Below are 144,179 nucleotides of genomic sequence, written 5' to 3'. Positions count from 1 at the left end.
GCTCCTGTACGTTTTTCAATATTCTTAAGATTCAGTCCTTGTTTGCCCAATAACGTACTTCGATGTTCTTTTGGAAACGGTGTAGTAGTAGTTTTAATCTGAAATTTTAATGTTTTAGTTAAAATTGCTAAAAAAATATTTTTTCATTTATTTATCTGTAATAAAACTATAAAATAACAAATGATTCATTGAACATTTTAAATTATTATGCACATTTATATATTATAACATTAAAAAATAATAATAATAATAATAATAATAAATTATTCATAATTTGTACACAACAATATAATATATATATATATATATATAATAAATATTATTTTTATCAGTTTATCTTATTAATTCTAACTTAATTAAAACTTATTTACTTGAGTTTGTTCGAATGTGATAATTTTTTGTTTTGCTCGTTCAACATTAACTCTATTGCCGCTGATTTGTAAAGTCAGATCCATGGTTTTTGAAACACAAATCTCTATTCCTACATTACACTCTTTCCCAATTTTCATATATGCTTCCTTACATTTTTCATGCTCCAATTGACTTTTCCTGTCCCAATGTCTGTCTTGGGCAGGTATAGTAATTATCTACAAATTTTACAAAATAAAAATTAAGATATTTTTTTATTTATATTTTAGATATAAATCAACAAAAACTTTCTAAACTATTACTATTCATACTGAAAAATGTTATTTAAAATCATAATAATGATGTTCTTTAATATGAAAATTATCGTTCTATAATTTTTATGTTATTTTTTATTTAACTTTTGACACAAAGTTATTATAGCTCAACAATTAAATCATGTAAGATAACTAAGTATGCATTTTAACATTAATATACAATAATCATTATCATAAAATAATATTAGTAAAATATAATAATTTGAGATAATTATAAAATAAGAGTTAATTTTGATTGACCAATTAAAATTTAAAAGTAACGGATAGCATATCAACTGGTTAAAGACGTGATCATTTAAATGAATAAAGTAGAAAAGAATTTGGGCTTAGGAGTAAGGTGATTGCGTAGGAGAGCTGTAATTATAAAAGAAAGGTAAATATAAGATTTATTAATGCCAGAAGGTCTGAGATAAATTGGAAAGCGGTATATCGTCCATAGGACTATTTGGTAATAGGATATTATTAGAACCAGTGACGGAGGCGCAAGAAGCTTTGGAAAAAAGTTTGATAAGAGGAGACGTGAGTACAATATTTTTATTTTGATGATTACAAGTAGGTTGTTTTGCGACGTTTAAGAAGTAATTTATGTTTAGAACAACCTTTATAGTTGGAAGTATGATCACCCGCGCAAAAGCCGCACTTGGTTAAACTGCCTTTCTCTTTGATGTAACTGTTTCAAGAGTGATTTCCCCTGCGTTTAACACAGCGTGAAGGATGAAGGATCACCATCATTTCCGGTATGGTGATGTTAATAGTTAGCGTAGAGTGACCGTAGCTATGTCAATTTAGACACTGAGGTGAATCACTATAAGTCTTATTGGGTAATTCGACTTAAATTTTAGTGTGCAACATTGATGGTTCATTAAAAATTGTATTTGGATTAATTGCAACAATGAACAGCGGAAGCGTATGGCCATTTTGAATAACATTCGTAATTCTTTTGCGGGAATCTAATTCCAATAGGGCATCTGATATATATATATATATATATAGTGTCCTGATGTTTTTATATTGATGGTAAACAATAGATTCTTTGGTTATATTATGTACGTCATAGGAGGTGTCGAGTTTGATTTCTTTGTCCACTTCGCTCGAAAAGACAGCGAAACGATTACGCGAAACTAATGGTTTAGTGTTTTTCCCCGTATGGATTGGAGAATTATGCTATGATAGCAGCGACCGTTTGGGTTTGGTAGTAAGCGAAGAGGGTATGTTGTCCATCTTGAAAGTGAAGTCGCATAAATACGATATATAATACCGTGAATACTCGTATAATACCGTAAACTGAACTAACTAACTTAACTTAAATAAACTAATAAAGTAACTTAACTAAAATTGCGGTAACGGAACGGGCAAATTATAATCGCACTGACATGCGACCGTATTACAAGTCCATATCAGACTGATCGATCTAATATTTATTAATTACTATTAAAATGGCATGATAAATTACTTCGTTCATCGTTGAAGATTTAAAATTACTCCGTTTTTTAAATTGTGCAGTCCCTATTGTCTCCGAAGTCTTCAAAACTGGCAAAGCTGGAAATGAAAGATTGTAGTTGTTGCCATTACTCATAGCATCTCCTGCACTCGGTTGGCCAGACACCATTGATACATTCTTTATCATTGTAATTTATGTTCTAGACAGATACTTTCCTCAAAAAAATCTGAAAACTAAAATCAGAATGCGAATGAATAAATAAATTTAATTCGTTCGAATTCGATATCAATGTTCAATCAGAATTTGCTTTAGAAAGTGATGTGATACGTCGTATAAATCAACTAAATGTTCATCTATAACTATAAACAACTAACAAACTAAATCACCAATAGTAACAAATATGCAAAATATAATTTTGTATCGATTAATAACGACTAATAATGCAATTTTTTTAAGTCTGTATTATCAAACGATAATCGATCGAAAAAATAAAAAGTTCATATAAAAATCAAAAATGTATTTAAATATTAAAAAGTGCATTTTCGCATATAGACCTCTTAATACACGTGAATTCACGTTTCACGTGTCACGGGTAAAATCCAAAATAAAAACGTAGTTATAACCTTAACTTAATACTGTACTAATAATATTTATTAAAACTTCAAGTGCATAACATAAAATTACTAATTTTCATCATTATAAAAATGGATATATACAGTGTGTAATCGGTTGTTGGAAACACTCTATAACTTAACAAATATTAAAGATATTTGAATTCTGTTTGTGGTGCTTAACAAAGTTTGTTATAACTTATTAAAGTAATTAAACAATTTTTATGCCATTTCATTTCGCGCATGCGCATAACAACTTTTTTTTTTTTAATGGCAACCCCACTATTTTTTGGTTAGTTATTTTTACTCTTATTTTTTCATGAATTTTAGTGGAAAAACCAACTTCCTATGTTAAAAAATAGCTGAGTTATGGATATTTCTAATATATATAAAATTAATTAACATTGTTTTTTTTTTAATCGCCTGAGATATACTTAAAAAAATAGTTGCTTTAGGGAAAGAGGATGCTTTCCAAAAGTAGGTACTAAAAATATCACTAGAAGATATCATGCGGTGCTAAAAGGATTAATTATTTAAGCCATAAAATTGATGAATAATTCAAAAATGTCAAAAAATAATATCAATCACTGAAATATCCATAACTCAGCTATTTTTTAACATAGGAAGTTGGTTTTATCACTAAAATTCATGAAAAAATAAGAGTAAAAATAACTAACCAAAAAATAGTGGGGTTGCCATTTAAAAAAAAAAAAGTTGTTATGCGCATGCGCGAAATGAAATGGCATAAAATTGTTTAATTACTTTAATAAGTTATAACAAACTTTTTTAAGCACCATTAATAAACAGAATTCAAATATCTTTAATATTTGTTAAGTTATAGAGTGTTTCCAACAACCGATTACACACTGTATATATATATATTTTGATAAACACGTATTTCACGTGTACACGTGAATTCCGTGACACGTGCTTTAAGACCTCCATTTACATATAATGTAGGTACTTGTATATTTTTAGTCATGTATGTATTTAAATATTGTTTAGTTTCAAAAGTGATCTGATGGCGAGTAGAAGTGCTGTTTTTTTTAAATTTTTAACGGGACTGTTAAATGGATCACACAAAATAGGAGTACTTATATTGTTTGCGATATGCTTCGTAAAGAAATCTTAAAAAAGAAGCAAGAGGCTTTAAAAAAAAAAAAGATTATGGGTTCGACAATGGGTTAGTAGAAAAAATAATGTTGGCGCATCAGTTTGTTTTGAATTAAGAAATCACATTGATCACGTGGTTCACTATTCGTGTTCGGGAATAAATTGGCCTAAAATTACCTAATTGCATTCAACTTCTGTCCGATGTGTTGGACTGCATGCAAGAGCTTGCATTACGTACTATAAACGTTCAAGTTTGTTCAATTTTGTTCTTGCACGAGTAAAAATAAGCAAAAAAAGTAAAAATAACCTAACGATCTCCCGTTACAGATAATTTTGATTTATACATTAAAATTTGATTTAATAACATTTACATTCACCAATTTACTATTTTTGGTAGGTGTAATCATATTCTGTAGATATTTGATTACATAATTTAATAATGAAATATAATCGAAAATAATGAAAACCTGAAGTTGGATAGATTCAATTCGACAATATATGATTATGTATTATACTGTTGAAAAAATAAATCATAATCAATTTAATAATAACCATTTGATCAACAATAAAAGGAAAACGAGTTTGAATAAATACAAACAAAACGAGTGTAGGAATCGTTGAGTGGCGATAAAAACGAAATCGTCATGTTATTTTATGATTTATTATATTGTCAAGTCATATTTTATATTATATTTGTACTGTGCGTGTGTACCTTTTAATAAAAGGCATACAATTCAATAGTATAAAAAAATAAAAGGAGGAAACATGTAAATAATAATTTGATGATTCAATACAATATATTATGAAAGTTAGTAAAATATGTTATGAATGTAATCAAGATAGATATAATGGAAGACTTAAGGAGAAAAATTGTGTCACATGAGATTTGTAAGAAATTTAACTAATCGAAAATATTTTGAGATTAGAGAAGGAAGAGCAGTCGAGAATCAACGATAGAATTGATGTTGCACTAAACTTTCTCAAAACAAAGAGTGCATATAGGAGATAAATTAAGGGTTGAAGATATAATTGGTAAGATAGAAGATAATGGTCGAAAAATAAACAAAAGACGGTTATAATATGCTAAAGATATAGTAGAAATAGCAATAAATTATGGCCAGAAGGTGATAAAATGTTTAATCGATATAATTATTATGTCATCTTGGAATTAAGGTTGAAGATAAAAAATTCATTGAAAATTATAAATAATATATATTTAATAATATATTTTAAAATATATTTCAGTCATGACAAATATTTTATTTATTCTGGAAAAATTAATATTTGTAAATCATGTGACAGCATTAATAATATTTTTAAAAAATAATTTAAAATTCCTGGTTCATACTATTTTACAGTTAGACTAAACTTATGCAATATGTTAATATTAATGTTGTTAGCAAAAAGAAAAAAATATTCTGCTTTAGGCTCGAATGAACAAAAGTCACTATAAACAGCATTTTAAGTATAAAATTCGTAAACATAAATCAAAAATGCGCATTTTAATGATCATACGTTGGTTATCATAGCATCTTAGTGTTAAAAATTAGATATTAATTTTAAACAACAATATTAAGGAACGGATAAATGGTTTTTATTTTGAAAAACCTTCTGGTAAATAGAGGATATATAAATTTTAATATTGAATTCAAACAATAAACTTAATAAAAATATAATGGCTATGAAAGTATATATGTATATAATATAGTTCATATTATTAATATGTAAAAATACATTATAAAAAAAAAAAAAAAGAAGGAATTTGCATTTAAATATTTTAAGTTGTATTCATGAGTGAAATAATGAAAAGTAATCTGTAAAACAAACAATGGAAAAAGTATTTGAAATTATTTAAACTTCAAATTCGTCTTTCTAATATCACCATATTGCTTTAAAATGATAAAATAGTTAGAGATTTCATTGTGAGACATTTTGAGAAAAAACAATTATTTTTCCATTGGATATCGTCCATTAATGAGAGTAATGTAAAAATACAATTTTTGCTTTTTTATAACTAGAGCTGTGATTTAGATGCACTTTGCATTTTTTTCTGAAACTTTTTGTACGATGCTCGTTTTGTTACAAATATGTTTTAGGTATTTTTAAATTTTATTTTGCATTTTTTTGTATTTTTTGACAATATTTGATTTTAAGGTAATTTTTCTTATTTTTTAGGGCATTTTAAGGGTTTTTAAGTAATTTTTGACGTTTTTGAATTTAAAATTAAAAGTTATAGATTATAGATTTTTTCTATCGGCGGATTAGCGTTATTATATAAGGTATCCAATGAAAAAGTTGCTGCTGAAAAACGTTTATACCATACAATAACATTTATTAAGAAACAAACATATAAATGGAGTGCAGCAAAGAGAATAAATTGAAGAAGAAAAAAAAATATGTTACAAAGTTTTATTGCCGATGTATCAGGTCACACAAATAGATCAGAATACTTTTTAGATTTAACTTGTGTCTGTCTTTAATGTAATATTCCGTTAAATAAGCTCGATAATTTTAAGTTACGTTAATTTTTGGAAAATATTTTAAATGGACAAGAAGGTGCATAAAATGAATTTCTGGATAATCTTACAGCGAGTGTTTTTATTTACTTTAAATCCTCACCTATAACTTCAGTAGATTTGAAAAGGAGTTTTTCTATCTACAAAAATCTATTGGTGGAGGGGATTGCTATTTGAAAATATGAACATTCTCGTGATTCAGTGTAACATAAAGAATAATTTATTTATTTATTAATATATAAAGTAAAATAAAATATTTATGTACATGTAATGTAATTTTTTTAAATTTTAAGTTATTTTAAATAAATTTTAAAACATTTTTTGCGGTTTTTAACGACATTAAAATCCCAGCCCTATTTATAACACTCTAAATAATGGACGCTACCTAATAGAAGATATGTTATTATAATTCACATTTTACTTTTATTTGGTATAATATTGTAATAAATTAGTATACAATTTTGATAATGATTGTTTTTAACTTCGAGTAATTTGAAAATGCAGTAATTTTTTTTTATTTGTATCTATTTTCAGATCTATGATATTCAAGTACTGATAGTACCGAGTACTGATGGTATTCGAGTTGTAAGATCTACTAATAATTGTTTTTAGTTGTTAAGAGATTGAATAGGCCAATTGTTAAGAAAAATTTTGTTACAAATATATGTATGTATCAGGTTTTTGTACCTTTAAAGAATGCTCGCCATTTTAGTCAGTTTGCTCTCGGGTGATAGATGATGTTTTTTAATTAAATTTATCCAAGAATATTAACCCTTTGAATTTGCGCACATACAATGAATACATTTGTTTTGTTTTTTTTGGATTAAATTTAATTAATGTTGTAAGTTGTTACATGGAGACAAGCAACCACTATTTCTATCAATTTTTTTTTAAATTTATTATTATAAAAGCCACATATAATCAACCCATGACAGAATACAGAAATTTCAAAATTGACTCTGGCGTGTACCCTTTGTGTGTACGTCAATGCAAACGATCATGGTGAGATGTTTAACATTTCTTAAACTCCTACAGTGATTGAATTTACTCGTGTTTTTGTGAATAATATATTTTAAACACACACACGATAGAAAAATGTGATAAATGTATATTACGTGTGGATATTGATAAATTACATATTGTTTATATTTACGTGCCATCCCGTCAGGTGTTTAAGTTTTTTTTTTTTTTTTTATAAATAATTAACAATATAAAAATATGCATGCAATATTATAGAACCGATTTTTATTAATATTAATCAGTTGGTTTTATTCGCGTCCACGTTAAATATTTTCAATGTCAATATGCCGTATAAATGAATTAGACAGACAATGAATTTATGACACGTATCTAAAATGTGTTTGCGTTTTAATTACAAGCGATAAATCGTATAACCGGTAAATAAATAATTTATTTTTATTTTTATATTCGTTTTACGTTGGTTTCACGCAATAATTACTTCTTGTTGATTCGAAGATAGGCGAACAACATCAGGCATAACTATCGCGGGTATGCAGCAAGATCTTATAAGGAATAATAGTGCAATTTAACGATCTAAATATCCAATGAAAAGGATTATTGTCGCCGTGCGAAGTAATGTTTCCGAGCGCTTAAAAGGCATCGAGTTCCGACAGCAGATAAGTAAACGCAAGTGTGTACTGGCATATACCTACAGGTACTCGGTATGGTACTCAAATAGGGCGTCAGTAAAAATAAAAAATAAATAAATAAATAAACCTCTATACCACTCAAATCTCAAAGACCATATATATATATATATATATATATATATATATTATACATCATATATTTAAGTCGAAGTCATAAAGTTTGAGCCAATATGAATTTATCTTAAGGGTGGTTCAGCATAGCTTTACGACGAAACTGTATTTCGTTATTAAACTGTATTAATAAGACTTTTTAAATTTAATATTTTTTGAAAAACTTATAAAATTGAACGTAATGGTTAAGAGAGTTTTTCTAACATTCGTCAACCATTTTTATTAAGGAGTACTATATATATATATATATATAGTAAAGAGTATAATAATGTGTGTAATGTATAACAAAAAAAAAAAAAAAATTGAGTGATTCTCCAGACGTTTTAGCGGGAAAGAGACATTAGAAATCTTGCGTACATCCATTGTTCACGTTCGAACTTCCGACCGAGTCTTGCTGGTCAATTACTGTGCTTGTAATGGATCAAATGTTTGATAAAAAAAACTAAGTATAGCAAAAATGAAGGTGCCAGTAGAGCTACATAATATACAGTTTTCTTTAATTTTTTTCATCCCCTTTACGTTCGTTAGACATGGCAGATACAAGTGAGCTTACAACGTTCGAATTTCCACGCACTTTAAATAACTACACGTGATATATTGCTTAACATGTAATTGTTTTAGACGTAAAAAATAAATGAACATTATGCATATAATAATATGTGTAACGCGTCTTCAACGATTTATTATAATTTAAAAAATAAAACTGTTCGTTAAAGTTATATAAGAAAATTCTACGCCAATTCCTTTTATACGCGGTCCTTATATGGGAAAATATTGCTAAGACCCATATTAATAATATCCAAGTATTCCAATCAATAGGTCTGAGGACAATATCTAGTGCTTCTTGGTTTATTCGTAATGATGCTCTTCATAAAGACTTCCAATCATCGGAAATTATTGAGTATATTAAACAAATAGCAAATAATTATTTTAACCGTTTAAAATCAGTTCAAAGTGCTATATTTTACCGTCTAAGAGACTCAACTACAGTATGTTGATTCAAGTGTGGACGTCGTCTACACGACCTGCTTAATTAGGGACTATAGATTTATATATCAGTTTATATTTATATTATTATCTCTTTACAATAATTTATTCGATATTTGAACCGATTTGGCTAAAAACGGAGTAAAATAAAGAATTATTAAAACTAGATGTCTGAAAACATGCAAAACACAACTAAGTACATTTATACCTGGTAAAATATACTTCGAGAGCGTAAAATGTAACAATAGTCAAAACTAATAGATTGCGTTTTGGAAAAAAAGTGTTTGCACATAATTATATCGGATCGCAGCAGTTGAACGAACGGCAACGCAACCGGTAGTTCGGTTGAACGACTCGTTCGGGTCACAGAAAAACTGTTCTTCAACGCCGTCGAACACAGGCCACCCGCCTCGTTGTCGGTTTAAGCGCGTCGCCTGTCGTGGCGATTCTCCTCTTACTCTTGACGTACTAAGACGTCGACTTGTTACGGAACGCTTCATTCGTGTAACGACTTTAAGAAAAAATAAATTCGTTCAATTTGTTTTCACTCGCGATGGACGAGAGTACAGACGTATGTGATGCAGCTAAACTTTTAATTTTTATTCGAAAGATTGATGAAAATAATCACGGTTCGGGATCACTGGTCGTGCCGGTGTCATCACTGACTACCCCATCCCAAAGGTTTCGTGAACACGTTTTGAACGAATCATAAATCTCAGCGCAAACTAAACGATTTCGTTCAACACGAGGCGACGCGCGGTAGAGTCCGCGTACCGTTTCCTTACGAGCTCGAACCGTATGCAGTGACAAATAATCGCATTTTCGCTCGGCGTGGCTCGGAGGCGTACTCCGGGTTACGATCTCGTTTTTTTCAACCGATTCCATTTCACGTTTTGTTTCCTTTGTGTGCATGCACGTACGTGTATGTTCGTAAACTTACACCGCGGTCACGCGTGGGATTTTCTTCACATTTCATTGCGGCGTCTTTTTGTTTGAACTTTAAAATCCGATCGCGATCGATTCCAACGTTTGATTCGTATTTTGTGTGTACATTCGCACGCCATAAAATAAAAACGTATTAAACACAATAGGAAAAACAGCAATAGCCGTGACCCCGAAAACCTGACGGTGTTGTTATCGCGATTATTTATTGTACCGTTTCGGACGTTCGATGAGTACAATGAAACCGCACAATAATAACACAATTAATTCCGCGTTCATTTTAGTTGATGTTCAATTTTTCATTGTGTTCGAAAAGGCGATTCAACAACTCAGTGGTAGCGGCGGTGGTAGACGGAGTCCAGAAATGATTTGGCATTCAGTCCAGTTTTAGTGGAAAAGTTGCTGAAAAAGGAATACATCGGAATCAATAGTGTTAGCTCCTTTGACGAACTTAAGTTATAAAACTAATGCTTAGTGTTTTATAATTCGAGACTCTGATAGGCGCCACCCGTACAAGGGTATATGGATGATTCGACACCCATCACATATCAAGTTGATATTATCAACCAACTGTAAAAAATAAAAATAAATAAATAACAAAACAACTTGCTATCCCTGTTATAATTTTTTGGATCGTCATAGACTATGACTATTACAACAAGTACACACTATGGCGTATGCGAAGTAAATCCGAATTCCGTCGAATGCTTTATATAATAATATCATTGCATGTATATTTTAATTTGTAACAAATGTTATTTTAAATTCATTTTTAGTCAAGTTTTGGAATGATTGTGGTTCGACAGATACTGTTTGGTTTTCTAAGTATTAAATTTATTTCGTTTAACATATCTATCCTAAGTCATAAAATTAAATAGACCTGAACCGTGTACTGTGAAATCTTAAAACGAATTATCTATAGATAATATATAGTTTATTCCCCTTTTTAATTTTCCGAATTTTAAATGATGTGAATTGTCTCACTAGTGGAAATATGAGTTATATTTTTTCAAACATTTATAATTTTTTAAAAATATGTGCAAATTCGGTCTTTTAAAATGCATGGCTATGAGTGAATTATCCGTTATTGGTTATCCGTTATCTCATAATACCCTAGACTCTAGGGTATTGGCCCGATAAATTATTATTATTATTCGTGTTGTGCTCTGCATTATTTGCTGACTACACATATGTCATCACGTTTTTATTAAAGGTTGGTAATTTATTTAGAGTTGACGATATAATTATAAAAATAATATGTAAATAAAACTGTTATACTACGCGCAAGTAGTAAGAATTATTATTATTCAAAAACTAAAACTTCATGAAGATTTGATTATATTCGTAAACTAGTTTTTTATTGTTATCTGTATTTGTTCCGTCTCGTGTCAAAAACTTAAAACCAATCGATTACAATGTCCAAACAAGCTAAAAAGTACTTTTATTTAGTACTCAATCGTACGACGGGTCGGATGACATGTGATTATTTCGCAGATGACCTGTTTCTATTGAAGGTCGTAAAAAGTTTCTTTTTCTTTTATTGACTTTCGATTTTTTAAACCCACGTGCTTGCATTCAACGGGCATCCGCGCTAAACGGAACAATAACAATCTACCTAGACATTTGATAAGTTTTATTACATTGATGATTATTATGTTGTCGGCTTTTTCAATAGGTCACAAATGAATTCTAGACGTATTGGTAATATACACATCTTGAAAAAAATTCTAAACCAAATCGATCGAACAGTTTATTAATGTTTTTAATAACTGAAGAGTCGACGCAAATATTTTTTCCGTACGATGGCACAATAGATCCTTAGTTCGTGAAAAAAAATCACGATTGATAAGGGTTCAGTATCGCAATATAAGTGCCTCTGGCCGAGTGAGTGGAACGAATAAAAATTTCATGTTTTGGTTTTAAGTTTATTGAATGGGAATGAGGAGTTAATTTAAAATCGAAAACGGTTTCGTATATCATTATTCACAGAACTATTTAAATCGCATAATGTTTAACTTGGGTAACTATTGTTGACCGATCAACGAAACAGAATTGTTATTACATTCTTGACGAATGCGATCTGTACGTTTGCGGTATTAATATCGAAAGGGAGAGTGTAATGCGGCCCTATCAATCCGGCTCTATTAAAACTATTTCAAGTGGTAACGACTAAGCACGCGGTGATCGCAGATATATTGTACGCATACAATAATAATGCCGTATTGATTTTGATACGATGTGCAATACACAACACACCGTAATGGCACGTCGATCAATCTGATGTCCGGTAGCAGGTTTTCTTGGTCACGTCAAAAATAAGTTATGTCGTTCGTGTCGACTATTTAATTTCCTCTAGTTGAATGTATCTCGTGAATATCAACAGTTTCGAAAATTGTGGGCGTCCATCACACATACACGTATTGCGTGGTGGCCATGTGTCTTAAAATGTATTGTTTCGCAACACGCGTTTTTGTTCTAAGGATATTACGTTCCGCTTGAATACAACACGGAAATTTACTTTTTCTACTTAGATGATTATCGATCGACGTTGTACGACATCTTATACGGTAGGTTATTTCATCATGCAATTCTTTTTAAAAAAAAACCTTCCGGAATGAAAGATGTGTACACCTTATTTTAAATTTCGAAAAATCGTCGAAACTAATTATTGTAAAACTATTGTCGCATCTACTTTCTGTAAAATAAAATGACTTGCTTTTTATACTATAACTTCCTGAATAATATTAGGTTTTTAAAAATACTAGTTCAAATAGTTTAACAAAACGTAACACTGAGCACGATAACAAATATTAAAAATAAATATAATAAAATTAAATTCATCGAGATAACGGGTTCTAATGTCATGGCGAGCAATTAATGCCGTAATTTTAAACAATATAAAAGTATGTTTGGATTCTTATTAGATCTTATTTAAATAGATGTCTTTAGGTTTTTCATATAATATTGGTCATTTGGTGTGTTATACTGCTATTTTTAAATAATAAAAGAGAATTTTGAAAATTCGTAGCCCTACATTAAGAGAGTAGATCATCACATAAACAAAAATCTTTATCTGAAATGAACTATTCTCATTAATAATGATCACTTTAAAATATTATAATACCTATATTAACAGATATAAACTTACACAGAATATTTCGAAAATTAAGAAGGAGCGAGGGCAACTTATAAAAAAATCTTTGACCTATAATACATAATACTAACTATACTCGTATATATTTAATAATACTACAGTAAAAACAATTTATTTTTCTTCTGCTTTTGAATATACTTAAGAAATTGGAAGTCGATCTACTCATATTTTCGATTTTTATAATATTGAATATAAATTTTGAAAAATAATTGCCCGTGTGAACATCCTACTCATTTCTAGTAACTCTCTTATGAGGGTTTAAAATTTAGTAAACGTAGACTCCTACTACCAAGATGTCATTTAATTGATTCTACGTTATTATAGGATCTATTAAATGATAATATTGTATATCTTGCAATTTTAGCTCAAATTAATATTCTTAATCCCTTCTAATATATACTTATTTATTTTTTGCATTACAATAATCAAATATAGCCATCTAGGTAGGTAGGTACATTGTAATTTTTCATTTAAATATCGGATTTTATCAAAATATATCTATGATCAATATTTTCCAAATAGGTATTATTATGTATTTTTGATATTATTAAATTGTTATAAAAACAAAATTTAAGAAAACATGTGTGATTTGTGACATTGTTGATGATCAATACATTATTAATATGTTCCTACACAATAGCTTAATTGATAAATGAAATTAAATTTTAGAATCTGAACGGAGTGATTTATAATTGATTATTTTTTTTTCTTAGTTTTGTATTTAAGGACAGTATTTGGAGCAGTAATAGTGCTTCGATATTTGATTATAAAAATTTGAAATTTTTTACTATAAAATATTTGTTGAGCTTTTGTGATGAAGAAGTAAGAAAGTATTTTTGTCGAAAAGTCAATTTCAGTTTTTGGGAGGGATGGAGAAATTCTAAATGCGTGAAAAACGTTTTTAGGTAGGAAGGGATTTTTTAAAAAAATTGCAAGTAGTCGTACAAATTCAAACAAATGACGTACTAAATAGTAATGAAAAAATTTTTGACAAAATTAATATGGTGGGAGGTGGGCTCGAAAAATATACGTGTGTAGCACACACACCTCAGTAATAAATTCTTACTATTATTACTAATAATAGTTAATTAAATCAAGTGTATTATCTTTTCGTCTAATTTTTTTATTTTATAAAAATAATGCGGATTTCGTTCAAAGCTTTGAGAGTTGAATTTTATTTGTCAAAAAGTAAAATTTTAATGTTACTACTAGTTTCCAAAAACTACGTTCTTGTTTAGAAGTTTAGAAATTGATTAACATTTGTGAAAAATACGTGGTTCCGATTATGTTGGAACATTTATTATTTATGCGTTTACACGTGTAACTCAACTCCGAGGACTTATCCATCTATTCCGTTCCATAGCACTTTCAAGAAACTTTCTACAAAGTGTTCGACCAGAAGTTGACGGATGTGCTCATCGATGCATGTGTACACTGTATAATTTTCCTCTAGTATTAGGACAAGAATATCGTAGAGAAAGACCTACGATGAGTTGACGAGCTTACAACGGAACTCGAGTTTAGAGCAGCGTTTCCCAAATAGTGGGCTGCGACCCACTACCGGGCCACGAAAATATAATACCGAGTCGCAGAACTCAATAAAATTCTCATATTAAATTTGTTATTTATTGACAATTCGAACTTTTTAGTAAAAATAAATAAACGAATAACTAATATTTACGACATAAATAATTTAATTATTGAGATTATCAACTAGACTTCATGCAAAGCCCGTATAGCATTCGCCGTATCTATAAATACGGTATAATAGTAACAAGTACATGCGACAAGCGTCGTTGGTTGTGGACATTCAAATGTGTTTTATTTTGCCTTTTTTGCGCAACGATAAATGTAAACTATTTTGGTGAAGGTAAAAAATTTTTGGTAAAAAATAATAATTATCGGGCCAGCCTAAACAAGAGTTTGGGAAACGTTGGTTTAGAGTATTCTGTTAGTGTAGTTATTGATTTCTCAGGTCTCAATAATTGGCTGAAATATTTTATTGCTACGTGAATGTGGATTTTTTTTTTTTTTACTCACATGCAAACATGAACGATAATGCGAATGCCGAATAACCAGAAACAACTCGACGAAGAGTCGTCATAACCCGAATAACTGTTTAGACGCCCAGAAGATAAATATGAATAAATAACAAATTTGCATGGGGTGTAATTTTATTTGCGTTTTGTTTTATATTTTTCTACAGAGGGCGAATTTAACAAAACCCTGTTTACCATTATCTCGCCGTAGGCCTGAGTAGAATAAAGATATAATGTTTGGTTTTATAATTCCAGGCCAAAAGGGGAAATAAAAAATAAGAGAGTTCAATATTGAGATAGTTTTTTTTTTTTTTGAACAACTTCGAAATATGTTTAACCCCATTTCGGAGTGATTTAATCTTTGGGTACACTATGGAAAACATTTTTACTGATAATCATATGATTGCACATTAGTACGATTATGCTTCTAGTGATGTCTATATTAACTCATAGATCTTAGCCATTTAAAGCGGGATTACGACCCATAGTGGACAGATTTTAATTGTTCAAAATTATCAATACACGGTTATAAAAAGCGTAAACCCCTTCTTTAAGGGAAACCAATATCGATAATTTAATAATAATTAATTTTGTTTGATTGAACAATATAATTGGTGAGCACAAAAAGAAAAAAAATTCCCGTGGTTGTGATAAAATTATTTACACAATTATTCTAATATTGTGTTCAGGGCCGACGAAAGCTATGGACGACCCGGGCGATTGCCTGGGGTGTCAGCACGAAAGGAGCGCCAAACTGAAAATTGTTTTCATCTAATTTACCTTTTAATACACATTAACGATCTACAGGAAGTAAGAATATAACAGTTGTGCTTTCAACTTCATATAGGTACTACATCCATACAGCGCTGGTCTTGATGTAAAAATAATGCATGGAAATATACCACCACATTTTTCTGTGTAAATAAGTAGATGGTCGTAATGTGTATTTTCATAAAATATTTACTTGTTATTCGAATTGATTCGCAAAAAAAAAAAACAATAGTCAATGAATCACCGACAGCATCGAAGACGTGCCATTTTATTATTATTTTCATTATATTTATTTTAATCGTTCGAAAAATTCATTTTATAATAAGAATAAAATAATTTAAGGGGTATATGAAAAATGTTTACATAATATATGAGGGAAATAGTTGCTATTTGACGTACACTAACATGGGGGAGGGGAGTGTCAAAAATACGACTATATAAATAAGTTGATATATAATTTGAAAGCTCCCAAAACTCATGTTATTGATATAATATAATAATTATGCAAATTACAGTTAAATACAAATAACATAATATGTTTTTAGTAAATACTTTCTTAAGGGTATTTTATTGAGAGATTTCACTATTTTTAAGTTTAAAATAATACAATTATGATAGTATATACAGTTATGTAATATAACGTTTATTGTATTTGATTAAAAAAAATATTCCCGTCGTTTGTTTGAGGGGTTGTTTTTAAGCGTAAGTATTTACTATTTATATATATATATAAAAAAAATACTAATTTGACTAGAAAAAATATACAGTTATTTTCGTGAAGACATTTTATGTCAGATATTTGTATAAAACATAAAAATACATTTTATTTAAAGTAACATGAATTTAATAAAATCATTATTACTTGATTACCCGTTTTTTTCTGTTTGAATAGCAATAATTATTGAGCCTCATTTAAATTTTCAACGAGAAAAATTATTTAAATATGTATATATATATATATATATATATATATATATATATATATATATATGTATATACGTTAAAAAAATGTTTTAAATATTAAATTTGGTATTCTGAAAATCAATTATTCCATAACTTCGTATGACAAAGATTCACTTTGTTATTATTCTTAACTACTGTGTAATATTTACACAGTAATATACATGATGTTATTACTATAATTATCTATACATTATTATATTTTATTCATGTTATTTTTGCATTTAATCTATAGCTTAGGAATATTCGGTTATTTTGTTTATTTATTTTTTATATAACTTGTAATGAATCCAATTTCGTGTTTTTGGTATCATTAACTTTTATTGTAACATATTTATATATTGATTTTTGTTGATGATTACAATGTTTTCTTTTATATCAATAAATTTACTTTACTGTATTTACAATTAAAATTTACATACAGGGCTTTAACATAAAGTGGTGGGTCTTTTTAACATAAAACTTACAGTTGTTGTGACTTGTTGTACTGTATTGAATGAATCTTGTCACTTTGATCTTTCGGCGATGGCTGATGACTTCTTCTTAATGCTTCTTCGTATGGAAAAACGGGAGAACAGAGAGGGTGTGACTACTAGTTGCCCAAGATATATAAATGTGGTTTAATCATTATTTAATATATCTGGGAATACGGAGTCCTTGGTTATATTGTACCTTACCGTGTATGGTGGTGTTGTTAATACCGTCCGGCTTAGGTGCAATTAGGGCGCAAGTGGTTGTAGTTTTACTACAGAATATCTTACCGTGTATGACGGTGTTTTTAATACCATCCGGTTTAGATATCTGGAGCATACAACGTGAGGGAGAGTGTAAGTGTGATGGACCGGTTTTAATGAGACACTATATCGCATTAGTTACACGTTTTATCTCATTACAAACTACGCTTCTTGGGGAAGAGTTAATTATCAAATTATATATCAAATTGCAACGTTTTAACCATGTTTTAAATAAACACTGAATTTTTATTTTTTATTTTCGAATTTAATGTTTAGCTTGAACAATTGGGTCGTTAATTTGTTTCGACATTCGTAAAGAAGTAATAAGCGTTTCATCAGAACATTCGGTGTATTATTGAAGTACCAATTATTAATTTTGTTTACACAAACATTATTATAATTTTCATTAGTCATGAAACTATTTTGCATTCGTAATTACAAATTTCTTACAGGTGTAACAATATTTGATCATCACAAGACGCTATGATGGTTAATCAGTAGCATTTGAAGACGGTTCAGATTTATGCAGATACTGATCGTGGTTAGATGTCACTTAATTATTGCTATAGCTTCTTCCACTCGTATTTTTTCGTGGTAGCGAGGTAATAAATCCGTCGAGTGTTGGATCTGTAGATTTATCAACTCGAAAGATGGTTATAATATTATAATGGTTATTGTCCCGTTGGAACGAAAGTGATGCTGAAAGTTTCACGCCTTATACATACATGTTTCGGCAAAAGCAGATATGCATATACAATACATGTGTTCTATACGTACCATACATACTCTTTCAGTGGTATCCTCATTAAAGTCAGTCACCCTACAAAATTATTCCAAGAGCGCGGTTGCCTACGGCACCGTTGAGACATCTTGCCATATAAGCAAATTACTTCGGCTGTGGATACTGCGTGCTAAGTTTCATCATTTTTCTTTAAAGTACTTACCAAAAAAATGAATAAAATGAAACGTATATTGATATGACTTAAAATGTTCCTCAGGCCCGGCTCAAGGGGTAGTCGACATAGGTCCATTCCTAGGGTGGCATTTTCCTGGACAATTTTTATGTATAAAAAAAAATATTTGATAAAATATTTACACGTAAGGAGTGGCAAATACTAAATTTCGACTATGTTTGTTTAAACACTTGAGCCGGGCCTGATGTTCCTCATAAAATTATACTCGTTTAGGACAACAGCGTTTGATGAGTACACGAATAAATGTATTAACAAATCATTTTTCATTGACATTGATATGGTGGACGTTCATTTTATGGTAAGTGCTATATATTTTGAAATATATCAAAAAAGTAATAAAATTACCATCTCGTTTATTTATTTAATTTAATTTATTAATAGTTTCGGAAATAGGAAAATGTTTTGAACATTTCGATATTGTTAATAATTAATAACGAATAAGTAATAAAAGCTTAAGGGGCACCGAATTTCCCTGCCACTCCACTCCGAATATGGGTCTTTTAAATACTTATCAATGTAATTTCACTATTTTTTCTCCGTTGAAAAGTTATCATATATATATATATATATATATATATGTATATGTATATACAGTCAACTCGTGATATAACGAATTTCAAGGGACCAAGCAAAAAGTTCGTTATATCGAAAGTTCATTACATCGAAATTTATTATATCAAAAGCATAAATCAACAAAATTTGTTTAAACGATATTTAAAAGAAAATTTAGATTTTATTAGATTTTTATAATTACATACCTACAAAAAATATTAGATTATTATTAAATATTTTATTAGATACATCCATACATTTTTTGTTTATTGCATACATACTTATTTATTTTTTTAAAAAATAGGTTATTTTTTTTTGTGTGTATCTATTTGCTCTTACGCGATTAATATTGATGTCCAAATTTAGAATATTACAAAATACACTGTCGTCAATATCATGTTTTTGTAAAAAACTTAAGACGGCGCGAAGACCTAATTTTGCTTCATTCGAGCTTACGGGGGCTCTTCGTCATCAGCTTTATTCAAAATCACATCGTCATTGAGAACTCCACAGATGACCAAACCTTTGTCGGTAGCAACAAATTTTTATTTATATTTAATAAAATTTACATTTAAGAGACGTGTATCATATAAACGATACATGAACATTATCCTATCGCATAAGAATGGCCGAATCAAACTCGTAAAATGTGCAGTTTCAATCTCCAAAATTGTAAAAATTCGTTACATTGCATGAACTTTAGTCAAAAAATCTTTGTAATATCGAGAGGACCAAAATACATTTAATTTTTCGTTATATCATGAGGTTTTCAAGGGTCCGACAGTTTTATACGTTATATCGAGATTTTTGTTACATAGAACATCGTTATACCACGAGTTGACTGTATATATAATTTATTTTTGTTGACAGTGAAAAATCAATTCATTCGACAAGTACACTTCGATTGTTGTCTATATGTATAGTAGTCTGAGGGATTAATAATTGTTTTGTTTCGCTCTTGTAATTGTGATGAGGTTTAAAGGAAAGTTGAAAATATTCCGTATGTAAACTAAACTTTTCCGAGCTTAGTAAGTTTTGACCACACTTTGTAAGTATTTTCCTCGAACCCATCGCTTTCTAAAACTATATTATAAAGTTTTTTCTTCCGATCAGCGCATTTTTAAGACCACTCTGCTAGTTGACTAATCTCACTCGTATAAAACAATATAAGTCTTGCATATTTTATTTTTATTTATTTTATTATATATAATCTTTTTTTTATAAAAATGCAAAACTTCAATTTTCATGTTTAAGTATGAAATTATACGGAATTATTTGAAATTTTAAAGTAATTAGAAGTTTTTTCTCCCATTTTTGGTTTCTTCATTCACGAAAATGTATTACAATATTAAATATTCCATAAACAATATTTACTTTTATATGTCTGTGAACTTGAAACATTAAATTATATGATAGAATTTTTTTTTTTTTTTTAAATCAAATACAAATGATTTAGATTTTTTTTCTTAGGAATAAAAATCTTGTATAATAGGTTTTAGCGGGAGTGATGTTTTTTATGTATTTGTTAAAATTCGGAATGAAAAATAAATATATTTCGTAAATCTATTATAAGATAGAAAATAAATAAATATTTTATGAAAATTATATTAGTAGCTAAAGTAGCTGATAATCAGCGAGGTTATTTGCAAAATTGTAATGTAAAGTACAATACCAACCAATCTTTTCATTATTTTTTTTTTTTTTTTTAGAGCAACGTTTTTAACAAAAACCTCCTGAAAAATACGTTTTAGTCTTTTTAGATTATACATACAAATTATATTTATATAATATTGATATATTAATATATAAATATTGAAATTTGAGTAGATTTATAAACGCACAGTAATACAGAGCTATATTTAGTCCAACAATTAAATGTAATCTAATATAGTATATCCGTAGCAATAGACGTGCATTAGATATTTGAGCATCGAACAATTGTTGATGATTGTAATAATAACTATAATGATGGAAAATTGTGGTATCTGAATATTATCGTAGTATACTCGTAATAGTGTTTCCATATGCTTCGTTGCGCCTAGCATACATTTCGGCGGTGATTTAATGCTATAGTTGTGTATATCGAACTGTACGACTAATGGTTTTCGGTCGATAAGCTAACGCTTGATCCCCGATATTAGAAATAGTTTCGGTTTGCACATTAGTCATCGTGGCAAGGAGTCTAACTCGTATTCATGACATATTTTACGCATCAGAGAAACGTTTAGTAATTTACATAATACAACGTATAACACATCAACGTGAATAGTTTTATGACACCGGGGTGGTGAGTCCGTTTGTTTGAAATTAGTGAAACTTGAACTGAACAATGGTGATACCTCAAGTCATATATACTGTTTAATTAGTTTTTCGTATTTTAATAAAAGTTTGTTCGTATATAAATTATATTACAAAATAACCTTTAATGAAGGAAGTGAAACGAATTAAATCAAGCTAGTATTACGAGCTATTAATGATTGTAATTATCAGACTAACAGAATAAGTTCCTAGTTAAAAAAAAAAAAAAAATCAGGAGTAACAACATTAATTATTAATATTATATTTTTTAAAATCATTTAAAGTAAGTGTTAATTAAATGTGATTATTATTAATTAACAGCCAATCAAAAAGGAAACATTGTACCACTATAAATACAGAAAACAAACGTTTGCGATGGCCCAAACGTCATTTGCATAGGCTTGATCAAGCGGATAAAGTTTAGGGGGTTCAATTCCCTCAAACCCCCATAGTTTTCTGTTATAACTATTTATTGGTATTACTTAAAACTATATTTCCTCCATTCTTATATCAAATGAGGATATGACATTTACCAAGACATTTCCTAAACACTTTTTTTTTTTAGTTTTGTCACTATCATGATTAACAATATAGATATACTTAGGTATACAGATTTGATTTTAATTATAACCTCGAATGATAACACGCCTAAACACTAATTTATACCCAAAGTTTATATTTTATCTATAAACCTTGTTTTACATCGGCTACCGCGTCATCGCAATATAGTTTATTAGATAAGATATCTCTGATCTCATATTAAGTGAAAAGTACATCATAATGTATTGCTGTAGAATTACATATTAGTAATTATAATATTCTGTAATTGTAAATCAGAGTATGTAAATATTAATAATTATCATTATATATTTGTATTCCAATTTAACTATTATTTTCAACTAAAATTTAAAACATTTCTCTTTCATAAATAGTTATTATCATATCGTTTTACTTTGCGTAAACTTTCGGAAAAAGTTGACCTCGACTTCAAATAAGCATTTCATCAAGCTGAAGCTATTGTTTCTATTATTTAAAAACTACTTGAAAACATAACCGATAAAGAATCTAAGGTAAAAATAACATATCTCACCTGATTAACTAAGAAACCTTCAAATTTAATCTTTTAAAACAATTTTAATTTAAGAGCTAAATTTAACAAATATTATACTCGTATATGTATATTTTATAAAATATATCACATTTTGATATTGATTTTTACATGAATAATGAATAACGTTTTAATCCTTCCACTTTAACCTTCTTTAACCGTTCAAAATTCCTGAGCATGTCTCAGATCATTCGCAATTATTTTGATTATATTATTATTTGAATTTTTAAACAGATAAATAATAGATAGTAAATATAATAATAAATAAATAATAATAAAAATAAGAAAACAGTCTTACAATTATTGCACGTTTTCAAAATGTAGACGCGTATTAGGAGACTTCGGTACCATAAACCGAAATTAAGTCAATTTTTGTTATTCATTCCCTCGACTATTCAACACTATATCTATAGAAAAATGTTCCACCCATACAGTATAACCAACTGAACCCCGTCCCTTTTGTACCTCCTAAATATGTCTCAAAACAGTGTCAACAAAACGTTTCACGGTTTACGATAGCCGTTATTTCATGTTATAAGCACGTAATAAAACATGCTTCAAGAGTTCATTTATTAATGAGTCTAGGCGGCAATTGTAGATTATAATATAATATAATATATTATTATATTTGTTTATTACTCAAAAGCACATAAAAAAATAAATAAAATAAAACAAGTATATATTTTTTTATAGAGAGTATTGAAATGTTCATCGTACGATAAAACTAAATACACAATAATATTAATAATATAAATCAAGCATAAAAAAGAAAATATCATAATAATAATAGTTTGAACACATAAAATCGATTATCGCGAACGAGGGTGTCATTTGAAACACACGGGTCCTACTTCAAAACCAAACGCTTGGTGTGGCAACCCATAGTCGACTGGGTAGAAGTCTGTGAGGGGTAGACTGTTCAACTTGTTGGTTCGAATTTCGAATACGGTTTCACTTTTCGATTTTCTTGTCTGGAAGTAAAAAAAAAATTAAGTACATGGAATTATTAAATTGAGTTTTTTCTCACACAATCATAAGTATTCAAAGTTCACATAACAAGATCAAGAAGGACGACAGATCCATCACTTGAATTATTACCTCAAATTACAAATACAAGTTTTTGACAATTTTTAAAAAAAAGGAAAACGACGGATAATAATAGATGGTATGATTTATTTTTGTTGTTTAACAATTATTTACTTTAGATTTTTGTTCAGTATTAAATACTCGTATATAATCTGATAAAATTTTTATATATTAGGTATACATATATAATATATATATAATAAATATAATATAATAATATATAATAAATATATATATATTATATATATTTTGACAGCCTTGGCATCATCATATTTAAATATCGAAACATTTATATATATTAGTCATATTTTTCGGGGTGCCAAAAATCTACGTATAAGTACATTGTACAATTAATAAAGATTAAACATATTTTATATATTTTTTCATAGAACCGTAGTTTATTAATTAACTATAATTAAATAACGTATATCTATATAGCTAAAGAATAGCAGAAAAATTTAAAACTTTAATTTATACTCAACGTGCGAAATTCCACAAATTACGAAATTCCTATCTGTTAAACAAATTGACTTAGCAAAATTATGCTAGAGCATAATATTCAATCAATTATAACAGTATGATAATTTTAAAGAAAATAAAACGTTTTATTGACATTTAACAGTTCAAATATCAATCTGCAATCATCACCAGTGATAATGTAAATAATGAAAAATTATAGATGAATAACTAATGAAAAGTAATTTCGTGCTTATTAAATGCAAATTTAATCATAAACCATTTCGAGCCTTCGATGATTTTGATTTTAATATAATATTTAAATTACTTAAAATACGTATTTATTGTATTTTCTGTGTATTTTCAATATTTGTGTAATTCGTTTATTTATAAATATAATTTCCCAAAAGGCAATGTAGGTATACAAGTTACAACAATATTCGTATTCGGTTTAACGAGCTTATACACCTCAAAATTAAATCATAAACTATTGAAGAATCGTTTATCCTAGATTTTTCCTTTGAATTAGTTAACCATTGCTGAAATTATATTTAAATATTATATTTTCTATTTGTTTGTGATTGAATAATTATGAATCCCAATGAAACTATTACTTTTCAAATAGTATCAACCACACGAATTAAGCTTAGAACTATTCAATTTGAAATGTATTTAAATTCTGGTTGAAAACTTGATCTATGTTCCAAAAATTGTGTATAACAGTATAACAGTAATTATTAAGAAAATATAATCATTTATTTATGAAAGTTGCTATAAAATGCCATTACAAATTAACATGTAACTGGTACTTAGAAATAAGACATTAAGAATTTTGATACAACAATGAAACAATAGTAAAAATATTACAATTTTTATTTCTTGATAACATTTGATGCCGTAATACTATAATACACGGACAATTTACAACAGAGTTATTGGATGAAAACTATTGAAAATATAATAAAAAAGTCATAACCTCAATAGATATGGTGATGGTATATTAATTTACGGGAATGATAAATCAATTCTCAGTTATTTACATAAAGCAATGAAAATAATCGGTATACAATCATATTGTGGTCAGAATTCTCAGAAAATAAATTTAAAATATTATATAATAAATAATATTACTAATAATAATAATAATAATAATAATAATAATATTAATACAACTTGATCGAATAAACTATTTTAATTTATACGCGCGTTCAATACGGTACATATGAAAAGACTCACACTTCGTTTTATAAAGTTATATTGTTGAAGTCCGAAGTCGTTTTAGACATTACAGGACACACAAATATGGACCTAAATTTTAATAAATATTTTTTAAAAAAAATTCAGTTTATAAAGCGATTAACATTGCAGGAACACGTATAAATAACGATGTATAATATATATATATATATACAAAAACCATACACGTGAGTTATTAATATTTGTATTTGATTGAAAATCCCAAACTGTTACATCCCGTAAAGGGACACTTAAACATCTGTATTTTACTAGGTGTCCGGTGTTAAACTTACAGTTTTACGTGCAAGTTTGAACGTGTAACAAAATTAATTAAGTTGAGTGTCAAATAGCAATCATTATTTTAATAACAATAAGATTAACTATGGAACGTTACAGAACTTATTATCGACGGTTCTTGGATATTATAAATAAAATGGTAGATTTTTTAATGGAGTTAAAACGATAAGAAAAACACGTTTTAATCAAAAGACAAATAATGCTTGGTTTGCATACGTGATCCGGCGGATAGGAAATTAACAAAAATGTTAGCGACCGACTAACAAGTGGATTAAGTGCGTACTAAAGAGCGGACGGGTAATGATACGAATAATAATGAAGAAAAAATGTGATTTGAAGTGCCGGAAGGATTATTGAAATTCTGGAAAATATTTTTATTTCGCTTGGTCCTTAGTCGAGTGTGTGGATATTGCGAAAAAAAAATGGTTTTATCTAGACCACGTACTATAAAGATCGAGAATACGAGACTATGGTACAGATTTACCTATATGGCCATGAAGTTAGCCCCCCCCACTTTGATCGATTCACTTCAGATCACCGCCAATATTTAGCAAATTAATTGCAAATAATTGCAAATTCATTTTTAAAATTTGCAAATCAAAATTGTAATTTTGGCGAATTATTTTGCGAATTTTGTCAGCCCCCTCCCCCTACTTTGTCCGATCGACTTCAAAATATCATCATACAATAATTGTAATTATTAAAAATTGAGTTTTCATAGTTGGAAACCTATTTTATGTTTTTATGAATTTATGCAGATATACATTTTCGTTCTCATTACTTGTATACATTTCGTATTTTTCATAGCTAGAGTCTGGAATTAAAATATTCGGTTCAAATCAAACTTATATCATTGACCAAATTATATATTGCATATTATTTGAAAATGATTTATTAATTTTAAAGATTAGATTGTCATTTACAAATTGTCTGTAATCGAAAATAATATTTCTATTATTTTTTATATCTAATTTCTATTAAAAAAATAAAATAGTAACGTGGGTCAGATCTTTAGTTAGATCTGCTTTATTATCTAATATATTTATAAATACTGATTAATTACCTTAATATTATTATTTATCAAATATAAAATTAAATAAAAGCCTATCCTGCTGCACATTTTAAATTTGTTTATGCATATAATATTGTTGCATATTTTGTAATTTTATTACGCATTATATTTGCACCATAGGATTTAAATACTTTTTAGTTGTATATAATTCTGGTCCATAATAATATAATCATGGCTCATTGGCTCATGGTTCATCAATGTATTGTGCAATGTGCCGACGTCGCCTTGTCGATCAGCAGATAGGTGTTGGCCATTTCCTAAACCATCATGCTTTATCGGATCGTCTTCAACAATAGATGCTATTTTTATCACTACAACATTCGAAAATTATTTCGATTCAATTGTTATGCAATTATTTAACGTCGATAACTGGAGTTTACAGTTAATTTATATTAATTCGTTATTTTGTTTAAAATAATAATTGTGAACTATACTTAATTCTACACAACAATATATAGCATTAATAATTTTGTATATATTTTTACATAATTTTACATCGGGCTATTTTTAATTATTGTACATTTTTATTTTATATCATTCAAAATATTTTCATTTATTTTTTTATCTCCAGAAGAACATGACTTGGTCTATTTGACTATTTGATTGTTAAATGTTTAAATTTGTTAAATTTGTTTAAATATCATTATATCACTGCAGATTAATTTTAAAAATGGAAACCGTAAAACTAAGTGGAATACTGCAATTTGGTATTGATAATAATTAATAAATCTTTTAGTTTATTGTTATCGTCATTATTCGTCCGTTATCACTTTTTAATATAGTGAGTGTCCCAAAAAGGGTAAATATATCCAATAAAAAATTAACAACTGCTTCGACAGTTTTGTAAGTAATTTAACATAATTCCAGTTAAATGCATTAATTGTATATTTATTTATCATTATTATTAAATAGTTTTATTACTCTTATAGATACATTATTTCAATTAATTATTTCTAAAAAACCTTTTTGATCATTATAATTTAATTTTTATGAAAATAATTAATATGAATTTTAACAATATATAATACAAATACAATTTTACCTACACTATAATTTTGATTTGCAAATTCTAAAAATTCATTTGCAATTAATTTGCTAAATATTGACGTCGGTTTGGAATACATCGGACAAAGTGGGGCTGACAAAATTTGCAAAAAAATTCACCAAAATTACAATTTTGATTTGCAAATTTTAAAAGTGAATTTGCAATTATTTGCAATTAATTTGCTAAATATTGGCAGTAGTTTGAAGTGAATCGGTCAAAGTGGGGGGGCTGACAAAATTTGCAAAATAATTCGCCAAAATTACAATTTTGATTTGCAAATTTTAAAAGTGAATTTGCAATTATTTGCAATTAATTTGCTAAATATTGACGTTGGTTTGGAACGGATCGGACAAATTGGGGGGGCTGAATGAAGTTAGCCCCCCCAAAACCTATTTTTTAATTTGTGACTTTGCACTTGATTTGCAAATTCTAAAAATGAATTTGCAATTATTTGCAATTAATTTGCTAAATATTGGCGGTGGTCTGAAGTGAATCGGTCAAAGTGGGGGGGGCTAACTTCATGACCATTTTACCTATCGTATGTATTTCGATGGAAATGTAATTCGTTGGATATTTATTTTTTAATTTTCCGAGTACAGTTTCATATTAGAGGTTACGTTAAACACTTTTTTTCTTTTGAATTTTTCTGTCGAGCATATGCCTGATAGTTTTATTGGCTGATCAGTAAATTGGCATGAATCAGTTAATCATTTTAATGGAAATAACATTCGTCAATAGGTCTTGGTGAACGTGCATTTAATGTATCCATATAAATGCCTTGAAGTAAGATAAAAGAATATCTAATTTATGTTGGTGTACGATTATCCGAAAAAACTACTGAACAAGCTTATTATATCATCTCCGTTAAACAGTGTTATACATTAATTATGATAACGAAACCCTTTATTTGATTGCAACACTTTGAAACTTCCATGACAAATAATTCCTACCAAAAATTACTGTTTTTAATCGCATCGAAATGAGAACTTGAGGAGTTATTTGTCGCAGCGTACTTAAGGAACGGAAATAAGGATTCCACTACTTACTATTTTTGTCTAATGCAACCTCGTTCTAATAAGATATAACAAAGTAAAAAAAAGTCGGGAAACAAAATCAATATCTAAACCAGTGTTATAATTATTGTCGCGTTTTAATTATGAACACGGTCCAACGACGCAACCAGCGACTGAACACAATTATCAAAATACAGTTACGTACCTTACATCCGTCGACCAGAACGTCCACTTTCGGCGATCCCGGCTCTGACGAGAACTGAACCGAATCCTCGCCCATAAACTTGACCGCCATGTCGTACGAATTAGACTTGGAGTTGAACCAGGCCGCGCTATTTATGCATGTGTACGTGAAGTTTTGATATCCGTTTTGGCTGAGCAGTCGCAAGAAGTTCATCTGCACCGGACCTACCGCTTCGTACGTGATCTAGAGATATGTCAAAGCACGAGTTGTATAAATATTGTCATTTGTATTATGTATAATATGTGGAAGCGAAATTATCACGAGCAAAATATGTCGGTACGTAATATACGAATGGAAAATTAAACCAGTAGTAACCTACATCATCATTTAAAGTTTTTGACGAAAGGGGAATATTGATGCGATGCTTTGCTCGTCTGAACTCTACAACTTTTAAATAAAGATAGGGCAGTAAAGTATAACATTTTTTCTATAAAAAAACAAATAAATAAATAAAAAATTATAATCATTATAATTAAATCGTAATCTATCGATACACTTATTGTTTACAATAGATAACTCGGAAAAAAATTAATTTCAGGGATAACTCGAATTTAATTTATTGTGGTAGTAATTAAATATAGTTTCAGTGAAAATTGAATTTTTCAATTTAATTATTAGAATTTATTTTAAAATTCTCAGGTAAAGTACTAAATCAAATGTTTGACAAATAACTACAGATGTAACACTTATATGATGGATAATCGTAATGGCTGACTGCCAGTTCTGGTTTGTAATGATAATAATGTGTAATACTTTATGTATTAAATATGATTTTAAAAACGCCAGTAAGTCCACTTCAACATTAATAACGTATTATCAAGCTTTAATAGAAAAAAATGTTATCTGCTATTTTATGACTTCAAACGAAATTATAATAATACATTTTTCAAAAAATATCATGTATCTTACGTAAGTGTATTTGATATAAACTGAAATTAATTTCCAAACAGTACTGCACAGAAATAGTAAATTTTAATGAATTCAAATGAATGCAATATGAATATGTATTTAAAAGAAATATTTTATTATTAAACCGTAATATTATTTTCTGAGTGGCCGATATGTGTTATGAAGAATACAATATTCCAACCTTATAAAACGATTAGTTTGTTAAAGTATTGTTAATGAACTCTGGCATTGATGTACGGAATAGAGATTGGAAATTTTATATTAAATTAGTATCGACTATCTACCGATAACTTATGAAATTTATAATATTCAACAATATAGCCTACTACCACCATAGTCTTAAAACTTTTTAGTTGAGTTAATAAGTTTTCAGAATTTTTAAGATTGTAAATGTAATTTTCCATTTTTATTAAATATTCAAAAATAGTCGATTGTTATATTTTTCATATAATCTATCTTTGTAATTAAAAAACTTTTGATAAAACAAATATTTAAAAATGAGATTAGTCGGACGTTTTAAAATATACGTATGATAAAAATAATCAGTGATACAGTATAAATCACTTGAAACAAGAGAGATTTCACTTAGCCTATTATGAAATAGAAAAACCGATATTTCTAAAAATATTAAAATGAGCTTGATAGAAAAAAAAAAGTTGTTAAATACATATCCATGTTTATTAAAAAAAATTACACGTAAAAATCAAACTATTTATTTTTTATCAAGTCCATAGCAACAGAAATAAAAGGTTCTTCAAGTTATTTTAGTATAAAAATGATTACGAGTGATCATGGTGGTTTTTTGCTTAACATAATTTTTAGACAAATAACTTCTAAAAGACAATAGCCTTTCAAACGTTCTTCCCTTGGGTAAGAAACCCATATTTGTTGGTTGATTTTATGATTTATAATGGTAGCATTTTAAAAAAAATTTATAATAAATGTTTGGAAATTAAGTAAATATACTTATTCGTTCTTATGGGTATTATTTTAGACGATATTTTGAGTTTGGAATACGTGGTGCATAAATCTTAATTTTACTGATTTTCAGAATTTCTTTTTTTAAGTTACCCACGAGACATGTACTATAATTAAACATTCATCGTTGTTTGAAATGGGGTGGAAAAACACGATTAAATAAATTTAAATTAGAAATTCAAACAAAATTGTAAAAAAAAAAAAAAATAAATGGAGTGTCATTTTTCGAAACTAATAAACAGCTTGACAAATGATGTACAGTAAAATTATGATCGTAGTAATAAATTTTAGTATTAAAGCTGAAGACTTAAAATTAAACGAAAAATGATAATAACGTGGTTTTACGTTAATCTTCTTTTACTGAACCTTATAAGCCATTACAAACATTTTGACAGAGTACAACTCATTTCAAAATGGTTAAGTGCAACCTGTGTTTTACTTGAGAAAATAAAATTAATCTATATGTCGTATTTATAACTTAGTTTTCAAGGATTTATATAATAACGTATTCAAAAATACGCTAAAAATTGATTTAAAAATACATTAAATTTGTTCTTTTCAAAAATTATGAAATCCCAAAAAAATCTTTATCATTTTATTATAAATAAAAGTTTTAAGGAATAAAAATAAATAAATAAAAATTAACAAAACTGATACCATACAATTTTTGAAATAATGCTTTAAGAACTGATATTTAAATATTTCTTAAATTCATTGGTGCTTGATCTTATTTAAATATTGAAAAGTTATGTCCGAGAGAACAAAAAAAAAAAACTATTAATACTCATGATGTCTAGTTTTTAGCTCTAAGATATGAATAAGAGTTCGAATTTTATGGACATAATTTTATGATAAATTTTTTATATAATAAGAATATAAAAATAACTATTTATTATTTAGCAACAGTGTATTATTTTTTCTGAGATATTTTTTATGATTCGATTTATTTATTATTTTTCTTTAATTTAGAAAATTATACAATTTATACACCTACGGTACAATTAGCATTAGTTATTATAGAAATACAAACAATATTATACATAATAATAAGTATTTATAAAGAATTCCTATCTATATAAATAATACTATATTATTTTGGATGAATGCTTGCATTGAAATTTATTCAGTGACAGTACTTTTATGGTCTTAATATAATGTTTATTATATACTATTATTATTATTTTTTTTTTTTGTGAAAGGAATAAAAACAATTTATTTTATAATCATGTACTTATATACTATATAATCAGGCACGTAGCAAGGGGGAGGGATTAGGTGGGCTTAGTTTTTGCTCATTAAGTATATTCATTGCCAAAAATATTCGATTGAACAATTTATTATGATTTTAATTATTATATATTTTATGTTATACTATGATATACAGTAGAAACTCGATTAATCGTCACTTGTTATTCGTTATCGCTATCATTAATGAGGCAATCACGATGAACTCGTTGCTGCGACTATCGAGCGTATTCAAATTTTTTCTATTATCCAATAAATACGAAAAACGCGGCGTGAATGGACAAATTGAATTATTTTTAATGTTATTTTATTTAATAATTAAAAAAAAAAAAAATTATAATACCTATCTATTATATTAAAAAATCAAAAGATTATATTCGGTATTTTGTATATTTGGTACCTATTACATAATGATATTCATCAATACTCAATAATCTAATTCTATGTATAGAAAAGCTATTGGCTATTTCTGGTATTCAACAATATTTATGATTTTTATTATTTAAAACCATATTACTGGGTAAAAATATATATAGGTATATTAAAATTAAATAAATTATAATATCTCAATTTAAGTTAATAAGTTATTTGAAAATTTTCATATAACTTTTAATTTAACTCAGTTTAAAATTATTATTAACTTGCCCAGGCTTGGAAAACGATATAAGGGCCTAAATTTTTTGACCCCCTAATAAAAATGTTCTAGTTACATGCCTGTATATTACACCACCAGCTTATTTACCTACTAAAAAATCTTTGGGCCATATTTGCTTAAATCTCCTTATAGAATTACCTCGAAAGAAGTTTGAGGATAACTTTTGAATTAAAGAGTTAAAGTCGATATGGTATTGTTTGTGAAATTGTTTTTTAGTGTTGTTTTGCAGATTCACTTTCGAAAGGTGTAAATAGGATAGCCTGAGAAATGTTATTGGAGATATGTAGCGTTACTGATGAGTATTTTTGATGAAACCATTTGTAATTTACTTATTCGATGAATTTTTGGTAGTACCTAATAGCTAAACACTCTGTCTTTTCTTAAAATATTTACAGTGAATATTATATTAATAAGTTAAATGTCTATTAAAGTAGAGTTTATACAAATTTTAAATATTATTATTGAATTATACTTTACTCAAAGTACTATGCATATATTATAATAATTATTTTAAATTCAATATTAACTTAAACTATTACGAAAAAAAAAAAATTAAAATAAAGTGGTGTATTGCAAAAATGCATTTTTAAAATCACGATAAAATGATTATTTTGTTTTTATTATAATGCTTGTTTCGTAAATTAAAAAAAAAAAATGTCTCACAAATGACATACTAAGTTATCATTTGGTTGGATTTTCAGTTGAAAATAGGGTTCAGTGTGATACAAGTGTAAATAAAATAATTGATTTTTGATTTCATATAAACGGTCTAAAAATAAAAATGTGCAGTCATATGTTATCTTTAAAGAATTAGTAATACTATTTAAAACTTCCAAAAGCCAGTAGAAATGAAAATAGAAATACGTAAAAATATGATAAGAATTTTGTCACTATGGTGGGATTATACTTGTATTCAAGTAGTCTAATTTTCTTTTTATTATTATTATTTATAAGTTTTTCTGTGTTACAAAAACCACAAATATACAAGGTCATAGTTGTTAAAATTAGTGTGTCAGATATAGCATGCAATAGCTGTATATCGATGGATTAATAAATTATAAGATTAAAACAGATTACAATAATTACAAAACTTTTTTATTCGATTATTACAATAAATAAATTATGAATAAACTGAAAAAACAAATTAATTAAAAACATTAGAGGTTGGAACAACCGCGTCGGAGTTTACGACGGTTATATTACCGTAAAATGAAAAATGAAATCAAAACCGTTAAATTAGTATTAGGTATCGTTTGCTAAACGTAGTTTTTGACTGTCGATGTATGGAAAAAGATGTGCAGTACTGCGTTTCGCATTTACCCGAGACCATTTAAAATCACATACGAAGGACATTGGGCTATAGATCTTGTGTTATGTTTTTTCCTTCTTTTATGGTACACATAAGTCGGAACACATATTATCAGGACAAGGATAACTGCATAGTATTGTGTAGGGTAGCGGTCAAATAATTTGTTTTTATATACTATTATATACATAATAAGGGTCTATGCCAAAATAACGAAATAAATAACCACGAATGTAAAAATTGCGAATTGATAATAGCGAAATCGCAGTTTTTTTTTCTAATTTCTAATTTGAATATTATACGTTTTAATATAGTACTTAGATAAGTTTCAAAATTTATAAAACTATAACTTATTTTATTAATAATAAGTATTTTTAATGATATAATAAATATTCTTTAGGAGGAATCCACCCTACTACATGGATATTTATTGATGAAATAAAGAAAATTCAAAATTTATAATAATTAAAACGAGAACAGTATAATGCTGGAGAATAACCACAGAAAAAAAAAAGTACAAGGACTGTGCTAAAAAACTGCATTCGTTAGTTACAAATTTTAATACTAATGAACATTGTAAAAGTTATAGCTTATCATTTTTTCACTAAATGCCTAATCGTATATTTTCGCTCTTTTTTAAAATTCGCTGTTTTTATTTTCGCCGTTATTAATTCGTGATTTTTACAGTTATTGTTTCGCAGTTTCGGCCGAATACCACATTATAAACGCCTCCAGCTCTCGGTGAAAATTGAAGATTCAATACTCCGTCACACAGCGGAATATTGTTACGATGAAATCAAATCAAGAGTTGTCAAAAACAATCATAATAATAATATCCATACGGTTTGGTTACGTGCAAAAGACGTAATTATAAACGTACCGGTTCAGTACGACGAAAATATGGATATGAACGATTTTTCCTTCGTCCAATCACGCGTCGTGTACCTACCGTGGTGACCGTTAATACCGAAGATGGTAGCTGCTGATTGCCGGTTGAAACTCGAAATATGGCTAAACCTTCTAGAACTTTTCCCGAGGGATTTCCGTCCCGTAAAGTCATCACCGGAGAGCAGAGCATAAAACGATTATTTTTATGGTGCGCACGTCTTCCCACAGGGCGGCGGAGAAGAAAAGTTTTGCCGCGAAATCACACGGTGCTGACAACCACGACGGTTAAAATGTAATTTGATCAACGATAATATCGCGAGAGCGTCGGCCGGCGGTTAATGGTACGGGTGCCGGGGATTACCGGAAGTTTATCTCTGTTTTTCCGCCCGCGATGATATTATAATATTATGTAGTGATTGCTACCGCGGTATGTGTTTACAACGTGGTAAGTGGAAAATGGACGTCTTAACATTGGATTATTCTTTTGCGGTATTTACGTTCAATTTTTTTTTTCTTTTCTCTTAGATTTTGATCGAATCACATATGTAATGTCGAGTGAACGCATTACGAGTCTCAAACGTGTTAAATGATTGAAATGGTTTTACGGTTTTCAAGTCTACCATAAGATGCACGGTATCGTAATCGGAATCGTCTTTTACGGACAACGTATTTAAACATTCTGAATTCGTTAAAAGTTTTAAAAAAACCGCAATGATAATCGGAAAAATACAGCAAGCCTAAGAGCGCCAAACGTGTGGAAATTGTAGTTGGAGTAAAATTTGACAGGTATATTTTATTTGCTAGTTATAAGATTTTCAAAGATGTTTCAATTTTTTTTTTATACAATACTACTTAACGTTTTTGTTTCGTAAACCTGAACAATGTAAATAAACGAGATTATTGATGTTTATTCCAACCGATTTTTAAAAATAATTTCAAAAGCTTCTTCCAAAAAATTGTTTTTATAAACGTTTGTTTTTATAATTCGACGAAATGAGTTATTGTTATGACAATGAGGGCGTTGTTATTTTTAAATGTATTTAATATAAAAAAAATATTTAAGAAATGTTAAGGTCGGTTTTTTTTATTGTTTAAAAATAAAAAAATATAATAACTGTTTAGGACAAAACTATTATCAGTCATAACAACTGTAATTTATTACAAATTGATTTTACAATATTTTATTAAATTACAACAGCCCGAGTTATTGTGTAACGAATTCGGAGGAGAACGTGAGAGCGAAGTAATTGGCGTACAGACAAAAAGTCTCATGTATAACGGTCGTGCGACTAGAACAATTGCGTTAATCGCATATATCTTAGTTTTAGTTTTTGCATTTCGTTTGTATGCGTATCGTGATCGACAAAGTGACTTAAAGGATTCCTTATGAAACGACATAACGCCATTTACAACATAATAATTAATATCAAAATTACGAGTTAATATTGCATAGTCGTTACGTATTTCCGAATAACATAAAAAAAAAAAAAATGATAATCGTAAGACACTGCTCGGTCAAGATACAGCAGTTCGATTTATGAACACCTTTCTTTGTCATCAGAATATTGTCAAGGCGTACCTTTCGGTTCTACGTGATACTGTAGCTACGCGTATCCGGTCAACCCTTGGCCTGCCGGACTATTTCAGGCGTAGGATGAAACTAATATAAAACACGATTCCGTTGCACGGCGCGTGGCGGCAAATCGCAATAATTGCCGGTGTCATGCCATTACGAGACCTTATTTTCATATCACCCCATCACTCGCGTTGCCAGCCCTTGAGAAAATGCCGACGTATAATAGGATGCGCGCACATCGCTTGGGTGTTAATATATCGCGTTACCGCGCGCGCAACAATTTTATGACCTACCCTGAAACCGCCCCGTAGATTTGAGTACCAGTCCGTCTTGTCGGCTTCTTTTCGCCATGGTATGTTAGGCATTTGACTGGAGTGTATGTCGGGAAACACGCAAGTCTCTCCGCCGCTACTCATGTTACAATACACGTACACGGCGTCGTATGGCATGCCCAAGTTCGGATCGATCCAGTACCACCCTTAAACGACAATACAATGATAACAATAATAATAATAATTATAATAATATTAATCATAATAACAATAGTAATATGAATTATATGATGAATAACAATATGGAAAATATTTTGTACCGTTGTACAATTATGTACCGTAGTCGAACCGTTTAACAGTTTAATAGGAAATCGTATTACATTATGTGTACGGCGGCCGATACGCAGTTGTAAACCTTTACCATGATATTACCTCACGTTGAAGCATCGTCGGAATTATTGATGATTATTTTCAATAATATTAAAACGGCATTTCTGACGATTATTACTCGTCGAATCATTAAACACTGTATATGTGTTATAACTTTTTGAACAAGTTATTCATATTATCGCGGTTACCATCGACGGTACCGTATTAATTATGTTAACAATGTTTTTTTCTCGTCAAACGATCTGCCAGGTATCAGGTATTTAACGAAATTATTTCAATGCATTGTTCAGTTTTTAAAATTCCTGGTTTTTAGATTCCGAGTGAAACGAAGAATATTTACGATTTAGACTAAAAGTGGAAACTTTGCTCCTTACTAAATAAGAAGTAAAATATGTTTATCAGTATCTAATTGATATATTTGGGGTGAAAGGGGTCAGGTTAGGTTGTATTTGAATTTCCTTACAATTTTCCGAATAAATGAGAAAATCAGAAAAAAATTGTAAAAAACTTCAATCGACGTCGAGATTTAAATTTGAACCTTTTAGTAATTTTTGTCGTCAGGATAAGATGTAGCCAATTCATTAAAAAATTATCTTTTAGTATTTCCAAATTTTTATTTTTGTATCTATGTTTTATGTTTTCTTTACAGCCATTACAAAAATGTTTTCTTGAAAGTCTCAAATAAGTCTTATCATCGTTTGATATTAAATTTTTTACTGTACACTATTTTGACCAAGATGATGGCTAAGATTATCACTATTACGTTGTCTTATGGGTACGTTAGGGGTGTAATTTTATAAAATTTCTAACAAATTTTTTTTAAAAATTGCAAAGCACTGATAAAATGTCAAAAAATTAAAAAAATTAGCTAAATATACTATTTTGATCCATCCGAATTCTTTCACTTAGAATCATTTTTTAAAATCAATATACCATTGATTTCAAATATATAAAATCAATTCTGTAATAAATATTATTCACCACTCTTTGAATTACACCCAGTCGTAAAATTTTATACGATCTAGGAATTTCGATTTATATATTTTTTTTTTATTACGCTAACATAATAACTGCGAAAGACCCACTTTTTCGGAAATTTATTTCTGAGTTTATTTAAAAATGAAATATCAAGTTCAAGGTTAGGTTGAGATTTAAAATACCAACATGTACAAGCGTACATATTTAGCTTCATTTTTAGCTATGTAAAAAATATCTCAAGAGAACTGACATTTATTAAATCTCAAAATTGATTTAAAATAACATTTTTGGTTAATGTTTGTTTTACTATATCGCAAATATCATTCACTTAAACTAATTTATGTGTGGTTGTATCCCAAGAACCAATACATTTTGATTATTATTATCTTCCTTTTATATGAGATTACTTTTCCAATGTGTAAGAGTAAGTTAATAACTACAAAATGTAGGAATGCACTTCGAAGTTCAAAGAGCTCATTTTATTTTATCGTTAAACTTTAAAGAGATAATATAATAATTTAATTTGCATTATTTAAATGTAAGAATACATAAATTGTCAACATAGTTTTTAGTGAAAGATTTTGGTTAAATAATAAATCTAATAGTCCATAAAATTGATTCCGATAGTTTCAAAACAATATGATAAACATTATACAATGGAATATGAACGGGTTCTACTCAACATTTGCAGAACTCCAATTACTTATTAAAGATTACATGTCCACCATAATATGCCTACAAGAGACAAATCTCACAGACAAGAACAATCCTTTATTATCTCAATACAACATATATAAAAAAAACCGAAATACGTGCGACCGAGCCAGCGGCGGCGTAGCAATTTTCGTCAGTCAAGAATACCCCAGTGAACAAATACATATAACCACTGAAATAGAAGCTGTTGCGGTATCTAAAACATTACCCCATGATAAAATAACAATCTGCAACCTCTACCTCCCCAATAAAAAAAATTTCACACTCACTGACATAGAAAATATCACCCATCAACTCCAACAGTCGTTCATAATAGTCGGGGACTTCAACAGCCACAGCCCAATCTGGGGATCACATAAAACCGATACAAGAGGAAAAATAATTGAAGAGCTCCTAACTCAAGACAATCTAGTAACATTAAACACCGGCCAGCCCACCAGAATAAATCCCTCTGACGGGAAATTTTCTGCTATCGACCTTTCTATATATAATACCTCCCTCGCACATAAATTTGAATGGAAAGTACTACCTGATATCTTCAGCAGCGACCACATTCCCATCCAAATAACATTCACTTACTCGTCAAACAAAGAAGACTTATGCTATCCGCCAAGATGGAAAGTTAAAGAAGCTAATTGGAACCTCTTAAATTCATTAATCGAAAACAGTATATCCACACTTGAACCCCCTACTAAAGAAAACATCGATGATGATGTAAACCAATTCTCAAAACTCATCACTGACACTGTAAAAATGTCCATAGGACTAGCCAACAACAAACCAAAATGACCTCAGGTTCCATGGTGGAACAATGAAATAGGAACATCTATTATAAATAAAAACAAATCCCTTAAAAATTACCAAAACACACACAACCCAAATGATTTCGTAGAATTAAAACGAAATAGAGCGTGCACTAGATTTTTAGTTAAACTCAGTAAAGCCATATCCTGGAAAACCTTCACATCTAGCTTAGATAACCAGACTGATTACTCAGTAGTGTGGAGTAAAATTAAATTCTTCAAAGTAACCAACCGATATAGCAATATTCAACTTTTATACAACTCTAAACTCATACCAACACCAAAGGAAGTGGTAAATTCTATTGGAGAATATTTTCAAAAAAATTCAAGCAATTCCAACTACGATGACGAATTCCTAATAAATCGCCATTGATACTACTCTCCACCAAACACAATCGACCCTAATGATACCACACAAATCCTAATCAACTCCCAAATAACCATGGATGAATTGGAAATGGTATTGAGAACCAACAAAAGTAAAAGCCTTGGACCAGATGGCATCCCTTATATTTTTATTCAAAATCTACCCTTCAACAGTATCAAACACCTACGTGACATCTTTAACACTATATGGGTTAATAACGTATTTCCAAAATACTGGAGACATGGTTTTGTGATCCCAATCCTCAAGCCCAATAAGAATAATTATCTCACCGAAAGCTATCGCCCCATCACTTTACTTAGCACACTATGTAAGCTACTTGAAAAAATCATTAATCGTCGACTCATCTGGTTCCTTGAAAAAATTAAATACATATCTCCCGAACAAAATGGCTTCAGACAAAATAGAAGCACCCTAAACAATCTCTTAAGTATCAAAAGAGAAATTGAAATAGCTAATAGCAACAAAGTTTAGGCATGATCAGCTTCGATATTGCCAAGGCCTACGACACCACTTGGAGACCAAGAATATTATACATACTTAACAAAATAGTATGTAAAGAGAATCTACTTAACATCATCCAAAACCTATTACTTGAACGTTCATTCCAAGTTAAATCATCAAACTGCCTATCTGATACATATATACAAGAAAATGAAGTTCCTCAGGGTTCTTCAATTTCCGTAATCCTTTTTCTGCTGGCCATTAATGACATTTCCAAGCAAACACCAAAACCAATCATTCCCATACTGTACGCTGATGATTTCTCCATTTTATGTCGTAGCAGCAGTCTAATAACAATAAAACAAATTCTACAAGATGTCACAAACTCACTAAGAAATTGGTCAAATTCATCAGGGTTTAGATTTTCAGCTGAAAAAACTAAACTCACTATATTCAACAACAAAAACAAAAATAAAATGTCAATTAGTTTGGGCAACCATATAATTAAAAATGTCAAATATATTAAGATCCTCGGTATAACGTTTGATTCAAAATGTTCATGGGCACCTCATATCCGACAACTAAAACAAGCATGCACCAATCGTCTCAATATAATCAAATTGCTATCTCATACCTCATGGGGAGCCCATTCCTCTCTACTTCTCAAGATCCACAAATCACTAATTTTGTCCTAAATAGATTATGGATCTCCTCTATTCTCGTCAGCAATCCAATGCCACCTAAAAAAGCTCGAAAATCTTCACAACTCAGGAATGCACCTGGCAATAGGAGCTTTTGGATCCAGCCCTATAGACAGCATATCCAATATAGCAGGAATACCCTCCCTATCACTAAGATGGGCTGAGCAAAAATCACTACTGACAGCCAGAATCCATAGATCCCCACAAAGAATCTCCTCATCTCCCAATAATCTATTCAAAAATTTACAAGACAAATTGAACCTAGATCAGATCATACCATCAACTATCAGCTTTCAGCCACCTTGGACAATCTCCCTAGATATCAATCTCGAACTACATCAGCTCCCAAAAAAGGACACTAATCCCAAAATATATAAATACCACTTAAATGAAATCATAGTCAATGCCGAACCTCATATGTAGTGACACTGAAATCTAACTTAAACTATCTGACAAATGTTCAATATATACCACTGAAGCCATGGCTATACTAGAAGCAATCAAATATTTCTTTTAATCCATCGACGATAAACGCTGTATCATACTAAGCGATTCACTCAGTGCAATAACAAGCCTCAAAAATATAAATAACCCTACCGATATAGCTAGAAATATTCACAACTTTTGTCACATTGCACGTTCTGCCGGGAAACACATATCCTTCATGTGGATTCCAGGATATTGCAATATAACAGGTAATGAAAAAGCCGACGAGGTCGCAAAACATTCACACATATCACCCAAAGCTATCAATGTACCAGGATTCACCTACAGCGACGCAAAAAAATATATAAAAAATCTTAATGCCGTAAAGTGGCAACGATATTGATCAAATCAATCAACCAAACTCAATGAAATAAAAAAATCAATACTCCCATGGCCTCCTCCTCCCGGTTGTTCCAGAAGACAAGAAAAAATTTGAAACCGCCTAAGAATAGGCCATACATTACTAACCCACCGCCACCTTATGACAAGAGAGGATCCCCCCAACTGTACTACCTGCGTGTTCAACTCACCATCAAGTACATCTTCACAGAATGCAGAAATAACCAGCAAGAACGTATGATAACCCTTGGAGCCACCCACTTATACGAAATCTTCAGCCCTGAACCAACCGCAACTCAAAAACTATTTATTTTCCTAAAAAAATCTACCTTATTTAAAGAAATATAACTTTATATTGTATAAAATCATGTAAATATGTAACTATGTAATTTATTTAAGTCACTGTCTGACCAATGGCCAGAGCTGCCGCGGTCTTTTTGTTCTTTTTATAAAAAAAAAAAAAAATGATAAGAAGTACATTACAATAGTATCGTAGGTAAAAAAAAGATTCGTTGTCAATATAATTTACTTCGAGATATTCTGAAAAGCTACAACTAATTGTGATGATTTAAAGTGCATCTTTTTTAGTCAAATTATATGTGTACTTTTGAGCTGAGTGGGGATACTTTTAAGTAAATAAATTCGGTTATAACATTCGTAATTTGCGTACAACTGAAACAATTGAAATTTTTTGAAATATTATGCGTATTAGTGTTTTATAAGGCAACTTGAAGTTCATAAATCCAATAATTACCAATGCAATATTTATAATCGAATGAAATAGGTATATGAATGAAAATGTGTTTTTTTATGAGTACTCAGTAGTATACCAATTACTTTTTTCGCGTATACTTTCCAAAATATTTTATTTGTATAAAAATGTTATACAGCTTTTGTAGTAGGTATATATTTCCCGATAATGTAAGGAAAACTATGATTTAAAAATATGAATATATAATGGCTGAATTTTGACAATAAAATATTTACAGTCAACCTGTAAAGGTGGGCGTTATGAATTCAAAAAATATTATCTAGCAGAATATTAGAGTAATTGAATATTAAATACACGTAAACACATGAAAATGTAATGTTATAGCGTTTAGAAAAACTCATACACATGAGAGTGGTAAATATTGACTATAATTTTCATGCGTCGATTTATAATATAATAAGCATCATTAATATGCATACTACATTCTGTGTGAGGCTGTTTATAATCATTTTGAGTACAATTATAATTTTTACTCGAATATACCCACGCTCTAAATCAACAGTTTAAATTAATTTAATTATTATTAATAGCTCGGGCTGGGATCATACGCCATTTTATCTGCTCGTAGATATCATGTCGTTAATAACAACCATAATCTCTTTTGTTGCAAGCCATTAAATTTCGATATGGTTAAGTTCACGTAGTCAACAGTGAAAAATAATTATCTACCACCTTTCAATATTTATGTAATAATGTTTTCACGAAGAAACACGTCAAAAAAAAAAAAAATGAAAAGGTCTCGGTAAAAATGTAAAAGGATGCTATCGATGAATATATTATATTAAATCAGCACTCATTTTTGGACAGACATCGGTCGCTTATCAATGTATTATTAATCCGAAAATCAATGATGATAATTTTATAGCTTGCAAAAGTGTGAATATGTATCCTATAGTTTATGTTGAAACATATGCGTGATTACACTACTGCCCATTTATTAAACATTTTTCTCTGATAATTATTGTATCATATTCATGATGAGTTTAAGGTTTATTCTGCATACAATTTATAATTTGAAAAGAGGCCTTGCTGCCTGTAATGAAACATCATCAGTACAGAGACTATCATTAGTTTGATTTTAATTCTAATGTCAAAATCCATATCTGAGAATCAATATTATTTATACTCGTGTGTATCAATAATATCATTGATGATTGATCATTAATTTTGTTATACAAAAATTATCTGTTACGTTAAATTATAATGTTATAATGAAGCCATCTACTTTCTTTTCCTGATTTTATATATACTGAAACTAATATTAATATAATCAAAAATTATAACTCTGAAGTAAAGTGTGCGAGTTAAACATTTGTTGAAACTTGATTACTGGACTATTAAAAAAAAATATTAGCCGAACAAAACACATAGTAAATAATTAATCAATATACATTTCATGTTTAGCTCAAAATATAATTACATATAATAATATATTTAATACCATCTTTGAACTGAGGGTGCCCGTAGAATAGATCTTTGCATGTCATGACGGGGTTCTCGCGAGTGCCGACGGGCTTCCTAATTCGTTCTAAGTCCTGTCTCATGCCGTAAATAGAGCTGACAATGTCTATGTATTTCGGGCCGTCACCTTCGCCACTGAGCTTTGGACCATCCTTAGTCGTTGTTGTTGGCCTGGTCGTTGACTTCGCACCACTACCATCGTCGTCGGCGGTGTTGACGTCGTTGAGCTCTCGCTTCCATCGGGCTAAAGCGCTTTGTTGAAAGTCCGCTAGTTCGGGTGGTAGTAACGGCAACTCTCCGGGCGGTCCCGCGGGTCCCGGTGGTCCTGGAGGTCCTTGTTCTCCCTAAATTGAGGACAAATTCAGATTTTTAGAGAGAGCTTAGGGTGCTTGGTCGAAAAATCTCGTGCAAAAAATCCTCGTCACGAAAACGAAACGTTTATGAAGTATATACTTAGCAGCGGTTCTCAACCTTTGTGTGTGTGTGACTCAAAATATATTCACCCAATTTTTTTATGTGACGTTTTTGAATATTATGTTCAAAATTACGCACAATAGTGCGTATGTCATTATTTAAATTAAATGGATAAGATACCAGTAACACAGGCACCTTACGAAGTTCGTATTTCTTACTATTGATAGAAAAATTAATAATTTCTTTGTTAATCTCTCGACAATAACTTATTAATTTTCATCGTTTCCATGAATGTTGACTGATAAAGTATACTAAACAGCTTCGAAAGACCGAAATTCTAAATTTATATTTGTTTGAGATAATAAACGCTGGATTGTACGATGTAACTTTATTACAATTGCTTAATGTCCTTCAATAACGTGGAAAAGGCGTTTTTAGATTTTAACAAGAATTTTAATATTATCATGTTATCATTATATTCGTATACTTTATGATATAGATTTTAGTCCAAAAATGTACCATATATACAGAATATTTTAATTCAAATTACTTTGTTTCCCGCCACTCCTTCAATGCCTTTGGGACCTGGCAAACCTTCAGCGCCCGGAGCTCCGACCGGACCATCGTTGCCTTTGACTCCTGGTAATCCAACTGGACCCTGAGAACAAAAACCAATTGATTTTTGAAAAGTAGTTAGTTTTTGAATATTGCCGCACATCAACATAAACCATTACACTTTTCGGCGTTTATTATTGTTATTGTTATTAAGGTTTAAGAAAACGTTCAATCGAGATCTGTTGACATACCAATCCATTAAGCACTTTAACAGCATTTATTGTGAACAGTATTTATTTTTATCCTTTTGTCATTCTTATAATCATTTTAATTACTTTTATATGGCCAGTGTTTCTATGCTTCTAAAAACTATTTCAACTAATCTATCTTTGGGAGCTTTTTTCCCCCGCTAATCCATATTCCCTCGTTTGACAAATGACTTTCGTTTAGTGCACTAAACCCTTGTATTGTAAACATTCAAGTTTTTTCTTAACACGAAAAAAAAAGAAAATAATTCCTTGCCATTTTCTTCTTTGTAGTACGATTATTATTCACAAACGAATATATAGGTATTAAGACTTATGCGAGTAAACCCATCAAATTTTAAGATTATCGTGTATTCAACGTTCAAGAACAGTTTTGTAAATATGCCTAAAGGATTTTTGAGGATTTTAAATTTTGACTGTTGAAACAGCAGTGAGCTATTACAAATATTATATAAAACAAAATCAATTTGTGATAACTCAAAATACAATGAACAACTATTTCAAAGTTTTTTTTTTTTTTTTGATGGAAGATTAGAAATGGGATTTTTTTTTACTTCACTTGTAAGTGTACCTTCGTAACCTATATTTCAAATAACGTAGATTATAATAGTTTTGTTAAAGTATAAAAAAAAAATGACATGTGTCTGAGTATCTTATAACTACAAATAACTTAAAATACAATTGGAAATAAGATATTTCTTCAAATGCTTTATTATCCTCTATATACATTTTTATTTAGCTTTGCAAAAATGAGTCCTCGATATTTACAACTTTAAAAGAATGAAGTCAATTTTTTTAATAAAAGTACAAAATAAATAGTAAATAAAGGCAAAATTCATCTACTTTTTAATAACTTTTATTAGTTACCAAAAAGAATTCATCAAATTGATTCATTATGAGTAAAACCCATTGTATGCGACCAAAATGATTTCAAAAGTAGATTTACGACAAATGCTATTTAATACAATGATATGAACGCATAGTATTAACATAAAGCTTGTAAATTAACTCATAACAAAATACATTTAATAAACTTGTACTTTTTTATTTTTCGTAAAAATTTAAATGTTTTTCCATTATTATTTTAATATATAATCTAGTCTTCTAAAAAATGTTAGGTTAAATCAGTATTTTTCAACCTTTTCATTATAATTATGTGCCATTTGAATTTAAAATTTTCTAATTTTGAGAATGTATAATCATTAAAAGTATGATGATTAATTCATTTTCATTTTCATTGTTCCATTGTGGATGTTATAAAAGCTGTACTAAATTATTATGTAGCTAATTTAATTTTAATAGTTATTTTGTTTAATTTAATTTAATCTGAAATTTAATTGATCAATTCTATAAAAATTCTATAAACTTATATTTGTTTCATTATTAGACATTTTATTTTATAATAAATTATATTTTGTCACCATTTCACGGCATATATTGACAATTTCACGATCGTCTCATGTTCTGTAAACCCCAATTTTTAAGAAAAATGTGTTTAAGTATTATATTACGAAATGGTCGTGTGAAATTATTACAATGACGCTGTTGCTTTTTTATTTAATTACATGATAGTTCAGAATCTCAGCCGGAAATAATTATCTAAAAACTCATTCGTCGCAAATTGTTTGTAACCAAGTCTTTAAAATTGAATTACTGATTTGAAATACTACAGCAGTGGCTTTCATACCATTTGTGTTTATCTGACGGATAAATCTTGACTCTAATGTAAAAAAAAAATTATTTTATTATTTTTTTGCGGTACACGAATAAAGGTCTAATTTAATTCTATACAATATTCTCTTGTTAACGGTAAATCGAATATTCATACGATCGGTTATATTTCAAGAGCTGGTGAAATCCCATTGTTTTAATTGATTATATTATATTATATATAATATACATATATAATATATTTATATTATATATTGATTAATTATATTAATACACTTAATAAATTAGTGTGTAGACGTCGTAATAATGTGTACGCTAAAAATGGTTAAAGGAATGCAACATGATTGTTTGTCGTCGATCGCGCGTTCGTATAACAACAGAAAAAACTATGAAAACGAAATTGCAATGACATCAATCAGTAGAATTCATTAGACGTTTGATGTTCTACCTAAAGTTACGCTACCGGTCTGGTAAACTAATGGTTAATTAAAACTGAAAGAGCTGGACCGAGAACCTGCTCGAAAGACTTATTTACATATTTTCGAGAAACCGTTCATTTTGAAAATGAAAAACGTGAACCGTCCGCAAACATAGCCGATGGGAAACTATTCCGCACTGGTACTTGTATTTAATTTGTTAAAAAAAAAAATTTAAAAAAAAATAGATGTGTTTACGATTGTCAAGTGCATCTATATTGTTTATATATATTAACTTAGTAAATGCGTGTGCGACTGTGCGTTTAAACGAATCCATGGTGACACGGTGTCGACTGTTAAAGCATTATGTCGACTCGTGTCGTCTAACAGATTGTTACTTCGAACATTAACACAAGATTTCGTTAATTTGTTTCAAATTCATTTCGTTTAAATCGACGGTGACGCGCGATAAGACTCCTTAAAACAATCGTCACTGTCTCGTTTTCTAAAACGAGATTAAAGGGGTCTTATACCCGAATCAAAACATACGATCCTGATGAAAATTTTGCGCATGACAAAATGAAAAATATACTATGTCGAAAAGAGGTGGAAGAAAACCCGACGTACCTAAATCGTTTTTAACATTGTATAATAATAGATATTCCATTATAAAAACGAATAAACAATATATTTGGTTTGTATTACCGTTTCTCCTTTTTGACCTTCGGGACCGCGATCTCCTCGTTCGCACTTGTCACCTTTTTCGCCTTCGTGGCCTTTTATACCCATTGGACCGATTTCTCCAGGATGGCCTAAAGATCAAAGATAAAAAAAAATTAATTTTTTATCTACGTCGAATGACTGCAGCAGTGGTCGTTCCAAGTCGGTACCGTGCCACACATTCATTCGAAGGCTACGTCCTTATTTTAAAATAAAAACAAAACCATTGGAACGAATATCATATTTATTTTATGAAGCTGTGTATATAGCCATATATAAGATTTGTGTTGCGTAATACTATTTTGACTAAACAATACTTGTAACCACCATAGTATATTGCGCGCACGGGAATTTATTGATCCAACCGAAGACGAAGGAATAAATATCATTAAACGTTTTCGTAGAAAATTAATGAGTGAAAAAAATCGATTTCGATTTACGATATAATATATTAAAAATCAGATCAGTGTGTCTAATATATTTGTAATATGTATTTCATAAATCATATGTGAGACACATTGCATTAATAAATAATTAACTCATTCTATATAAGAAAAAAAATAATATTATGTTGGACTGATTTACGAATAGTAAAACAAATGCTATGATGGGTTTTGTGTTCAACTATGATATTATCTAAATGATCCACACATATGCGTAGTTACAAACATACAATATTTGCATATTTATACAATAATTCTATAATCCTTCGTATTATTGCATATTAAATAGTTTTTTATTTTTTTGTAAAAAGACAAATGTTTGTGAACTATAATTAAAACATTATTATTATTTATATATATTAAATATTGTTATTATTTGGAAATCATCAAATTAATTCACATCGTCTACGTTAAAAATTATCTTCATTATTCTGTAAAAATCAGAAATATATTATGATTTACAATTACTCATTTTATTGATTTTATGTTTCAGTAACATTTGGACATAAAAAATGTACATATTTTTTTATCTTCAAGTTTTTTTCTTTATATTTTATTATTCTGCGCCCTTATTTTTCCATGTTTCCAAATGCTGAATTGAAAAAATAATTTAATGTTTTTTACATCAGTTCCTAATGACGTATTCAATATATATTAATATAATATAATTTCACGTGTCATCTTCGAGTTTTCGAAAAAACGAATGACATGTATGATTTTTTTTCAGGTTTCAAATTTTCCAAATGCACATTATATATCGAATTCGGGTTTATCTCGCCAATATGCGTGATTAACAATGTTTATGATTTTTTTTAGAGAAAATACGCAAATGTGATAAAAAAAAATGATTGTCAAACAAATGGTTACAGCCTAGTCATATAAGACAATAGAGTTAGAGTCGAGTAGCATAAAAATAGTTAAATGTTTGTTCTATATGTTGTTGTTTGTTAAACATATTCTATATATTTTTCTATATCATAAATAAAACGGTCAAACAATTGATTTGATAACAAAAACAAATCCTTGTATGTTATTGTTGTTATCGTTTGAAATGGTTGTAATAGTTTTTGAATTTATATTTACAATTTGAGTACTTTTAAATAGTTCTGACATTTTATGCAATATTATCTAAATCATATTTACGAGCTTTTTTTTTTTAATAGCTTAAAATTGTTAAAACGATCGTCTCTTTATAATCAAATTAATATTACTTTATTATAACGTTATTATGTCTGATAATTTTTTCTAAAGAATCTGACACCTATAAAAATTAATTTGTTTTTTACACGGAAACCTCATAAAAATTTGATACTTATTTAATTTTTTTTTAAAAAAATTGAATAGTTTCGCCATTTGAATTATCACACCTGTAATTATTCAACCCAATTTTTCTTTCTTGATTATTTTATTACTAATAATACTTTAAATCTTTTATACATTTTTAAAAAATTTTCATTTTTTTAATACCGCAGCATACGTAGTTCACAATAACATGGTTCATAATAAATATATGTTACCTTTTTGTCCTCGTTTTCCTCGTTCTCCTTTTTCTCCTTGTGGTCCTATTAAATATATATATAAATATTATCACAGTACACTCTATATGAATGCATCATAAATTTCAAGTACATATGTTGTAAAGTACCGTGAATTCTCGATAGTTCGAAGTTTAAGAGGGACCTGCATGTCATTTCAAAATCTTACACTTTTTGATTTATTAAATAACACACCAAATGCTGAAACTACATAAAAGGAAAAGTATTTTGTTTCGCAATCGAGAATCCACTGCATTTTGTCTAAGTTTTGAATAAAAAATATTTTTTTTTTCAACAGAAAATCTTATATTATGAATTTTATCAAAATCTTAGACAGGATTTAATTTTAGAAGAGAATATATTATAATATTTTTCTGATCATATGGTATTATTGTCAGAGAAGTTGTCAAAATTATAAAAGTAATCATAATTACCAATTTCACCAAATTTTCCCGGTTCTCCGTCTTTTCCCGGTCTTCCTGGTTGACCAACTTCTCCCTGTTTTTAATAAATTACGAAATTATAAATTTCAATGAACTTAACAAACACTACATTTTTATTGCTATCATTATAACCCCAACATTGATACATAATATATTGTTGTATTTTGCATGTTTTGTGCACATTAATGTATGTATCTAACAAACGCATAATTTAAAGTCTATGAGATGTAAGTAATTCATACATAATACACTTAGACTGGTTTGTATTGGAATTAAAACAATTAAAAATCAATACGAACGGAATATTAAGATCTTGAGGTAATATTTTAGATTAGTAATAATTCTTGTAAGTTATTAAAATAATTTCGTGCCGTCTATTTTAATGGAAAACTCGAAAGTTATTTATTTAAAAATATATTTTTAGCTTACTTGTTTATATACGAGCAATATAATATCAAAAACTTACTAATTTTACTATTAAATTACGTACAAAATTTCATGATACTTTTATAATAAGACAACTTTTTAAATTGTATCTTGTACAGTCATCTGATTTACATAAAATCGTAGGTTTGTATTATTATAATACGTGGATGTATTAACGACTGTATTTAAATCGATCATTTATTTAAATTGTTTTCTTATAATATTTTGGGTGATATTATTATTATTTACGTGCATAAAATGTTTAATTTCTTAACGATTTGAATGCACACGTTTAAAAATTTCGTTGTTTTTCATAAATACGAATAGTCCATTTTGTAATACTTCCATTTTCAACAAGAAAAAAAAAGTGTGCATTTTTAAAATCTGAATATAATTTAACATTGATTATTCCAATGATTATCATCTTATTTTATTTTATGAATATAAAATGATGGAATAATATTATGGAATAGTAAAATTGATAAAAAGTGTATATTCAAAACAAAAGACAGTAATCTCAGTAAATGGAGAAAAATCTGAGAAATTTTAGATTAGAAACAGAGTTCGGTAAGGTTGCGTTCTCTTATCAAGTTTGTTTAATGCATATTTTAAAATATAATGCATAAAGCTATAAGAGGCGATGGAAATGGGGTGATCATAGGTGGATTTGGGATAAAAACAATTAACTTGTAGATGATTAAGCTATAGTTTTAGGATTATTAAAAGGACCAAGAAATTATAAACAAAATAAATTGTACGGAAAAAAAATATAGTATGAAAATAAACGCCAACATGACAAAAATAATGGTGATTGCAAAATCAAAAATAAAAGCAAACATCACAGGAGATGGTTATAGGACATAAATGTGAAATTTTCAGCTAATTAGGACAAATAATTACAGATGATGCAAGATGTAAAATGGAAATTAGGAGAAGAATTGGAATGGTGAAGATTACATTTTATGAGAAAAAAATAGATCCTTTCATGAAAAAAGATAGATATCATTCTCAGCAAAAGTATATTGAAAACATGCATAATATGTATATATAGCATTATATTCAGCAGAGACATGAAAATACAAGAATTCAATAAAAAAGAATCGATAAAATCATTTAAGATGTGTTAATACCGACGTATACAGAAGAAAAATTGGGCAAATAGAATGAAAAATAATCAAGTGCTACATCAAGTAAATTGACAAAGGACTATAATACTTGAATGAGAAAATTACAATGACCAGGACATACTTTGAGGTATGATAATCTAATACAAATAATTCTAGAGGGAATTATACCAGGAAAAAGAATCGGAAGACCTAGAACAAATTTAATATCACAGGCATGTAGAGAGTTGGGATTAAAATTCGTATATATTAAAAGGAAAATATAAGATAGAGAAGAATGGAGGAGAATCGTAGGAAGATAATACCAGTCGAAAGACTGAAAGAACTAAAGGAGAAGAAGAAAACATTATGGAAATACCTCGGAAACCCTGGGAAATTATTCTAAAAATTACAATTGTATTATCTTACTTATTGATGTGATTTCTGTAATAGTTCGTATAGTTTATGTAAATCTATATTCATATTTTATAACAAAAATCGACTATACAATCAGATACAATATTTGCAGATTCATATAGATTTAAAACGTTTGTACAAAAACGCGATGTTTATAGATTGTTGAAATCCTACCATTTAAATCACGAACACTATTTTTTATTATCTATTATAGTTATAGTGGTTAGAATACAATATTACATGTTTTATTTTAAGATTGAGTAAAAAAAAAAAATCTTTATGGTTTTTGTATGAATGGTTAGTTTATATATTTATTTATTTTATTATATGTTATAATATAAAGTTGACTGGAAAAAAAAACCATAGCGGTTGGTACGTTAATAGCATATCATATGAAAATGTATTTTAACGTTTTTTATGAGGAACTATTCTTAAATTAAAATTAAAAAAAATGTATAACCTTAAAAGTTATTTAATATTATAAACATATTTTAGTATTTCGAATATTGTTTCCATAATTGCTCGTATTTCGTGAGTGAGCACAGATTGACTAACTCTTTTGTACATCATTCTCTATTCACGTACTATTACTAAATATTTTATATTTACAAAGCATAACAAAGCGGCGTCATTCTGAATAAATGTACATATACACCATGTCTACATATCGTGTTATTATAAAATAAATTCTTTTTCTTATATTCTAACAAATTGGTGCGTTTGAAAAAATAAAAATGATTTTGCTTACTTATGCGTATATTTTTTATCAGTTGTGTTATTTTACCAACTTAAAATATAAACAAAAACGTAATGTGCTGCAGCTAAAATAATTGTTAAGGAATGATTGTATTGAAATGTTATGATCAACACGATTAAATTTAAATTTAAAATGTTCTCGGAATATTTATCTGTGCTACTATTTAATACAGATCAGGATCGTTTTAATTCGAGGGAAAAATTTGATGAGAAAATCGTTTATCAATCATAAAACCATTTTAAGGTTACCTAAAATTTAATACACATTTTTCCGTCATATTTCTTCTTATTTTACGAGTATGATTGTGTATTATTTCAAATAACCACAGGCAGCTAAAAAAATAATTGTCCTTATTGACAGATTAATAAATATTGGACTGAAAATATTTAAATGTTTAGACTTTTAATGTATGATTTCGAGGTGATAAGAAACCAATACTTACGGCTAAACCAGGTGGACCCATTATTCCTTGAGGACCTTGTGCTCCCGGAGCACCTGATATTCCAATAGGACCCGGTAAACCAATACCTCCTAAAAACAAAAAATAGGAAACACAAGTAATGAAAATCATAAGTTGTCTTTAATTTAATTTGTATGATCCAAACTAATTATTACTAATTGTAACTCGAGTAAGAACTAGACCATCCATCAAATGTTGAATTTTTATACTTGATTTCAAGTGAACTTATCATCATTATTTTATATAGAATTATATAGATATATAGATATATGTAATAAAATTCATAGTTTTAAAATACAATTGTAATTGTATTACAGGCTTATAATATTATCAATGGGTGAAATTTTTTTGAAACTATGAATATACGAAGGTAATAAAAATTGGTGTACTAATAGTATACTATCTGTAATAAAATATGTAATATTTTATACCTTATTATTAATAATAATTGTACCGCTAGCATTTTATTTCTTGATCAATGAATAAAATATAATTCATATAACATTATACACGAAAAACTAAATTCATCAATAAAATAATATTGCATTCTCAAGAGAATCTATCTCAAAACAATTATTGTATTTTTCTCTTTAATTGGCGAATAATTTGCGTGTTTATTATCTTTTTAACCGTTTTAAAATCAAAGTAATAAGATTATCTTCTTGACCGTTCTAAAATCAAAGTAATAATATTCAATATTAATAACGGTTAAATTTTTTAAACCTGTAGGTTTCATAATTTTTCTTTTGATTAATTTTGAATTATCTTTAATTGATCTATGATTTTGCATTCAAGTTCATTCAATTTAAATATAATTATTATCAACGTTGATATTTTTCAAATAATTTGGAACCATTAAAAGATTATTATGCTTCATTGCGAATTAAACATTTTTTTTAGCACTCCCGATAAAATATAATACATTCTCTCAACCTGCCGTATAATAATGTATGTGTGTATTTACTACATGAAGAAATATTTATAATGGAAACAAGACATTATTGTAAAATCAATACAACCTTTACTCGATAAAATTTATGAAAGGGTCAGTTTTGGATATAACTGCGATAAGATCCATTCAAAAATTATCATAATTACTTCGGGAGTCATATTTTCAGTGTCCCCTAAGATGAAAGAAGATGATATTCAGATCGTTTATGTCATAAAGGGTTGACAGGCGTTGGCAAAATAGAATCGAAAACGCCCACAACCTTTTATATATGTAAGCGTCTATACGCAAGCATGTTACAATGTTTGTGTTCGCATATTGGTAAATAGTTAATATTCTTCCATCTTTTACAGTTCATAAAGAAGATATGTATTTATCTTAGTGACACACTGGGGAAGCTGGGACTTAAGCTTTTCCTTATCATTCTGAATTTATTTTAAATGTAATATTTGTTTTTTTGTTTTTACCAATTTTGTAAGTGTTTATATATTATATTATTATATATTATGTATATAATATTTTATATACATAACACATACGGCTAGTATCCCAGAATCTATAACTATGTATTTTTATGCTAAATTTATTTAAAACGGAATCACTTCAATAGTTGACTCATATTTTATAATGCAACAATAATTTTTTAACTGGTCACTTGAATTGTAATTATACAACGCATTAATACATTAAATTACGATATTATCAATGAATTTATTACACAAAACTTTAAAAATATTAAATTATTGAATTTTCGTACGTCAGTTCATTATTATACTCTTAAAATGCAAAAAGAAATATATTATTATATCTTTGATTTAGGTGAAATATTACATAGGGATCAATAAAGCTATATGGTGCTGTAAAATACGATTGAGAACGTTATTTTTGTTAACATGATTAAAAACCCTCGTTATTTAATTTTTTTTTTCCAACGCTGCCAAATTTAGTTGAACAATAATTTAAGTACGACAATCGGCTGTCGAAAGATTAAGATCATTATACTTTTTGGCTGAACGATTGATACGGTTGATATTTATCGAACGTTTATCGAATTAATCGGATATGATTAGCAACTTAAATATCAGATATCTATATGAGATACCCACCTATAGGCATTGTAGTTGTCGCACCAATGTCAATGAAGTATTCGTCAGTTTAAAAAATATATTACGTGAAGATCTAATGTGGTTAGATAGTAAGAAATATCGTTTTATTCGGAAACGTAAGGATACAAGAAATATTTAGAGCAGCGTTTCTCAAACTGTTGTCCGCGGATCCCTAGGGGTCCGTACGTATATTAGAGAGGGCCCGCGAATGTAAATTAAATACACAAAGTACTTATCTGTAAAAACGAAAATACTGATGTAATATTCGTATTAAATGGGAAATACATTGTCGAAATAATTATCGTTGAAAAGCAGTTCAGATTAGAGCCAGACTTATTGCGTTGGTATATCGTTATTTATCATAAAAATATCGGCATTTAATTCAGAAAGTAAGGCAATCAATTTAGTATTATTTGATATTATTGTTTTTAATTTTTATTTTTATTAAGGGGTACGCTGTCATTTTTATTATCTTTAAGGGGTCCGGCAGAGAAAAAGTTTGGGAAATGTTGATTTAGAGTATGTTGGAATTACACTATTCCGCTATAAGAGTAGCTAAGGAAGAGGAGTTTGCAGAATATTGAGTCGCGGAAAAGGGTAAAAGAAGGGCATGAGGAAATAATGTGTTGTAAGTCGCATAAGGCTTCATGGTTGTGGAGAGTATAAAAGGGAGGAGAATTAAGTGATAAATAAATATATGATTAGGAAGATAATGAACAAAGCAGAGTCGAAAAAAGAAGTCAATTTTGGATCAGGGAAGGTCTTGATCCCAGAACCAAAGGGTATTATATTTTATCGACTGTTACTTAACTATATATAATTTGTTTGTTTTTTGATATTTGATCTTTCTTTTGTTAATTTAATATGCACTTATTATTATTGAGTGATTCACACAGTAAAATGATAATGAAATTTAGAAATACCAAATAACATTGTATAGTTTTATGATAATGGATTATGTATTTTTAAATCAAATTCAAAGTGATAATATTTTAAATCAGTGACAGTCCTAAATTTGATTGCATACTCAATAAAACGAGCAAAGGGTTTGGTTGTCATTCAATAATGAAAAAAAAATACTTTTCATGCAAAAATTGTTTAATTATTTTGAATATACGTAAATGTGCAAATTAGTAATCGACTGGGCTGAGAAAGTTTGATTTTGAGTGAAACTCATAAGGATAGGGTTTCATCTGGTACGAGTTCGTATTTGTAGTGTCAATATACGAGTATGTAATATACCTTTAGAGAGAATTCCTTCAAGCACACCTCAACCAAATAATAATTTTCGCTGGTTCGAAATCGAATAAATACCATTTAAATAATTATACTCTTACAAAACATTTTTTGTAAGAGTACCTACTAACCTAACCTGTACCTCGCTAATGTAAAGTTATTTTTGCGCGTAGAATCTCTCATAATATACACCAGAAAACATTTTTATATGCTTACACATACTTATAAACATACACACATGTACGCATCGCTTGTTGTACTAAATTATTTTCGAAATTTACTCATCATTAATTTCCTCCAAACAATGTTTTGTTGAATATTTTGTGTACACATATTTCACATACCTGTCATCAAAATTATCCTCATAAAGAATGGAAAATTCAAAAGAGCGAAAAAAAAATTCCAATAGACGTCGACTACTTCAGGAAACTAGAAAAATACACGTATAGTACCTATATTTATCATGTGTACTAATTTATGAGACGAAAAACGTATCAGAAAACAATGTGTTTGAAACATTTTCGTTATGATTTATCTACTACAAATCTGACGGAATTTCATTGTCATTGAAGTTTATTTGATTTTTAAGAACTATAAAAACTAGAATTAATTCAAGTTTATGAATTAAATTAAAATCTATAAAATACACATGTTATGTTATTTTGTTAGTTATATTAGTACAGGGATTTTTACGCAGTAATAAATTGCAAAAAGCCTAGAACCATTGATATTTCAAAAATTATTTAGCTATAAGATATTGTTGTTGAATGTAAATATCTCGTTGTTTTGATAATGAGTAGTTATTTTTTAACATAATAATAGGGTTACTGCCCAACAATCATTTCCCCTTAGTATTTCATCTGGTAACTTTTATTTACTTAATACCTATTGGTTGGAGTTAATCGTTTATGATTATATTTTTACTTAAAGTACCATTATTTTAAGATTTTTTTTTATAAATTTCAACATTTTTAAATAATTAAATGTAAATGAAAAATTTAAATGAAAAAAATCTTATAAATAATATTTCAAACAAAAAGTCAACGTTCAAATCCCGGTTGGGTTACAGATAAAAATGTAAAACAAAAATTGTCTAGAATTTTAATAATTATAATTTTTTTGCTATTTTCTTTAAAATATTTTAGAAATACCATATAGAAATATACTTAGTACTAATCTTCGGTCAAATTTGTTTTTCGAATGTGTTGATTTGTATGCACTTTTGAATTTAAACAAATAATATGAATATATAGTAGAATAATCATAGTAGTAACATGCGGCATGTATTTACATGATAATTATCTATTTTATTGAACTATTGTGTTTTACCAGAAAGAAATTTTTATTTTTATTAAATTAAAATATACGAGTAGCAATTCTCGTTACCAATATTATTTTCTCATAAAATGTATTGATGAGATTCTATTAATATTTTTAATTTATATTATCACCGTGATATTTGGAAATATTTACACTACTTAGGTCAGATGGTCAAAGTTAATACATAAAATTACATTAAAGGGCGAAAATCATTTGAAAAATAAAAATTGGATCACTTCCCGAAATTTCCTTTTCTTTTACAATTAAAATTTTTGAAAAATCAAACTCACCAAAGTATTAAAGTACAACCCAATTAAACTAATTTATAAAAATAGTTTACTTATATACTATTTGTCTTAAATAAAAACTGTACCGAAATTTATAAAATCTATCAAATAGTGAATATTTTAGTTATTTGATGTAAACTTGCCTGTTAAACCTTGATCTCCTTTCTCTCCGGGTAAACCAGAACTGCCTTGAGGTCCCGCTGGTCCTTCATTTCCCTAAAATCATATGATTTACTTAAAGGACCATTTTTCTTGTGACAAATTTTATTACTACAATATATGATTATGCATTATAGAAAATAATTTGAGCAGATATTTAACTACGCGGAGAATTTTTTGATGACTAATAATAATTTTGACTAAACAAAAATCGTATGATTTACTTTATATTAAATAAATTATAACTTACGGTTCGTCCTGGTGGACCCACAATACCAGGTTTACCAATAGGACCAATTTCACCAGGAGGTCCTGGAGCACCTATCTTCCCGTCGTCACCATCTCGTCCTCTAAACACATATTTTATTTAAAAATTGTATTTTTTAACGAATATTGAAGAATGTACTAATATGATTTGATTTTTAACTATATTTTTTTTCCATGAATACCTATTTCGTTGAATTGTATTTTGTATATTGAAAACAATTTGATCTTTTATTACTTTTATGAGTACCTAATACAAATAAATTATTTTTAATATTAGTATTTTAATGTTTATCGTAGAGTACTAATTGTTGAGTTTCGTTTGTTGTGTATTAAGCAATGAGAAAAAAAAAATTGATTAGGTAAGAATCTATGATTTATTTTCGGTGTAATGAGTTTAAAATATATTTCGATAAAAAATGCTTTGTGAATCGCTGGGGAATGAAAATAGCTAAGTATTTTTTAATGGGGGAAAACTTGAATAATTCATAATTTTGAAAAAGTATTATCAGACTAGAGATTATTTTTAGTCTCAAAAAGGATACATAGGAGTATATACATATAATAAAATGTTTTTAGTCAATGTTAAGGTGTAGAAAAATCTGGTAAACAAATGATTGCCAAAATAACAGTAAAAATATTTTTAGTGAGAAAGGAATTATTACGGTACAAATTAAATTTGAATAAACAGAAAAACTCTAAAAATTAAAACATGATCATAAGATATTTAACACAGGAGAAAGTGTTTTGGTAAAAAAAGACTATTGAATATCTATTCATCTATTCATAAGATAAATTAAAAAAATATATGACTTCAACAATTTCAGCGAGTTGACGATTTCAACATGAAACTTTGAAGGTACTAATAAATAGTAATAAGTAAATAGCAGATATATACGTGTATGTAATATTAAGTTAGGAGTAATTATAAGTAAATATTATTATTGTTATTATTAGTAAATCGTAAATAACCACATAAACTAGTTTTTGATCAAATAATCTAGAAAACTGCCTTACATGATTTTGTTTTTTTTGTCCTTCGTTAATTAAAATTATATATTTTATAATTCTGAGTTGAAAATATTTTAATATCAAATATGTGTTTCTACAATTTTATTATTTTAACAAAGGGAGTTAGAAAATTCCAATATACATCATAGTTTACTATTAACATATTTATTTTCATATGGATAGTATGCGAAATAAAAAAAAATCGGTTAAAATTTACAAAAATCGATAGGATTTTTAAATTTTACAACGATTTCAATATGATTTTAGTTTATATCAATTAATTATAAATAAAATCTCACCTGTCACCTTTAGGGCCTTGGATTCCGGGTTCTCCTTGTATTCCTGGAAATCCTGGAACACCTGCATTACCTTTTGGACCCTCTGGTCCTTGGTTACCTGTTCATGGTAAAAATGTTAAATCAATTTTGATTTGGAATGTAAATATTTACAAAAATATTATGTTTCTAGTAGTTTTAAACTTTTATTTTATAACTATGACTAATTTGTTTAGTTTTGAATTTTTAATAGATACTTGCATTTAAATTATACTTAGATAATTGTAGTAGTATTATTTTCGAACTATAAAAATTTGAAATCAACCTAAGTATACGCATTTTAATTGGTCAGAATCTTAAATTTTAATTTGCTTTCAAGCGAAAAAATATTATCAAATGTAAAGTTATAGTTATTATTTCTTTATATTTTGGTAAATAAAGATTAGTGTACAACAGGGGTCACCAATATCTTTAAAAAAATAAACTACATTCAAAGTTAAAAGTTTTTTGCAATCGGCACTATTGTATTTAAATTATTAAATTAAAGCGTATAAAAACAAAATTATATAATAAAAATATTATTAAATGTTGTTAAAAAAAAAATCAGTAATTATAATATTATATAATTATATTAATTCCTATTACGATAGACTATATTTCTCTAATATGGATCTCAAATTCATGGTTTTAAATCAGTTGTTGATCCAAATAGAAACATATTTAAAATAAAACATTTTTATTACTATATAACCACGAGTGGATGCTTTCGAACGGAGATTTACGAATTACTTTAGTCACACGTTATTCATGCATAATGTCCAATAATAATAATAATTATCATAATAAAATTCTTAAGGCATCGGTATCTTAAAACGAATCGCTTAAACTCGATAGAAAGTTGAATTTTATTTAAAATTGGAAACAAGAAAAAAAAAATTGGAAAAATTGTAATAATATTGCTACGAATGGAGTAAAGTGTTGGCGGTCGTACGCAATAATACTTGTTTATAATACAAACCTCTAGGTCCGATTGGTCCTTGCGTTCCTATTTTCCCGTCATCGCCTTTCATACCCATCGGACCACGGTCTCCCTGTATACATGCACAAAATGATTAATTTCTAATTGACGACGTGAACGTATTGCGGGATCGAAAATTCCTTCGATTTGCTTTTATTGGACTTACCCGTTTTCCTTCCAGACCTTGCGGACCCGGAGCTCCGACTAAACCGGGTTCTCCTTTTGGACCAGCCGGCCCGTCAGCACCCGTTGGACCTAAATGCCGATACAGAACATACATCAACAACTTTCTAATTGGCTATAAATTGTAATATAAAATACATTAATCATGTGTACGGCGTGGATTTTGATTATAGTTATGATTATTTGTAAGCGCTCAAAAACAAAAACAAAAAATATCTACCGAAAGAAAAAATAATAATAAAATAAGTAGTTATAAAATTATGAGTATATATTTAAGTGTAATTTTTTTATTTATTTTTTCTTATTAAATGGTACGTTTTTTAAGAGCATAAAATTATTTGGTTACGAGCCGAGTTTGGAGTTAAAAGTGACAAAATACGAGTAGTGATAAACTAGTAACGATAAGCAAACGGCATTGTTGGAATAAAAACAGATCAAATATATGAGAATAAGAGAAAACTTTTTTGGGTGTTTTTAAACTCATGAGAATAAAAACTCTGGATTATTTTTTTATATATCTATATTCTCTAGGATAGCATCGGTTATGATATTGAAAAAATAAATCTACGCAAGTCAAATATCGATTGTCAATTGATTATAAGTATTGAAATGTAAACAATAACAGAAATTCTACGGTATGAAAATCATTTACCTCTACATCTAACATTTTTTACTACTATTTTATCGCAATTTACTTGAGTAAGTTAAATCCTAGCGTAAAATGCCCTGGAGAATATTCATTAGTTCTGGGGCACATTATTAAATTAAAGTAATCGCTAAACTTAAAACTTAAACGCTACTGTGATAAAAGTTTTGAAATGGTTATCGATTTAATAGGAACGGTTTCAGCTTAATGTTTCTGGTTGAGTTTAATGTCTGAACGTGCAATAAAAACGATTGCGATTAATATTCGAAATTTATACTCACCAATTTGTCCTTCGTCACCTTTGAATCCTCTGGGGCCAATTTCGCCAGGTGTTCCGGGTGGCCCGACGGGACCTATATCAATCACCGTTCAATTAACACTATATGTAATGAAATCAAAACTTCATGGTTCGTTTAAAATCAGAAATCTATCGATATAACTAATATTTGACCGTGCTAATTGAATATACCCTACATAGTCCACATCAAAGCCATATAATTTGAAGGAATCTCGTCGACCAATTTTTTTTTTTTATACTGAATGTGAGATGAAACGATGTCTATTAATTTTGTTTATTGTCGCTGATTGAGTCCTCGTAGTTTTTTTGCTATAATCAAATTTAAAACATAATGTGTACAAATTACCTTTGGCTCCTATATCTCCGATCTCGCCTTTTGGTCCAATTGGTCCTGGGATTCCCTGGGTACCTGGTGGTCCGGGTTGTCCTACATTACACGGACGGAAAGTAATACAAGTGCTCATTTATATTTAAGTATGTCTTTGCGGTAAAATAGAATTATCGATATTTACCTGCGATTCCTATTGGTCCTTCTTCTCCTTTCATTCCTTGTCTGCCGATTTCACCGATCGGACCTTTTTCTCCCGGTGCCTAGCACCACATAATCGATAAAGAAATAACTCGTTGAAAAAAAAAATATGTATATATATATATATATATATACATTATTTTATACTATTTAATTCTTACCCCTACTGATCCTGGTTCACCTCTTAATCCAGGGTTTCCTAATGCTCCGACCGGACCCTAGGTCATATATTGAATTATTATCTCGTATACCCTAATAACATCATTTTTCATATTTTATACAAACACGTTTTACACATTAAACGCATTTCAATATCACTTTTGTATCAATTACATTTTTTTTTTTTTTTTTTTTTTTTTAATTTGAATGAAATACGCCAACGAAATTTTAAGAAAATGTTTTACAAAGGAGTATTTTCTCGGGAAATTTTTGATTTTTCAATCAATTTCGATAAAAGTCTAAAATATAACATATTATGATATCCATATAATGGAAATCGTTCGGGATAAATTATTAAACCCGTACGAAATCAAGGATATACTAATATATCGTACATACAAGGTTCTATAAAATAATTTTGTTAATTATAATTTTTTTAGCAGTTTGGAATTCACATATTGAAGATTTGAATGCTACAATTGAGTTTTATTTTCCAATACGGGTTGTTTAGGTTTTCTAAGTTTAGTTTTGATTTCAAATTTTTAAATTGAATCGCATACACATATGTTAAAAAGAAAATGAATGAACGTTATAGAAAATACGAACTTTGGTCAAAAGCATACATCCGTTTAACTAAATTTCAAAATCCATATAAATTTTTTTTTATTATTAATATAATTAATTTTATTATTAACTTTATACTATAAAATAACGAATCATTGAGCTTTAAGAATTTTCGTCGAGTTAAACTGTTATTGTTCAATAAAAGGCAGTGATTATCATTTTTCGTGTTGAATATTCTTAAGAAATATCTCCATATTTTTTTACTACAAAAATTGAAGAAATGTCATTGGTGTACCATATAACGAGGTAGAAAATTTGACTATTTAATTTTCAACGAGTTTATGATAACAATACTTAACTCATTTAAAGATGACCTTGATTTTTGGGACCGCTTTCATTTTGGAGATCTAGATCATACAATGATTTGCAGATCAATCAATGATCGGTGTATGCAAATTTTTTTAAATCGATATAAGGATTTTAATTTGTACTACTTTTAGATATCGTATGATAATTAACAACATAGAATTATTAAATATATGGATTGATTACTAAATGTTCCTAAAATAAATAAGTTATTAGTAGAAAAAATGACAATTATTACCTATAGTGGCAGTTGTTATTATTATATGTGCAATCGTATACGACCGGTTTCGATATAAAAATATATCGCCCAATATAAAGTACACTTGTGTGGGTTTAAAGAGTGTTTATTTTTCGATTTGATGATATTTAAATCGAAAAAATAATAAAAATATAAAAATATATCATAATATTTCAGAGAGAAAATGTTATTCTTTCATTGTATATTTTATTTATGTTGAAATTTTTAGAAATATTTAATAATTTTTAATAAATTATTTTTATGTTTAATAATTCTCTGTTATTATTTTAAGATTTTATTTTTTTATTTCATAAATCAATTTTACTACAACTCATTGGAATTTTAAAAATCGTTAAATTTATGTTTGTTATGTTATAAATCCGATATAGTTATTCTGCTTAAATATATATTTATATTTACAAACACAAATAGATACTATATGTGTACATGTATCATATTTGTTTATGTAATCTTTTTCTTCTCCCTCGCCTTTTCACCTTTAATTCTTAATACTTCTCATTTTTATGTAATATACATCATAATACTGAAAAGATTTTTTAAGAAGGTGGTTTTTATTATTGAGTATTAATATCATATATTTATTTTATGTTTCATAATAATAATCTGTAAGCAGCTACAGTCGACAAAGAGTCACTTTAAACTAGAAAAAATCGTGTATATTGAAAAGCATACTGATTCATTTTAATAATTCCCTAAGTTTAATCATTTTATCCGGCCTTTTATTCTCTCCCGCAGTTAGTAGACGTACCATTATTGATATAGAATGGTAAATCATTATAATAACAAGTGATAAAGTTAAAAATATAAATAAAATTATTACCTACCATTTCTCCTTTTGAACCTTTGAATCCTTTTTCTCCGGGTACGCCAATTTCACCTGTTATGGAATAATGGATGGTCTTGATCAAAATTTACAAAGCTGTTAGTATTATAAAACGTTATAACGAATATCACCTTTATCTCCGTCTTCTCCTGGTGGTCCAACGGGTCCTGGTGGACCTATAAGACACACAAAAAGTATTATTATTCATACTATAATATATACATTCACGTATTTATATTTATATATTATTTTAATATTTAACTTATATATACTATTATTTTTGATTTCCCTAAATTATTATTAGTCAATTGAATTTTTATATTTATCATGAGCCGTCTATCGACGGAAAAGTCCGTCGATAAAATAAAGTATAAAAGCATAAAAAAAAAATTTATATAAAGTCGAAAAAAAAAATATTTATAAAAAAAAATATAATGTCATATAGATGTGTAAACATGTAATTAAATACCATTATATATCTGATTTACAAATTTTTTAAATCTTTTATTTTTAACAATCAATTTAATTTATGTATTAATAAAGGTTTAATTTTTTTTTTTAAGTATTGCATTTTATTATCCCTCGTTATCTATGTAAACATCTAAAAGGCATTTAACACTATTGTCAATATCCTAAATTTATTTCTTCAATAAGAGGTATTCCATAATGGTGGATAGGGATTATTTAACAATATTATGACGTAAAAAATATTATAGTCAGTCAAATAAACTATTATTATTATAATTTACAATAGGGTTAAATTATAGAATAGAAAAGAAAAATATATAATATTTTTAAAATACAACTATGACCAGTACTCATATTGAATTTTCATAATAAATTCAATAGTATTAATAACAATTATTATTATAAAATTAATAGGACGAATTCATTTTCGTTAATTGTATCAGTTAAAGATCAGTAATAATGTCTTTAATTAGTTGGATTCTAACTAAATTGTACGTGAATATTGATAAAAATAACAATACGTCGTACTAACCTGGAACGCCTCGAGCTCCCACCATTCCGTCGTTTCCCATTGGACCGGCCAGCCCAAGTTCGCCCTGCATTGAAACAAGTTAATATAAAAAAATAAATACGAATATTATTGTTGTGAAATTATTATTAAATAACGATTAAATCAAATATTTAAATACCATCTATAATAATTTTTGTAACAAAAAAAAAAAAAGAAAAAAAAAACTTATAAATAAATATCTAATCCAATGGAATAATAATTGATTTTTACAGCACATTAATTTTGCCATTTAGGTTTTTTTTTCGTCACATTTCATTGAACATTTAAAGCTAAATATTCTTTTATTTTATTTATACCTTTATGGATTCGAAATAAAATTCGTTTTTAACTGGATATTATTTTAGTACGTTCTTAAATACTATTATGACATTTATTAAAGCTATTTTTTTTATATGGTTTATATATTTTTGCCAAGGTCTTGAACAAAAAAAAAAAAACAAATGTTGAACATTTAACATTTTAGATTTGTGTATGTTACTACTTAGAGCAGCGTTTTCCAAACTTTTTCTCTTCCTATTCCTTAGAAATAATAAAAATGATCGCAGACTCCTTAATACAAATGAAAATTAAAAACAATAATAAATAATAATACTAAATTAATCGCTTTACTTTCTGAACTAAATGCTAATATTTTTATGATAAATAACGATATACTAACGCGATAAGTTTGCCTCTAATCTTAACTGCTTTTCAACGATAATTATTTTGACAATGTATTTCTCATATAATACGAATATTATATTAGTATTTTCGTTTTTACAGATAAGTACTTTGTGTATTTTTAATTTACGTTCACGGGCTCCCTCTAGTATACGTGTGGACCCCTAGGGGTCCGCGGACCATAGTTTGGAAAACGCTGACTTAGAGTCTTAAAATATTATTTATAGACTATTTATCTACTATTGAAATTTATTAAAATTTTACCTTATCTCCTTTCAATCCCATTGCACCAGGTGTACCCGGTGGTCCTTTTCGTCCTTCAGCTCCCTAAATAAATAAATAAATTTATTATTTATTTCATAAATAAAACATTAGTTAAATATGCTTTTACAATTACATAAATAGTGATTCGACAAATCATTTCACAAACTATTTATTTTACCAGCAGTAAATATTCATTATTTTAGTATTTTATTTTTCTTATTCTACTTGGACATTTAAGTACAATTTTCTTAGTTTGAATTCATATAAAGGATTATATTCTAAAAGATGGTTGACATTTAATATAGTAAATACAGTTATAAAATAATAATAAAATTAGTAAAATAATTTTTATAAATAAATATTTATATTTATATTTATTAATAAATAAACGAACGCTTAGCCTGGAGTATTATTATATGTGTAATGCATGACTGGTTTCGAATTAAAAATGCATTATCAGGTATACACAAAGTTAATAATATTTATTTTAAAATATTATTATAACTATTACACCAATGTACTTTAATATGCCCAGGGAACATTAAAAGTCGTAGACTTTGTCAAAACTAATTACATTTTTTACGTTTTTGGTGTGAAGATATCTTATTTATTAAAAATTTAAACTGGAACATAAACATTTTTCATCAAAGTTATGCATTTTCACGTGTATCAATATCGAATTTTATAACACTTCAGAATTTTGATGGATGAAATGTTGATCTAAGTTTGTTGTAATCTTTGTTGACGTCTACTAAAGCGTATACTTATCAATAACACTATACGGAGAGAAATATTGGTAACCAAAATCTTTGGTTGATCCGAAATTTGCGATCTAATCAAAATATTTCAATTACGTCCATAATATTAAATATTTAAACCGGATTTAAGACCATAGTAGGAACTGAAAGATTTAAATTGTTTGGTATAAACATAGAATGTATTTGCAATAATGTATATGTATATTTATTTATGTAGTTTACCTCTACGGTTTTGTTCGGAAATAGTAATAATATTAATCTTCAAAGAGTTTTCTTTTGATCCAATGAATACGATATTTTAAAATTTCTGATTAAATTAAAAATAATATTAATTTTTTATTCGTTTTACATCTTTTTGTAATAGAATACTTCAATATGGTAGATATCCAGTAAAAAGATGTGCATAAATATGATCACATCACATATATACATAATTTGTTCAACATCCCTTTGATTTTTATGTGAATAACAGCTTAAACCATTTGATGGAACAGTATTTTTATATTCGGTTCATCGGTAGTTTTATGATCAAATTTAAATTTTATTTTATTAAATCAAAAACACAGAGGCGTTCTTCAATGATTATTAATCATATTTAATGCTTAGTATTTACCAATTACTTAATTTATAGATAAATAAACATCGGAATAATATGAAATGAGTTAAATAATATATTACATGTTCAATTTTTAAATAAGAAATTATATTATGCGAATGAGTTAGCTTTATTTATATTTTTCATACACGAAAAAATAGTACAAAAATAAATAAAGCAGAAACTCGAAAGCGTTTTACAATCATGTTCGAATCATTTACGTGAAATTGTTCTCGAACACTTTAAAAAGAAATAAAATAAAAGGAATAAATGTAAAGTTTTTACAATAACTTATATGCACATTTTCACATGCCATTTATTCCCATCTGTTGTTAATTCGTAATGTTAACAATGTTTTGTCTCGGTGTTTGAAGAAGAAAAATCGAAAAAATCGTTTTAAATCGTAAATTCTAATTTCACCCTTAAGAAATCAAAAATGTTTATCTATGGGATTCTGCATTTTTTTGTCGCAAATAAATAAAATATGACACGTGCTTATAAAAGACATAAAGTGTATTGAAAAAAATGCTAAAGTTTTAATTGTTCAATATTTCTATCACGAAGAACAGTTTTATTGATATTTACCAATATATAAATTTTAGTTTAAATTTAGTAAAAAAATGTAAATATAATATTCGCCACTGAAATATATTTATTATTTATCATTTAATTTTGATAAACTTCTAATTTTATATTAGTTTATATATTATATATAGTTTATATAATATAATATTATCTACATGCAGTCGAATTTCATTGTCAGTATATTATATTACCTGAGGTCCTTCTTTTCCAGGCTCTCCTTGTTGTCCTTTAATTCCCGTGGATCCTGGTGGACCTTGAGGTCCCGCATCACCTAAAAAATTAGTTAAAAATTAAATTTACACCTATACGATAAGACTGGTAGGTACTTTTCTGATTTATTTAGTCATGATAATTTAACTAATAACACATTACACACTTTACTATTTAATGTGCAATTCAAAGGTTTAAATGAGTTTAGTATTGTAAGTGATATTTGATCGATTTTGTAAAGCGATTACTAATATTTAATCTAATTATTTTTTAGCATTTAAATATATCAGTAGCTAACTCACTTTAATTTTATTTCTATTACTATTAGTACTGTTACTGTTAGTATTTTGTTTCATTTTTAATAATGTTGTTTATATTTGTTATGCGAAAGTTGTTGTGCATTATTTTACGGTTAAATCAATAAAAAATATTCATTTTTTTGAAGTACTTAGCTTAAAATAGTTATCATTAAATTTTTAAATGACAAATAAATTATACAAAAGTGTTAGAGATATATTGTATGATATGTATAGCTATGAAATGTCAATACCTTTAAGGCCAACTGCTCCAGGTACTCCAGCTATTCCTATATAAACAAAAATACGAAAAACAATATTAATACAAGTTTTATAAAATTACAACTCATACAAATAAAATGCATATGTTACAACATACCTCGATCGCCTGGGAATCCTGGCAATCCTGGAGATCCTGGTTCTCCTCGTATTCCTGGCAATCCAACTGGACCCGGAGGTCCTTCTTTTCCTAAAATATCGATACAATACACTTTTTTCTTATAAGAAGAAATTACACTCTAATTAATATTAATTTCTATAGCAAAATGGAATGTAGAATAGAAACAAATATAGGTTCTTGAACAAGTCGGAATTAAAATCAGAGATAATAATATGAACCAGTTTTTATTTTAAAAACAACTGTGACTTTATTTGTTTAGAAAATTTTACCTGCGTCACCCGGTCTTCCTGCTTCTCCTGGTAAACCAGGCTGGCCAGAAGGACCTGGCTCTCCTACTGAACCTGCCTAAAAAAATTGAAAATAAATAAATACATTTTTTATTATCTAATATTTTTGTTTTCCAAATAAAACAAACTTACTTCGCCTGGTTGGCCAGGTGGTCCAACGACTCCAGGAACTCCAGTCACACCGATTGGACCTGTGTCACCCTAAGATAGAAATAATTGTATAAGCTATACTAGATATTCTGTTATTATAATAGTATAATTAGTATAATAATCATACAGTTTTATGTTATGCGAAATAATCATCCTTTATTTATTAATTTAAAACTATTTAACATTGAAAACACAATCTTGTGATGTAATTTATGACGTACCGGAGGACCTCGTTCTCCCGGAAATCCGGGTAACCCATCTTTTCCGCTAATTCCAGGTGCACCAGGAGGACCAACAAATCCTCTTAAACCATCAGCACCTACCCTATGCAAATTAAATAGTCAACGTTGTGCAACATACTTAAGCGTATATATAACTGATACTTATCAAATACCCAAAACGTGATATTCTTTTAATAATTTGCTTTTTACAAAATAACTAAATTTTAGTGACGGCATCGTTACAGCAATGTGAACACATTATACATTTTACACTATTACTATTTATTTACATATTTTCCACAGTTCCACAGTTTTATGTATAACAGTAACAGTGTGAACAGTAAAATTTAAATCATAATTACTATTGTCCATCACGGTTATTACCTAGAAATTCTATCTCGAAACATATACATCACCGAATATTATATCGTATTATATTAAAATGTATTGAAATTAAAAAAAAAATGCCGAATACATTAATGATGTGTCAACCGATTGAGATTTTAAAAATAATTGTTTGAATCTGTTGAATATTTTTGTAAGATTATCCGGTAAAGATAAAATATTTTAATTAACAAATGCTGGCAGCATTAAACGAAACACATTTTACGCAATTACACAGTGACAATTAATAATTCGGAATTGATGATAAATTACGAGTAGAAAAACATTGATGTGCTTAATTTATTATGGTATGGTTAATCGAATGATTTCGATAAACTTGGTTAATTTAACTACTGTCTGTTGAATATAGCTCTTCAATTAGAATACAATTAATTAATAATCACGAACCGGGTATTCCGCGTTCTCCCAATGCACCGGGAGGTCCAGGTTGTCCAGTATCGCCCTATAATTCAATAAAAAATTAATTGAAATAATTTATGATTACAAGTTAAATGATTGTTTATGTCAGTGGTAAACAAAATTAATAATTCAACTAGCGTGTTATTGGTTATATTATTTTTTTATGGAATTTAAACTTGAAAACATGTTTGTAGAGATAATTGAAATAAAAATAAAATTTAAAAAATATTGAATGAATATTATAATAGTTTATATATTTTAATTTTCTTTTATACATTATTTAAAAGAATCATTTGACGTTTGATTGTTTTATAATAAAACATACGTACTTGATTACTTACAAAATTAAAAATATATGATACGTAAATTTACACATTAAGAAAATAATGAAATATTCTATAAATTATTGAATTTTATTTTAATCTTTTTTAATAATAATATTAATGTGTCATTAATGTGTTTGACACTTCTAATAATTATCTGGTATAATTATCTGTGTATTATTTACTATCATAAATAGTTATATTTTAGTATTAAGCTTAAATTAGATATATTTATATTTTACCTTTGGTCCGGGAATTCCCTCTGATCCTGCACGTCCTCTAGTACCTCTGAATCCCTATGAAAGTTTATATTTTTTTGAAAAAATGTTTCAGAAAAATTTTGAGACTAGTTAATAATAAATATATTATATATAAATAAATATAAAAAAAATTAATTAACTTGGGTTTCGGATTTACTTGTTAAACTAAAATTAAAATATTTGTCAATATTAAATACACAAAAATGATTATATTTTTATTATTATTTTCAATTTTGTAGTATAAGGTAAATGTATTAAATATTTAATTTTTTTTTTTTTTTAAATCAATACTGATAGTTAAAATTTTTATTTTCAGTATTACAGTTATTGGAGTATTGTTTTAAAGTTCAAAGTAATTTAAAATTTGATCAATAAACAGTTAATAGATTTTTAATTAATTATTCTATTTATATATTGTTTATATATATCTATATATCTTAAGAGTACATAATTTAACTTAATATATCCATATGCCTGAAACATTAATAGCGCTAAGACTTAAACAATTTTTTAGTGTGTGCAATATTTACTCTAGGTCCAGTTTCTCCCCTTTCTCCTTGTATTCCAGTGTTTCCCTGGAAAATAAAAATATAATTTGAAATTTTAACTGGTATGTTTGTGCTATTGTATTAATTTTTACATTTTTGATAAGAAATTTAAGTAATTAATAAGTATTTATTGTTGTATGAAAGTTGACAATAAAATCTTTAATTAAAAATTGTATATTATAATATATCGACGAGTGGTGTATTTAGAATTTGAATATATATATTTTTTTTTATCACGGAAGATTTTTCAGAATCTTATTTAAACATTTAATTTAGTTTTAGTGCCTTACAACTGTTTAAGAGTCACTTATTTTAAACTTATTATAAGTTTTATGTTAATATAGTTGCTTACTCTTTCTCCTTTTTCACCTGGTGTACCATCTTTACCAAATGCTCCTTTGTCGCCTTTTTCGCCAGGAGCACCTGGATATCCTGGTAGTCCAGCTGGTCCTGGTTTACCTTTTTCGCCTATCCAAGATAATTAAGAGATGATCCACATATTAATTAATTAAATAAACTTAAACATTGAATTAAAATATTTTACCTGGTAATCCGATCACTCCACTTTCTCCACGAGGTCCTTCAGAACCCTAAAACAAATGATTATAATTAAGGATAGAATTTAATCACACTATAAATATTTAATTATTTACATATAAATATTATTTATTTATATATATATATATAACATATAAAATCAAACGCTTGTTATTAGTTTTCTATTTATTTTAACTATTTTTTTTTTTTTTTTTGACAAAAATTATATATGGCCATGGTTAGTATCATGAAATGAATATATTTTTATTTTCTATAGTTACTCTTATTCTTTAAATAGAGTATTATGTTAATTTCATAGAAAAAATTTAAATATTTTATTTGTTTTTATATTGTTATCAATTTTCTAAGAATACATTTCTTTAAATATTTATTTTATAAAATTTGATATTTTTTGATTGTAAATATATGAAAATGCAAATAAATCTTAAAAATGTCTTAAAATATATATATATATATATATAAATTGAGAAATAAAATGTAATACGGTAATCAAAAAAATTGAAAAATAAAAATTTTTATTTTATTTTTTTGTACATTGAAATAAATTATAATTTATTAATATAAAAGTTTTAAAGAAACATATAAGAAATATTCGAATGTTACCCTACGAATAAATCGTAACCCTTGTTACAGACAATATCTTTCTAAAAGTAAAATTTTCTTAAAAACTTTTTTAAATTAAAATTAATTGTAATTTTTAACAATTTTTCTATTCCAATAAATGTATATCAAATAAATTGAATATTATTTTAAGATTTTAAAGATATTTTAATTGTTATAGATATTTACTTTTGGACCTTCGGGACCTTCAATCCCAACTAAACCAGATGCACCAACCAATCCTGGCTCTCCTGCAATAAAAAATAAAGGTTTTATTTATTTATTAAATATAAACTCAATTATTGGACAAGTAACAAAAGAAATGGCTTTTTATTTTTGTTCTTACCATAACAATTTTCATTAAATCTAATAACTACCATTATTATTTATTAAAAAACTAATCTTTACAATTTAGTTATTGTTGATGATTGGCTTTTGTAAAAATATTTTATAGGTTTTGACAAATGGTTATATATTATTACACTGTCAATATTATGATGTATCGTTTCTAAAAAAAAATCATCGATGAGATACGATCATAATGTTACTAATGATAGATTAAGTTGTCTTTCGAAGGGAATATTTATAAAATAAATTAAAGGTAAAAATGTGTAGTAGAAATTATAAGACATGATCGACTTTTTTTTTTTTACCCTGATAAAAATGAGGTATTCAACTTGAACAGAATATCAAAAATTTAAAGAGCAGTGTATTTAATTTAAATGTTGTATATTCACTAGAATTTAAAATTGTTAGTTTAATTATCATTGTGCTAGCATTTATTTAAAATTAAAATATCACGTCAATAATTCAGTTACACTTAAAATATTTTTTAAATTTTTATATTAGCGAGGTTAAACTCGTGACAAAAATATCAGTTAATTTAATTATGAAATTTCCGTTTATATTGAAATAGTTTTTTTTACCTTTAAGTCCTTGATCTCCTTTTTCTCCATCGGATCCTCTTTCACCCTTGTCTCCTATACAGAAAAATATTATGACTCGTATAATATTATTATTTTAAACTATATTGCACATCAAAGCAATTCAGCACATATTAATCACATTTAAATACCATATACTAACCTTTATCTCCTATTGGGCCACGGACTCCGATATCACCTTTTACTCCACGAGTTCCAGGAAATCCTACTAAACCTGGTGCACCAATCATTCCCGTGTCTCCTTTAGCTCCAACAGATCCTACGTATTTGTATAATCATCTTAGCACTAAAATATTATCTAATTATTGCTTTAGTTTACTAGTCTACCTGTATTTCCGGGATGTCCAGGTGCTCCATCAGCGCCTGGTAGTCCTGGTAACCTAATTAATTTATACGAGACAATCAATTTTATAAATCATGCGATAATATTTTGAAATAATGAATATAAAAATTTCCAGATCGATATTTCATACTATGTACCCTTTTTTTTTTTTTTTTTTGTACTGAACATAATAAACTAGTAGTGCATAATATAAGATTTGTGATAGAATGTTAAGAAATAAAGTAAAAAATAGATTGTAGTGTTTAAAAATATGTTTTTTATAAATAAAATATTAAAATATATGAGTATTAAAATATTAACTTCGTAACATAAAAATTAATTAAACAAATTAAATTAAATAAAATATAAAAAAATAAATAAGTAGTATTATGTTGAATATCTTTTTGAAGGTATCTGTATGGATAAATCTATTAAAATTGAATACTTGTAAAATTCATAAATTAAATAAAGTATTATTTATAGAACAAACCCAGGTTTTCCGGGAGGTCCTGAAACAAAAAATAAAAATAAAACGTTGCAATAAATATATAATTAATAATTTGATTAATATTAAAAATAGTATGTAATTTAATCTTACCTTGGTCTCCTGGAGGACCTAAAGCTCCTGGTACCCCTGTGGAACCAATAGGGCCAGCAGGACCAACTTGCCCGGGTGGTCCAGGATTTCCTTGAAAGAAGAACATTATTCTTATAAATTATTTAAATATAGGTATAGGAAAATAAAATATTTTACCTAAATATTTTAGCATAAGAATATATTTTTTCTAAATTTCTCGCATTCTAAATTTTAGTATAAAACATTTTAAAAGCAATTATTTGATGTCAATACAAAATTTAATTGTGTAAATACTTGAGAGGTACACAAATTTGTTAATTAGTGGTTTCAAAATTATTAATAACAATTTTCTACTACGACATAATACCAAAATCAGAATATTAAGTACTAAACGACTAGGTCTATAAAATGCTTTGTATTAAAATGAAGTATGCTATTTTTGATATATTTTACGTACCAGTATTTCCAGTGTTGCCTTTAGCACCTGTAAATTATTAAAAATATTTTATAGATTAATATTTATTTATCAATAAAATATATTAAATATTTAAATTTAAATTTGTTTTTTTTTTTTTTATTATTGTACTAAGTATGCCATATTTCTTCATGGTAAAGAGGGAATTAAAAAATTTGATTTCCTTATTTAACGTAAAAAAAATGAGCATTTATGAAGATATTTTATGTTTTTTTTTTTCTATCAAAACAAGTTTTAATTAACTAAAAACATTAATTTATATTTTTTGTTTCTTGACGTTTAAAATGTCCATCTCATAAAATGTAATAGCAATAAATTTACACACTTGCATTTAAATATGTATATAACTGTTACAGCTATTAAATTAAATAATAAAACCTCGCTTAGTTATATTTAAGAACAACATTGTGTTGAAATAATAATTAAACTTCTTGTTTTTTACTTTTAATTAAGGCATTTAAACATGTATTGTTTTTATGGACTTTTAAGTCTGTTATAATTATATTTTAAACTATTGTCTACAAATCTATTCAATTTATGTTGTATATAATTTTTAAAGTATATAATATAATTTGTTTTCATATTGCAAAATAATAATGATTAAATTATAAAAGATTTTTAAAATATTCAAGTTATTATTCTAATCAAAATAACTATACCTGCTGGTCCTTCTGATCCTGGAACTCCTGGCGGACCAGGTAAACCAGGGAATCCACGTAGACCGGAAAATCCTCTGGGCCCCTAAGGTTAAATTTCACAATCATATAATCAGTTTATGTATAAAAATGTTGTACTCGAACTGATAACAGAATTAGACAGTACATAACATAATATATTTAAAATTTATTCTAAAAATAAATACGGACGACGATTAAAAGAAAAATCAAAGAATCCACACACGAAACATTGTTACAAGAAGTCTTGAAATTTTATAATGAATTATTATTTTTGGGAAGTGGACGTTGAAAAAAAATAGAAAATTATACTTGTATTATACAATAATATAATGAACAATCAATCACAACGGTGTGTATCGCAAATGCTCAATGAAACTGAACATATAATAATAATTAATTTGTATTCTGGAAAAAATATTAAATTAAATATCTAACAAAACGTAAGACATACATTTTTAGTAAAGCTCTAAACAACATAGATTTCGTTAAAAATGAGATCTGCATTTCAAATGATTTCCTATGTGTCCATAGAAGCTTGCTAAAATAACCAAACTATGTTCCAGCTATATTACAACAAACACAGAGAAAATGCTAAACAGTACTGATATATCAGCTGAACACAATCAACTTACACAAATGATGTACAAGTTATTGTGTGGTTATGTAGGTAAAAATCAAATTTTATTATATGTGTAGTTATAAATGGTACAGCAAAAAGTTACAGAACTTTTTGTCAAACGTGAATAAACAAATAATCTTCAGTATAACGTTAACTGATTTCTTGTAAAAATAAAACAAATAAAAAATATTCATGTGAATCAACATTTAATATTAAAAGTAGGAAACAAACATTTTCTATAGAAAAAATATATCAGTTCAATATATTTGCGTAAGAGTAAATTATCATAACGTTATGATCGATAACGTAATCGTACTATGACAGATCCAATATTCAGTTAGCTTTGTTATATGTACAACAATTTTACCGAAATTAAATAAATTATATCTCATATGATGAAACATCATGTTATAGTAATTATTCACGGCTATGGTAATACTATGTTAGTCGATTGTACTAGTTGTATTTTCAACATTAATTTTACTATCGTTGAGGTGAGTACGTTACCATTTCTCCGGGTAAACCAGCTAATCCTTGTGGGCCCTCTTCTCCTTGGGGTCCATCATTACCACGGGGTCCTGTAGCACCGGTTTGACCTTAATAATATGATACGTGTGAATTAGTTTACAATAGAATATGTTTTGAAAGCATAAGAATAAATTATAATTACCGTATCGTATCAAAGTTTACATGAAATTATATTTTTATCAATTACAACATGTGTATGCGTATAAACAAGATATGTTATGAATACTAAAAATTAAAATTATACATGTAAATAGGACTATTTCAAGATAAATTAGTGCTCATGTATACAACGTCATATTGCACGTATAATACACTTGTATTTATGTTACAATGACAAACGTTTCACTGAAGTAATTTCCACAATAAATATTTAAAATTCGAAATCATTCATAAATGTAACGATTCATCATGGATATAGGTAAGTTATTTTAACAAAAATCTAATGTATATTTATTGAACTACTGTCGATGTATAGATGTTTCAAATCGTAATACATGTACGATGTTATAGAGCAGGGATGGCTAACCCGCAGCCTGAGAGATTTATCAAACATTTACAAAAAAAAAAAAATGTATTTTCCCCCAATAAAATATTCTGGAATGCCCGTATAACGCGGAATCCGTATTATTAACAACGTAATCGCAAAAACTGTTTGATTCATCAACAAAATCTTTGTTCTCAAGTATTGTCCCTGAACCATGTGATATAAGTAGTAATAATAACAGTGAATTAAATTAAGTTAATTATTAAATTAATTACATTAATTAATACACTAAAAATTATTTTATAATAATAATTAATCCTATTTAAAAAGTTTACTCGAAATTTTTTTGTATTGGAGAAAAATACTAATATAATTTTATATATGACCCGCAAAATCATTTAGGTTGGCCACCCCTGTTTTAGAGTCATAAATAAAATTGTTGATTAATCACTTATGTGATTCGCCTATATATTTAAATGACGCATAGTCCTATGGTTAAGTAGTTACTACAATAATAAATTGCTCTAACCTGGAAGTCCACGATCCCCTTTTTCTCCGGGTAATCCTAGAAAAAAAAATTACACTTCGTTATTTAAATATGAAAACATAAAAATCAAGCGTATGTAAATCAGTCACGTTTTTATTTGACTGGTCTATATATATATACAAGTTGCGTTTCCACAAGTTCTGTGGTAACTGAATATTTTTAAATCTATTCTAAAAACTAAAATAAACTATGAAATTCACGAATAAAAAAGGCAGATTAAAATATTGCCAAGTTGTCTGATTTATTATAACACATTTGAAAAACTCGATTACTAAGATACAAGATAATATGTGTCTTATTTGTATTATAACTAATAACTAAATATGCGATTAAATGAATTATAGTCAATTAAAGTCTAAAATAAAAAAATGTAGTGTAATTTAACAATACGCAAAAATTATATCATGATAATGCTCTATACTGAAACTCTATACTTTCGTAATGTTCTAAAGAAATTATTATTTAAAAACTGTTGCATGTGAAAACGAAAACTTTCAACATTTTTTTAGATTTACCAAAGCGAAAAATTAAAAATAATGAATGTCTTGAATATGAATTAAGCAGCCCTGTATGTATTCACATAATCTAATATTAATCATATATCTATGTTTAGTGGCGCGTAAACTAAAATTTTCAGTTCCCTAAAATACAGTAACTTTAGAAAAGGCTACTGAATTGTTTACGTTGAGATTTCGACAAATATTTGTGTTTGTACAACTATTGCCGTAACAGGTTTCAAGTGTGAAATGTATTTTTGACGAAAAATAATTGTTTATTGTCAAGATATTATAATATTCGTAAAATTATATTACCCATTATTCCTGTTAATCCTGGCTCTCCTTTAACTCCAGGTGGACCGGTTACCCCTCGTTCACCGTCTCTGCCCGGTCTACCTCTGTGTCCGTCACGACCTGCACAGTCGTAATAAGTGTAATTGTAATGTATAATTATGTCATATTTTTATTAAAGTGTAAAAAGGTATGCTGTATTGTTGATTTAAAAAGATTTAAATTAAAACCGTCCGACAAAAACGAACAATGTAATTAAGCATTTAATCGTATAATTTTGCAAAGCACCGCGTACAATGTTCTGCATTATATCTTAGGTACCTTCTTGAAAATATCATTATGTTTGATTACATGAATACATTTGAAAAACGAAAACAAAAAATGCATCTGAAGCGTGAATTCGTCCTCGTAGACGGGCTTTTATATGGATAAATGGCTTTTGAAATACTGACAGTATAATTATAGTACAGTATTACCAATTAAACAAGATCGAAGTGAAGATTTTAAATGTCTTACGAAATGATCGTTAATGAATTAATAGTTTCCGTGGCTTATATCCGTACAAGTATCATAACATCGTTTTGCGCTGTCGCGGTATTATTAATTTATCAATCTACTGTTAAGACGGAGTACTCAAACCGTATAGTTAATATCAAAAAACGTACTAAAAAAAAATATTAAAAACAATATCCAAAGTGTACTTACCCGGTGGACCGGACATCCCTCTAAGTCCTCTTGGCCCCTAGAACACACGATAAAATGATGTGACGTAATATTTATTAGAACTACGCCAGAAATGTCTTTTTAAAAGTTTGCCAATATTTATTATACTTATAATACTTACCACCTCGCCCTGTTCGCCGGACTCGCCTTTCGGTCCCTCGACACCGGGTGGACCTTAAATTATTTAAAAATTAATCTCTCGACGTGCGTATGCATCCGTTAAAATCCTTAAAAAAAACAATGTTTTATATATAAGACAAACCTTCTGGCCCGACAACTCCGGTCATGCCCATTGGTCCATCGCTTCCTCTCATCGACATCTGAAAGTAATAAAAAGTAAAACGTGCGCGGTGTACCAACCGTTTCTATACTTAAAACCAAATATGCAACGCGGCAAGGTGCGCGTAGATACTTTTGTTATATAAATATTATAGTATACGGACCATATGCTGTGCCAACATTTGTCTGAACATTTCCGCTTGGCTATCCGGACCTTTATCCCCTTGGTTTTGATTTAGCTGTAATGAAAACGGTATTATTTTTATGCGTGTTTGCGTTGTATTCCGCAGCGATTAAAACGAAATAACGATACGAACTGGTATTAGAAACACGTGTCCCGGAGGTCCTTGTATCCCGGTAAGTCCGTCAATGCCATCGCGGCCCGCATCCCCTTTTGGACCTTGAGGCTGTAGACAATATAATAACAGTAGTAATAACAATAATAATAGCAATAATAATAATAAATAAATAAATAAAAATCATAGTATCAAACGAAATTATGATGATCTTTCGCACGCAACATGACGGGAAAACGAAAATCAGAATACTTATATTGGGAAAGATGGACCGGTTAAACTGTCAAATTATAAACGTTTCATTGTGATGAGACAAATTCCAAGTGAACTTTCTTTGGTATTTTTATATGAACAAAAAGTAAACAGTGCATTAATAGCGAGTGTGTACAGTGGTTTAATTTGCCAACGCGATTGAAAGGTGAAACGACGATCGATCGGAGCGAAAGACAGATTTTTCACGTATGCCACGCTCGTTTACTCTGTCTAATCGAGAAACTATATTATTCTCGTGCGATCTTATGAACCATTGTAGAATGTTTTTCTAGCAGATCATAATTCTCTGTGATCATTTTTGTTCAAAAAATTTTCTAGGTTTTTCACTTTTTTGTGAACGACGCCGTTTATTTTCAACCCTTCGTCGTATAAATCGATAGATTGTGTTGTAGAACTACAATAGATAAGAAAAAAAACGAAAAAAAAAAATGGAATTATAAGGAATTCGTTTACCCCTTGTTCTCCTGGTGGACCGGGGTATCCACGGATCCCTGGTGTACAAGTGGTTAGGACTCCAAAGGCAGGCTGACTAATATTCGTGTCCATTGATTCCCTGGCAGAGCTGTACGTCTGAAAATCAAATATAAGCAGAGTATAAATTATTGCATATTATTTATTACATATTGTTATAAATATATTAGTTGTAGTTTCAAAGCAATACAAGTGAATACTAAATCACACAAAAGAGACCACACATGTAACTCTACTCATCATAGCACCATTCATAATGTTTAAAAATCATTTTTTCCCTACATTTATACAAAACCGTAACCATATTATCAGCTACTGTTATTGGTTAAAGTATGCCAGATTTTGAAATTATTGTCTGTGTTTTTAAAGCGAGAAAAACATATGAATAAATACGTCTACAAAATATTAACAAAAAAAAAATTAAATATGAGTATCAAACACACTTCTCATTTTCTAAGTTAAATCCTTTTTAATATTCCAATGCGAACACTGATCAAAGGTATGGCTTTGTCACGGTCGGTGTTCTGTTGTAATATTACGAATAAACGTTATACATACCACGGTCCTAGTAGAGATATCCAACGGGTCTGCGTCCGGCGTGGGCTCTTCGATTTCGTATCCGTTCGTCGGGGCGGTTGCACCCATAGCGCTCGTCGACGTATCGTTTTTACCATTATACTCCGTCTCGATACAGTTTTCCGTCCGGCCGGTGCACATTTCGTAAGCAGCATCAGGCGTCGAGTAGAACTTTAGATCTTGAATTTCGCCCTGCAATAACGTGAAACTTTCCGTTTATTCATCGTTTTTCGTCTTTCTATTGCCTGTTTGAGAATCTCAACGTTTTCGGATCATACAATCTTTCCCCGATCAAAACAGTTATCGGGAATTTTTCCAAAGTTATCAAGTTATTTACGAGATAATTTTACGTTTCAATAAAGAGTAACCTTAGGTTAGGTCAAGCGTATCAAAAGTATCTGACTGGACGACTCGTGGTTGGAAATATGTATACATAAGAGCATAAAATAATCTAGACCCAAATTTGACAGGGCAAAATCAAAACAATTTTTATGCATTCTACTTTTGACTAAAGGCAAATTAATATTGTCAAACGAAAAATAAAAGAATCATCTTGGTAATTTTTAAAATGGCATATTACGCATACGATTTATTGAGAATATTCCATTAAAAGTTACCGTTCTGTAGCTAGTAATCAATCGATAGGTTGACAACTGAGTGAACACGCAACTACCTTACAGAAAACCAATAATACATATATAATGAGTAAGGAGTTAAGTTAAGATTTTTTTTTTCAAGATATTTATACATAACGGAGAATTATTTTTAATATTTATTTATTTATTGAACATTTATAATCCAACATTAATCAAAACATAATTGTTAATCAATTCCATTATTGAGTTACAAATTTCTCAATAAATTACAATATTGTAAACAAGTTTCATCTTTGTACAATTAAAATTTAATATTGAAGTTTACTTATTTTATCTCGTACAAACTATAAAGAATATTCGAAATTGTCGGAACTCTATACTGTTTAGTTGAGAATAATCTAAGAATGCTGTAATCAATTATCATTTGACAATTATTTAAAACTTAATGAAAAATTAATTTTCCAACAAATTTCTTTTTTATGAATTTTATTATAAAAACGGTTATAAATAGTTAAAAATGGATAACAGGTTTTTTTGTTTGTTTTATCAGATTGTCTAGAAACATATCATGTTGAAATCATCAAAACTAATGTTTTTTTACCGAACCCTGTTTTGCCATCATAACCTTGTACTTGATCTCATGGGTTTTTTTATTGAAGACTAATGAGATTCACGTGATAATTTAAGTAAGACATAATTTTTACGTTTAATTTGTTATCCATACAGTAATATTTTAGCGCAATAATAATTAAATTTTCTATCGTAAACACTATGTTCGTTTATATATTTTCCCATTTTTTTTTTTTTTTTTTTAATAATTTTTAATTAAATAATGTTATAGCTATTTTTGAATCTTTGAATCATTTTTAATAATTAAATAAAGTTATAGCTATTTTTGAATCTTAATTTAAATCTACCACCCAAGGATAATATATAAGTGATTTCATGATTTACGATTTAAAATTTAACGTTGAAAAGCAGTTTGGTTATTAAAACAAAAGTCGTTTAACATCGTGGATCATGAACTATATAATAGTATAATAATTGAAAATGTATTATGAACGCATAATTGAAGATTTTTTTGAACCGTTACATTGTTAAAATATTCTGCTTCCTCCGGCAGTTATTAATCGACAAAGTAAAAGCAACAAATAATAGCAACAATAACGTGGATGTTAAATGTTTTCGAAAAACGAAAGCGTCCACACTAGTAATAACACTGGTTTCAGGTAAATGCAAAATTACCACATAAAACGTTTCGTCTAGTTGCTGGCCAATCATTACAAATCCTGATTCGCTGATTGGCGTGTTTCTGTTGAGCTCTTGTGTTTCTTGTTCGTTGCAGTCAACAATCATTGTAACGGAGTTGCCTTTGATGCTGAACAATAGTTTATGCCACCTTAAATTAAAAATAAAACGATTTGATAACATTGTAATATATTAAACGTTATAGTATACTCGTGGGTGTAAACAGAAATATTGAGGGAACTCAGCGTTCAAAACCCTTATTCAACATAAACCATTACATTAATTTCGAAAATTTATGAATCTTAACTGTGATTAATTTAATTTTTGGTTTATTATTATTATTTTTTTTCTTAAAAAGTATTTAATTACATTTTATTCTAATCCACTGGATATATGCTATTATAAATAATAATATAATATCAGTAACTGGTTGGGTTATAAATCAGTTTTTCTGTACTTGTCGTTCTCTAGTTATTTGTTTTTAATGTAAAAAATTGTAGTTTGATTCATAAAACTCATAATTTTGACGTTGCATAGTACGCAGGTTGGATATAAAAGTGGTATAATATACAAATACATATGATAGGAATTCAAAATTGAAAATATATTTGTTCAAATTTTTACTATAAAATCTTAATTTAACGTTTTGTTTATAGATCATGAACATTAAATTTTATGTGTTTGGTTTTTTTAATAACAATTTTAGTATGATTTATTAGTATTTGCTTAATTCGATCAAACAAGAATCAAATAATATGGTTAAACACGAATTGAATAGATAAAATTAAAATCATTAAATACTGTACATGTATACAAATAGTTCTATTATATAAATTATAATATGATAGTTATGTTAAATATCCATGTGTATCTAAATTATACTGAGACGTGCAAATTGTATTAATATTATTTGTAAATAAGAAAAAAAATATAAGATCCCTCTTGTACATAAATTGAGTTATATCATCAAAATAAAAACTTTTTTTTAACTAGACAATACAACGCTTTTTGAATAATTTTCTAAAGAGTGAGCTGATTAAATAATTCAGACTTTCATCAACTTAGAGTTACCGAAGAAAAAAAATTAAGCAACCATCGCCTCATCTTATTCACTGTGCATTATCAAACGGATGATTTTTTTTATTCATTCAATAGCTCATCATCTGTCATTGACCATATTTTTTATGATGTTATAATATAAAATACATTTTTCCGAAATAAATACATAAAACAATATAACATATGAAGTACATTACGAGGTATATTGCATGGTACATAATAATAAAAAGATTTTGGAGATCCTCAAACCTAAACCTTCTTTCCTCTCTGAGCGAATCTATCCTCTTTTCTACCTGAAATTTATCAAGAATTATTAAATTTCTCAGCTTTTATTGTGTTACGTTGGATGATATTTTCGATTAATCTCATAACCTGTACACCATTATAGCCACTAATATTAGTACGTTGATGAAAACAAAACAAACATCGTTCATCAATAAGTATAAAACTATAATGTGCGATCAGTCTTTTGCATTCATATTGGTGTACAGATTGAAAAGGTTTGAAGAAAAAAAACCAATGAGTATTGTAGAATTTGTTTACTTGACATATTCATTTTATAATATTTATTAATGACACATATAGTTTTTTAGGTTTGCTGTTCAGTTACATATATATATATATTGATACTATAATAATGTTTATTGATTATTATAAGAATAAAGTATATTTTTATTCCGAATAATATTAATATTATTCTTTCACAGTTTTTTTTTTTTTTTTTTTTATTTAGGACGTTTCACCAAATTAGTTATTAAATCTATAATACAATATTATTACACATATTATATCGGTATTCCATCAAACGACTTTAACAAATCATTAAATTTCTCCACATTTCTACGAGAGCTCTTTCAAATGATTGTTTCAAAAGTTATATCGTTTTTAGTGTTAGATTTATAAGCTAAGATTTCTTATACTGTACCTATATACTTTCTGTATATTCATGACTTGTTATATTATTATCGAAACATTAACGCAGAGCATTCCCAAACATTTGCTAATTTTTAAAGTGGTAGTGTAAAACACTGGTTCCATCACGCTAATGTTTCGCATTGTCAACGTTTTGTGCATTACTGTAGGTAGATAATTCGAATAAGTTTGCGATGGTATGGTTAGATATTTCTCGTGTACCTTTTTAGCTATGTTCTGTTTATATATTTTCACGGCTCGCTCATACTCGCTTATTTTAATCGGTCTAACCAACGATCGTGAACTTTTAATTTAATCTTACCTACTTATCCTAATCGTCGAAATGCGTATTTCCTACCTCCGTTATAAATGATCTTTTCCTAATTACGTATGATCATATGTATATATATACGCATCAGAATATGTGCCCTGAGTTAGCAAATTCTTGGTAACTGACACATAATGTTATGTCATTTTTAGTGTATTTTTGGTAAAAAAAAACTAAAATAATTGTTATATCGTCATGTTGTCGGTGGTTAAGATTCAATTGAAAGTTTTACTGCCGATAGAGAAAAGTATAATATCAATAAATCAATTGTTAACTTTTTTGCAATACACATTAATGTGTATAAGTTTTCTTTTCTAGGAAATGTCTATAAGATACTCAGTGTAATTTTTATTTTAAATACTCTGAAATTATTCAAAAATTAAAATATAAAGCTTGGTCGATATTAAAACTTTGTTTCCGTAAATTTATGTTTTATTAATTTATACCTAAGTAAATAGTGAATAAACATATATACTTTTGTCAATATTTACAAAATTCAAAGAAATTTGTGCAAATAATAATTAAGTGTTAATAATTCTAGAACAACTATTTATAATGTTAATTATAATATTTACAAAAATTATTAATGATAAATGTTATAGAGCTGTTGATCATGAAATATTTACATATTACTTCATATTTTCGAAATATTGTCACAAGACTTAATGAAAATTATTTCAGTTAATCGTAGAATTTTATAATTTTTTAGATTTTCTTGAAATATGTGAAAACCCTAGATATCACTTTTTATATAATTTATGAAATAATAAAGGTTTGGCTTTAAGATGCAATGTTAAATTTGATCATATCCATTGTCTTCTATTTTAAATATTCATAATAATATAGTTGAAATACAATAATACACAGTTAAGCACAAAAATTATTCAACTAAAATTGAGTTATTACACTGTGTTATAATATGAAAAAAACAATATATTAATTACAATTTAGGTGAAAATTCACTCACCGACCATCATTGATGTTAGTATTGAATTTTATATTGCTCTTGTGTTCCTCTTGGACTTCTACGTCATTATAAGACAGTACGATTTCGTTTGCGACTGTCAAACCTAACTGTTCATTTCCAGATTCGCTGTACACTTGGAAAACTGTGTTCACATTTGAACCTGTTTAAATATCACAAACTATAACGTAATATATTCAAAATGTATTTGAAAAGTCTCTAAATATTTTGTCCTTCATATTTTTATGAAGTCATACGATTAATCATAACAATTACGCAACAAACTATGCAACAATTTAAATAAGAATATATTATTATCATGTTGGGATGTTTGATCTAGAGCACATAAAAATCAATTCTACGACCGCATGAATATTTCAAATTCATAGTTTTTTTTTTAATTTTAAAAGCCTTTAAGGTTTAAGGTTAATCATAATTTATTAATAAAAAGTTAATAGTCTAATTGTTCTTGAAATTATTTTTAAAAGCTTAATTTACTTATAGTCTTGTTAATATTACTAACATTAACAAAATGTAGATATTATATTTTATTTCAAAAGCTAAAATATATTATTTGATTATTAATAAATATAGACCGTCAACAAAAGGTACCATATCGTGGAATTCTAAAGCAATTTTTTAGTCTAGAAAATCTCGATATTTGCGTTATATTAATTATTATAATATTTGTCTTTTTTTCTGCTCGAGATTGTTATCGAAACGATTGATATTCCGAGTATAACTTGTTCAGCTAATAACGCATTGCTAGTTAAGGAATGCTACTGCAGTGACAGAATTGTCATCTGGAAATGAAAAACCGTTTTCGCGCGGGAAAACTGTTATAATTAAATACAACAGTGTTAATTTATCATTGCAACCTGTTAGCCATGGTGCTATGCTGACAACATCAGGTGCCCAAAACGTGCCACGTTCTCGCTCGTCTTGACGTTTTCGTGCGTGAAAAAGCACCAGAAACAATATTTTATTTTATTACTTATAAACAGAAAATAATTGTATGAAAATATTTTATACAATCGTTTCTATATAAATCACACTACGGTTACGAAATTTACTATATGCTAATCGTCTGACTCATCATAACGAATCAAATTGGAATAACGTAAAATGATATGCATATGGTTGTGAGGAAGGCTGATTTTCAATCCCTATCAAAAAAGAATACAACAAACCGTTTATACATTGTAAATCTTTCGAATTTAGTGAATCAATGCGTTTTCTATTTATTTTTATACAGTTGACATGTTTTTATATTCAACTTGACAACAGTAATCATGAGGAATTTCGATACTGACTCAGAACCTGGTTGTTCAACAAAGCATGTATTTCAGTTTTATCACTGGTTTTTTTTTAAACTTTTTTAAAACATAACATTGTTTCATTAACTATCTGTCATCAAGGACTGTTCTAAAAATAATATACTTTTACAGAATCTTTATTAAAAATACTTTAGCTTGGTTTTATCAGAACCCACTTGTAATATTGGTTTTAATTTATTTCAACTTAGAGTTTTGATATATATATATATATTTGTATACATAATTCTGCTAGAAATAAATATTACAAAGCTCGATTTTAGTATGTCAGGCGAATCAACATATAATAAAATCAACAATGAAAAAATATTAAGACGAATCCAAAATGTTATATACATTTAATTCGTTATTATAGTTAGTTTTGAAGTATATAATTCAAATTATTTTAGTTTAACGCAATTTATTATTTAAGATTGTAATGAGTTTAATATTCTCGTAAAATATTTCAGTAGTATTTATTTTATGTATCATTATTTATTATTATTTCACTATTTGATAAGCATAAGTATATGAAATAATTTGTGTTATTTATTAACTTATATATTATTTTCCGGTGAAATCGATGAAATCAGTACATGTAATCCCATAGACAATATGAAATCAATTAATATTTTATAAGTCAAACGTCGATGAGCACATTGCTATGGCTTTAAACGTTACTAAGTATAAACGTATCTCGATATAAGATTATAATTCGTATAGCACGGCTACGTGAAAACAACCAACTCTTTGATCGCTTTTGAAGTTGTGTAGTAAGCTATTATGTTATGTATCGTTTTCAAACCTGGGTCGATTCTGATTATGGTCATAATTGAGAAATCCGAAGGGAAATGTTCGAGTGTTGGAAAAATCTGTGACGTGTTCACGGTTAAAATGGCTCGTTCGTTGAGTTTGTACGCCTTGTCGTCGACACATCGACCGCGTGTGATGCTAACGCCTATGGTTTGATCGGTGATTTCTGTAGCTTCTAGAATGTTGACACCTGTGAAAATAAAAACACAACATTGAAAAATTTCATAAATTATACAATGTCAGCGCAGACGATTCCGATCGATAAGATGCTCAACAGAAAAGTTACCGCATCTTAAACGACCATTTTAGATGTCGTCGATTGGAACCATGACAAATAGCTGCAAGGTTTATAATTCACGTACAAAAATTTATAGGGACAAGATGAGACTAGGTACCCGCCACGGTGTAAGACATAATTTTTTTTCATCCCATAAACGCGATTCATTGCAATACACGTAATACACATGTGCGTACAAACACGGGAAAAACGTTATGCATTTTATTTTTTCATGGTTTTGTTTGATAAAACGTGCTCCTGAATTGTATACAACAATTGTCATTCGAATACACTGTACATGTTGACGTATTCCATTCGAAACCGTATGACACGAAAACACCGTTTTTTCAAGGAGTTTCAAGAGTAAAGTTCTCGTGTTTTATTCTTAATCCATAAATGGTTCCTGTTTTTAACTCGCATTCAGTCGTTGGGTTTGTTTAAATCATACGGTTCGTTAATGGTTTTCAATAGTTTTTCGCAATAACGATGACACGCAAAAGATGAAAAATTCAGGACGATGAAAAAGTACATAACATAGCACTGAATCCGAATCCCGAAAAGCATTGTTTCGGAAATTACGTGTTGATATTCGGTCGAATGAGTATAATACATTCGTAGACGAGATATTATACATTATTGTGCGAGATGAGCGTATGTTTAGTGCGATGCCTGCAGCGGAGGTCGATCGAAAAGTTATCGATAAGGTTGATGGAATATCGGTCTATCGATTTATTGTTCTCGCGCGCGAACATATTTGTATAATATACTACGTGTACATCGATTAAAAATGTAACGAGGGAGGGGTTAAAAATAGCACGTTTTATTGCTTTAGGAAACCGGACGAGATAACGCGGAAAAATTTCGGTCGCACATCATTACAAGTTCATTGATTCGTTCTCAGGTTTCAAACGTCTACACCACTCGGTATTCACTGTAATATATGGCATTGCTATATCATAAGCATCAATGATAAGGAATTTAAGCAGCGTTATTACCATAATGTCTGTTATAATACAATATGCGATGCGTAGTGTAATATCATTTTTTCAATCGAACGTCATCACTTTGCGGGCAACTGCACACACGCGTGCATATTCGCATATATAAACAAGAAGGCTTGATATCAATTGCGCCGAAAATCGCAGGTAAAAAAAGAAAAATTATGAGTTGGAAAAAAGGTATACATCTATTGCGCCGATCGATATTCGAGTTAATACATTTTGCGATTACCTCATTGATACATATATTGATGAAAATGCAACTTTTCTCCCTAACCTTTGGTCATCGTGTAACATATCAGAAGAAAAAACAACAAATGCTTGTGAGGCATTTTACTCAGCGTTTGGGAAATATTTTTATTCACCCCATACAAATATTTTTGTTTTTTATGAAATTTTAAAAATAATGTAACGGAAAAATCATAATAAGTGTTCTCTTAGTAATCATAAATAGACAAAACTCTAAATTTATGACAAAAAAAAAAAAATATTAAAATAGAAATAACTAATTTTAAAATTAAACCTATGTACTTTTCAAAATTTATAGGATATATATATATATATATATCCTATATATATATATATATATGTAATATACTACCAGTGTTAATACCCAGTATGTAAAATGAGAAGTTTGATTTTAATTTTAATTTTTGTTTTTAGCCATTACTTGTACTGTATAGTTGTTAAACCGGCGCAATAGATGTATACCTTTTTAATATACCTTTTTTATACCGCCGCAATAGTTGTATACTATACAGGTAGTGTCCCAAATTCGGTGCAATTGACGAATACCGAACAAGAAGATTTAATTTGAAACGCAAAAATATTGGGAAACGTGATCGAACACGGGAAAATGTATAAAACACTTATCGAACAAATATTATGTGACTCGTGGTCGTTGGGATGAGTGAAAACGTTTGTTTGTCAGACGCTAAGATGCACTAATTTTTCTTTGTTTACGATTCGCTCGCGCGCTTGTGGATTGCGTACGTTAATGATTCACAGAAATCCTGTACCCCGTAGTAATGGTAATTATTATGTTCTGGAATAATATTAAACGTTCGAATCACAGGTGAATCATTTCGTCGTGATTAATATAACCAAACAGACTGCGGTACGCACTTCGTGTCTCGGGTCGTTTAAAATCCTACGCAAACACGGTATATTTAATAATCGGCATTCATCAATGATAATGAATTAATATATTCGCAACGCAGGCGTACGTAACCCGAGAAGTAGATGGATGTCGTGTTTGGTCCTCCCTTCTATCCGTCATCCGTTGGATGGATTTAAACATTTTAGATTGATACTAAAAAAGGAACAGCAACACGATTCGACCATCGTTCGTCGACTTCGATCGTCTCGATTCGTTACCAAACCGGCTCGGAGTACATAATTGTTTCGTTTTAACGAACGAGAAAATGTATATTCGAAGATTTGTAACGTTCGAACTCTGCGATTCTAAAACCAATTCAAACGCAATGTTTCGTGGTAGATCAACGCTCCATTTCCGAGAAAAACGTTTTCGAGAATTACGAACATTTTTGATTTATAGTAATACGGTTTCAAATTTATTGAATAGCTGCTGCTCAACCATGGCCGTTTGACACGAAACGAAAATAAGACATACACATTTTACAAGTTACGTAATTGAAACGAATTCCGGTTGCATTACATCTTATTTTGTGTGATTGAATGTAATATTATTATCTTGACATATAGGCGAAAATATATTCCGTCCAAAGTCCAAGAATGTAGAGTATTGAATACTCCTTATCGTATTAATTTGTTTCGATATAAAAAAAAAAAAAAAATAAGAAAACAATTAGATATAACATCAAATATATTATGTTTTATTTTCCTTTCAAAAAAATTTGAATAAATTATTGTACGTAAATATTACGTTTTAATGCATATCTAGTTTCATCGCAGCAAAACATTTTCGCAGCCAAATGAATGTCACCGGTTCGCGTGAAAAATGTACACTGCACGGTTGCCTTCGCTTTCAAAGCCGGAATCGAGTTACATAAAGTGTCTGATTTAAGTATCAAAATGTTTATATTTGCGTACCGGCTTCATTAAACGTTGTGTGAGCAATAAAAAATAACAATATTTACTAATCTGAAATTTTATGTGCCATTTTATTCTTTGCTATAAAATATGAATAAAATATTTTATATCAGATGTGTTCTTAAAAGTACGATATAATATAAAAATGTTCACATACGAAATAATATTACGATAGCACATCATAATCCATGTACATAACGTGCCGTAAAAAAAAAAAAAATAAAAAATAAACTAGGATATAATTATTTAATCTACAACGAATTAATACGTTTTTGTTTTGTAACGGTGATCAAGGATTATTAGTGTTTCGTGTTTGTTTTTTATCGATGAACCAATAACGTCGATTCACTAGGTGTGCGGGTCGCGTATAGTTTAAAATCAATAAGCTTAAAACAGATGTGTTCTAGGCGGTTGCCGGTTGCGAAACAGTGCACGCGTCTAAATGACCGGTCCAATCCGAGAAATAGAACTACAATCGTTTATACTGCGGTGTAAAGTCTAGCTCGCGAAACGACACGTAAATAGTGCCGGATTAATTCCTAATTCCTTAATTCCTTCGCGGGTCTTAAACAAATTAGTCAGACGGGCATAATTGAGCCACAAAGAGTAAAAAAATTAAAAAAAAAATATACACTTATCCACAGATCAAGATACGCAATGTTGGTGCACATAAATTCGATTAGTGCGCTCTTTTAAGTGTGCGGGTTATCGCGAAATTTCCATTTTAAAATATTCAAAAATAAAATTAATACGTTTAAAAAAAAAAAAAAAAATCGTATTTTATAATAATTTTACTTGTTTTATTTTATTTATTATTTTTTTATTATATTTTATTTTATTTTTTTATTTTTAACACGATTCGTGCTCGGTTCCGTTCGCTTCTTCGCGGCAGCGGTCCACCCAGACGGGGTCGATCGGTTAGCGACCGCTAAATATTCGATGAACCGTCGCGTATGTCACGTCAGAACTGCGATCGACACGGAGAGGATATTGACGGGCCAAAAGGTCCGGTTAGATCGGTATCAACGATTAACAATACAAGTCGATCGTGACTTTTTTTCGTCGGATCTTCGCGCTTCGACAGTAACCGATAACAATGTTCGGAAAAGGCGCGAGCAGCCTTGGTCGTCCGACTTAACAGTTTCTTATTTATTATTATTTTAAGAATCCATTGCGCTTTGTTCGGTACTCCTTCTAAAAACGCGTGGAATTTACACCACGATTCGATAGTATTCGATTTGCCCTTCTCGGAAAATCCCTTTGTAAATACATTTTATATGTAAAACCTGTGGCGTATTTACGGGGGGGGGTCCAGGGGTACTGGACCCCCCCCAGAAACTCTCCAAAAAATAAAAAATTAACAACAATTCTTACATATTTGCAGAATTGGGTATGTTAAACATTCACAGGCAAGTTGAAATTACTGTTGATGGAGTTGGCCAAAAATCGAGACAACTGGAATTTATTTTATAACAATACTTTATAATATATAATGCTAAATACAATATATAAGTACATATATATAATATTACATAAGACTATACAGTTATTACATTATATATTTAGTTCAACTTCCTCCAAAAACTGCATAAGAACGTAACTATTACAATATAATATATAGTTTATATTAATTATGTATAAACTGTGGACCCCCCCCAGAAAAAATTGAAAATACGCCACTGTGTAAAACGATTGTGTAAATATTGTGCAAATATACGTGAGCAGCGGCCGCTTCCGTCGTTAACGTCAAATTGACATTCAAATTGAATGTATTGAAATGAATGAATTAAGTTTTCGCACTCGATAACCTCGTGATAACACTAACACGTAAAAACAATATTAAACTTAATAGGAATACTGACTACAGATGACAATCTTATCGTTTTTACAGTACGCATATTCTTTTTTTTTTTTTTTTTTAAATTAAAAAATTAATCGCCTTGATTAGTTAAAATTAAAATTATTTTTATTATTTTATAGTTGATTACGGTTGAAGTGAAAGATTTGTATAAGCTACTGAATCCAAATAAATAATTTTGAACAAAATATTTAAAAGTTATAACTAATTACAAATTGAAAAAAGCACAGAAATTAGTACCTATGTGATCCAGGTTCTAGTTTAAACAAATTAACATATTTTTTAACTAAATCAAGTTATTCTGGACATTTTAATATTATCCATCAACGAGTTATATGTACTATTGGTTTTACATAATTATGAAGTGACGTTATTGTATTGAATTATCATGACTGACTCATTTTTATAGTTATCATTTAGGTAGCTGATATTTATATTTATTATATTAGTTATAATATGATAGTTATTATATTTAACTTACCATTATTATCACTAATTATAAAAGATGTTTTTCGATCGTAATTTAAAAAAAATATTTTCGTGTTACTAATTTTACGCCCAGAACATAGTCTTTTTTTAAAAATAAAGTTTTTTGTAATTCGAGAACTTTAGAGTAGAAAAGTCAAAAGCAGCCACTTAGAGCACTGATGTTTTATTTAAGTAATAAGAATTCAGTTTATTTTATTTATGTTATTTCCAATTAAAAATAAATGTTTAAACGCAATTTTAATAATTGCACATGCCATGTAAGTCTATGATTGAATTAATTAAATAACACACAATAAGTGTAACATGAAGGACCTCGACTTAATTTATTAGTGAACAGCTTTTACTGAATCCCGAAAAAAAATTTATTTTTTCCAAAACATTACCATACTTAAACATAGAGAGGCAATATTTATTCAAATGAGTAGCATTAAAACGGTGGATTGATATATTGTATTTTATATATTAAGACGTATGCAATTTAAAATAAACAAAGATGGGCGGTAAAATATATTTCCATTTAGAATAGTAATTTTTAAAAAAGTCATGAAAAATGTATTTCATTCATTTATGTATATTTTTACTTTAACAAATAGGACCATACTTATTTTCTATTATTCAGACGAGAGATTAATATATTTGCAAAGATATTGGATATTCTAATTCGTAATGTTGAAATATTTTAAAGAAAAGTTTGTTTATACAAAAACAACGAGAATAAAGAAATACTATTTTACAACAAAGATTATAATAATAATAAATAATAATGTAAAAAGTTAGGCGTGTTAACTAATTGTTAGTTGTTTGGACTTCTAATTGACTAAACGTTGATAATGTTATACCTATATAATGTTATATACAATAGTTGCATGTGTAAGAAAACAGAAAAATGGAGTTTTCACAAAAATAAATAATTTATATTAAAACTTGATATTCAAAAACATACGGTTTCATGGTAGAATAAATTTAGAGATTGCAAACATAAAATATTCTTAGTAAGTTGAAGTTTACCTACATGTACATAAAAAATAAATACATGTATATTAATACAACACGAAGACATTAAAAAAAAAAAAAAAAAAAATTGTGTACAATATGTAATTTATTATCATCTGTATTAGATCATTTTTTAGTTTTGAGTGTTGTAAATGTCATTGCAATAAGTTAATTTATTTTCTAAAATTATATTAATGTCAATATTTATAAATATCTTTAAAACATCAAATAATAATTTTTTAGTAATATTATTCCAAATATCAATACTTTATCTTTGAATATATTGTTCATAATAACAAAATAGTTTTAAGTTTCAAATAACTAAGAAAAAAAAATTTAACCATATCATAACGTAAAAATATTATATAGATGTTATATAAATACTGTGAAATCCGATAACTTGCAAAAATTTAATGAAAAAAAGGAACCCATTTTTAAACTTTCTACTCACTCAATTTCTCTGATAATTAGGCCAATATTATTAATAATATTTGATTCAAACATACGATTGTGTAACTTGGGGTTCGACTAGAACTATTTTCACTGCATGGTTTTATTTTGAGACTCAATATTCGAAAGCACTGATTTTAATTTGATTAGTTATGATAGATTTTTATTCAGCTAAATTATTTATTTTTTAAATACTATTGTAACGTATTATCTAATCATATTTTATTTATATTTCATAATTATATATTAGGAATATACGTATTCATGCTAGACCTAATACCGTCCGATATAGTTAACGCGGTGAAATTAATGTATTCTAATTTTTTTTTACAGACTCGTATAGTTAGTACTAAATGAACTTAAAAAATATTTTGGTCAAATATTAATTTGAAAATAAAATGTAATTTCTACATATAACTCACGTTATTCAAAAGACAAATTTTTCTACACAATAATATTATCGACCATCATAAATCGATGACTAATTTTAATTTAGACGTATTAATTATATTTTAATGTATTAAAATTCTTTTAAAACAATTTTGATAACGATAAGTGCAATTTTCAATGTATTCTAATGCAATAACTTCACTGTTCTGATAATAATTAATGGTATGAACCATGCAATCGGAAAGTCAACGAAGAACACCGGTAATCGACATAGTAATTATAAAAAATATTTATTTACTATTCATTTTCTATTTTTTAAACGTTTTTTGAAAATTCATAAAGACCCGCGAGGAAATAATATTATTGCTATAAATCGCGTCCGTATCCTATTACAATTTACGTTCGCCAAGTCGGTTCGCCTTAGACGCACTTTACGTTGGACCCTCGGCGATGTTAGGAAAAAACGACATGGTACTCTGAAAGCGATTTGATACTGTTTTCGGTACACGGCGGAATAGTATTATTATGTAAACAGTCCCTGATACATGCGTGCGCGCTTAATCTATTATTATTATTATTCAGCTCGGGTGTTGGGTATGCTGGCATATTAATACGGCCGAAACTACGTGATCGCACCCCGGACGGATGTAGGTAATGCATTTTACACGCCACCGTCATATTTTTGTAAATGCGTTTATGTATACGCAGAGGTACACGTGTCTTCAACGAAAACACAGACGAAAACATTGACTGCAGTAGCAGCGTCGTCCTAAACAGCGATCAGAAGTCGTCTTCGGAGCACATAATTTAATAACATAATATAAATTATGATGAGCCGGTAAACGCGTATAACGCTTGTGCGCGGTAATAAAACCGTCAAATTTTATGCACCGTGTCGTTAAAAAACGAAAAACATATACACGAGTACGTGAAAGTAATAATGTTTTTTTTTTTTATTAAATCTTATTTTGTATAATCGAAACGTCTGTATGTATACGATATCATGACCGTCCAACGCGTTTTATTATTATTATTATACTTTTAAATGTTATTGTTATGCCGAATCAATGGTGTAGCTAGGATTTTCCGAAGTTAATTATAAATATTAAATATTATATGCAATACGTACAAACTAAAACTTCTATTTTAATTAATTAATATGTATACATAATGTCTGTAATAGAGATGCAATGTATATTCGAATATTGGAATTCGAATAGCTTCACCGTAAAATTATTCGAATACTTGACTATTCGAATATCAGTATTCGATGCTAGGATATCTATTATTATTAAACGTTTTGTGTTGCGCGAAAACTTAAACGAATAATTTTCGTCACGTATTGTATTTTAACATCGAATACTGATATTCGAATGATCGAATAATCATATATTCGAATATTCGAATTATTTGCGCTAGGCCTATTCGAATTCGAATATTAACCTGTATATATGTAATTAGTATTGTGCATTATTTTATATTTCATATTATATTATCGATTTATGTTCCTATAATAATGTAATATATGATACGGCTCAAGGGGGTGTCATACCCACCAAACACCCTCCTTGTATACGCCACTGTGCCGAATATATTGTTATTATTATTGTATTTTAAAGTGCTAGGTTTTTTTTGACGCAAAACAGATGGATCTATCCAAAAAGATATCTTATTAAAATGTAAATTTATCCGTGGTTTTTTCCAACAAATTTTTCCACGTATCGTTTTCTATATTTTCACAATCATTATTGAAATAACATTAACATAGTGTACATTTTTCGTTTACTAATTGCAAGCAATAATAGTCTTATATTCAAATTTTTAAGCTCCTGCAAGTTTTTTAACGGCTATTGAATAATGTTCTATTGTATTTTTTTGCCTTGCATGTACCTACTTATTGTGCATAATGCATACATTTTATTTACAGATTTTCTAAAAAAACAAAAAATCCCAAGATAAAATAAGATTACTATTATAAGACAAACGATAAATTGGTTAATTATTTATTGTTTTGGACAAGTGGAGTGGTAAAAGAAATGTAGAAAAAATAGGGGTATAGTTGTATGCTTTCCATTGCTCCAATCAAATTCAATTTATTTTTAAATATTTTTAAATAAATTTTTAAAAATTACCCTTCTGAGTGTCCATAGTTACATACAAAATGAATAAATAAATATATCTATGGAGATCTCAACTTAAAATTATTATAGGTAGCAACTTAAAAATATAAAAACAGCACTATTTTAACAAATGATTGAGGTAGAACAATGTAATCATTATACATTAATCTATGGTAAAATGTAAATAATCAGCTTCCAAAAAAAATTAAACACTACTGTTTTGTATTGCACTAATTAATTGTATTTTTTGTCTCAAATCACCGTAAAAGTTTAATAAAATAATATTTACGTTAAACAATGCCATATACATTATCAGCGCACGGTTTTCAATGCAATTGAATTTTTTTTTTGTTTGATTTCCAAATATATAATCCATTTAATGTGACAAATATTTCAAATATGAAATTATTATTTAGCATTTTTAGGTTATTTTGATAATTTTAATGCATATTTTTACATTATACGGTTTAGTAGTTTAATAGTTTAAATTTAACCATTTTAAATATTATCATAAAATAATTTAATAATTTATTTTTTTAATGTTAAGTTTAGTTAGCATTAAATTTAAAAAAAAATATATTTCGTAATAAATGTTTAGTATATAAAAATTAATGTTTAGAGGAAGATCAAAAAATAGATGGTTGGATACAATAGATAATGATGTGATATGGAGCTGTTGATATGTGCGCAAATGTAGAAAATCGAGACCAGTAGAGTCTTAGGACAAGGGTGGCCGATCCCAAATATTTAGAAAAAAGGCAAAGGAGAAGAAGAATAAATGTTTTCATTTCAGTATCATTTGTAAATTATAAATTAGGTATCGGATAAAACGATAATATATTATATAATATCATAGAACACATGAATATATCGTTTTTTTCATTGCATTTTAAAGTACATTTATCGTTAATTTTAAATTATTTAGATATGCATTTGAGCATTCAAATCGAAGTTCTAACCATGAAGTATAACGTTAAATCATTATAGTTTTACCGATTATTGTTATATGATATCACTTATGTTATTAATATAAATTATATAGTTTCGACCATACTGCGAACAATTAATTTAACGACTTGTATATTTCTAATGAGAAGTGACATTAATGATTATATAACAATACGATATAATACGTTTGAAAATTTCAGTTTTCTAAACGTTTAAATTTTGTTTTAGGTTTCAGAAAAGAGTTTATTGCATTATTAAACGACATTCTGAAAGTTTTTATCAAGTGATTTTATTATTATTGAGATTTTTTATGACTACGTAACAAAAAAAAAAAAAAAAATTCAACACACTTTTACTTACAAGTTCAATCACGGTACGGTATATTTAATGTTCTACGAGTTTTTTTTCGATTCGCTTGTATAGTGTTAAATATAATGTATATTAGATCTACACGCGTAGAGAAAGACTAAAAAAAAAACATTAACCATTGGTTTTTCCAGTCCATTTAATGTCTTTGCTTGATTAAAGATTCGTCTGAGTCGCTCAAGTAAAATGAATCGAAGGGAAATGAAAAAGTAGTGTACGTAGCATTTCATTAGCTAAATGTATACACGAAACATAATGATCGGGTTTTTATGATCGAATCAACTTTGAAAACTCAAAACGTGTCCAATCAATGCGCGTCGGACAACGGAGTGTAATGTGTGTTTTCACATCATACACATTTATAATGTGTACAATGCGTAGTGCGTGCAAGTGTATTTTCACGAGGTGTAAATCACTGTCAGCCGCGAAACTATTGTTTCCGTTTCGTGGCGGCAATTTCGGGCAACCGATGCGAACGAGAGGACAGCGTGGGAGAAGTCCTTGCTGGGCGCGCACCCTTATTGTTTATTCCGTTTTTCGACCATCCCGTTGAAACGCCGAAAGCCAAATCGGATCGTCGGTGGTGCGCCCAACGTATGCTGCATCGGTGGTGGGCAGGTACGGTTTTTGAAAAGTTTTCACGGTCGTGCTGCGCCGACTGTACCGTTCTCGTTTGATCGTCACTATTTCGTCTCGCTGCAAATGGTCGAATTAATCAAAACAAGGTTTCCTCGTCCTCGTCGACGACGGTGAGAAGCGAACGTCGTGGTAAGCACTTTTTTGAACAGCAATTAAACAGATGTTCGAAGATTTGTGTCATAATGACGAAAAAGGAAAAACAAAGTGCGGCCGTTTAACGATACACGTTGCACGTGTAAATACGCGAATATCACGACATGGTTTATAAGATCTAATCGATGAGGGGGGGGGTCTCTCTAATACTCGTCCACCGGCCCAGTGTGTTCCTCTAGGGCAGTGGTGCCCAACCTTTTTCCTTTGACGTGCCACTTTGGTAAACAATTATCTTCAAGCGGGCCACAAAGTAAAAAAGTGCTAAAATAATCTTATATATTGGACTTGTTTTCTTATCTTTTACTGTCTATTGAAAAGATTATGAATTGAGGTATACATAATTGTATTTTTTTGGAATAATTTAAATAAAAATAATATATGAAAATAAATAATTAAAAAAATTTTTCATACATTTTTAAAATTTTTTTTTATTTTAGAAAATTCGTTGTGGGCCACATAGAATACCTTCGTGGGCCACATGTGGCCCGCGGGCCGTGGGTTGGGCATCACTGCTCTAGGGAATCGGTTCCCAACCTTTATTCTTTCTACCTTACCCCTAGCTTAATATTGCGCCAGATTGTAACCTTCGTTATAACTTTTCAACTCTTTTCACTTAATTACTTCTAAAATGTTCGAGTAAAATAACAATTATTTATTTTAATATAATGTATATTTATATTTATATATTTTTATTTATATTTATTATATGTATATTTTTATATTTTGTTATAAAATTAGCAGAAAAAATAAATAATTTTACTTATTTAAAGAATAAAAAAATTGTAACGTACTAATCTAGTGTGATCCTTGAAATTGTTTCGAACAACGTAGTTTTTTTTTTTTTTTAATTACTTTTTCATTACTTAATTTATTTTTCACGTGCCTCGGGCTAGAAACCGCAGTTATAGGATATTAAATCATTGGTTTACTATTAATGAAGGTGAATATTAATGGAAAAAGTGAGGTACGCATTTTCTGGGAATATCATTCCTCATCAATCAAATTGTTTACCTCCGAATACATAATTTTAGTTCATTATAATCACACACTGTAATATTTCTGATTTATATTCTTACTCTTGACGAAAATATACGGGTATAAGCACGGTACGCAGGGTGCGATTTGTCTGACGGTAGTCAGTGTAGACGGTAGCCGTGTCAAAAAAATGTTTATACAAAATCATATCATGATAGATAATAGTATAAAACGAGTTGTGTTAGAATATCACCAAACATCGACCGTTATTAACATTAGGGTTATTGCAGAATGTACTCAACTTGATTGCACTCAATACATTTTAAAATTTCACAAAATTACTGTGTTATTTTTTCTTTGGCTGGAAAAAATGTTCTTTTTCTGAATATATTAATTCAGTTAAGGTATTGACTGAATCATAATTTAATGCACCAACGTACATTATATGTATTTAGTGTTTACACAATAAAATCTATGTCTTATCCAATCATATAGTGTACTTTGATTGAATTTGAAGATATTTGCACGTAGCTAGAAGTGTTGTAGAGAGTAAACTGTTTATTTTAAAAACCATAAATTTCTTTTTAAATATGTTTAAAATATATTTCACGTTGTTAACCTAATGTTTATTTCTTGCTTTTTAAAGTTTAGTGGAAAGTTGTATCAGTTTTATCTCAAAATATATTTCATGTTTTGTAATTACACCTAAATGAACCGTTTTAAATTTTATATTTTCTATTAACAAGTGGTTCGTTTCAGGTAAACTTGCAGAAAATACACACAATACAGAAAACCCAACACATGAAAGGCTAATTTTGAAAACATAATAGAAATACCTACACGTAAATAACTATTATTGATAATAGCAAAATTGTTTATTGAACCAAACAAAATATCGTATTTGTTTTAGTAGGTTATTTACTAGATATATATGAGCACGTGTAAGTTTTTAGATATTTTTCTTAAAAAAAATCGTCGAATTGATTCGGTAGAAATAATACAGGTAAGTAAAAAAATTAAATATTTTTATTTCAAAAGGCCATATAGAAATAAATAAAATGAATTTCCCTTTATGCATTATAACTACTGATCAAAGGAAAAATCGAATTATATCCAAAAAAAAAATGTATGCCTAATAACTGTCGAAATCTAATGGTAGTTCCTTTCATGAAAGACTTGTTAAATATGTAAGTGTGTTGATTGCCCAATCAATTTTTTTTTTAATAATATATATTGTATACACACTCTTATTGATTTATAAAATGTGGATGTATATTTTAAAGTTTTAGATAAATTTTCAGAAAACTACTAAAATATATTAGAAAAATTAACAAAAATTAATTAAATTTACCGATATTATCTAAAATATTTTTAGCACGTCTTATGAACGAAATAATATTGTATAAAAATTCATCAATATCCAAGCTTTTGTCATGATTTACCATGATCAGAAAAGACGGTTGAAAATGATAAAATAAATAAGGTTTTTATGTACATCATATAATACTAATTCATATTATATCATACATACATCATATAGTTTCATTAACATTTTTTCATAAACGCTTTAATTCGCAATGGTCTGCATACATGTGTTTGTGTGTGTAAATATTTGTAAACATACATTGAACTCTGGGTTTATTTTGGAAATTTATTTAGTTAAGGTCGATGATTTTCGTCAACAGAGATACACGAAAGTAAATCCTTCATATGTGCGCGAAGATAAGTACATCAGCTGACAATTTCATACCAACTATGTCGTGCATAAGACCTACTTAAGTCTTTGCCCATAAACTACTTTGAACAATAACACATACGCAATATTTCAAATCGTACTCGTACGTGCCAATGTCAATGAGTGTGACTCAAACACCGAAAAATTATTTGCATTAAGATGGATTCGTACGGATCTCATTAATTATTACGGATATAAATCGATTTCTCAGCCTAAAACTCTAAATAAATCATTAGCAATTTAGTCATAAAAAATAGTTAACGATTAAAAAAGTTACAATATGATCTATTTTCGATGAAATATGTGTGTTTACTTTATGGGAAACTAAAATCAAACTAATAATGAAATATGTATGTAGTTGCCTTAACTTATCGAAGTGTCTAACAACATGATATTAAGTGATATTTATACAAAGATTTAAATATATAGGTTTAAGTAATTAAAACGATCAAATTATAAGCATTTGAATGGTTTGAAGTAAAAATATATCTCTACACCGAAAGACAAAAATAATAAATTAATCATATTGTTATTAATATAATAAGGATTCAAATTGGTTCCAAATGAAGCGTAATTTATTTTCAAAAACCAAGTTTGATCTTTTACATTTAAAAATTTCCTTTTTTTTTAATTTTTCTTTTAATAATTATTGCATTAAAAATTTACTTTGGTAATTTCTTGGTGGGCTATTGTCTCGCATTTTATATAAAATGTTTTATTTACCGAACGATTATTGTTGTTGCTTATTAAAATTTCTTCCATGTAAATTAGCATTATTCAAACAATTGGTTTATCTTGAAATAATTTATTTCATAATAAAATACGATAATGTAGAGACTTCAAATTAGTTTGAACTTTGAGTTTAAGAAAAAGTATTAAAAATAATTTTTAATCATAAACTGAATATCAATGTTTGTGCAAATCATTCATTTTTGTCATGGATCATTGAATATAATTAGATATTTATAAACAAATATTACGTATAGAATTAAATGATATCACGAGTACAAATTTAAATGAAATAAATACAGCTATAAATGGTTACGGGAAATACAAAATAATATGGTAATAGTCATCTAATAAATTAATTTTGATGAATAAGTGCACTAGAAAAGATCTAATGGCACATTTATTGAATAACAATAATGTATTCATTTTAAAAATACGTAGTATCTATACACAAATACAATTTAATATTGCAAAATTAAACGATAGTATAAGGCATGTAGAACATTTTAATATTATACAATAATATTTAATATTAAATATTATATTTATATAATATTTTATTTTATATGATATTTAATATTTTACAATTACTAAAACATGTGTTAAAAATCTTTAAATAAGGTGAAAAAAAGAAAAAAAAGACCCATGACATAGTAAATACTTAAAAATAATGTTTTATATAATTCACTACCTGCTCAATGACAATGTAGTTTAAGTACAATGGACTAGATCCTTTGGTACTTATACTACAATATGGTAGGTCCACGAGGTGGCTGATAAATCTTCTTCATTTTATGATTTTTATTGAAAATGAAACGTGAAGACAAAATCGCTATTGTTAAAAAATTAAAAGCACACTGTTTGCAGCTGTTAAGTATTATAATGGTGAATTTTCTACTTTTAAATAAAAAAATTGTAAGTATTTCTTTTAAAAATCAAAAATAATTTTAATAATTTTCCCAGACAGGCGAAAACTGTAACGGTTCGTAAAAGTATCTTGTATGTTTAAAGTTAAGTTAATCTGAGGTGTTAAATGTATACGAATATATATGTATGTATATAATGTAAACGGATAATTAGGTTATATGTAATGTTCAAGTAATTATATTTAGCTTTGTATGTTGAAAATTATAGTAGTCAGCAACGTTTCGTGGTTTTCTCATTCTAATCTATTATTCTATTTTCTCGATTTCGTCCGTATTCCATCACAGTGACAACATGGAAGCTAAGGAGAAAGGAATGAAAGCTATTCCCTTTCCCCAGACCTGAAGTTTTCTAGAAAAAAATTATACTATACAGAAAAAAAAAAGAATGATTCAATTTAAAGATACTGTTGGAAAACATAATTTATTTGTTAATATTGGACGGAAATAGACTAGAAAACTGTTATCGAAATGTATGATTATTACAGAATATATTGACGTACTGAACCTGTAATATAAATATTTGTTTTTTTTTTTCTAAATATTAACTGATATTTTGACGCGTACGTCCCCCTATTTAAGCTCCTGAATCCACTGTTGCTCCGCCAACAATCGATACCGATCCAGTAAAATATTAAAATAATACTCACGGAACAGTATTATTTCTATTATAATCAGCGCACGCGCACGAAGACACGGAAACGTTAATTATTAACATAATATTATAATGCCTGAGACTCTGGTACACGGCTTCAAACATTTAAAACGGTGTACCAGTCGAACGAGCCGGCCGTATAATACAACATCAGTCGTTTTTCGCAACGGACAGAGCTTGCGAATCGTACTCGAACCGTCGTACAGGACACGTGCAACGTGACCGTGCGGAATCGATGGTTTGCCGTTTTTTTACAATTCGAATCGCATCGAATCGGCTTTGAAGGTTCCACACGACCAACGGTTTCCACGTCTACCGTGTTCGTCGTTCCGTCAACGGTAAAATATTGCATTATCACGTGTGTGCACGGTGCCCTCGATCGCATCGAAAAATCAATATTTACGGTTCGAATTATATAAACGCAACGCGCTCGTACACGTGTATTTCACGAACTGCGCTTCCGGAGAGATCCACCGATCGATCACGGATAAACGTTGGGTGGTATGGAACACAACAGTGCGAACGTTGGAAATTATGTCCGACCCTTAAGCTTGTACGAGTGTTGAAAAAATGTGGTACGATTGGGGACGAGTGCGTTGGTATATTTCTGCAATATTAAGTACCTAGTTAGTGGCATATGTGTTCGTTTTGCATCGCGAGTCTTCGTAATCGCGTCACAGCGAATAAAAAAAATAAAAATAATAATAATAATAACGATAAACAAAGCTTTAGGAATTTGTTTCTTCGAAAATACATTTATATATATATATATTTTACCAAACCGAAATACGATTTGAAATCCAATATATTCATCGTAATGTCGGGAACGAGAACTCGCCGTGTACTGCTATCGAAAAATGTATTAAACACAAGACGCACATTTTTAACAGTCAGTTAAATAAAAATAATGAAAACGTAACGCATTGTATAACAATATATTATGTAACATTACCACGAGCTAAAGTCTGGAATTCGAAACTCGATAGCGTTTTCAGCAATACGAGTTTAAAAAGTGTTCACCCGAAATCAACGATGTCGCACATTGTTATTGTTTTTCGTCAGACAGTCAGACCGCGCTAAACGCCCGATTCGTTATAACCTCTATACGCGGATTCAAGGTTTTTCGGTTAGGTTATTATCGTGTGGCTTTTTTTTTTTTTGATTCTTTCTTCGTGGACGAAAATGACGGAAGTGACGTCGGACACTATTACGTATCTGAAGGCGGGTGGAAGACGAAACAACGTTATGAAAACGGACACCACGCGCTCGATCACCTACTCGTCTTTGTCACTCACTCCGCCTAAGTTAATCCGCCCGAACACGTCTCTTGCCGTCCGTGAGGTTAAAAATGGAACGAAAACAAAACACCGAAGAAAAAAAACGGACAAAAAATAAATATGTGTTCTATTTTCAGAATGATTTTTTTCACTCTGATCGCGATCGGCTGACAAGTGTTTAGCGACGGACGTTTTCTCGGGCTTGAGAGCAGTGGTAGTTCGCGGGCAGATAAGTAGGCGATGTCGGCAATACGTGTGGGCGTGTTGGGCAGGACTCTTGCGATTACCTGTGCACCGAACGACCGATAATGTAACAGCCAAGACAACCTGGAACGATGCGAGTCACCTTCATACGTCGTTTTAATATTTTAATAATATAGAGGATGCGCCCCTTACTAACGGAGATTGATGCTAGATATATTCGTAACGATTTATTTTATTTATTTTTTTTATATATATATATTCAAGGCATTATAACGAGTGCGTCGTGTGCATGATATCCCGTAGGGGCGTACTTTCGGAGAAAATTGATCGGTCAATCGTTTTCCCCGTTGATCCCTTATTGTGCATGTTATAGGCCATGCATGAAACCGTACATCAATATCCTTTTCGGGCTGAAATTTGGTTTCAAAGACAAATGATGATCGTTAAACTGATTAGTTTTTTTCTTAGAACCGTGCATCCTTGATTCCTTAAATTGTATAATAGTATTAGAGTAAGCAGAAGAAAAGTCCACGATGATATTTCGCGAAAGTTTTGTTTCGTTTCTTCATTTTGTTTGTGACATTTTTCTAAATGAAAAGCCGTATTTGCAATCAATTTGAAACAATGACATGGTTTATGGGAACGATTTAATGTCATTATAGAAAATATAATGAATTCGAGTACGAGTACATCGAAAAAAAAAATCAGCTCTACTAGTAATCCATTTAAGTTTCCCTGTCTGATCATTAATACGATTTAGTGAAAATAAATTCTAGCGGTAATCGGGTCAAATACATTCTGTCTCTTCTGATAAATTTGATAAGGCCATTTATGAATTATAAATTCCAGACGGGTTAAAATATCGAGAAGTTACGAACGATGTTCGGAGTGGTTAGTGTAGTTTGGTGTTGTATGTTTAACACGGTTGTTGAACTTTTACACATTTCAGTTAGCCATGAAGTTTTATACAAACACTTACACTATACAAACAGAGTCCACAAACACTTACATACACAACGTGCAGTACGAACGAATCCTGTTTGAGTTATAAAAGCATCAGGAAGAATTGATAAATTATGAAAATTATCTGCAGTTTATGTGGAATTAATTTTATGTTAGTGAATACGTACATGTAATCAATTAAAATAAACATAAATATACTAGAACTTTAATCACATGTTCATATTTTGTATTTATCGTCTTTAAACTAATCCCTAGACTTTGACGAATTTGAATAGTTATTTTTTCTTTCGATACATATTTTATCTTTAGCAAAAAATAAGAGAACGTAACTATCGAGATAAATAGATATTATATTTTAAGAAGTCGATTTTTGGTATAAACTGCAATATTTTAATTCATCAACTTATGCATAATTTATCATATAGTATGTAATATAATTTTTGCAACATATTTCTAAAATTACGTGATTTGTTATTCTACAAAGAGCAAAAAAAGTTTCTGCGGCTACACATTAAATACTATTACCAATAATAAAATAATATTACTCAGAGAATCTCGTACGTATACGTATAGAATCTTCAAAAATAAAATAACGCAATGATAACTATCGATACTCTTGAGATCTTTATATGAATAATAAATTATTATACCTAATATTTTAATTCAAGACTTTGATGAAATTCCAGTAAAATTAAGTCTAACCCTGAAATAATATTCATCATCTGGGCTTATTATTATTATTATTATTATTATTATTCGATTTTTTTTTTACTTTTGAAATTAATCTTATACTTGTTGAAGAATAATAATTAACTCTATTTGTACACCAAAAAGCTTTTTTTTTTATATTTTTCCACGTTTTTATTGACATACAATATTTTAAACTCTTAATAGTAATCTCCAAAAATAATAAATATTGTAAACGCATACATTGAATCAACACTGTATAATTTTAAAGTTCATTACTGCACTGGCAGTACTATTACTTAGCACACGATTTCCGTTGCACTGTATACAGGAGTGGTTACTATTTTGATCCTGCATATTTTTGGTACTCTGGAATTCTAATCAGTAAAGTATTGATACTCTGTTAAACACTTAAGGATTTAAACAAAAGTACACTATCCGTACGATGGTATTTTCAAATTTTAAATAATTTAATGCAGATAATAATAATTAATTAAATTTACATACGACGAACTAAGAAGTCATTACGAAAAGGAAGCGTATTATTAAATGAAAGACGTCGATTATCATCTTAATGTTACTGTTTAAAGAAAATAAAGAAAATGTGATTCAACAAATAAATGTTTCTTCGGCAATATAAGTTAAGTTTAGTGCAACACTCAGTATTATCATTAAATGGAACTCATAAACTAATTTATCAGACAAAATTTTGATTATTCGATTATTTAAAAGGTATTCTTTATTTTTTTGCTACTAAAATGTATTCCATTACTTATCATGCATCGCCAATCAATGGCAGGGACTGGAACCGTACCTAAAAGAACCGGTTTTGGAACCGGGACCCTTTGAATATTGGGAACCGAAATCTCACCGAAACCCCAATTTAAATTAATTTTAAAAATGGAACCTCATTGGAACCAATAATTTTTTGTAAAGGTTTTTTTTACGGTTAATTCCGGTATTGTTATAGTTGTATTATTTTTATTTATATTTGTCATTAATAGGCGATAAGAACTACACAAATACGTAGATCTATTATTATTATTATCAAAATTAATAATATTCAAAAATAATCATGCAAGTACTAGAGTTTAGACGTGTCATTAAACTATAAAAGTATATAATAGTTCTATGTTAATAATGTAATACTGTAATAGGAATTGCAACAAAATTATTTACTGCGTATTGGTTTTCTAATTCCCATAATAACGAGAAATTCTAAAATGATGTCTATAAATAACTTTTTTGTAGGCATTTTATGATTGTGACTATTGTTATCTGATGTACAGCACGCGTGAGCTATATTTTAAAAATTTAAATTCTGAATAATGATATAACAAGTGGTAATTCACAAAACAATGTTTAAACTATAAAAAAAACATAAAACGATATTTGAAACTGGGTAGTCGTGACGGTGATAAGTACACTTTTACTTAATTAGTCCTAAATCCACTTAAGTGATGGTAGGATATCTAGCTGAAAATTGTTACTAACCGCTATAATTGACGCTAATTTACCCTAGTAATATTTTCAAAAGAATCGAAATAGAACCAAATTTTTTTTCATATTAGTATAATATCAAACTTGAAATTAATTTTTCATTTTTTAAAAACCGAAAATAAACCGAAACCTAAATTTTTGTTTTTTTAATAACCGAAACCGATTTTTTTTTTTTCTAGGAACCGAACCGGAACTGGAACCGTATAATTCATCAAGGTTTTGGTCCCTGTTCAATAGTAATACATTTCTAATATATATTATAGATCCGAGGTATATTAAAATCATTGATATTCTATTAACATAATAATGATTTAGATTTTCAATATTTTCATATCAAAGTGAAATATAAAATATATATTGATTTTTTATAATGTTATACATTTCAGTAGTTCATGTTTAATGTAATTAAATTGAGTGGATGTAGATAGGTATTGCGCATAATATCGTCGTGCTATTCCATTCGGCTAATAACTGTGTATAATACGCACTCAAAATCAATCAAATGATGATTGATGTACATCGATTTTACTGTTTATAAATGTTTAGGAAAACACTCCTCTCCGTTTGTTCTTTCGGAAAACGCAAACACAATATTGTATCAAAACATCCAGCAATGCATAGGAAACAAACGATTGACATTAAAAACCTAATTAAACACCGGTACAATAACACCGTTCAAGTGCAACGAAACATAGGTAACATAAATAAATGATCGACTAAGCGAAATCGAAAAAAAGAACAACGTTGTTCTTTAGATCGGCCACTACGGGATTATACTCGATAACGCCGTATTCCGTCGCTGTAGCTTCGGATCCGACTAGCACGTATACATTTCAAGCTCATAAACGTACCAAAACTAATAAAAGAACTAATAGAAAACAAAATCAAGGATATAGGCATTAACAAATTGTAACTGTCGTTTTATCATTATTTTTACGATACGCGTTAACACTTTAAATTTGGTCATTCAGTGTCCACGACTAGCAACAGTCGTAGACGGACTATATTGTTGTTGGTTATAAGCCACGGCTACAAAAAATTGATTTTGATAAACATTTTGAGGAAGTAATGACTACACGATCACATTTTAAAGAATTTATCAAGACAAAATATTAGGAAAATGTAAAAAATATTTCAGATAAGTTACGATTTTTTTTTTTTTTCAGAAATATATTGAATTACTCGATATGGTTTTATTAATTTAATTTTTATCAGCATTACCCGCAAGTAATGCATTTACTGGAAGAGCACTTTCTTTAATAAATATTAAAGGGAAATATGAGAAGAATAGATGTCTAATAGCTTTCCTTGGAGGTGAACTATTGATTTATTTGTACTATAAAAATTGCTCATCTTGAATTTTCTTTGTATGTTAAAAAACGATGAAGATTTAATTAAATTGGCGAAGAACCAAAATATAAATTCATTTAAATGATTATTTTTGATAACTCTTATTTTTTAAAAATAGTGTTATAATCTTAATATAATATCTTCGTCTAATATATTAAAATACTGAATTTACCGTGATGAATTTCTAAATCAGTTGTAAGAATTTTATTGTAACTGTTATTTAGTTGACCAGCATCAAATTTATAAAATGTCCTTATTATGTTCTAAGATTTATATTTAATAAGTAATTTAATTAAGCTAGTAAACATTTAAGTGTTTTTATTTATGTGATTTATAATATTGTTAATTCTTAAATTTTGTTTCAATTATTTCAAATATTTAAATAAATGTTTACTATTAATTTATGTAATATACTGTACGTTGAATTATTTAAGTCAGAAGTATCAAGAAGGTAATTTAATCAAGGTGATATAAATAAATAAAGATTTTTTCGTTAATAATCATTATATTCTATTGATTGTATTGTTTATAAAGCTATGGTATAAAGTAAATATATAAATATTAAAAAAAATGTCCTACATTATACAATTTGAAAGTTGACAACCATAACCGACCATAAAACGATATTGTTATAACCGTTGTTCTTTGTCATAGCTAAGATTTTTATGTTCGAATAGACAATCATTTTGGAAGAAATAAAAAAAACTACGTCCTATTTTTGGGTAGTTTGAGATCTTCATTTAAATTTAAGAAACGGTGTAAAGGAAAATGGCTGATGAGGATTTTATTTTTGTTTGGGAGTATCGAAATATAACCTCTAATCTAATAAAACATTAAAATACGAATAATTTGGGATTGGTATTTTTTAAAGTGTTTTTTAAACTTGTACTAATAACGATTAATAAGTACAATTCATAGCTACGAAAGATTTTAGTAACGAAAATTGTATGATAGTAAATTGTTTGTAAGAAAAATTTTTTTTTTTAGTTTAACTTTTTCGATGAAACAAGTATAAGTACATCACTGTATATTTAAATGCTAACAATTCTTATTAATTGGCTGGATATTGAACGCGATTAACTATAATATTTACCTCAAATAAACGACATTTTAATATTAAATATTTATAAATAAAATATAGTTTAAACGTAAATAGGTAAAAATCACCAGTATGCGATTGTACGTTAGAAAAAATAAACTTAAATGAAAAAAAGTTGTTGGATACTAAATTCTAGTGTAAATCTTTTGTTGTGATATTTGTAATTGATTGAACTAATTTAAAAACAACAAAAACAATGATTTCGTTTCAACTTTTAAAGATATTCAAGTGTATTTAATATATATATATATATATAATACAAAACGAACATCTTTTTAATTCTTTATATCCATGAAAATAATCGAACATGGCGGCTCATTTCGGAACGTAGAACTTTTACGAGAAAAAATGTAACGGGACAAATCCATCGATTTTTCAACACCAACATTGTACCAATATCTTTAGCACAGTAAATTATATTTTCAAACCGTACATATTTTTCGTCAAAACACCGTTTTTCAGTTTCGCTTACGTGCGTACACGAGAACCATAAGCGCTATTGGTATCGAATTTCCTACATAATAATTCGCTCCGCGCGCAGTGCGAATAAATAATATCGTTCGCGTAAAACGTATTCGTTTATTTATTTCTAACACGCGAGCAGGCGATTTCGCATTGCGCGCGTGTAGGTTTCCGTTGACTTCAATGGATTATCGGTGTGCTCAGAACTCGTCGGGACCATTGCCACCGGCGGGTTACCGAAAACGTGCTACGAAAAAACTAGTAAAGCCAATCCACCCGAACGTTTTCCTCGCCCTCGACGGGACCGAACGGGAAGTGCCGTGGGGTAGTAACACGTATCTCGTTTTGACGGAGGGGATAAAAAACAATACTTGATCAACAAACACCCTCGTTCGTTTACCGTCCGTCGTCGTCGTCGTCGTCGTCGTCGTCGTCGTCGCAGTGGTCGTGCTCTTCGTCGTCTCGTCGCGATGGCGATTGTCGGCCGCGCACCCGGTCGGTTGGAGCAACAACAGGCCCACGGCCACGGTCAGTTCGAGTACGACACGTGCCGGCGGCTTCATCGTCCGCTTTGTCGCGCCGCGGCTGTATGCGAATCGTCACGCGCGCGCGCGCGGACCGGTCCCGTTCGCTCTCTCACTCGCTCTCTCTCACTCTTTCTCTCTCTCACCCGCCCTCTCACTCGTACGGCGCGAATCGAAAACAAACGTTTCCTGCTCGCTCGTCCCGACAACATTGACCGCGCATCATGATTATGCGTTCGTTTTAATATCGTCGTAATCAGATCCACGCGATCGGCCGCTGCTGCTGCGCCGGCGGAGGTGGATCGCACGGGCCAGTGGTTTCCAGAACGGTGTCGTCCCGAATCCCGGCGAAAACGTTGCCGCGCGTCCGAACACCGGCCAGACGCACCGGCGTACGGTTTGGTGGTGCGACGGAAAAACGATTTTTTTACATTTTTCTTCTTCTTTTATTCACTAAAAACTCCCGTGAAATGTAAACGTTTTACATCGAAAGAAACGATTTTTAACCCGTTCATTCTCGTTCTTTTTATGTTTTTTTTTTTTTTTTTTTTTTCACTATGAAAATTGTTTCCGAAAATTAACGTCCGATTCGCGTAGTCCAGGCACCTTATAGTCAGCGTCGCACTGGTATTGCACACAAATGGAGGGGGGGGGAAAAACGATACGAAATAAAACTAGATGTTTTACAAGAACATTTTTCTTCGGACGAACGCACAAAGCGGACGATTAGGACAAAGGCGATTAAGAAGAATGTGGACTTAATTTTTGTCAAATGTTATCCGTTCGTATAAAATATAAGGAAGGAAAAAATGATACATAGAAAATTCAACAGAAATGTCAACGATAGTTCTAAAAATCAAACGAGTACTACGAATGTAAAACAAAAGTTTTTTTTCAACTATTATTGTTTTGCGAGACGTACTTGTACTTTGTGTTTGGAAAAGAAAAAGTGTTGGGACATTTTCATAAGAAATTCGATTGAAGTAAACGCCCAAACGAAGAAATACGGTTAAGTCGATCACGAAGTTTTACATTCGTTTTTCCGAAACATATTGAAATTCAAAGTGCAATTCAAACTCAAGTCCCCTCCTCCATGACATCGGTATAACATTGCCAAGAGCGCAAACTGCATCAACAGTGAAGGGTTCAAGGTGCAATCGTCGGTGTGAACCACCGGGATTAAACATTTCGACATAAAGTATTTCTAGCATCCTATTCAGAACCACCTCCTCTCCTCACAAATCTTAATCCACCGCAAAAATTTCGTGAAAGGGATTTGGCCGTTAATTCGTATTGATTTATTATCTAAACACGTAACTCGAACTCTCTCGACTCCAAACAAACGTCAATACCGCGATAACTCTTTCCGTAATGTTTTTGGACAAATAAACGCTTAGGACCATTGTTGAGATTGTAGGTCAACACTGAGACGTAAATCAACTTATATATCGTTCACGCCTATAATGGGCACGAATTCCATTGATTGAAAAATGTACACACATATAGTCCATGTTCTGTACATCCTATTTGCAAGGATATTTTTCCAATAATTGATTTCGGAATATTTCACGTAATTCGAACCGCTAACTTTTACTTTATTTTAAAAACAAAACATTATTATGTAGATGTGTTAATATTTGTACTGCTTTATTTATATAACATATTTCGAAAAAATATATAAAATATTAATAGTTCCCTATCTCAAGATTGGTTCAAGGTGATATCATTTTTTTCTATACGTTTGAAAATATAGATTTCATTATGATTATATGTGGTTATGCTATTAACAATGAATGAATATTAATCTTAGAAAAAAAAAACATTTTAGTAATCACTGATGTGGTAATTAATTTGTAAATCTGTTGTTAGTATATATAATGAATTCTACAAGCTGTACGTTGAAATGCGATCAGGGTGGGCTAACGACGGGCACATTAAAAAGATTGATTAGATAAACTGGTCGGAACAATTCGTACCAATGAACTTAACCCATTGGTCGCTGAACTTTTCAATCAAAATTTATTTGAAAACATTGAATTTCTATACTTTACATGTTAATAATTAACATTGTATTATCAATTTTTTTTTCAATAAACACATAAATCATAAAGATCATTAAGATTATAGCGAAATCGACATATTGCACGTGCTGTGTCATAAGTGTTCATTCAAATATTTCCGAGAGTATAATGGTAAACGAATAATTATTAGTCAAACTATTAATGGATTTAATATTTTTAATTTTTGCTTATTTATTATTATTCGAAATTATTTAAATTTAACTACTGAGATTACGAAACAAAATATATATCAGCACAACAGGTTCATAAACATTTTAAATATGGAAATTACTATGTCTTAATATAAAAATAAATATTCAATAATACTATATACTTTCAAATAAACATAAAAGACTTATGAAATTCATAACATATTAAAACTCGAAAATTAAACACCTTTAAATATGATATAAAATTGTTTTAAATGGGTATATATATATAAATATAAAAAACTAAAATACTTAAAACAATTTTATATCCATTAAGTTATTTTAACTAACCAATGACAATTTAATTAATGAAATAATTTATAAATTTGATACTATAAATAATCAACTAGTAAAATTTATCTAGTTTTTTTTTTTAATCTAGATTAAAAAAAAAACTGGACTGTATAAAATCAAAAATCATATTAATTAATAGTTTTTATAACAAACGAATTATAAATTATAAATGAACACAATCTATTTAATTATCTAAGAAATATTAGGTATTTTTTCTTTTTTATCAAATTGATTAAACTATTGGTTATTTTTATTTTAGTTATTTTAATAAACTGTTATATTTTGTGTTGCAATAAATATTTTCATACCAAACTGTTTAATGAATTATGATTTAAGTATTCAATTTATATGATATAAATCAATGAAAACTAAAATTGAATTTATTGCAATGAATGAAATAACTGTCAATGTTATTGATATCTTTTATACTTCAATACCGATAGCTTTTCTTGGTTGTCACACTCTTAGAACAATATACTGAATAAAACTACTTAAAAAATCAAAAAATGACATGCTTAAAGTATCATCTGTTCTTAACTTTGTACTTGAAACATTTTCTTTATGAAACTTTTAGTACAGATTTATCAACCAAAAAAAGTTTCTAAAATAAAATAAAAATAAATCTAATGCACCTTTCACTTGGCTCAAAATGTAAGGCTTAAAGTTATTTCGTTTGATAATATTTGGATTTGAGCACAGAACATAATACAAAACGTGAAATATCACTGTAATACGAGTAATTTGTTACGCCGAAGATACCATTTTTGAAATATCGGTCACTATAGGCATGACCAGACTATAGCACAAACTATGTTGCCGTTATGTTCCAAAAACCTTAAAAAGTTTGATTTTTATTCGTTTACTATAAATTTAACACTGAAGTTATAATAAATTATTTTTTTCGTCGTACTACTATTGTATTTTAAATAAAATACTAACCGTTAGGAACGTGTGTACCAAGATTATGAAAGCACGGTGTTGATAATAATCAACCTATCATATTGTTTGATATCACACATTCTACGCTTTGGATCATAAGGTCTATTCGACACTCGTAGATAACCATGATCTGCAGCAGTCTACGTCTACATGGTAGTATACGTATACGCTATACACGCCGCGGTGTCAATGTCAATGTGGGTATTATTTGTTATTATCAACTGAGGATGACGTTATTGTTTAATATTTACCATGAAATAAAATAAAATTCCAATTGTCTTACATTTTGGACCAAAGTACCTAAAAATGTATACACCTATCTTTATAAATAATTTAAAATAAAAATGCAGGTGTTTCTGTATCAACACCCGTAAATATGCCTAGGTTGGTCACTTTGTACCATGCACAATCTCTACTTTCAATCGTACACGTCACAGTTGTTTTACAATCTGATACGCTTTTAGTTACCATCATCACAATACCATGACAGTAATATAATAAAACGATCGTTCAATTGGAATTTAGAAATTTTACTATAAAAATATTATATTTTACGTGTACAGCAAATTGATTTTGTTTATATTGATATTATTAGAAAATGTTTAAATAATTTTATATTGAATTATTGGACCATTAATTGATCTACCTTTAATGGTTGGGCAAACAAATTAAAAAGAAATACAGTCGAATGTTTACAGACTAAGAAAATAATGGTTAAAACGAATAATAATGGATGCATAGGAATGCACTGCAGTGATGTCGCTTTTTACGCACAGGTGACAGTTCAAGCAGAAAATAAAAGTAATCACTCTGACACAGATTGTATAGAATTTTATTTCATTATTTTATTCTTTTCCGAATCCAAGTGTTAAAACAATGTTTTATCTAACGATGTGTACATTGGAAAAGTAAAGTATTTTTTCATCGAAGTGCGTAAAAGACACTTTTAGTTTTGTCCAAGTTATACAAAATTTAATTTTAATCCAAAGTAATACTTAATGTCTTATACTATTTAAACTAAATTATATTTTTTGTAAAAAAAAAAAAAAGATAACAACATTTTGTGGGTGGTTCCAAAATGGTTTTGAATTTATTAAAACCCTAAGACTTTCCTTTTAACACCAATGCATATACATATAGATAAAACTATTTAATCTTGTACAATTTCATTGAAACTACAACATTTTATGGTTCAAATTTACAGCCAGAGAATGATATGGTGAATCTCACAAAAATAAACGTAGAATCTTATAAGTGAATACCATGTTTAGTATTTTTGTTTGTTCATGTACCACATACACACACTAATATAAACAAAGACATCCAAACTTCATACCACAGTAATAGTTTAGATTAAATTGTGATTTTATGTAATACCTCTTACTTTTGTAATTCACAGTTAAGATAATTCCACAGTGTACTATACATAGGTGGATATTGGATAGGATTTGGTGGGCTAAAGCCCACCCTGAACGTAATCAAACCACACTAGACGTCAAAATAAATTTTGTGTTTTAATATTTGATATTTATAATTTTTATTTTATTTTGTTGGAATGCGAGAATGGTCTGGACTATTTATGGACTATCGTTATTGGGAAAAATTATAGTTTGTATGTAACAAATTTAATGAAGGAATAAATCTATACAATAAAAAAAAAAAAAAAAAAAAATGAGTAGCTATTCATTTATTCAGATAGTTTAAAACTGTATTTATATTTAAAATGTTATCATGAATGTAATATATACAGATTTAATATTAACAATAAAAAGTTGTAAAAGTTAAAAATAAGATCCTGGTTTTTAGAGGATCCAAAAGAAACTTTCACATTTGTGTAGGATCATTTTAAAACTGATCACTGTATGATTTTATATTCATTTTTAATTAGACACTCACTAACTTACACAAATGTGTATGTTCGTCGAGTAAATGGTGTACGGGTACAACCAATAGTTGAAGTAAAATACAAAAAATGGAATTTTTGTCGTTCGAAATTTAATCTCCTTGAATATTGAAATTTATCGCCACGTAGTAGCGCGTGCGTAGTGAAGCCCATGCATAGTAGACGGCCACCGACTACGTTTCTTATTCTGAATAGAGTATAGTCGTGGTTAGTAATTCAAATCGTCCTTGTTTTATTTTATTTAATTAATCTAGTTAGCCTATTCGACGGGCTTACTACAAAGCTTTAATTCCGTGGACGTAATTTCGAATTTTCAGAGGATATTACCTGAAGAGCAGACAAATTAGTAAGTCAGAATTGTATTTGACAACAGAAACTCACTTCATTCGGCAATGGAACTTTAGTTTTCTTGTTATCATTTACGACTTTTACTACCGTGGGCGTAGATTTCAAATTTTTAGAGGATATTGCGTGGAGAGCAGACAAATTGGTAGGTCTGAATTTTATCTGGCAACAGTAACTTATCTTACTTCGTCTGGCAATGGAACTTCATCTCTCTTTTTATCATTTACTTTATACATTTTACTATAATACATTTATCATTTATGAATCATAAGGCTTTCATTGCAATACTTAAGGTTTGATACATGTTTTCCATAAGGTTTACTTTAGTTTTTATACATTTTGTATAAGGGGCATTGTGGTGTAACAGTCGTATGATGAAATGGCGTTTGTGGCATGTAAATCGGTGAATCATGAATCAAACTGTGGAAAATCGATAAATGTGTTTAAAATATCGAAACACTAAAAAAACATTTCTACCTAAAACAAATATTCCACCATAATAAAAAGCTCATTGATTTTGTTATTTTTCAATACCTTGATTTTATTTAAATGAATACAAATTAATAATACGTAATTTAGTGCAGGTATGTAACTGTACATACTATGGATTTCTGCATCAAATAATAAACTTTAAACTATTAAATCACCATCGAAAGAGAAAACAGTTTTAGGTTCGATGATTTCGAAGAAAGTCTTCAACTTTTCTTAAGTACAAGTCGTATGAACATAGATCATTTGATTTCACGAATTTTGACCGCTTTTCTCCTTTTAGTTCTACGGGAAATCAAAAATACATTATCTATGCTCTTTAATTTTGGGTTATAATATTATTATCCATAATTAACTAAAAATATAAAAAGCGTCATAAAATTGTCGAAACTTACTGTCGTTGTATAAACGCACTCTCGTTTTAACTTTTACTGGCGTGTTCTTTCTATTTCCGTGCGCATTATTATTAGCCTGAAACACATTTTAACGAATAAAATACACCACTGGTGCAAGATTAAATATCCTAACGAATCTCGTCTTATTATAATTATTATTTTTATTATTTTTATATTACACGCGCTTTTTTTTTTTCATTTTTTTTTTTTTTATATTAAATATTATAAGTTTGTATTTTGATTTAAAGCCGTCATCTGCAACATAGTTAAATAAGAATTAACAAGAGTAGGTTTTTTTGAAAACACCAAATACGACGTACCGTGTGACCGAGATACATATTGACGCTGTCCATCAACCGATCGACACAAACTTCTTCAAATCTAACTTCGCTGAACTGCTTCACTCCCCGACGGTATAACTGTAACGTAAAAATAAAAAAAGTCTTAGTCTGTAACGTATGTGTTAATCCGACCGACTGTTAATTCACCTCTTCTGTATCGACATACATCGGCATTCTGAACAACACTTTAGGCGCCACCATACGGGCCAAACCCGTTAGAGTCCCTATTCTGGTGTTTCCTCGGACTGCACAGTATTCCGACGGCGGTGTTGTGACAATCGCGTCGGCTTTATATCTGTACGCATTCCAACGGAAATCGTCCACTATGAATCGTATGTCCCTCTCGACTCTGCATTCCCGGGCGTTGTGTTTGGCGATTATTATTCTTGCCGGGTCGCTGTCCATTGCGATCACTGTGGATATTTTAACGACGTTACGACTCGCGTGATTTACAAACTGTACATTTGTATTTGAATGACTGCCCGGTAGGCTCAAGTGCAGATATTTAGAAAGTTGTCCCTATGTACATTTCACCGTGTCACTGGTAAGTAGGTGGTGACAATTTTATTTGGATCGTTACCATTTCGGCACACCATCGCCAGCTGTATTGCCGTTACGCCTGCACCGCAGAACGGGTCGTATAGGTCTTGTGCTGGTCAGCGAAGCGTTTGGCCAACACCTTCGGTACACCGGCGTAAAGATATTCTGCGTGCAACCCAAAAGAGAGTAATATTATAATAGATCGTCGATTTCGTCGCACTACCAACTCATCGTTACATTTTTATCACTGTCAAGTCAATAATGATTTTACCCCCACCCCTCTCGGCCCTACGAACCACTCTTTTACCCCCTTGATACGGCCCTGCACTAGCACGCCTAAATGGTGTACGTACCTCTGTCGGCCATAACGCCCTAGTCGAACTTCGAGAACTGCTCGTACCGGTTCTTCCACTGCTTGTGGGTCTCGTTCAGTTCCTGGAACACGGATGCAGATCGTACTTACGGATGTCGATTGCTACGCGCGGGCGGTTGTACGAAAAAAAGCTGAGTGTTTTTTTTTTTTTTGGAGAAAACGATCATTTGGATTTGGAAAAACACAGGACCATGATCGAGTACACACCTCGGCACCGACACGTCGCGCATCTCTTTAACCACCGGTTTTTCACCGGTACGACCAACACACTTCCGGCGACTTCCTTACCGAAAACGTGACGGCTACAGTCGACCGTTTCGGCCGGTCTGAAAACCCGTCCGAAAAGGTATACAAAACAATAAGTGTCTATTTTTGAAACGTTCCGCCGAGGAAATATCGATACGCGATTAGAGCGTAAATATTTCAGTCGTCGAACGAGTTCAAATGTTCAGTTCGAGAATGTTGAATGCGATACACGGCAAACGTGTTTGGAATAGGTAAACAACAATTACGCCCGTCTCCAACTCAATTGTTATGGCATACGTTCACAATTATTTTTAATTCTGCTTAAACTTTTCACGGCGAACCACAAATGCGGTGTAATAATTCTCGCGTCCCAATTATATTTAGATATTATCCTGCACAGCTTCTTTTTATGTGTCATATTAAAACTACATATACATATACATGTACATATTAAAACTGAAAAACTTTAAAATTTGTGAATGTGTATTACATTTAAGAATATGCATGTCATGTTAAAAATGATCAATCTGGAGACATATTCTCTAAACAACTCATTGATTTTGGTGATGGCAAATTTCCTATAAATGTGCTGACTAGCTACATCACCTTTCCTGAGAGTTTTTGTCAGTTAACGTAATCAAAAGCTGAACTCATTCAAAAATTGTTTCCAAATATTGCTCAAAATTACTTATTCCATGATTGGTTGAGCGAACGAGTTATAATGGCTGCCAAAAACACTGATGTAAATGAATCAAATTTCAAACATTCAAGATGACATTCCTGCCGAAAAGAGAGGACGTTTTGATACCCCGCATACCAATGATTCCGACTGACATACCATTCGAGTTTAACGACTACAGTTTCCACTACGGTTTGCTTTCGCTATGACTATAAACAAATCCCAGAGACAATCATTAAGTGCTTGTGGTATTAATCTAGAAAACCCATGTTTCTCGCATGGTCAATTTTATGTTACCTGTTTCCGTGTTGGAAAATCATCTGCTCTGTTTGTTTATGCACCAAGTAATCAAACAAAAAATATCGTGTACCATAAAGTACTACAATAAAAATGAAACTTAATTTAGAATAAGTAAAGATAAAATGAAATATAATAAGCAGGCATCATAATAAGAAATCTGAAATTTTAATTTTCATTGTGATTTTTTAGTGACTTCTAAAAAAATGTTAAGTGTTTTATAGTTTTTATTTTTTGACATAATGTAATTGTTGACTTATTAACTTTATTTTTTAATCTTACTAGCTGACCCGGTGTCCCAAATAGTAGAATAAGTATTAAAAAAAAAGTAAAAAATTAAAGAATCGACTGTTAGGCGGTACGAACTTCACCGGGTCAGCTAGTTAACAATAAAATACCTAAGAAAAGCGATAAAACACAAAGTATAGTAAGTATATATACTTTTTCAAGCTTACTTATATAGGCATGTGGTAAACACCAATACCAGTATGAAAATTGGCATCGACGCTTTAAACTTCCTACACCATCGTGTAGTTAAAAATTAGGTAAAATCGTATGGAATCGTGTAGCTTAAAAAATTGTCACCGATAACGAACGAATGCAATCGTGTTTTACCTTATTCAAATACTTACAAAGTAACTATTGGATTGTACAGGTTGCAGGTGTCTACAACCATTAAGGAACATGAAAAACATAGAAAGGCTTCAGTACCCTCAGTTTTTTCATTGAAATTGCGCCCCTGAATACCATACACTTGAATAAAATTATTTTTTCGTTTTAAGATAATATTTATCACAAGAAATCATCGGTGTTCATTGTTTTCTCGTGACGTTACAGAATTAAAGAATGTTGGGTGTTCATAAACCAACTTTGCTGGAAATTTTGTCAGTGTTGTGTGCTCAAGACTTCAAAATAACAATTGTTAATGACTATCGTTAACGAACTTGAACTCTGCGAGAAGAAACAGACCCGTACTTAATGTTTTTCCATCCCAGGTAAAGTTTTATTGTCACCCCTACACACGTTTCATACGAGTTTTTGAGAAAGATAATATTTATTATCTATGGATTGACGCGGTAAATTTTTGATTTTTAATTTTTTTTTTCAAATTTGGATCGAAACGTCCATCTGGGTCTTTATCGATGTCTTTTTCACTTGGAAGGGATAGAGTACACTAAGAAGCACTTGTACCTCCTTCTCTAAGAAGAGAATTTACACATGTGAGGACTTCACTCCCAGTGGAGTGGGTCCGATGGGAGACAGAGTAGGCAACCAGAATGACGGCAGGGGAGGGAGACTACAGAAAACTCTGCAGAATATTTTTTGCAGTGAGCCGGGTTCAAAGTGGTGACTGCGCGCGTCGTGGCCACATTGTGTGACCACTGCACCACTCTGCCACCTATATATTATTAATATATTATCATGAAAATAAAAATTGTCGTGTGGTCACTATGCAAAATATTATAATGTTTTGATCGACGAATAAAAATGGATAATGGCTTATGGTTACAGATACATGCTGCCCCCTCTTTATTTAAAAAAAAAAAAAAAGGTGCCATGGTATTCCTCGTTCACCCAAAAATACGTCCCTGAGAAAGAGACTTCGAGAGACTTAGACTTACCCTAAGACAGGTAGAAGATTCGATGCGGATAGACGCGTAGGACCAGTGTGTGGCTCAGTCAGACGTGATCCGCATCGGAAATTACTGCATATCGATTGCCGACGGAAAAGGGGTGCTACCCACAGGTATCCGTACATGCGAAACAATCAACAGTAGGACCGGCGATCACGTCAATCGAAAATGTTGATGGGTTTATCGTCCTTTTTCCCGGCGGATCAGGAATTGGTGACACTAACGTAGACTGACAATGTAAATAGTTCGTGGACAGAACTGGTACGAAAAATTAGTATGGCCCACAAACAAGGGATACGGTACACACATAATTTACAACAACATGTTTATGTGTTATCAATTTTTTCTCTCGACCAGTCCAAGTAGATGTGTTGTGAGAAACGTTGTGAAGGTGAACACGGTTACAGTTTTAGCGCTTCAAGAGTTAGTTGTATGTGGTGCGACGTAGGGAAGCACCGGAGTACTATTCATGAATTAAAACAACTGATAATAGTTGTCTAGTCAATTGTTCTCTCGTGGGATACGCGATCAAAGTAAGTAAGAACAGTTTTCTGTATTTTCAATGATTACAATATCGTAATAAAAAATATGTGCTTTTATAGACGGATGAAGAAGCTAAACATTAAGGAAACCTTATATATTATGGTAGTTGAAAATAAAAATTAGCTTTGTCAAAGCTGGGTTGAACGTGAGATGAACGAAAACGTGAATATGAAGTAATTAGCGACTACTTAAATTTACTTATTGGTTTGTATAAACTATTTTCACTGTTCCTTAAGGGTTATTTTTTTTTTATTTTTTTTTTTGTAACAGTTGACCCTTAATGTGGATTAGATTGAAAAGACCATAATAAAAAACCACATCTTGTGTTTTACCTCATACTTCTTAACTTATCGATAGGAATTTATCTCTTTTATGAACCTAAGGTGGTGTAGAAACGTTATATTGTATATAGTTAATTACTAGACATGGTAGTACTTTTGTATTTTTATATTTTATTAAAAGGTTCAAAGTTGTATATTCTTACCATACAATTTAATTTGCATATTCTTACCATATTATATTATAATATACTGTTGTTCAGTGATTGCAGTTTAATCTAAACTTTTTCAAATTAATAATAATATGCTGGCTAATTCATAGTAACCAAAACATTAATAAACAATTCTGGATAGACACAAGATTTACAATTTTCGTTATTTTTTTTTACCTGTTTAATCGAAAGTCGAGACTATCTCAGTATATTCAAATACTTCGACCACACTGGTCGTATTTTTTTTTTTATCGTGAAAGTAATTTAAAATTGTTTCATATGCATAATTCTTCAGAGTTTTAAATTAGTTTTAATTAAATTTTAGTTTTTTTATTCGTTTATAGTATTTCATTATAACAGTGCGAAAGTGTTATTTTAATTTTTAATTTTTTTTTTCCCGTTCATAGTGTTTCATTATAACAGTGCAAAAGTGTTATTTTAATTTTCTTTTTAAATTAAATTTATCCAGACAACGTTGTTATGTTCACGGAAGACAACATCGCAGGCCTACAATACAGATACAAGATATTGGTGGAAATTTTTTCTATTCATGAAGATTATTTCTATAGTGGTCGAGTTATGGTGATATGATATTTAATTATTCTACACTAAATCGAATAAGTTTTGTAAGTAACAGTAGCTAATCGGTTATTCGGTTAATCGGTTATAGACTAGTTATTTTTAAGTACAGAGTTGAATTCAGAAAATTAGTTATTTTTATAAGAAGACATTTTTGTAAATTTATTATATTTTTTTCACCTGAATTCAATACTATTAGGGAAGAAAGGATGAATGTCGTGTTGTGCATGTGTTGTTTTTCGGAAACATAAATATTTATTCGTATTTCCAAAAAACAACACACGCACAAATAGTACCACTACTACCTAATCGTGAAAACATTCCATTCGGTATTTCTATAGTCAGACCGACGCTCATTCATTCTGCCTTTCGTGGATTAGGCCTACTTGGGGAAACCACGGAAAAAAAAAACGCGCCGTGTGTAATACCTCATGCTTTTGCAACTTTAAGTTTCAGCAAAAGCTAAGGTGGTGTGGAAACTTACACATTTTTCATCGAATAAATACTAAGTCGTAATCTAATGCAGACGCGATCGTAAAAGCCGAGATAGGTTTTCTGCGTTCACGTTAACAACAATCGATGACTACAGCAAACCACTGCATCATGTTTTTAGTTTTCTTTCTAGTCATCGTTATCGGGATCACCACAATTGTTTCGATAGCAAATTAAGTGGCATAAAGTCCGGTATGTTTGGAAATCATTGTTCAAAACCAATAGTATTACGACCGAAGGACTACATCGCGTAACCGGCCGCACGTAAGTACCTACTTGCCTTTGCCGAGAGCCTGTGCGACGCGCATAGGGTTTGTACAAAAACTATTGCCATTTTAAATGGTGTGCACATGCGTTTGCAATGCTAAAATTATGCAAAGTTTAACGAACAACAGTATCGACATTGATCCTGATGGGTTCCGATAGTGTCGCCCGCGTTCGTTCTTCCCCGTCTTTCCGTTAAGACTGTGAACACGAGTCACGGTACGATTTCGTACGTCTGAATTGCACGACAGCCGCACAAATCCATTTTATAATTTCTCCTGATTGTCGACCGATTCCCGGCACGTAAAAATAATGCGGTTTGCACTGCGAAATAAATCTTCAACGATTTCGAGAAACATTCGTACGCATCGGTAGATGCAGCCTCACGAGTTCGCCGGGAACAGATTGAACCGCTAGAATAAAAAAGCCCTCGCGCAAACCAACTAGTGCGTACCCGTGTTGTAAATGTAAACGTAACGATCCCGTCGAGACGGCGCGCCGCTGTTAATCGACCGATTTAGGACGGGTCAGGTTTTTCACGGGAAACGGTCGACGATCGCCATCGCCTGTCTTCGAGCGCAGCGCGTTTTCTGATGGCTGTCGGTGCGGTTTTGCGGGCGACACACGCATACGTTCGGCCGGCATTGCGTCCGTCAACGGCCATCTGCGCCGCTCGCGCGTAAAAAATCCCGTGCGTTTTTTTTTTTTTTTTTCATCTGCGCGCGAATGTGAACCAAACTATTTTTCGCCTGCATCGCTTGTCAACCGGTATCGATGCGTTTCCCGCCACTTTTGATCCCCGGGTTCACACGCGCGAGGGCCGTCGACCCCGCCCGTGTCCCTCGTCCGATTGTCACCGCCCGGTGCATGTGTTATTGTTTGTTCGATTGACAACGGTAGGCGATACAACCTAACCGTCCGGCCGGTTCCAGACCTCAACGTTCACCGTCAACGACGTCATCCCATCCGGTTCCCGAAGGGTCAGGTCACGTTCGTCTTTTCTTCCTGTATCATTAGGTGCCCATACACGAGCGGATTTTATAACGGATTTGGTCTCTGACGGATTAAATCCTCTAAAAAGTCCTATCGTGTGTGGTGTTCTAAGGATTCAATCCGGCAGATTTAAAATCCGACGGATTTAGTCCAACGGTTCAAGTCAAACGCTTTGCCACAGACTAAAAGACCAGGTCCGGCGGACCACGGACCTTGATAAGAAATTTTTGTTTTATTGATAGTAATAATTTTATTATCATTTATTATTATCATACAATATCATCTGTTTCTCTTATCAATGGTTCGTTAATGATTTGTATTTTGATTTTTGATATATTTTAATCATTTTTAAATCTTGGTGTTTTTTTGGTGTACCTCGCTAATTTTTTTTTAGTAATATTTAAATACATTTTGCACAAATCATGGAGTGGAGTAAATCTATAACAACAGATTTCATCGAGTTGTACCATTCCAAACCATGTTTATGGAAAATAAGCTCTATTGAGTATAAGAACAAAAATTTAAAGTCTGTTGCTTATAATGAACTTATGGAATTTCTCAAATCTAAAGGATTGGCTAGTGCTAATGTAACAGAAGTTAAATCTAAAATTCAAAACATCAGAAGAACTAGTGTGAAATTTTTACTTTTGACCCTCCAAAGTACCAGCTAGATTCACTTTTCTATCAGAAAAGTTACTATTGAAGAAAATCCAAGCACTTTTACTGTCCTAAAAGGTGATGACAGGCACAACAATTTTTTTAAAAAAAACACACATCATTGTAAAATCAATACATTCATCGCATCGCTCAAAATCTAATAATATGACGAATAATTTTAATTTGTAAGACACTTACCCAAGAGTCGATCAAAATCTGGTTTTGACATCCTCAAATAGTTTTTCAAATCATTTGGTTCATTTTCATTCAACTCTTTTAATAATGGCATGTGACCAAACAAATCCCTTCTAGCAAGCCAGTTTTTGACCCACTTACGCCTCATTTTTCTTTTTGAGATATAATGGTACCCGACCATTAGTAATCCTGCAGCGGCTATCAACTTTTTTTTTCTCGGAGGCATATTATGTTTATTCATTATATATTTTAATATTATGTTATAACTTATAATGTGGTATAATATTATGTGACATCAATTGTATATCTATTTAAAATTTATGATTATAAAATAACACAAATTAACACAAATTCATAGTAGATGAGTGATAACATAACAAGTAACAACTGATAACTGTTGTAGTCCGTCGCATAAATCCGCAGATCTTTCAGAACGTCTTGAAAGACCAACGGACTAGGTCCTCAGCATAAAAATCAACGGATTTCCGCTGGTGGATTCGTTCCGCGAAAAATAGCGGACTTTTATTTTCACGTTAGTGGACACGTTAAAGGACATAGTCCGACGGACCAAATATTTCAAGAACCTAAGGATTTGGTCCGTCAGACCAAATCCGTTATAAAATCCGCTCGTGTATGGGCACCTATTAAAGTGAGAACTTTGTTGCGCGCGCATAACAGCCGCGACTCTCCTCTCTTCAGCATATGCGCGCGCGCAAGCAGCCAAGCGCAGATTGTTTTCCGTCTCATTTCATACAACTCTGTGTACACACGGCGCCTAATATCGCGGATAATATTATATGGAATTTACGACGCGGATAAATACGTATCGCCGGACACCGCTTTGAATTTTATTTCGCGTAAGAAACTTTTAAAGTGAGAACTTTGTTCGTACGTGATTGCGTGCTATGATAATTTATAAATTAAAAGTTAATGTAGTACCTGCACGAGCTATTGAAAGTGTTACCGTTGTATTAGTAGAAAATAATTAATATTAAGATGACATATGTATATTTGATTGTTATATTGTAATAATATTTTACATTTATAATAAAATAATGACTTAACATTGATACGATTTTATCATCAATTACATTTATCATATCGTGTCATCATAATATCTAACCTGAAAATATAGTTCTCACTTTTGCGGTACGTCCCGCGACGCACCAATTTTTTATTATTATTATTATTATTATTATTATATATATATTTATTCGATCGTATTAGTTATTTATTATTCAATATGTGTTAATATACGTCAAATAGTTTAATTTTATTTAGTTTACAGTGTTATCGGTCACACCGGGTTACGTACATATGTATCTCACATCCTCATTCCTTATACGGTCCACCGTCTTGTTATCTTTCCTATATTTTCTTCCAGCTGAAATAAACAGTAATACGACCGGCGAAATACGCCGAGTAAAATTCTTTATTTGTTATTCGTATAAGTCTTTTATGGTCCTAGTCGACAGAGTTACTCAGCTTAGAGATTGTGACTCAATTCAACAATTCACGAGTGAGTTAAATAAAATATTAGTAAATAATGTTTTTTTTTTTTTTTTGCTAAAAACAAAACTTACCGTCTTTGTTTATTCGATAGTCGAGATTCCATCAGTTTATTGATTTCTTTCGACCAATGCGGTTGTATATTTTTATTTTGTTTAGAATTTCTTAATTCGTTTAAAACAGTTTCGTACTCATGTTATTTTAGAGTATGAAATACTATTCATTTATTTTTATTTTTTATTTAAGTGTTAAAATGTTTTTTAATATTCTTAAATTTTCTATGTGCTTGTTGATTTTTTACTTATCCGATAAAGTTCATCAAGACAATGCCGTACCGTGATGACATTCGTTGTTTTATAGAACCGTATTAGAACTCAATGATGACAACGTCGCAGGTCTACCAGTGACCTAACTAGGATAAGACAAATCTGATGCCCTATAACGTTATAAGTATTCAAAATAAATTTTCGTTTTAAGTATTCACAATACATTTTCGTTATAAGTATTCACAATATATTTTGTTTTCCGATACAGACTACTAACTTACTAACTTATCATTAAACACGCTACTCAATGTTTTCACGATAAAACACCTTCCAAGTTCACGTCTGTGATGTAATCCCTTTTGAGTCTTATGGTTCCGTTGTTAGACATCGCCATCCACCCCGGTTGTTGCGCCATTGAGGTATACCTACAATACAGATACGAAATTTGTAGAAAATTATTAAATTAACGGTCGAGTAGTGGTAATGTGACGTAGATTTAATTATTATATAGTTTATATTAATGTTGGAATCCCTTCCGAATAGTCGAAAGTTGAGTTCAGTAATATTGAAAATTGTAGTTTGATATTGCAATACATTATGTTTAAAAATATTTTATATAATTAACGAATTTTGTTTTTTCAACATTTATCTACATAACGTATGATATTTATAGCCGATTAGATACTGCCAGATATTTTTACTCGCGGAATTGAATTCAAAGAAAATTATTATTTTCTGCGGCTAGAAACTTTTGAAAATTCATTTTTTTTAACTCTACACTTATTCACTGGGATTTTTTGTCTTAGGATCGTTGTATGATTTAAATTAAACTACCCGACCACTACAAGTTAAAATATGAGCATGAAATGTTGTTGTTTGATCCGTTATTTCTGGAGGAACGAGAAATACAAATGTTAATCATTTTTTTCTCCTCAATTCGGTACTGGATAGGAAGAAAGGACGAGGGTTATTTTGTTCAGATGCATTTATCTTAGTACATATAAATATAGTACATTTTACGTGGTCTTTCTACAATATCTTACGGGCGGCGTTCGTTCGCGGACTAGGTCTACTAAGAGAAATCACGTTGAAAAAAAATGCACCACTTTTAATACCTTACACTCTTAGTACTTTTAATTTCAACCTTAACTAAGGTGGTTTAGGAATTTATACATATAATTTATGAGTCATTTACACCGCGGTACATGTCCCTGGACTCCCTTCTCAGTAATTTTTGTTTTTATCCGTCGTTTGTTTAATCTTATCATATTCTAGTACAATTATTGGAAGGAAAACAAACGAAAAGATAAAAACGATTGATAGGTTTTCATGTGCGATTACAATCTTGTGCTACTGTCAACATTGAACACCATTGGTAGTTCATTCAAAACACATAAATAACGTGTGCATCATGTTTATTCATAATATTTATCCACGAGACGTTTGACAATTCTCACGGCCAAGAAAGACACGTCCTGCAGTCATGGATATTTGCTACCGCCGGTTGTGTACGTTCTATTCCGGCAGCTGACCTCGTGAGCAATCGATATGATAAATAAATAAAGACTAATAAATACGAGCATATCGATCCATGCACATATTTTATCAAAACCGGAACAAAATTAATATAGTCGAAAGACATTTTTCTATTTATAAGAGTCCAACGACGATCATAACAGCGAGTTATGAAATAAATGTAAATAAAGTTAAATAAAATGTAAATATTAAACAAATCAATACTCGTTTTGTAATTGTCACGTTAAATAAAAGTAATTTAATATGTTTGATAACATGATTTTTATAATATCGTATTCGAATTATAACAATTAAATTTTTTACGCATTTAGAAAGTGCGTTTTTTATGATTCTCAAAGCATTTTTTCATTTTTTTCTTTTTTTTTTTTTACAGATTATTAAAATCCTAGCCCTAGTTATCTTACACGATGCGATGTACCATTTAGCGACGAAAACTTAACACACACACACATACACACGCACCGGCAAATCATATTCGGAACTCGGAGTGAGAATGCACTGCGAGTTAATGCGATTTGCAGCCGCCTTTTCTTTAGCGGGTCCTCGAGATCGATGCGCGCACACGCTGGAGAAATATAATAACTCGAGATTATTACGCGAAAATTTTCATCACCGGAATGGACATTATTATCCACGAACGTGCTCGCGTATGTTTAAACATAACACTTGAACACTTCGTCGGAACACTTGTTCGGTGGTCCACGGTATTGGTAAATCGAGAGACCGCGTTAAGCCGAATATTGCACGGAATGATTCGATCCCGATAAGCTTTTATCGTCGCCGTTACTGCTCGAACGTTTTTCGTTTTTTTTTTTTTTTATTCTCGTGCACTATCGTTTGAATGGATTTTTAATAAATTCGCAAAAAAATCCAAGACCGATAGAATTCAAACGTTCCAAAACATATCTCTCCGACGACTGTCTAATGCTCCATCCTACATCTCCAATTTAACACTTCATAATGATCTTCATATGAGAACAATAGTAGAAGAAGCTCGCATCTTTTACACGCGCTTCCACAAACGACTTCAAACTCATCCTAACCCTCTTATAAAAGATCCCTCTATTCGTACACTCCCAGTAAATCCTAACCGTAAATTAAAAAGAAAGTGTTGCCACGATTTATTACAAAACTTTAATATTTAATGTCAATCAATCAAAAAAAAAAAAATAAAAATAAATAAATAATTATAATAATAAAAACTGAAAAAATAATTCATATAATCAAGAGTCACTAATGGGTGGCTGCTTAATCATACCTTTTCGTGTTATATTCTTCTCTTAGCAAATAAACTTATTGTGCAATATTGTATAGATTGTTTATGTGAAATAAAATTAAAAAAAAAAATAAATAAATAAATTAGCGTTTCGTAAGCGTCACGATTGACTTTTGAACGCCCGACAAATAACAAATAAAACAAGTGTTTTGATAACTGCAACGTGCATGTTTTCAAAGTTGACTGCACGTCTCTAAGGTTTTTAATTTTGAAACTAGACAACCAGAGATACTGGATACGCGATGTTTGAAATTGCTCGTTAATCGAATAAGTGTATTAATACACATTTTTGTACGTGAACGTTTGTTTTAAACATTTACGAAGTAATCAGTAAAGCGTGAATAAGATTCAACGTCATATTGAAATTTAAGATATGTTATCCTGAATAAATGAATTACGTTGTTCGTGTTTTATGCAAAAAATAAAAGTACAAGAAAATAGTTTAAATATCGCCTTAGATTTGTTAATTTGCTAAGCACATCTTACGATTCACGGTAAAACGTAACGAAAATGATTTTATCATAAATACCGTTCATGTATAAAATATGAACACCGAACATTTCAAAGAATTTAATATCATATTTATGATAAAATTAAAGTGTTTCTTACACGTGAAACTATACATAGAAAATTTCTTTCGTCAGTTATGGTACGTCAAAACGAAAAACTTCAATACGTTCTAATAATTAACGATAATGTTCTTTTAAAATTAATTAAAATTAATATTTTACAGTTCAAATCAAAATTTACTGTGCGTCAAATATAAAATATACACATATATATATATATATATATATATATATATATATATATACTGAATGACAAATAGGATTATTATATAAAAATGTTATGTTAAAGTGATGATAAATATGAATGAATATTGTAGTTGAAAAACGATTGCGGATGTAAACAAATGGGTATGCTGCAAAAATTAGCATATTATTTTAAAACCTGTTTTTCCACAAATAATGCAATACAAATACCACACATAAAAATAATTAAGTATTACAGAAAAAAGTATTGTTAAATTAACTTATTTGAAACGCAGGGTTTCCAAAATGATAACAATAACGGGAAACACATTTACGATAAATAGCGCAAGAATGCTTTATAAGGTTGCTAGGTGTTTTATATACGCACATCTATGAACATTTTACTTATAACCGGTCTTGATATCAATCAATAATCTGGACTTCGATATAGGTCTTTAGACTTTAATATATAAATTAAATACGGTGAAATAGTTTAACGATTGGAATGTTTTCACCCTCTTATAAGAAACCAAAATGGCACTACTGATGTCACTACGATTAGTACCGACGCTTCGCAACAAACCATTGAAACCGTTTTTGCATTGGAGGGTAAGTTTTAATTTTAGGATATCAATTTCAACAGTTATTTGTTGTGATGTATGCAAAGAATCTTAACAAAAATAAAATAAATAAATAAAATAAAAATCCCATTTTTAAAATTTGATTTGCGGCAGTACAACGGTTTGTGTTAGAATGAATAATATTAGCAAATTAAATAGAATAAATGTTTCTTAAACTTTTATTTGCAAAACCAAATGACCAGTATAACAGAAAACTCATAGAGTATTGAAACTTGTGCGCTTTTTTGAAAATTTTTGTGCTAAGTTTCGAAAATCATATCCATTAGCCCATTAACATCTGCGTTTGATTCCTACTATATTATTAACGCAATTTTCTGGATAATTCGTAAAGCTTCGTCTGCCAAAAAAATAAAAAAAAATGACAGGTATATACGGGTTACATGTGAATATACGATAGTAACATTGCAGCCGGAATTTCATGTTTATATCTATTCCAAACCATTGTCATAAGGATGGGCCTGAATTAATAATACTCATAAATAGAAATAATATTATTTTACGGTTGTTGTAATATAACGGTGAGTGGGAGAGGGAGGGGGCTCCATTGTATTGTGTCCTTATCCTTTACACGTTTGCGGAGAACACTTTTATTTGGTACCGCACTACTGATTCCCCGATGAATAAATCATGATATACGCCCCCGTTTGAAATAAAAACAGTAACATTTGGATTTGCAATTTTTAAACAGTATTATAAAATCTGTCTGTGGCGTGTACGTTTTTTGTCCGTCCACTATATTCAAACGACCTATTCTGTTCTTGAACTCGAACACAATTACCATAGTGCAACTGTGTAACAGTTCTAACACTATATATAATAGTTTGCAATCATTGCTTATGAACTATTAACCGATCAAAATAATATATGCATTTAACACGACGGAACAACTATTAATATTGTTCGGAAGAAAAACGTGTGAAAACTAATTACGCATTTCGGATGTTTCTTGTGTTTTTAAAAATGTGAATAAATGCGCAAAGCATAACACATTACGAGCATGTATATTATTCTCTGTAGATAATCTTGATCCGTGACGAAATGGTCGTTACCTCTCAAAATATAATATTCTCTTTTTTAAGTTGCAGTTCACACTTCTGAAGGCTTAAAAAATCTCGAAAATATCGAGCTCTTTGATTTTGATCGAATCTCACGATTTCGATACCTGAATTATTTACAGGTCATTATCACGACTATGTATTGAATAATTTTTTAATAATTTATTTTGCGATTAAAAAAAAAAAAAATCAAATGTGATATCCTTCTGTGGTTTTCACCGGTGACAGTTATTGAATTGTGCAGTGCAAAAAGAAACCTAGTGTGTTTGTTTTTCATAGGTCTTGGACAGGCCACTAGTGATAAGCGTACGGGGAAAGAAAAATAAATAGAAATGTATGTAGGTCACTTTTAAAGGAATGAGTAACGATTGAATTGGATGTGAAAATTAAAAAGCAAAAGTATATTGTCGAATTTTAAAAACAATTCCGATTAAAGGTCGGTTCGATTATTCATAGAAATTATTTAAATCATAAAAACACTACTCTAAAAATTGTTGATTTATCTGACCAGCTGATTTGAGCCTTCGAAGAATTGAATATTGTTTGGCAGTGTCCATTTTGCATTACTATAAATACAGATATGTTATTGATGGAAAGGGAAAGGTATGATAATGTTATTTTTCTTGGAATCGATAATTTCTAATAATGCAGATGGAAGATCAATAATGTTCCAAATATAAAGCTCAAACACCATTATATTTCTTTCGAAATAAATAATTAATGTCACGAGTTAAAACATATAGTGTATGTAATTTTATTTGTTTTAACATTTGCTGATTTTTCAAAAATATTTTTCATAGCAATTATCAATATAACACAAATGACTGAAGTATATATTGAAAATTGTATTCAAGTAGTATAAATAACAGACTAAAAAAAATGCAAATTATATTAATAGTTTGAAGTTTTTAAAGAACCTGCTTAATTTATTTTTTCAATTTTTACCAGAAAAGCGCCAAATTAAAAATTAAACAAATAATATATCATCTGTCATTCTAATGAAATTATTTGATAAAGAATAAGGTAATTTAAATAACAAAATAATTGATTTTGTATAGCTTTAAATATTTAAATGCAGGTGAAAAGCCCTTATATTATATGTATATATATATATAAATGTTTTATTAAACAATAGATGGGAAAAAATATCAAAAAATATCAAATTAAATTGAAAACCTTCAATACGTTTTTCTTTTACCTAAAGTATAGAATTATTATTAAAGTATGTTCGGATCTCAGTAAAACAAACATCAATTTTAAGTTGATAATTGAAAATGTTCACTAAGTATAGAAAGTTTCTGATCTTGAGTCCATGGTTAATACCAGAATAAAACAGTTTTTAATAGATAACTAATATTTTAGTATTAGATGTGTACCGATTCGGGTTCTTACGCATGGATGTTTGTCAAATAATAAAATTTGTAATTACATTTTAGGGATTAAATAACATTGTTGCTTATAGTTACTTGAAATCGTTTATTACATACATAGTACATTCTAATGCTTTAAACGTTGACAGTGCTATCTCATGTATCAGAAAAACAAAAAATTATAATTTGTCTGAATATTATCAACGAACTATGCGTAAAATTGTAATATCTCGAATAAAAATACATATAACTATTTGTTATTAGTATAAAATCAAATTGCAGCGCACATTCTAGGGATGGTGGTTATGTTTCTAAAACAATTTTGTTTGATCGCTTGTAAATGAAAGTAAAGTTATTATCGCCATGGGAGATCAATGGCATGTTGTAACGGTGTGTAAGATATTTGTTTTGATTTTTCTTCTCCGCACAAAGTTTCACTCCACATGATGTCACATAAAAAACCGTAAAATCTTATAACATTAACCAGATCGTTCGGTTGAGTTGTCGCACGATAAAATATCAAATGTCAAACTCGCCAGTCCCGTTTCTGATAGTCTTATGTAAAGTTTTTAGTTTTTACGATTGTTTGCGCTAGTTTTAAAACGTTTAAAAAGCCGAAAACGAAGGATCAACTCCTCACTGAATATTTATAATTTATAATTACCTGACTTGTAATCTGTTTGTATTGCAATAACCTTAATTTTTATTTAATTTAATTTCAATTTTTAACAATCATGGACACGGATCCGTACACGCTGGTTGGTGAAAACCAACCATATATTCAGCAGTTAACGGCCGTTGCAGGTACATGGTAATCCACTTCAAATATCACAAAACAGTCAACTGTTTGATCGTTTCACACCACATAAGATCAATACGTCTGGATTATTAATTTAACTCTTTCAGTTACGGTGTGTTGACCTTTTGTCAAAAATAATGAAAAATAAAATATAAAATTAGAAGAAAAAAATTTATTTCGGTTTATTTATTTCCGAAATAAATTTCGGTTTTACAAAGCACAATTTTATCGGTCATAAATTATGAATTACGCCTCACGATATAGTAGTATTTACTCTCTTCAGATGTACAAACTTTTTCAATTAACTGTTTTACATTTTTAAGTACACTCATATTGTCATAATAATATATAGTGCTATACTGTGTAAGACAGCACGTGTATTTTGTAATAGTATACATCTCTGTACGATGTATATCATTGATTACGATTAAATTACGCAAAGTGCAAATTCGTTAACCTCGCGCGTTATATAATAATGATAATACACTTACGTCGACTTACTTCTACGTATACTTTTTATACTTCGATCGGAAACAACGCGCTAAGCCCAGGATAAAAATTATTAAAATGCAAATCTTTACATTCGAAGTATTACTGGGAAAAAAAATGAATATTGTTTTAGTTCCGCTTGAACGCACCGCGGTTTTTCGATCACTCGCCAACATTGTCACAATACCGTTTGTACCGTTCGCAAAAATAATCAATTCAGTTTTCAAGCCATAAATAATTATTATATTACTAAAAATTTACAACAGAAGACAAACCGAATAATAGTTATAGGTTTTATTTTTTTTTTTTTATAAGTTTTTATTTTTTTATTTTAAATGTAATCTATACCGTCCGGAAAATAAAAATATAATCATACAGTCGTTATAGTTATTCGAAGACCGAAACAAAATAACAACTAACCATATTAAAACAATCGAACAGAGTAAAACGTATATAAATATTGTATAATATTTTTTTGATTAAACATAGTATTTTATTGTCGATTAAAAACATATAAAGACTTATCGACGTCTACGACGTCCCCATCTAAGTGGTTGTCCAACTGGCCTGTTGCCCTTTGACGGAACATCCGTGTCCGGGAAAAACGAACTGAATGGCGATCGGATCACGTGTCTGCCGTTACCGCTCAACTGATTCCATGGTCTCCAATGTGTCAAGAACGAAAGAGCTCGTTTTCTGTTTTCTGTAACACATGAATGACGCAAATTAGTTATCGTTTTAGCTCAAATGTTTTGATTTATTTACATTTTTCTCTCTCTCACTCTCTCTCACTCACACTCTTTCAATGAAAAAAACGACTGATACAGTTTTGTTGGTAGACTGGTACATAGTAAGGTTTACTATGTTAGTTAGGTTAGTACATAGTGAGGTTAAACTAAGTAACTGGCGTGTAGATAATTCTGTAGCCGCCTTTCGGACGGTAAATTGTATCCAAAGATAACATTGTAACTATATTACGATTAAATGTATAAATAAATATTTATTCATTATTCCCTGAGAATCAAATTGTTTTAATTTTAATTATTTCCAAAGCAAAAAGGCTTTTGGTTTGTTGCACTGAAATCGAGTCCATTTGACGTATTGCAAAAGTCATAACTTGCACTTTTTTTATTATATTTTAGACGTTTATAAACATTAAGTTGTTGATTATTTTGAATTTCTTATTTAAACACTCTCCATTGGTTCATATTACCAACAAGTGGTAACATCACAAGTTTCTAATTGACACGAAAATAAAATTAGTTTGCCGTACACCTGCACGAGTTTGAAAATACCAAAACACATGGTGACCGTGAACAATTCATAGACGCTATGTTGTATAAATCAATCACTTTTTACGTAAGATTTTGTAACATTACAATTCTTATCCAATGTATGACAAGTATTATCGTTTAAGACATCACGCGTTAAATTTTATCAACTTGTCACAGAAAAATAATACAACTACAGTAAATCACTGACTCGAGCTTATCTAATTAATTCTAACCGATAACGGTTGCATATGCTATTAAGCAATAATCAATGCGAACGTTGAAGAAGACGAAACAGTATTTAATACCTTTCGGTGTGGTTAAGATCCATTCACGTCGCGATGTGCAGAATAATTAACGAACATTTATTTTGTACGCCTTAATGCCCCCGGTATATCCGGCACGAAGGATTAATAAGTCGCATAATACACAGATGTGACTGCGTTAAATAAGATTAACAACAATGAAGACCAGGAATAATATTATTAACGGTATAATATATCTTTATTAAATGCATTTTGCTCATCCGGCCTATGACGTTCCAATCGAAATTGTTTGGGAATCGAATATTTCAAAGCAAGAATGGTACCCGATGTTGGAACATACCGTTTTTACGTCGAATGTAATGTTACCATTTGTCACCACAACACGTCATTATGCGGATCACTGACAGGTTTCCTCCGAGTCTATTTTTGTGACAATCCCTACTGGGACTAGGTGTTCGTTCGCAAGTTGTACAGTGCCATGCAAATCTCATTCCATCTCATTTCTCAGTAGGATTTTCTCAGAGTAATGCATTCGGCGATGGATTTTCGTAATTGTTTTTCGTTACATTCAGTGACCGTGATGCGGCAACTTTTAGTTAACAGAAATGTCATCGAGAGATATTGAAATTTGAACGGTGTGAGAAAATTCGATAGGTACGAAAAAGGCTAAACAATGGCAAGATAGTGTCACAGTAAGTACGCGTTGTACGTAAGTCTCAAGACAACTATGATTCAATACAAATACAATACCTCGAAATAATAATGATTATACTTATAATTCATTGTTTTGTAATTGTACGAGTATAAATAGCTATTTGTTGTACACAGACGACGGTTTTCGTAACAGAGCTAGTTCTTGTCGATTGTAACCTGGGCACGTATTTTATTGCATTTCATAACAACGATACGGTTACAATATTAATTAAAATAACAATTAACATTTTGTACTACGACATCGTTAACGTTATAAAAGAATAGTCGTTCTGTTGTAAACTATTGCATTTCAAAAGACTAAGTCGATAGCGACGAATGTTTCCATCCGTTTTTATCGTTCGATAAGAAAGATGTGTTAAAAGATTCAGCAATAAGACTCACTTGGACGGGAAATGGAAACTTAAAGAGTACTTTTTTTTTTAACATTTTTAAGTGGCGTATACCGTAGTACCAGTAGTAATGTGTAACGCCGTAATGTTTTCGTACTACATAGAATCGATATGACTGAAAAAGCAATATCACCGTTTCGAGTTGAACTTGAAAACAATAAAGTTAAAAAGTCTATGTGCACCAAAAAGACACAAAATTCATGTTTTACAAAGCTGTATTATTAATGAAAAATATTTCACCGGAGTAAAAAGCAATAACCAATATCAACCAAAACTAAAGCATGTTATATAGGGCACAAGCCAGTATTTTCAAAGGAAACCAAAGACTTAAATGCAATGAGTGTTGTTATCATATATTTTATGAATTTATGAGAATAAATACTTTCACTGAAAAAAAAAAAGCTGGTGAGTCTCTTGTCACGATATTCATGTACGATATTTGAAGACCACAATAAATTTAAATTTTATATAGTTTTCAAACTTTTTTTTTTAGTGTTTTCTTCAGATCGACAAGATTATAGTAAAAAAAATCTTGTAAGTAATTCACATGTTTAATTTAAGTCTATACATGAAAGTTTTGATACAAATATATACATAACTTCGATAAAATAAAATAAAAAACTTACTATCGTGAAGACAGTGTAATCTTTTTTCAGCTCATAACCTATCATAAATAATTTGTAACATGATGGTTAGAATTTCTTTCTCGACATGAGGGACATCATATACAAATGCGTTCAATGAGAATATTTTAATTTACAGTGTACTTTTTATAGAATATATATAAATAAATGATTGATCGGAAAAAAATAATTACTTCGTGACAACCAAATAATAAGTACCTACGCCTCATGCTGATATAATATAAAAAATAAAAGTAGAGTTTTAATTTTGGTTAAAACAATTTGAAAAAAAAAAATCATTGACACAAAGGAAAAAAATATTAAAAAACGTTAAGTTCTAAAAATATAAATAACTTAAAGTAAAACTGTACAAAAAAATGTAATTTCCGAAATAAATCTTAAATGTATTATAGCATTACCGGTCGGTATTATGTATAATAATGTAAACACATTATATATTGGTGGTAAATTTCACATATTTTTACTTTTATAATTATTTTTTGTTTTTTATTAAAAAAAGACGTTTATCAATGGACAACAGGAAAAATTTGCTTGACATTATCATTGTTAAATAACTATAATAATATGGAAATAGTTATTCGAAAATACAAATAATGACTAAGGTCATCTTTCTTTTCAAATTGAGTATACAATATTATTATACGATTACACATCATACTTATATGCCGTAGCCATATTGCGTTAGTATCTGCTTATGGACAACGTTTATATCCATTTCGCGCAGTTGAACCGCGATTCCTTCAATTCACGTAATTACGCAATATGAATGACATTTTACGAACGGATATTTAAACTATGGAAACGGAACTTGTTCAATCATTTGAATATCCAAATAGCAAAAAAAAATTGTCTTTTTTCTGATAAATGCGTAAACGATTATATATTTGCTGTAAAATCATGATAATAAATCGAAAATTATCGATTATATTCACTTGTACCTACATAACATTTTTCAATTTTTTGTATCAATTCAGCACAGACAATCATACAATATTTTGTACGCTTTTTTTTGCATATAATTTAGTTTTACTGATTTTAAATGTTAAATACAATGAGAGTAATTCGTTTGAAAAAAAAAAAATGAATTTTAAACTAAAATTTATTTGTACTACACAAATACTAACCAGGTGAAAATCTTCACACCACCAACGAAATTAATACCATGATAATTGAAATATTACAAGCCAATTATAATAAATGAATAATTTCATCGTTTAGTTTTTAACATTTTTTTTTATTAAATAAGTTTTAAATATTTAAAAATAAGTAAACTCAGCATGAATATAATTTATTAGAAAAATTTTACGTTCTTCAAATAGCTGAAAAGCAATTCTTAATTAGCAAAAGTAAGAACATAATCAACGAGGAAATTAAATAAATATACTTTGGTGCTAATTATAATAATAATATTGTTTTTTTTATTATTCAAAGAGGGGCTTGTAATGACTAAATGAGAACAATAATTTTTAAATTTTTAGTTTTTTACTAAATTGAATATAGTCTTAAAATATTCTTTAAATTCGTTAAATGATGTGTTAAATTTTC

At 29.2% G+C, this 144,179-nt stretch overlaps 3 protein-coding genes across 3 annotated transcripts in view; all 3 read right to left on the bottom strand.

The window, feature by feature from the left end:
• The window catches only part of LOC112680092 (vigilin-like), a 24,471-nt gene extending 22,161 nt beyond the window's left edge, over window positions 1-2,310 (bottom strand). The window contains exons 1-3 of the mRNA XM_025550090.1: window positions 2,137-2,310; window positions 372-587; window positions 1-98 (exon numbers count right to left, since the gene is read on the bottom strand). The exon at window positions 1-98 is cut by the window's left edge and continues 85 nt beyond it. Of these exons, the coding sequence (XP_025405875.1) occupies window positions 1-98; window positions 372-587; window positions 2,137-2,310 (488 nt within the window). The remainder of the gene's footprint in view (window positions 99-371; window positions 588-2,136) is intronic.
• Window positions 2,311-23,326: 21,016 nt separating this feature from the next.
• LOC112680080 (collagen alpha-1(V) chain-like) lies at window positions 23,327-114,915 on the bottom strand. Its single transcript, XM_025550074.1, has 55 exons — window positions 114,577-114,915; window positions 89,856-90,053; window positions 87,741-87,900; window positions 84,472-84,625; window positions 82,613-82,822; window positions 82,037-82,153; window positions 81,332-81,421; window positions 81,179-81,253; window positions 80,998-81,055; window positions 80,857-80,909; window positions 80,718-80,754; window positions 80,037-80,135; window positions 79,207-79,242; window positions 78,173-78,261; window positions 77,029-77,110; window positions 76,352-76,378; window positions 75,916-76,005; window positions 75,808-75,826; window positions 75,323-75,375; window positions 75,138-75,254; window positions 74,978-75,031; window positions 74,241-74,302; window positions 73,438-73,483; window positions 73,246-73,361; window positions 72,876-72,920; window positions 72,328-72,381; window positions 71,751-71,805; window positions 70,959-71,056; window positions 70,720-70,788; window positions 70,570-70,645; window positions 70,280-70,369; window positions 70,155-70,190; window positions 69,586-69,665; window positions 67,457-67,519; window positions 66,494-66,557; window positions 65,625-65,669; window positions 65,495-65,547; window positions 63,484-63,540; window positions 63,306-63,384; window positions 63,140-63,220; window positions 62,777-62,848; window positions 61,833-61,921; window positions 61,667-61,739; window positions 60,673-60,769; window positions 59,349-59,448; window positions 59,083-59,155; window positions 54,024-54,112; window positions 50,870-50,933; window positions 50,418-50,462; window positions 48,443-48,549; window positions 45,380-45,487; window positions 44,396-44,759; window positions 36,964-37,148; window positions 29,075-29,296; window positions 23,327-23,635 (listed from the first exon to the last, which is right to left on the bottom strand). The coding sequence occupies exons 1-55, from the start codon at window positions 114,737-114,739 to the stop codon at window positions 23,492-23,494; spliced, it is 5,082 nt and encodes a 1,693-aa protein (XP_025405859.1). The 5' UTR covers window positions 114,740-114,915; the 3' UTR covers window positions 23,327-23,491.
• Window positions 114,916-139,570: 24,655 nt separating this feature from the next.
• LOC112680084 overlaps window positions 139,571-144,179 on the bottom strand; it is a 30,485-nt gene continuing 25,876 nt past the window's right edge. Inside the window, exon 3 of the mRNA XM_025550080.1 lies at window positions 139,571-140,053. Coding sequence (XP_025405865.1) covers window positions 139,872-140,053 — 182 coding nt within the window. The 3' untranslated portion in view covers window positions 139,571-139,871. The remainder of the gene's footprint in view (window positions 140,054-144,179) is intronic.

Source organism: Sipha flava, unplaced genomic scaffold (assembly GCF_003268045.1).
Source record: "Sipha flava isolate LNK unplaced genomic scaffold, YSA_version1 173_pilon_pilon, whole genome shotgun sequence".
Classification (NCBI taxonomy): domain Eukaryota; kingdom Metazoa; phylum Arthropoda; class Insecta; order Hemiptera; family Aphididae; genus Sipha; species Sipha flava.
This window is presented reverse-complemented; position numbering and strand designations above follow the sequence as displayed.

Coding starts and splice junctions, on each gene's coding strand:
- LOC112680080 (XM_025550074.1), bottom strand. CDS start 114,739: ATGAAGCCGCCGGCACGTGTCGTACTCGAACTGACCGTGGCCGTGGGC. Junction 82,154..82,612: donor ATATCTCTACTAGGACCGTG/GTATGTATAACG, acceptor TTTGATTTTCAG/ACGTACAGCTCTGCCAGGGA. Junction 45,488..48,442: donor AAGGTCAAAAAGGAGAAACG/GTAATACAAACC, acceptor TTTTGTTCTCAG/GGTCCAGTTGGATTACCAGG.